The 143,763-nt window shown below is 41.9% G+C and overlaps 7 protein-coding genes across 15 annotated transcripts in view; 4 read left to right on the forward strand and 3 right to left on the reverse strand.

The window, feature by feature from the left end:
- Nucleotides 1–11,373: 11,373 nt before the first annotated feature.
- Nucleotides 11,374–22,851, forward strand: LOC144714250 (methyltransferase). 2 transcript variants are annotated; one of them, XM_078588953.1, is made up of 9 exons: nt 11,374–11,435; nt 12,064–12,279; nt 13,049–13,114; nt 13,223–13,504; nt 14,243–14,495; nt 20,261–20,318; nt 21,023–21,106; nt 21,204–21,311; nt 22,427–22,851. In XM_078588953.1, exons 2-9 carry the CDS (start codon nt 12,107–12,109, stop codon nt 22,756–22,758), a joined length of 1,356 nt encoding a protein of 451 aa, XP_078445079.1. In that variant the 5' UTR covers nt 11,374–11,435; nt 12,064–12,106; the 3' UTR covers nt 22,759–22,851. The 2 variants fall into 2 exon arrangements, with proteins under 2 accessions (XP_078445079.1, XP_078445078.1); XM_078588952.1 differs by having other exon boundaries at nt 11,375–11,435; nt 21,020–21,106.
- A 2,410-nt stretch (nt 22,852–25,261) lies between these two features.
- LOC144714251 (protein IN CHLOROPLAST ATPASE BIOGENESIS, chloroplastic-like) lies at nt 25,262–35,571 on the reverse strand. Of its 4 annotated transcripts, none has more exons than XM_078588956.1 (12): nt 35,182–35,567; nt 34,062–34,145; nt 29,790–29,864; nt 29,656–29,698; nt 29,531–29,588; nt 27,093–27,251; nt 26,943–27,005; nt 26,779–26,870; nt 26,372–26,453; nt 26,201–26,311; nt 25,497–25,671; nt 25,262–25,417 (listed from the first exon to the last, which is right to left on the reverse strand). In XM_078588956.1, exons 1-11 carry the CDS (start codon nt 35,381–35,383, stop codon nt 25,531–25,533), a joined length of 1,110 nt encoding a protein of 369 aa, XP_078445082.1. In that variant the 5' UTR covers nt 35,384–35,567; the 3' UTR covers nt 25,262–25,417; nt 25,497–25,530. The 4 variants fall into 4 exon arrangements, with proteins under 4 accessions (XP_078445082.1, XP_078445081.1, XP_078445083.1 ...); XM_078588955.1 differs by having other exon boundaries at nt 25,262–25,421; nt 35,182–35,566; XM_078588957.1 differs by lacking the exon at nt 25,262–25,417 and having other exon boundaries at nt 25,461–25,671; nt 34,062–34,164; nt 35,182–35,571.
- A 6,784-nt stretch (nt 35,572–42,355) lies between these two features.
- MUS81 (Restriction endonuclease, type II-like superfamily protein) lies at nt 42,356–71,740 on the forward strand. The gene is made up of 15 exons (XM_078588847.1): nt 42,356–42,679; nt 42,760–42,848; nt 42,981–43,059; nt 43,142–43,228; nt 43,318–43,443; nt 44,728–44,968; nt 52,257–52,335; nt 52,478–52,533; nt 52,638–52,780; nt 56,993–57,050; nt 63,241–63,399; nt 65,489–65,568; nt 69,929–70,166; nt 70,852–70,938; nt 71,098–71,740. The coding sequence occupies exons 1-15, from the start codon at nt 42,483–42,485 to the stop codon at nt 71,194–71,196; spliced, it is 1,818 nt and encodes a 605-aa protein (XP_078444973.1). The 5' UTR covers nt 42,356–42,482; the 3' UTR covers nt 71,197–71,740.
- A 121-nt stretch (nt 71,741–71,861) lies between these two features.
- On the forward strand, nt 71,862–99,391 carry SCY2 (SecY protein transport family protein). Of its 3 annotated transcripts, XM_078588848.1 has the most exons (14): nt 71,862–72,013; nt 73,933–74,412; nt 75,323–75,411; nt 76,557–76,636; nt 76,735–76,824; nt 79,280–79,371; nt 80,354–80,437; nt 89,310–89,451; nt 89,965–90,081; nt 90,174–90,303; nt 97,452–97,575; nt 98,873–98,979; nt 99,055–99,157; nt 99,284–99,391. In XM_078588848.1, the coding sequence occupies exons 1-13, from the start codon at nt 71,941–71,943 to the stop codon at nt 99,142–99,144; spliced, it is 1,698 nt and encodes a 565-aa protein (XP_078444974.1). In that variant the 5' UTR covers nt 71,862–71,940; the 3' UTR covers nt 99,145–99,157; nt 99,284–99,391. The 3 variants fall into 3 exon arrangements, with proteins under 3 accessions (XP_078444974.1, XP_078444976.1, XP_078444975.1); XM_078588850.1 differs by lacking the exon at nt 89,965–90,081; XM_078588849.1 differs by having other exon boundaries at nt 99,055–99,379.
- A 1,699-nt stretch (nt 99,392–101,090) lies between these two features.
- On the forward strand, nt 101,091–105,423 carry LOC144714155 (S-adenosyl-L-methionine-dependent methyltransferases superfamily protein). Its single transcript, XM_078588851.1, has 8 exons — nt 101,091–101,333; nt 101,864–101,990; nt 102,072–102,133; nt 102,838–102,993; nt 103,245–103,386; nt 103,475–103,546; nt 104,138–104,246; nt 105,013–105,423. The coding sequence occupies exons 1-8, from the start codon at nt 101,213–101,215 to the stop codon at nt 105,112–105,114; spliced, it is 891 nt and encodes a 296-aa protein (XP_078444977.1). The 5' UTR covers nt 101,091–101,212; the 3' UTR covers nt 105,115–105,423.
- A 32,488-nt stretch (nt 105,424–137,911) lies between these two features.
- Nucleotides 137,912–139,707, reverse strand: LOC144714412 (TRAF-like superfamily protein). 3 transcript variants are annotated; one of them, XR_013584351.1, is made up of 3 exons: nt 138,771–139,707; nt 138,475–138,677; nt 137,912–138,024 (listed from the first exon to the last, which is right to left on the reverse strand). XR_013584351.1 is itself a non-coding variant. In XM_078589146.1 (2 exons), the coding sequence occupies exons 1-2, from the start codon at nt 139,662–139,664 to the stop codon at nt 138,579–138,581; spliced, it is 993 nt and encodes a 330-aa protein (XP_078445272.1). In that variant the 5' UTR covers nt 139,665–139,707; the 3' UTR covers nt 138,419–138,578. The 3 variants fall into 3 exon arrangements, 1 of the variants encoding a protein (XP_078445272.1); XR_013584352.1 differs by lacking the exon at nt 137,912–138,024 and adding an exon at nt 138,283–138,398; XM_078589146.1 differs by lacking the exon at nt 137,912–138,024 and having other exon boundaries at nt 138,419–138,677.
- A 3,452-nt stretch (nt 139,708–143,159) lies between these two features.
- LOC144714527 (uncharacterized) overlaps nt 143,160–143,763 on the reverse strand; it is a 2,460-nt gene continuing 1,856 nt past the window's right edge. Inside the window, exon 2 of the mRNA XM_078589278.1 lies at nt 143,160–143,585. Coding sequence (XP_078445404.1) covers nt 143,333–143,585 — 253 coding nt within the window. The 3' untranslated portion in view covers nt 143,160–143,332. The remainder of the gene's footprint in view (nt 143,586–143,763) is intronic.

Below are 143,763 nucleotides of genomic sequence, written 5' to 3' on the forward strand. Positions count from 1 at the left end.
TGTCACCATTCTATGCATTGAATGGCGACCAATCATGGCCTTTTGCAATGATTAGCTGTGCTAATCGTTGCGAAAAGATGCAATTATGGCATCACAGATCACAATGCCATAATGCACCAATCATTGTCTGACACACTGACATGTTTCTTCGCATGGGCGACGTGGACCAATAAAGAAAAAGCAGAATTTTTTTTGGAATAAAGGCTGACGAGAATCAAGAAAAGCAAAGTATAAAAAGGATAAAAGAACAGTCAAAAGTTACAGCGGTACACGCGATGTGCACGTGTACCACCACAAATCATTATAAAAGAGGAAAAAGACAAAAAAATGTTGACGCAGCATGCGTAAACACATGTTGTGTCAGAGATTGAAAAAGGGAATTTTCCCTTTTTCTCTGACATGAATGATGTGTGCCAGTGCATAATTCATTTCAAAAGAGAAAAAGGGAATATTCCATGACATGGTGTGGGGTGATGCGACGCCACGTCTGAATAATCAATTAACAAATCAACAAGCATCTTTTGTCCTTTTCCCTTGCAGGTACACTTGGCAGCTTTGAAAGGTGCAAGCACATAAATACGGCAACGGGGATTTAGACAAGTTTACAGTTCAAGAGAAACAGAAAGAAAAGAAGCGTCAGCGCCGATGATGAGGTGACAGAAAAATCCAAGGTTCAGGATTATTCCAAATTCAAACCGCGATATCTAACGATCCATAGTTCCGATTGAGCTGAAGTTTTCAGGGTTGCTTTGTCTCCCCCTACTCTGTCCATCCATACCCTCTTATCTTTAAATAGAGGTGTGGATCACAGTGAAAATCATCCTTGAAATTGCTTCCTACTCATGTAGGCTGAGCGGGATCTTACCGGCACTCGTAAATCACCGTGATCCTGGCAGAACATAAGGAGCAAGCATCTTCGCCTTATGTTGTTCTTCCCGACACCATCAATAGCATAATTCAATTCTACTATGATCTTTCTACTGTCACACCCTCTCCTTACCTCCGCATAATCTCGTCGCTCTATCATCATATCGTTCACTCACTTGATCATTATCATATCCGAAACATTCTCTACCTCACTCACGTAACGCTTCACATCATTCTACTTTCATTTCCTCTTTTCTTTGCTAATTCAAGTTTGAATTATAACTATATACAACCTTTGACTTGATATCATTATCTCGCCTATTATCTTCTCATCATTAACTCATCTGATATCCATAATCCCTATAGTAAGAATATGGAATCCGTAATCATCGTTCCCTGTGGAGGTGATCCTTGCTCACCACTAGATAAATATTTCCTAGTACTGGTATATGTATATTTATTGAATAATCTCAATTACCAACGACGAATTAAAACCCTAACATTGAGATTATCAATAATAATTTCCTCTCTTCTTTCTTGTTTAAAGTCCCTCCAAACTCACAATATTTGATGCAAGAGGAAGAACAAGGAGCGAGATGTTGCCATATCAAAGTGTGCAAGAGACAAAGGAGTATCTAGGAAGGGCTTTGAAGATAGTGGAGAGTGTTTAGCTCTCCTACTCAGCTAAGGTGCCTGATTATCTTAAGTATCTTCACATATTAATGTTGTATTCACTATTGATTCTCTCCCTCTCATTTTTCTTCAGCTCAATGGATTCAAACACATTCAAGAGTACAAGATTTAGCATGAAATAAAGTTCTGGCCGAGTGATTTTCTTCATTGCTAAGTCAGAGTTGGTAGAATGTTGTTCTTTGCCATTATTCTAGTGCAATTTGCATCTTTTCAAGTGATAAAGGTAACTTTTTCTATCACCCTATCATTGTGTTTTTTGCAATGGCTAACAGGGTAGGACATTTAGGTCAGAGGACCAGTCAGACCAGACTGAAGCAGAACCGTAAGTCCTCCATTTTGGGGTAGATCAGTTAGTCATGCAGGTTGAGGTCCACGTGTCAAACCGTACAGAAACAAAAGTACATAATTCAATAAAATTTTAATATTCTTTTAAATATTTCTAGAAATATTAAATTCAACTCACTAGTGAGGTTTATATTCAGCTCAACGTAGCAACAAACTATTTGATTGTATGCAAACACCCACTTGATGAAGAGGAGTACTTTTCTGAAGGGGGCAAAAAGAACTCATCACAACCTTTCCTCTACTGAAAGTTTCTTCTTTCTCTAATCACCATGACACTTATCCATCAAGAAAGATAGGTGTTGACTGAGAAAGATCCAGAGAGGGACATAAAGGGAAAGGTGGGAACAACGATAAGGAAAGCGAAGGGCCATTCATTATGAATGGTTCTTAAGCTAGTTATGTTGATTGTCAACATGACCATAATCATAACTTTTGCACTTTGAATTTGACATTGACTTGTCAACCTGACAAGACTGGGCCCAATCTACGACCAGACCTGGAGCAAACAAGAATGGAATGAAACCGGCCAGAAATTTAGGTAAGATTTTGATATTTCCTAAAAACTGGGACCGTCACACCTCTAGCAACTTGTAGAGTTTGGGATGGATTATGCATTAGTCCTTTTTAGAAGGGCAAACGTGGCTGAACAGTTCTTTGGTTATGTTTCCTACTAAGCTTGGCATTTTGTTCTCTTCCTAATGGATTGGCCAGATTATGTAATGGGAATATTTAATGGATTTTGTCTAATTTTTATTTTGAGGTCATGATGGATGATGAGTAGAGGTATTTGCCATTTCATTGTTATCTGTCCATGAAGTCTTTTGTCATTGTACGTTGTTGATCCCAGGTTTTTGTCAATCCATTGTTGCCTTCTGTCTTTGATTTCGTTAGTAGAACTCCACGTAATGAATGTGTTGAGCACAAGATGGTGTGACCTGTTCATAAATGTATGTTGGTCTTGTACAAGTTGTCTCATCTCTGATTTTCCATTGTTGATTCCAAGTTTTTGCCAATCCAGTGTTGCAACCTGTCTATGCCTATGTTAGCAGAACTCTATGTACTCTGCGTGCATAGCAGAAGATAGTGTGACCTGTGCATAATTTTTGTTGGTCTTATACCCTTATCCAGTGTCGATTCTGGGTTGTGCCAATCCAATTTTTTCATGTGTCTCTGACTCTGTTTGTCGAAATCTATGTAAAATCTATGTAAAATAGAATACATGGAGAAAAATATAATTTGGCAGATGGTAATTTTCCCTATTGGTATTTGTTTTTTGGTCTTATATGTGACTATTTCATGTCTTATTGGCCGATGTCAATTATGGGTTGTCCCAATCCAGAGTCTGGCCACTTACTTCCATAACCTCGGTTCCATTCTCAGACGCCTACATTCCAAACTGGGGGCCGCCTCTGACTTTTTATTAAATATCTATTTTGTGAATAATTTAGCAGAAAATAATTTGACATGTTTACAGTGCATGGGTATCCTGACGACTCCTCCATTGTGGGTTTATGTTATGGGTTTAGATTATGCTGAGGCAGCCAGAAGAAACTGAGGCCCGCATGAGGTAATTGAGTCTTTAATTTCTTGGCCAAGTTGACGGGGGGGTTTTATTATCAGGTTAGTTGGATATATGAATTAGAAAATAGGCTATTGAGACAGTAAATAATGATAATGGGGAAAAAACATGGACCAAAAATGATTTTTTTATGCCTTGAAAAGAGTCATTATTTTCTATCAATAGTTGGAATTTTTAATTTTTTACAACAAAATGATATAAATATAATGGTGGATAATATTTTTCTCAATATTTATTTTCTGTTATACTAAAAAAAGCTATTTTTGGGATAATTGGTAACTCCTTAAAGTATCTCTACTTTTATAGTGAAATAAAATTTCTGACTTTTTAACCACTCCGTTCTGTTTATCAGTAAAACTCTATAACAAATTTTGACTTCTCATTAGTATTTTTTTGGCCTTCTAGACAAAAATTTTGAAACTAGTAAAACAATTATATCTAAATATAAATAAAAGCAAGTTTTTTAATCATGGCTCTTGGTATATCATGTATCTTTGTATATTGTTACTATAATTAGTTATTTATTCATAAATTTGACTAATGTGTACTGAAAACAACTACAAGTTTCTGTTCATTCTAACAAATTTTATTCCATTCTATGTGGGCGTAGAGTGCCATGATTACCATCACAATGTCAGGGAAAAAAGCAGGAGCAACTTTGCCTCCATCCTTGCATATTATGACTACATATACAGGACAAATAAGGCTTGTTATTTTTTATTATCTTATGCGACTATTCCTCAATCATATGTGATGATATTTAGTAATTTTCATAACTTCATGGATACCGGTACCACATAGCTTACACTCAGCTGGTACGTTTTCTTACTCTATCTTTATTATTGATGAGTTTTCTTACTAATTGTGATAAGATTCTACTTATAACATAAATGTCCATGATAATATGGGGGACAAAAAAGGTCCATGATGAGACTACACTTCAGTCCACATCCTCCTTTTTCAGTGCCAATATTTTTATATTATATTACTTCGTTATCAAATCATGTTTCCAATTTCTCTATCATGTGTGCCTTATTTTAAATCACTAATTATTCATTCTTCTATATAGATATTAATCTTCATCATCCTTTATATATAATATTTAAATTCAAGGTAATGTTTTTATTATATTGTTATAAAATGAATAATCATCCAAAATTGGTGTATCACCTCCCAGACTTGGATTTTTATTTGTATAAAAATGAATGATTTTATTTCTTAAAATTGACTGATATGTTAGTTAATGTGATGATTTGAGTCAACTTTTTACTCTTTGATAAGGCCTCCTTTGCTATAAAGCAATGAGCCTTTCATTTCATTTTAACTACAAACAAAACTCTATTTTTTATTATACCTTGTAAATAAAACTATGGGCTAAATATTTACATTTTTATTGTGATCACTGAACTGATTTCTCTTCATTATTTGGGCTGAAGGATTCCTTTGCTTAAAATATATCACAATATCATATGTATGTCAAAATAGTAGAATAATTAATTAATAAATATTGACATGCTCTTGTACCTGGGGTTTAACTATCCTTGAGGTCTCTTGTTTGTTTTTCACTATAGGGGCTTTCACTCTGACTTAAACTTAATTAAATCATTTGGTGTTAACAAATCATTTGAGTATAGAAAATGTATGTGGGAAAATAAATATCCAATACAAAAGGAAACTGTAATGGGAAATTTTTCCTAATTTTATTTTTTAAAGTGAGTTTAAATTTTCAGTAGGAAATATTGTGAAAAGATAAAAGAGATGATTGATAGATTGGAAACATTTGTCAAATAATTAAGGTAAATTATTTTTTTATTGATTTTAAAATGATCGGAAAGAATATTCTCTCTTTCATAGGAATGGATAAAGGACTTGGAGAAGTTTCCACGGACCTTTGGGAGAAACTATGGATGACCTAATGGGTTCACAAATAACCCGTTAGATTAAAAAAGAGTGATTAAAGAATCTGGATTCAAGTGACTGACAAAGACATAAACAGATGAAAGATAAGGTGATTATATTATCTGAAATGTGTTAGAGCTCTCCAAAGATGAATAAGAGAATGTGTGCATAAATATGGTTATCTTATAAATATGAATATTCAATTTTTGAATGCTGACGTATTCGTTTCTGAATACCCGACCTTGGAGGAGAGAAAATGTAACAGAAAAGTGGAACGAAAATACCAACGACTAGAAGACAAGAGTATCAGATGAATACTTATTCATGGCGGATCAGAGAAATTTCTTCCAATTCCAAGGAGGATCAGAGAAATTTCTTCCAATTCAAAAGTTACCCACTATGAGTTTTTTTAGAGAATTGTATATAATCACTAGAATTACTATCCGCTCGGTTGAAATTAGAGGATTATGGCCTATAGTTTGTAATAGTTTGGATCCAGAGCTAACACTGTTCTCTTAGGTAAAAGTAAACCTAAATCTGGTTGAAGTTTCATCCTGAGCTACTTTATATTTACTTTTCAATGATACAGATGTTAGTGGTTCTTCCTATTCTCACTCACCATTTCTTAAATCGTGTTGACGAAAATAAAAAATATTTCATAATACATGATTACGCATGAATGAAGGCAAGTTTGGAAACAATTTGATAAGGATCGATCGAATGTATTGTGATAATTATTGTAAAACCAATCACTATTATTATGATCAAGCGCATGTCATATTTTTTAACACAAAAAATCATTATAGTAAATGAAAATTTTCATATTTGGCTGATTGAAATTGAAACATTTATCATTGATAAAAAATATTCTTTATTAGTAATTGAAATCAAAATATTGATTTAGTATTAATTCCACTCATAATGTGAATATATTGAACAGAGAAGATAATATTTTGTCCCATCAATTGATTAGGCATATATCAAAAATCCAAATGTGGAAAATGGCAGGTACAATCAATGCAGGTTGGGGCCCAGTTCATCAAATATCTCCCATATCTAAATATGGAGTATTATATTTAATTTTGGTACACATTTTTTTCTAAATATTTTACTTAGACCCTATGTCTGAGTTGGTTGAAGAGCTAGCTTAGTCAATCAACATGTATGGCTAGAGTGACCAAATAGTCCCGACCTGATACATTTTTATTGCAGCATATCATCTCCCAGGTCAAATTCAGTTGTCCTTAGCTAGTCTTCCCATATCATTGGCATCGTTCATCAATAAGATACAATCCTAGATGAACTGAAATTACTGATTGGCCTATCGCACTGATTAGCCAGAGTATGGATTTGTCATTAAATTACTCATCTTAATATTTTCCTATGTTAATTTTTTAAATAATACATCAAAAAATACAATGAAAAAGTCCACTCAAGTGTTCTTCAATCTTCACAAAAAAAGAGAAAATACTGAAAAGCCTCTCTCAACAACGGTTGAAAATTCATTGTGAAACAAAAACGGACTATGGGGAAATGAATTCATAGAAGTTAATCAATAAAATTGTATTTTCAATCCCTAATTTATGAATATAGCTGTAATCCCCAGTCCTGAGTTAACGTGGGTAACCAAATTATGACACTAAATCTATGGTCTTATACCAAAGAAATTCACATGTTATCAGGAATTCAATTTATCTACTTAATAAGAATACGGTCAACATAAAAAGAATCATCCTTTATAACGTCTTAATGCCTCTAACTAAATTATTCAAGTGGTGCTCTATTAAGAATGGAAATGCTTTAAGTAAGATATCACAATTGACTAATTACTTATTCTAGATAGATTTTATTTTATGGAGGTATCTTTTGAAGTTTATTTTGATATTATTGTTGAAATAAATCAATGGTTCCAAGTTTCCCCAGATTTGGCATCATTAAACCAAATATTTTAAAAAAATGATATGTAAGAAGTAAAATTATTTCAATCTTCTTCCTAAATTATAGATATTAACAGTAAAAAATTAATATCCTGTCATCTGGAACATGTTATATCAGATCTTTATTTTTCAAAACCATTAACAAAGAAAAAACATCTAGTTCAGACAATATTTCTGCTGTGTAGTTATCATGCATTAGATGGGCTGAGATATATTTTGGCTGCATCGTCTAACTCTTGACATTAATGGTATAAATTATATATTTTCAATATGGTTAAACCTCTAAAAATAATCAAAATTTAATTAAACATTTATGACTTATAATGAGTATAAATGTTTTTTCTCCAAAACATTATAAGCTATTGGTATGTTTTTCATATTTTTAGCATATGTGCATACCTTGCGTTAAAGTCTACCCCACACAATGATGTAGGACAGCTATTAAAAAGGGCGACTGAGGGGATGTATACGATAACGACGGGTGAAGGGTGCTAGACGTGTTTGAATGCGGAGGATAAAACAGACCACAGAAATCCACATGGACGAATTCGGAGTTTAAAACTGATGAAATACTGGTGGTGCAGCTCCGATCCTCGTCAAGGGCGGGAGTACTGTCTTCACCCACCGTGACGATGCCAAAGCACCAAAATCAATACCCGAATTCACTTCACGATAGAAACACTCGAACAGAATTTTAGGAAAATCCAAATCAAACAAATCTGATGGCGGTGGAGACTTCTCGTGGAATACTGGACGGAGAACACTTCGACACCAAAGAGTTTAGGCGTACCTCGGCACCGTAGTGCGTGAAGAGGATGCCGGAAATTCTAACCGAGGCAAGACTGGGCGATTCTGGGCGTTGAGAGGCCCACTGGACGATGGGACCTGGCCGTTCCGGGTGTTGTACGGCCCTGGCAGAGAGTGAGACCGACGAGTGCAGACAAGGGCGAGACGGGCGCGCACAGACAGACAGGGCACGGGCCGCTCCTAGAGCAGTCCTGGGATTTTCCCATTTTGGGCGGCCTGGGGCAGGAGGCCTGGCTTGGCGGCCTGGCGGCCTTTGGGCGACCCTGGGCGAGCAGCCTGGGGTGGCCCTTGGGCGGCCCTGGGGTGGCCTGGGGCAGCCTTGGCAGCCCTGGTTTGGGCGGCCTGGGCAGCCTTTGGGTGGCCCCAAGCGGGCAGCCTGGGGGAGGCCTTGGGTGGCCAGGGTAGGGGCAGCATGGGCGGCCCCTTGACGGGCAGTCTAGGCGGCCCTTGGGCGGCCCTGGGCAGGCGGCTGGGTTGGCCTGGGGGCGGCCTTGGCAACCCTGGTCAGTGCGGCCTTGGCAGCCCTGGTCGGGGCGGCCCCAAGCGGGCAGCCTGGGGGCGGCCTTGGGCAGCCTTGGTAGGGGTGGCTTGGGCGGCCCTATGGCGGCTCTTGGCGGGCAGCCTGGGCGGCCCTTGGGCGGCCTTGGGGCGGCTCTTGGCGGGCAGCTTGGGCAGCTTGGGGGCAGCCTAGGGACAGCCCTAGGCGGGCAACCTGGGAGGGCGATAGAGAGAGAGAGAGAGAGAGAAGAGAGGGAGGAAGGACGAGGGGTGGAAGGCCGGTGACACGGCGGTGGCGGTGGCGGCGGCGGCGCTAGGGTTGGAGAGGGATAGGGAGGCTTGGGCAGTCCTCCAAGAAGAGTTAACAATAAACTCAATTCTTGAATAATGACTGCCTAACTGTTTCTTGAAACAATGGCCTATACATATAGGCCTTGGAGGAAAGAGAAAACATGACTTAACGATGAGAAATTAAAGACGAGGGGCGTGCGACGTGTCACGCCAAGGGGCAGTTGTGGATCTGTCGTTGGCGACGTGTCATGATGCGTGAAGGAGCGTGCATGCGTGGAGATGTGCATGATGCCAGAGTGTTGACTTCGTCCGATGACAGTTGTGGCATGTCCGTGGCGGAGGCGTTGACTTCGGTTGACTTTGGCAGCGCCTCTGGTGTCGATGCATGGGCGTCCACGCCACCACATAATTTTCTCCAATTTCCAGGACCCAACCATTATGTTAGTAAGATATTTTGGGAGCACAACCTGATAATTTGTATAAGCATATTCTTCATTATATAATACTCAAACTGCACTTCACACATCTAGCAGATTATCTACCCCACACACCGTGCAAACTTTCTCGCTCTATGTTGTTTTCATCTCTCTCTTGAGAAGTGTATGGTTCAGATTTATACCCCATAACTGCTCTGCTCATCGCGCTATGTGGTATGAACTTCTGCGCCTAGCCTCACAACCATCCCTACATATGATGGGACGGAACAACGTTTCGGTCAGTCATCCGTCACTGAATCTAGAGTCTAGAAGGAACAGGTGTCATAGCGGACAAAGGACGGCTGTAAACCTAGAGTAAATCACTAGTTCCGGATGACACAACGGGACAGAATGAGAGACATGAAGGCTTCCGTTGTGTTCCCATTTTGAGGTGACGATGGATGACGCAATTGTAAACCTAGAGTAAATCACTAGTGCCGTATGACAGAACGGGACGGAATGAGGGACATGAAGGCTTCCATTTCATCCCTATTCCGAGGTCAGGATGGATGATGCGATGTAAACCTAGAGTAAATCACTCGTGCCGGATGACAGAACGGGACAGAATGAGAGATGACAGTTTTCGTTCAGTTCCTATCCGAGGTCAGGACGGATGACGTGATGTAAACCTACAGTAAATCACTGGTGTCGGATGAGAGAATGGGACAGAACGAGAGGCATGAAGGCTTATGTTCCGATTCCATTCCGATGTCAGAAAGGATAACAGATGACTATAATGGGCTGGACGGATGACAGATGATGGTTGCAAACCTTGAGTAAATCATGGGTGCCAGATCATGGAACCATCCTACATAAGGCTCGGGATCAAATGATGGACATCGAAATATGATGGGATGGAACGGCATTTCAGTCTGGAGTCTAGACGTAAACAAGTGACATGACGGACAAAAGTTGGTTGTAAACCAAGAGAAAATCACTAGTGCCGGATGTCAGAACAGGATGGAACGAGTAGGGAACGGCACGTCCGAGATGTGACACCCCGGACATGACGGGACGGATGACGATCTGTGACAGACGGTGACGTGATGAAACTTTTGTCACATCACCGTCCCATCACACGTCTGAGGATTTTGGAAAAATCCGTCATGATCGCATCACCGTCATGCTTTGTGGCGTCCCCGTCACTTCCCCATCACCAGATGGCATCACCGTCACGTCATATTGATGGGAAAAACAACCATGCGGAGGACAGAGAATAAGAGGGGCATATCTCCAATTAGCTTTGGCACGCGCGTGAATTACTGCAGGGACTTTTCTGCAAAATGCCAAGAAATCTAATTAGTGACACCACGTGGCAAAATTTAAGTCGTCAAAAAGCTTAAATCTAACAATTTTTAAGTTTTTTGGTCATTTTTAAAAATCCGTCACAGCCATCATCCATGACGGCCGTCCCGTCATGTCACTTGTCCGAGGCCCCCGTCACCGTCACGCCCAGTTGGTCATCCGTCACCGTCACGGGCCCCTAATTTCATCATTGTCACCGTCGGGTCATTCGTCACATTGCCATCACCGTGACGTGTGACGTGACGGATGACGGCTGCCTTTCCCTAGGAACAAGAAACATGAAGGCTTCCGTTCCGTTCCGTTCCCATTCAAAGGTAAGGATGGATGATGTGATTGTAAACCTAGAGTTAATCACCGGTGCCGAATGACAGAATGGGAGGGAACGAGAGGCATGAAGGCTTATGTTCCAATTCTGTTCTAATATCAGAAGGATGAAGGATGACGATAGTGGATGGACGGATGACGATAACATATTGAACGGATGACGATAACGGACTGAGACGGATGACGGTTACAAACCTTATTTAAATCGCAGTGCCGTTAGAGCGGAACGGAACGAGAGGCATGAAGGTTTCCGTTCCGTTCCCGCTCCGGGGTCGTGAAGGACGGAGGATGACGATATTGGACAGGACGGATGACGTAACCTCATCCGTCCGCGAGGTTTATTGCTAGAAAGTGGTTTAACGCCAGAAGAGAGAGAGAGGAGACGCGCAGAGAATAGGCTGTGAGAAAACCCAGGTGCGTCATTTCAATAGATTTCTCTCGTTTGTTTGAATTTTTTTCATATTTCTTTCATCGACGTTTGAGTTTTTTTTCTTGCTCCGTGTTCTTGGAAATGTCTTATTTATTGCTGTTTCATTCAACGGAGCTTGCCGTTAATCTTCCATTTTGTTTCATAAAGTCCTGTTTTTGGGTAGAAATCCTAAACAGGAGAGACGAAGCTTCGTAGATGATTCTGAGGCCCTTTGACAGTAGACCTGAAAATAGGTTTCCTGGGTATCGCACCATCTTACCGCTAAAATTCTGAAGTATTGGGTCAAATTCTAACCTCAGATTGAACCCATTGTTAAATCTCTTCAAATAATGGTTCTGTGATTGTATCATCCAATCCAGCTTCAATGATAGAAATTCAATGAGGTTAGAACGATCTATTCGGCAAGCAGGAATTCATAAGTTACAGCTTAATACCATAGTTTTATGTGTGGCTTCAATCTATCACCAAGAACTATTATGTGATCACATCACAAGATAAACATTTTTAAAAATAAAATCAGAAGAGAAATTTGATCCTCCCAAAAGAAGTGGGAAATCTTGGTAACAGTGCAATATGTTTCTCTTTTTAATTATTTTTTCTAACTTCTAACAGGATTTGCGGTTAAACCATCCAATGATGGTCATAAAGATTGGTCATGGGTAAAGAGCATCAAGGAAGAAGCTCATTTCTTGAGATTTCAAGTTTGAAGGGGGTGAACATGGAGGTGGTTGAGAGGCAACTGCCTCGTCGTGGGGATTCTCAGAGATGTCATTTTTGGCTGCCCACCAAGCGCAGACAGTGCGCGAATTCACCTCTCCCCAACTCTACGTGTGCTCTCACCCTTGATCTCTCACTCTTTCCATATATATCTATCTATCATCCATTTATCTATCCATCTATCTATATATATATCCATTTTTGTATCCATCTATCTATATACGTATGAATAAGTCTAACTATGAATCTTTATAGTTATCCATCCATCTATCCATCTATCTGTCTTTCATCTATCCATCTATCTGTCTGTCCTTCATCTATCCATCTATATATATAGACTTTTTCTATCCATCTGTCTATGTATGCTTCATCTATACATCTATCTAAATATACTTCATCTATCCATCTATCTATATATACTTCATCTATACATCTATCTATATATAATTCATCTATCCATCTATCTATATAGACTTTTTCTATCCATCTATCTATATATACTTCATCTATACATCTATCTATATGTAATTCATCTATCGATCTATCTATATATACTTCATCTATCCATCTATCTATATATATTTCATCTATCCATCTATTTATATATAGGTTGTCTATGCATCTATCCATTTTCGTATCCATCTATCCATCTGCCTGTGGAAAAGTCCAACTATGAATCATTTAGTTATCCATTCATCCATATGTCTATGTATCCATATATCTGTCTCTCTGTTTATCTATCTGTCCATCTATCAATCTATAAATCCATCTATCTGTGAATCTATGCATCCATCTGTCCATATATCTATCAACCTGCCTTTCTATGATCCCAGATTTTGTGCTCTCTCTTACAGCATTCATGGGTTCTTCATTCCTATAGGTTCTGTGGCAACCATTCTCCCATCTCCAATGACCTGAGGGTTCCCTGTCCTATCGACCCTTCACAGTTAAACCATCTCTCTCTCTCTCTTTCTCCTTCTCGTCTCTAGCTTTCACTCTCTTTGTGCTGATACTAACAAGAAAGAATCTCTAATGATCTTGTCCTCCTGTAAAGCACTGTGCTAAAGAGAGACATAGAAAGCCATATTCCGAGGTGCCCAAAAAGGAAGAATGCCCTGAAACTAGAGGCTCAACCCTTTTACAAGAAGGGAATCAACTGCGGGGGAGGCGATGGCACAGCAGAGTTCAGAAAATCAAATGCCAAGAAGAATGATATTTACCAGCTGAGTGTGCCAGATTTCTTGGGCTTAATCAAGAAAATCAAAGCGCTACACTCTGCAATTAGTGAAGAAGTTCTTCCTCTGCGGGAGTCCTTCATCTTGTCAGAGCCCTGCAGGTGAGATTTGCAGACCAATGAAAAAGAGGACAGAACAAAACCAAATCCCCCATCATTCATTCATACTGACTTGCGGAAGACGTCACGAGGATGCTGTTGAGTCATCAGTTAATCACAAGAAAATATTTTTACATTTTGTTGTCCTTCCTTTAAGGTGTTGTAGATGGGGCGCATTCTATAAGTTGCCAATGACCCGTGTTTGTACTGTTCTTTTAGTCCTTAATGAATCAACACATTATCATTCCCATCATTTGTCCTCGCCGAGACGCCGACGTGGATGGTGATATCCCCATCATCATCATCTCTCGTCCGCACCCAGACGATGATGACAATATTGTCCCGTCATCAAACCGTTTGTAACGGCTCTCAGATAACACTAGACGAGGACAAAATCACTATCATCATTTGTCTGCTGCAGGATGATGATGATGATGATGATGAATAAATCGTGTCCCTCACTCGAGCTGCGGATGATGACGATAATGATGATGACTTCCATTACTGTGATGACACTAATTCTGACCTTAGGATGGAAATTATGACAAAATCGTTGTTCCATCACCAATGCCATTCCAGCACTTTAATTTTACAATCGTCCTCAATCTGTAGGATCACTTCAGATGGGAAATAGAACAAAACAGTAGGCCCTATAGTAGATGATTGAACGACATTCTGTTCTTTCCCATTCTATTAGTCCTAAACTTTTATCCATCATTCATCTTTAAATCTTGCTTGCAGGCAATGGATAGAAGGGGAAAGAGGAGAGAAAGGGCAGAAGCTGCCTTTCCAGGAAAAACATGCGCTGCAGCAAGCTGCCATCCTTGGAAACATGGAGAACTTTGGATTGCTAAATGCAGATATCCAAATAGATGGGAGAAATAATGCAGTGGTGGAGTTTGGGGCTGGAAGAGGGTACCTGACACAGATGCTTGCAGATTGCTATGGATTTCGCGATGTTTATTTGGTGGAACGCAGGTCTTACAAGCTCAAGGTAAGTGGTCCAGCTTTTTCTGATTCAATCGAAGAAGAATAGTCATTGTTAGATTTTGTAGAGTTGTTTCTCGCATTGGATTTAATCCAAATAACATGGTATATAGATATGATTGAAACATGCCAAACGACAGGGTTAGAGTAGCCATTCTCTGTCTAGTAGGGTGTTTTAGGTAATCTCCTATCTTCCTTCTCTCCTATATCCTCCCTACTCTCAAACCAGAAGAAACATCTGATTGATTTTGAGGAACATCATTGTTAGTGAGATAGGCCTTATATGGGTAATGGGCCTGTGTTGTTAGCACATTACCCTCTTATTCTCGTTTCTCTCTCCTAGGGTATATATACCCCTCACTTGTAACCTATCAGTTATGAGATTATTCTTCTTCTTCCTCTTGTTCTCATCATCCTTCTCCATCTCCTTCTCCTAACCTAACCTAGGTTAGGATTCCACATGGTATCAGAGCATTGCTCTTGATCCCCTCTCATCCCTGGCCCTTGCTGCCACCGTCTGCTCCGCAGACTCACCAGCCAGCCAGCGGATCTTCCCCTTCTTCGCTTCTTCTTCCACCGCAGCCGCAAGCCGCTAGCCTCAGCCCGCAGCCGCAGCTACCGCCCACAGCCGCAGGCCGCAGGCCGCACGCCGCAGCCTGCAGTCGCAGCCGCAGGCCGCACGCCGCACGCCGCAGCCCGCAGCCGCAGCCCACAACTGCAGGCCGCCGACCGCAGCCGCAGCCCGCGACCGCAGGCCGCCAGCCGCAGCCGCAGCCTGCAGGCACAGCCTGCAGCTGCCGGCCGCAGCCCGCAGCTCGCCGCCGCAGCCCGCAGCCGTAGGCCGCCAGCCGCAGCCGCAGTCCCCGCAGGCCGCAAGCCGTTGCCAGCCGCCGCCGAACTAGTCGCCCATCATGTCTACAGTCCACTCCGGGTCTTCTCCACATGAGAACCCCCTCGGCGCATCCTCCTATCTTCACCGCGGCTGACTTCGGGCGAGACCTACCCTCTCCGAAGATTGGTCTCCCTCTCCCGCCTGCTCCCGACTGTTGTCGGTTGAGTGCTCCGCAACTGCTGGCCTGGATTAAGTTTGTGGAGTCCACGCTGAAGGGCCGTCTTCTCCACAAGCACTTGATCTGCCCGCCCCTGCCGCCGACCGACCTGCACTATGGTGCGTTCGACGCCGAGCAGAACTCCGTCCACTCCTGGCTGCTGAACCACACGCTCTCTGCCTCGGTCTACGGCAAGTTCCTTCACTTGACTACTCCGAAGGAGATTTGGGATCATGCCCACAAATATTGTGGCCACGATGCTGATCACTGGCGGATCTTCTCGCAAGCGGAGCGCGTTGGTGCCCTACGCCAAGGGACAATGTCCATCATGGACTATAGCTTGGCCCACACTGCACTTTGGCGGGAGGTCAAGTACTACATGCCCGTTGGCGATCCGAACGGCGCCGATCAACGTCACGCTCTTCGCCTTCGGTTTCTGTCATTCCTCAACCGCCTCAACCCGGAGTATGCCGAGATTCGACGCAGAACTTTGCACACCAAGGGCACTCTCCTGGAGTTTGACGCGGTGGTTAAGGAGTTGATCGAGATGGAGAGCAGTCTCTGTCGCGATCGTTCTGAGGTGGCGCTCCTGGCCGACTCCATCGCCTTGATCTCCCACTCTGGGGATTCCTCTGGGTTGTTGCCGTGCCCACCGGAGCAACCTAAATCTCTTGCCCCGGACCCAGCCTCCGACCTGCGGGACAAGCTAGTCTGTACCTACTGCGGCAAGCGCCGTCACACGGCGAAGCGGTGCAGGAAGAAGCAGTTTGATCTTCAAGCTGCCAAGGATGCCAAAGCCCATGTCGCTGCCGTCCCAGCCGCGTCTCCTCCTCTACCTGGCAGCTCAGCAGTCTCCATGGAGCAGTTACAAGCCGACCTTGCCCGTTTGTCTGCGCAGTTGACCGCCTTGCAGACCCAGCCTATGGCCTCCTTCGGGACGTTCGGTGTGCCCCTTGCCTCTTCTTCTGATCAGTGGTACTGTGGACATACGGCTCTCACCGCCCCTCTCGTGTCGGATACCACTTGGGTGCTTGATACGGGGGCCACGGAACACATGACCCCGTTCAATCACCGCTTCGTATCCTACGAGCAGCATGGTGGGACTCGGGCTGTCCTCACCGTCGGTGGTGGACGTCTTCGAGTGGCTGGCATCGGGACTATCCACGTGGGCGGTCTCGGTCTCATTCACAACGTCCTCCATGTCCCGTCTCTCCGTGCTTTGCTTATGTCATCGCAGCGCCTTGTGGATGCGGTTCAGTGCTCCTTCCACATCCAACCTGACGGGATCTTCTTGTCTAACAAGGTGCGGAAGACTACACCGATTAGGCGGGACCGGGGGTTGCTGCTGTACGATGATGGGAGCCGATCGTGCTTTATGGTGCAGCGCAGTCTTCACACCGCTGTTGATTCTCGCTGTGACCGTCTCCAGCTTGCTCACCAGCGCCTCGGGCACCCACCGTTGTCTACTTTACAGCGTCTGTTTCCGTCTTTATGTATGGGCTTGGACCTTAAGACTGTTGTTTGTGAGGCGTGCCAGTTAGCCAAACATCGACGTTCGTCTTTTTCTCCATCTACTTCCCATATGACGGTACCGCTGTATCGTATTTACAGTGATGTCTGGGGGCCGGCTACGCAGTCCAGTCTGAAGGGGCACCGCTGGTTTCTGATCTTCGTCGGCGAGACCACACGCTACACGTGGACGTATTTGCTTCCAGCCAAGTCGGCTGTAGCGGCCACGGTTCAGCAGTTTTGTGCGATGGTTCAGACCCAGTTTGGCCATCCCATTCAGCGGTTCCGCTCGGACAACGCTCGTGACTACGTCGACCAGGAGTTGACGTCCTACTTTACCGCGCGGGGCGTTCTCCATGAGACGTCGTGCGTTGCCACCGCGGAGCAAAATGGCATGGCAGAACGTCGTATTGGCTATGTGACGTCCACTGCCCGCACCTTGCTGTTGAATTACTCTGTTCCGTGGACGTATTGGGGAGAAGCCGTCTTGACAGCGACTCATCTCATCAACCGCCTGCCCTCCCAGCCTCTTCAGTTCAGCAGTCCGATCGATCGGATGTACGCTGCATTTCCTGTCGTGACGCTGCGTACCAACCTTCTTCCCCGTGTCTTCGGGTGCACTGCGTACGTCCACGACACGGCCCCTACCTTGACGAAGCTTGACGCCTGGGCCCTCAAGTGCATCTTCGTCGGCTTCTCCTCTCTCCAAAAAGGGTACAAATGTTTTCACCCATCTACTCGACGGTTTCTTATTTCTGCAAACGTCACTTTTGCCGAATTCCAACCCTTCTTTGGCTCCTCCTCTTTCGGCCTTTTGCCGGGAGAGGCCTCGTCGTCTTCCATTTTGGACCCCTTCCCTATTGTCACGCCCACGGCACCTCCTCCTCCTCCCACGGACGTCACCTGTGTTCCTCCTCCACCTCCTCATGACTCCTCTCCTGTGGTGGCCTCCGACTCATGCACTTACACAGAGTCTCCTCCTCAGGTGTCCTCTCCTCCGACCCATGTCGATTCCTCTCCTTCGCTCTCACCTCCCTCTGAGTCATCCGCTCCTGTTGTGACATCCTCTCCCTCTTCCACCGCTTTCGCTCCCGCCTCTCTTGGCCCTCCCTCTCCCCCAGGCGCTGACGATGACTCCCTCGGTTGGCCGATTGCTCTTCGCAAAGGGGTTCGCCAGTGCACTCGCACACCTCTTTATTCACTTTCTCACTACCTTTCCTACGACCGCCTGCGTCCTCCATACCGTTTGTTTTTTACCCGCATTGCTTCGGTTTCTGTCCCACGCCGTCTTGCCGATGCCCTTGCCTGTCCTCAATGGAAGGCGGCCATGGACGAAGAAATGCAGGCCTTGGTCAAAAACCACACTTGGGACGTGGTTCCTCTCCCGTCGGGAAAGAAGGCTGTGGGGTGCAAGTGGGTTCATACCCCGAAGCACCGTGCTGATGGGTCCCTTGAGCATCGCAAGTCTCGGCTTGTTGCTCGGGGCTTTACGCAGTCCTATGGGATCAACTACTTTGAGACCTTCTCCCCCGTCGCGAAGATGGAATCTGTCCGTCTACTCTTGGCTCTCGCTGCTCATCATGGGTGGCTAATTCGGCAATTTGATGTCAAGAACGCCTTTCTCCACGGCGATCTTTAGGAAGAGGTCTACATGAGCCACCCTCCCGGGTACCATCTTGGTCCTCCGGGAACCGTTTGTCGATTGCGGAAGTCCTTGTACGGACTGAAGCAGTCTCCGCGGATGTGGTTTGGTCGCTTCTCCTCCGTCATGCGTGCTGAAGGCTACACCCAGAGCAACGGGGATGCTACCATCTTCTTTCGGCATGGCCCGCCTGGGGTAGCTATCCTGGTGGTCTACGTCGACGATATCCTGATTACTGACTCGGATACTGTTGAAGCCTCCCACCTCGGACTTGCCCTTTCTCGGGAATTTGAGATTAAGGCACTCGGCCCCCTTCGTTATTTTTTGGGCCTTGAGGTCGCCTACTCGTCTCGCGGCATTGTCGTCTCCCAGCAGAAGTATACTGTTGACCTGCTGACACTGACTGGTATGACCGACTGTTCTCCACTCCGGACGCCCATTGATCCTAACGTGAAGTTGGGTGACGGGGGCAACTCTCCGCCGGTCAACCACTATCAGTATCAGCAGCTGGTGGGGAAGCTTTTGTATTTGACTCACACTCGCCCCGACATCAGCTTCGCCGTCAACCTACTCAGCCAGTTCATGCATGCTCCGCATGAGATTCATCGCCAGGCTGCCAATCGGGTTCTTGCATACCTGAAAGGCTGCCCCGGGAAGGGCCTCCTCTTCCCACGGAGCACTGACACGACTGTGAAGGTCTATACGGATGCTGATTTTGCCGGGTCCGTCGTCGACTACCGTTCCACCACCGGGTACTGCGCCTTTGTGTTCGGTGGCCTTGTCAGTTGGAAGAGCAGTAAGCGGGACGCTCCAGTGCCGAGGCGGAATTCCGGGCCCTTGCCGATGGGGCTTCGGAAGGCCAGTGGATCTACAGGAACTTGCGCGAGCTTCGCGTCAAGTATTCCGGTCCGATTTACTTCTACTGGGACAACAAGTCGGCTATTGCACTGGCCAAGAATCTGGGCCAGACCGGTCAGATCAAGCACATGGAGCGTGACCGCTACTTCTTCAAGGAGCGGATGGACGAGGGCATCTTCGATCTCCAGTTTGTATCTTCCTCCGACAAGGCCGCCGATGTCTTAACCAAGGGCCTGTCTAATCCTCTTCTGGTGCGCGCCGCATCCAAGCTCGGCATGGACGACATCCATACCTCACTTGCGGGGGGCTGTTAGTGAGATAGGCCTTACATGGGTAATGGGCCTGTGTTGTTAGCCCATTACCCTCTTATTCTCGTTTCTCTCTCCTAAGGTATATATACCCCTCACTTGTAACCTATCAGTTATGAGATTATTCTTCTTCTTCCTCTTGTTCTCATCATCCTTCTCCATCTCCTTCTCCTAACCTAACCTAGGTTAGGATTCCACAATCATCGATGCATATAAACATAAACACAATTTTCGGCAGAAAATGCCACTCTTTTCCCTCAATAGTGTGACAAGTTTCTCTCAATGATGTACATTTAGTCTCTCAGTCCTTTTTTATGATCATCACTTGTAACAAAAATTGATCTCCTTCTTTGCTTGATTTTAACAGTTTCTATTTTATTTCCATGATCTCCGTTTCGACCTATAGGCAGACCGAAGCCTGCGACAGAAGGACACCATGAGTTTAGAGCGGCTGAGGATTGACAGTAAGCTTTTGGCTTGTTCTTTTCTGGATTCATTCTCCATAGCAACAAGTCCCATAGAATGTAAGAGAGAAAGAGCAGAACCTGGAATGTAATTTCTGTGAAACGCTTAAGAGCTTTATCAAAAAAGTCTAAATTTATGTTGAGAAGTAGGGTCCAGATTCATTCTAGTACATGTTGATGCATGACGATGATTGACCATGGTGCTGGTGAATCATTTCGTATGCTGACAAAACTTCAGGATGACAACAACGATGGACAATGACTATTGCTGATAGCAATGAGTCGCTATCGTCATATATATGAACATCTTGATGATGAATCTACCATCCTCTTGTCATTATTGCATCACTATCATGTCATTCTTCTGGTACCAAAAACAGATGAAAATTTTGGCGATGATGATGGCAATGACAATGACAATGGACGATGACAAATCATCATCGTCATTCCAACGAAACATCTTGCTGACAAATTTGTCATCATCACATCATTCATCCCATACCAGAAATAGATAAAAAAAATTTAGGTAATGGCGATTGCAATGACAAATTCCTCATCATCATCGCCTGCCCCTACTAGGAATCTATGTCTTTCATAAGTCCTTCAAGATATTCCCGATGGTTCTTCTTTTCATTTTTTCTCAAGTTACTTAATGGTTTGGCCTTTTCATTTATTACGTTAGCCCTTTCATCTATCTACAGTAGAAGATCTTGATTTGAATGGTGTGGGGACTCTGAGGGAGTGCAGGTACTTAGCCATTGGAAAGCATCTCTGTGGGCCTGCAACAGGTGCTTTACTTCCCTTGAGATGGATTGTGGCTTCTTGTCCACCCTTTATTTTGAGATTTTAGTCCTAAGTCCCAACATTTCATATTTTCTTTTTCAGACTTGACTCTGAGATGCTGTCTAAGGGATGATGACAAAAACTCCAAGTGTCACGGCCTTGCCCTGGCCACATGTTGTCACCATCTCTGCCAATGGGATCAATACATAAGTAAGAAACTTTGTTTTCCTCCTCCTAAAGTTACTTCAAAAGTTTTTCTCTTTTGCTGCTACTGCAATCTCAACAGTTGGCCCCTTAATTATCAGAAATGGAAGCAAAGTCCCTGTCTGATCAATAATATTATTATATTTTTCCATGGCATCTCCCCTTATTCTCAGAACCCTTCTGCCAATGAAACCAGAGCTCAGATTCATTCAGATCAACTACAATGATGACAACAAATCGTCGTCCTTGTCAGCTCATCTTTATCCTCATATCATACATAGAAATCATCAGTTCATCATTTAATCATCATCTCATCTTCTTTCTGTCACACATATAGACCATCTCCTGCAGTCTCATCATCTCTTCTGTCTTGCCATTCATCTACTGCCAAAAAACTCCGCAAAAATTGGGAAAGACGACGCTACTGACAAATCTGTCATTGTCTGCCAAGAAACTCTCATTCAAATTATTCCCCCATGTTCTGAGGCAATGGGCGGCTGGTGCTACCAATGAACAATCAAACCTGTTTTACAATCCCAATTGTATCTATTTCATTTTTTACCTGCCGGGTGTATTTTGGTCCTTCCGTTAAATAGTTGTACCCCTCCACTTGGGTGGGGGACAAGTTATCAAGGTTTTGATGGTCCCGCGTCTATGTCACGCATAGGGTTTGACGGTCCCGGTCCAGTCCGGTATTCTGGCGTGGACCTAAACCTTACCTGAATTTCGGTCCGGTTCCGGTCCAGTCTTGTTCGATCCTGGTCCAGTCCGGTACAGGGGGTGGCGGAGGCGTTATGCGCATGGAGCAGCAGCAATGAGCGCTTGGGGCGGGTGATGGGAAGGGTGACTGGGAGGGGGATGGGTAGTGCGCGGGATAGGGTCCGGTCCGGTCCGGTTTATTGGCATGGACCTAAACCTTACTTGAAGTTCGGTCCAATTCCGGTCCGGTCTTGTTCGGTCCCGGTTCGGTCCCGTCTGACCGGTCCCTGGTCCAAAATGTCAAAGCCTAGTCACGTGCAATGTCCCTCTCCCTCTCCCTATCTTCCCCATAACAACTCTTGGGATCTTATCAACCTTAAAACTTTTGATCACTCTAATTGGATTGTTCTGTTTTGATGCAGATAAGGAATATTTTTCCAGACTTGGGATCTCAGCAGAACAATTTAATGCCATAACATGGTTCAGCAGTTGGGCAGTGGATGGTGCAAATGGCTCAAAATCTCAAGAGGCTGCTCCTGTCCCATCCATTGTCTCTTCTTCTCTGGGAAATGGAGTTGAGGAGGTGGTGAAGAGGATGAACCCAGAAGAGAAGACCAGTTTGGGCATCATCTGCAAGGAAATGATTGATCTAGGTAGGTTCAAGTGGCTGCAAGGGCGCGGTCGCAAGGCGGATATTGTTAAGTATGTAGCCAGAGAGATTTCACCAGAGAACCATCTGTTATTGGCCAGTTGAGCTCTTAAAGCAAACTGTTATCTTACAGCTTCCATTTTTGTTGGATGGCATAATGGCTTGTATTTTTTCTCGCTAATGGATTCATTCATGCCATGACCTGCTTCATCATTTATTTATGCATGTAGATAAATATCCCTCTATTTCTCCCTCCCCCCCCCTCTCAACAAGTCACTGACACCATTATTATCAATGCAAACTGATACGTTCCTTAGAATCACTATGTCTAAAATCAATATGTTTAAAACTGATACGCACTATGTCTAAAATCAGCCTTTTTACTAAGAAATTAGTAAGAAATTAGCCATTTTTCTAAAATGGTGTATTGGAGTTTTTCTATAGTTACTGGTAATAAGTTTAAATATATTATATTATAAAAGTTTAAATTATAAATGAGAGAGCAAGGATTGGCTGTAAGGCTTTGTCGATTGAGAAATCCTAAGCTCAGTACTCGGAGGCTTTGCCGATTGAGAACTCCTCAGCTAAGTCCAAGGAGGCTTTGCCAATCGAGAACTCCTCAGTACTCGGAGGCTTCGCCGATTGATAACATCTCAGCCAAAAGACAATGGAGGCTTTGCCGATTGAGAACACCTTAGAGGCTTCGCCGATTGAGAACACCTACAGGCATCGCCGATTGAGATCACCTCAGGCTGTAGAGGCTTCGCCGATTGAGTACACCTCGTTTACTCGTGGTTAAGCAAAACCCTTATTTTGTACAAGGGCAAGTTTCGTCCGATCCTACGCGTTGAATTGTATTGTTATATACTTTTTATGAATTAGCCAACGAAAACACACATGCAAGTGCTTGAACGTGTGAACCAGTACAAAATAAGAGGTAACCTGCGCGGAAGAGGAATTGCATACTTTCTTGGTAAACTACCAGAAATTGGAAGGGCCGCGGAGCACCGGAGGCTGGAGCAGGGGGGGGGGGGCCTTCCTCGGCCAGAGAGGACTAATCCATCGAGGGCAGTCCATCGTCTATTTTTCTCTCTTTGATTAGTTTTGATTTGATGAACTACTACTCTTAAATGGAATATCTTGGATTTCCTCTTGAAGTATATGATCTGAATACATGACCATATCACAAACCAACTCAACATTGGAAGATTTACTTCAAAAGCTATTATATAAAAACTTTCAAAAAGTCTCAGAAGTGGATTAACCTTCAAAGAGAAAGTATCCAAACATGATATATAATTATAATCATTTCTCTTAAAACAACTTCTGCAGTTGCCAGTTCGCACTAGAAATTTAGGTTTTCCTGGGAATCTAAAGTTGATAAAAAGTTACTTACCTACTTTTTGAAGCATAAACTTAACTTCAGAATTCAGTATAAAAGGGAAAGGCAACCAACCATTCCACAGATTCTTTTATATTTAAAAAAAAAACACAAAAAAGAATACTTGTTCAAATGTCCATTGATGACAAGCTTAACATGTCACTAATATATGAATTAACTAAAACATATTAAAGATTCATTTGACTGGAGAGCAATGTAGGGATGGATCTACCAAGGGAAGAACTGGCAGAGGATCCTGGGAGGTGATCCCAAGTAGATGGATTCAGGTTCTTTTGAATTCTTCTTGGATTCCCTCCTAATGGAAGGGCTACGAGTATCAAAAGGCCCTCAGGGTAAAATGACATAAATACCCCTAGAGGGGTTGGGGATCTGATACGATTCTAATGAGAGGAAGAAGCGTAGAGGAGAAAATGGAGTCTGGAAAGGGTCACAGGTCCAGGTGGCGCTGACTTGGCAGAATAACCGCCAGTTCTTGACTGGTAGTTAGAAAGGAAATGAAGTAGACTATAAATAAAGGAGGACAGAGTGTTGGGATTCGAGCAAGCCGGGCTACCTCACTGTAAGTGACTCAGTTCTATTTCTGAATTTCTACCAATTCCATACAAGCACGTATTTCTGAATTTCTAACAATTATACCAATTCGATACAAGTATCAGGATCATACCAGAATCCTGAAGAAAGTCGGGGATATTCATCATAAAACAAACTGTGATCTTACAGCTTCCATTTTTGTTGGATTGGATTATATGTGTGTTGTATTGTCTTCATGTCATGAGCCACTTCATCATATATTCAAGTAAATAGATAAATATCCCTCACTTTCTCCCCTATCTCAACAAATCACTGACACATTTTATTATCAAAGCAACTCAACTCAACCCAATATTGGAAGACTTTCTTTGAAAGCTTGCGAGACTTTTTGACACATCTACTTATTATAGATTTTCAACATCTTCATAATATATGTTACTCTGGACTTTTTTACATTTGAAGGTTAATCAATTTGAGAGGCTCTTTAAACATCACCATATCATAATATGTAGAAAATGTCAGTTTCCAAAAGTAATTACAGTTTTCCTGGGAATCAACAGTTAAATAAAAAAGTTACTTTTTTGAAGTACAACCTTATCTTCAGTATTGAATACCAAAAAGGAAAAGCCAACCAACTATTCCAAAGGTTATCTTATCTTTTTTAAAACAACATAATAATCCAGAAAATAAATATAAAGTTCAAATATACACTGAAAACATTCTCAAAGTGTTGTAAGGTCTGAATTAACTGAAACATAAAAAAGATCCATCTGGTTGAGGAACCGGTGAGTCAATCTTTGGTTGATAGGTTCAAGTTCTTGTTACTTATTCCTGGCTACATGAATAAAGATCAAATGCCCATGGTGTGATAGAATGACAAAAATACCCTAAGAAGGGTTGGGGATCATACCATATTAGAAGTATCATCTCTGGTTTCAAATCATCTAATCTCTGTACAACACAAACTTTGCAATCTCATCGAGCCCACCCTCGGCATAACACTGAGCTATTCGTTCCAGACCATCGTCCCAAGTGCCTTCAATGGAAGCTAAGTCCAAGAGGAAGGCAGCTTCATCAAGGGCCACCTAATAGAAGAAAATAATTAAGTATCCTATTTTCAAAAAAAAAAAAAGAATTAAGTATCCAGAGATAAAACTTATGCGGCATAAGTGCTGGGACGCAGATGGGACGGATTTTTTGTCCCCGGACGAAAAAATCATCCCGTCCGGAGGCAAGGACGAATTCTGGGACGAAAATTCATACTGGGGACCGCCGGACAGGACGGTTTTCGTCCCCTAGGACGAAAAAATCGTCCGTCCGGAGGTTCCCGGACGACGGACGGACGAATCTGGACGGGGAACCGTCGGATTCACATCCGAAGGTTGAGATGTTGACACGTGGCCTCGCGAGGACAATTTATAATATATTATAATATTTTTCGTCGGGGACGAATTTTGGGACGAAAATTCGTCCCAGGAGGACTGGACGGGACGAATTTTCGTCCCGGGATTATTGGACGGGACGGATTTTTTGACTGCAGACGAAAAACCGTCCCGTCCGCGTCCCTGCACCATACTTATGCCCCTGAAAAACCCCATACAGGAGAAAGTATACCTGAGCTGGAGCCTTTCCCTTTTTAAGATCTTCCTTCTTTCCATCATCACTCACTTTCTCCATAATGAATTCGATTTGCTCGTCGTCCCACTCGGCGATCTTCGCAACTTCCTGTGAAGTTCTCTTGACATCAGGAAATGACAGGGCGAAGCATCAGAGGGAGATGATTACATGGTAGCGGTAACCCAATGTCCACCATGGAGACTTGAGAGCGCCCCTGGCGGCATCCTTGGCTTCCGTCGCGCGCCCAGATCTTGAGATCAAAGAAGAGAATCAAATTAATGTGAGGAAGATGATCGCAGGAGATAAAATCGACAAGATGAATTCCAATAATAAAAAATATCAAAATGTAAACTACTAAGATAAAATAGACAAGAAGACAAATTACAAAATAAACAATTGAACGCAGAAAACGAATTCCAAAAACAAAAAAAAGACAAAATGCACAAAAAGTTCCAACGATAGAAAACAAAAGTTGAGTGAAATGAAGAATACAAGTTCTTAAGTAAAAAACAAAAAAGCAAATGTAAAGAACAACTTATAGAAAATAGAGAGAGAGAGAGAGAAAGGGAGCAAACTTGAGTAAAATGTTGGCATTGAAGGCAAAGGGCCGGCCGAATCCAGGGAAGTGATTCTTTGTGTAGAACTCTCCAGTGATTAGAGCAGAAACCTTGGGAAGTGACAGAAGAGGGTAAAGAGATAGAAGGATAAACAAACAGAAGTGAGACCGATTATGACTCACATTGTCTCCTCTTTCCAGGTGATGCTCTGCCTTGCTTTCTATAATGTCTGGAAACAGCCCGACCTGAAGATGTGTGGTTGAATTTTACAGTCTAGTGGAAATTCCAGATTCAGTGTGCTATAAACGGGTGGAGCGTGTATTGAAGTATACCTTCTTCAAAAGATAGACATTGACATCGGTAATTCCAGATTCAGAAAAATCACCCTTTTTATAGAACTCGATTCCTTGCAAAGATGGAATGCTACAAAACTCTTCCCTGCTCCCTGTTTGATCTTCCTGGACCAGAATTCTATGAATGTATTGATCTACCTGCAAAGCTTTCAGAAATACTTAAGTTCATCAGGAACCGGCCATGGATATGCATTTTGAAAGGCTATAGGATTAAGCCGATAAATCACAAACAAAGGTATACCCTTAGAGGATTCTCGTTTCTAAGGTTCCCTCGGTTCAGAGTGCTGGAGACTTCATTGAATCAAAGATATTAAGGTTTTCCTTGCATTATTTTTTCATTGCTTTCCTCAGCTCTTTACTTGTTTCATTGACTTTTTCTTATCCCACGAATACTTTGAAAATTATTAATGCCATGCCCGGGAGTTGAGTCAGAATGAGAGAACCCCTCATTTCCCCTCCGGAAAAAAAATGAATAAATTGTTCAGACCCCAGGGGGGGGTTTGATTAAATGTTTCAGTCTTCGACTTTCTTTTATTTTACTTTTTCTAAAAGGGAAATGAAAAGGATAACCTTCACTTTTAGGCTGTAAATAACGTTATCCTAGAGTTTATAAGTTGACCAGTCCGTACAACTTAAATCAGATTTTGATGAACAAGTTTTCAAAAACCAAATTCCAAAAAGAAGATTTGCATCCTTGTATACTATGCAATCAACATGGAGTGCATACAGTTGCCCAGGGGGTTCTTAGCCAATGGTGAATTCATCATTGGCATTTAAAAAGATCATAATCGTCATTGTCATCCATAACAATTGAAAAATGACTATGATATTGACTACTAGTCGCCATCGTCCTCATCAGGCTCAATGCTGAGAGAGAGAAGAGAGAGTCACGTTTAGAGAATATAAACAAATTATATTATGCATTTTCATCCTAGCTTCAGACGAATGATGAGGGCAATGATGACTAGTTATTGCCATCCTAGATGCCAAACCCCAGTTGTCCAATACCCTTATCTCTTATATTTACTTTAGTTTTAGCATAGCCTCCTCTAGGTCTCCAAACTCCAGAGGTTGGCATCCAGATACAGAAGAAGCTTCCATCAGAAAGGAGTCTCTCTCTCTACGCACGCTAGAAACAAATTCAAAATTAGCCGTTTCAGTTTGGCCAGAAACATAATGTAATGAAATATTTTTTCACAATTCCCAACCCCTGTTAGGGGTCTTTATGGCATTTTCCGTATTATTAGTTCCTTTAAAGACGAGTGGCCCTCTCCTAAGGAGGGCAGCCATGAACTTATATTGCTGGCTAGGAGATCCATCTAGACGGGGTTCAGGCACTGATCAAGGCCCTCTACCATTTTTACTTCTACCCTTTTTTCTATCTCTCTCCACCATTCCTTCCAAGATCTCTATTTATCTCTCTCGCTTTCTATCTGATAAGCGCCCCTTGCGCACATACATGTCAAAGAAGCGGAAAGCCAAAGATGACGCACGTGTGGAGTAAACCACACGTGGAGAATTTGAAATAAAAAAGGCGGGAAAAGGGAGCATCTCTGAAGTGGCGGGAAGATACTATAAATAAAGAATCGGGGCTGGCTCAAAGTTGACAGAGAATTCAATTCAAGAAAGTCCTGGAGATTCTCCTACGCCTGACCGCCGATCCGGCCGTCTCTACCGTCGTCCACACCGGTCCCTTTCGTTTTCCTCAAGATTGTCGTCTTCCATTACTCGTTTCTTGTATTTCTTTGGCAAGGATTAACATATTGGTTATTCCTCGTTGCCTTACTCTTGAAGTCAAGTATTATCTGCTTATTGTGTATTCTTGGAAATCCGCGTGCACATTTTTCTGAAATTCGATAAGACAGCAATAATCGATTGTTGGGATAATCAGTGTCCTAACACTATCCACCTTTACATCCCAGAGGCTTTTTAGGCCCTATCGTTACTTATTTTTCTCTCTCTCTATCCTTCCAAGATCCCAAATCAATCAACACCTACATTAAGGTCCCTGACATAATCTTGAAGAGATCTGAAACAGTGCAACATAATCAATTCCACAGTAACCAAAGGGAACCTCTCACCGGAAAGAGCAATCTTAGAACTGGGAAATCACATGAAAATCAACCACGAGCAAATGGACCATCAAATGGGGAAGCAATGCCCAGAACACTGAGTAAACGACATGATCAATGGACCTTATTTCTAGAAAAAATAAGAGAACTAAAAGAGTTCCATTAAATTTGATAACTTCATGGGCCATTATTTTATTTAGAAACTAAGTGAGCATGAAATAATCAAACTCGGATGTACCAGGTCAGGACATAAATAAGGATGCTAAAGAAGAAATTTAATTTTCTACTTGTACAAAAAAAATGATGATCACGCCAATAACCTTAAATTCAATGAGAGATTCTTACGTTCTTAGCAAGAAGCCAAACTCCGTGCTTATGGACTTCCACTACTGGCATCTCCATTCTGCATTAAACCATTAAGGATAACACAAGCTATGAAGTATTAGCCCAGATGAAAGTCGGATTCATACCCAGGAGGAGATGTTGGCCATCTCAATAAGGCTGTTACACTTCCTGTTCCCAAATAAGAAAAACAATTAATTACAAACAAAGTGGGGATGACATCTACAAGAAATTAAACTAGGCTTGATTCCGTTTAAAAAACCTGATGATTTTCTGCTCAAAGGAATGACAAGAGGAATCAAACCAGCCCTAGATCCAGGAGGCACAACAGTTTCACCTGCACCAAATACAAACACCAGATATGAGAAAACGTACTAAAATATGAAATCATTTTCAATTTGCGACACAAAAAAGTGATGAGTCCAAATCGTTATGGACGATTTTATGCAAAGGGTCAAAGACTAGCTGCATCCGAAAATCTTCTGTTTATCATATAATCACAAATACGCGACAGAATAGGGAAAATAGTAGAATTGATGAAGCTGTCGATAAGATTCTATACCTAGGGGTATTTGGTTTTTTTTATCTATGTGTGTTTCCCTTTCCCTTTTAATATCGAAGCATCCTCCTAAAGGAAGGGCTTGCTGGCGTAGAAGACACCAAGCAGAAATCTAAAATATGTTTTGTAAAATATTTCACAAAAATATGTTTTGTAAAATATTTGACAAAAATAATGATGTCACAAAAATATGTTTTGTAAAATATTTCAGAGACGTAATTTTGTGAATAATGATGTCACTTCCATTAGTGAACTACCAATATTTTATTTTTCTGATAATATGAGCTATCGTTGCCGATGGCCAGCATCAGATCAAGCAAATTTTTGCCCATACATTTTGCTTGAAGGTTGCCCTGATATCTGACAAATATGAAAAAGAACTCACAGATCAAATGATGAAGAGAAGCCTGAATAGAACTAGCCCACTCTGAATAATGGTAAAAATAAAATAGATCTGATCAATAATGGTAAAAAAAGTTAATAAAATATTTTACAGTCACGACTTTCTCAATAATGATATCACTTCCATTGGTAATAATCAAACAATAATGATATCACTTCAATGTGACCCTGGGGCCAAATGATAGGCCTAATGGAAGGGGGGGGGCAAGACCAAGGGTCGGAGGACTTCTGGGCTTTTTTGTCTGAAGCAGGGTTGCAAGAGATGGGGCCAATTGACTGTTGTTTCACATGGAGGAGTTCAGGGAGAGCGGCTTCTAAGTCTCGGCTGGATAGGTTCTTATGCTCAGTGGAGTTGATGGAGAGATTCCCGGGGGCAGATGTAAGAGCCTTGCCTAGGCCTATATCGAACCATACACCGATCATGTGGCAGTCTCATGAGGGCCATGGGCGGACCACATACTTTAAATTTGACAAGTCATGGTTACGAGAAGGGGGTTTCAAAGAGGAGGTAAAGGACATATGGCAGACAAATTCGGAGCAAGAGCCAGGGGGGAGCAAATTGGCAACTCGCATAGATGGGTTGAGAGATCACTTGAAAAGCAACAGAAGGAGGATAAGGGAGGCGAGATGTAAAGTGAAAGTCGAGGCCCTCACAAGAATTAGAGAACTGGATGAGGTGGAGGACGGTCGGACATTAATGAGTGCGGAGATTCACGAGCGAAAGAAGTGGAGATGTGTGGTGGCAGAGGATAGGAAGGAGGAAATGGATTGGAGACAAAGATCCCGGCAGCTATGGTTAAAGGAGGGGGATGCAAACACGAGATTAATCCACCTTGTAGCAAATGGACAACGGAGAGTGAATCAGATATTATCAGTAAAGGTCGGAACCCAAAGGGTTACAGGGACACAGGCAGTGGGTCGAGCAATGGCGGAGCACTTTCGTTTGATGTCACGGCGGGGGGGTCGGAACAGTTGGCGGTGGACGGGCCAAGGGGCGTCTCAGTTAACGCAAGGGCAGAGAGATGGTCTGGTGCGGCCCTTTGATATGGAGGAGGTTCGGGCAGCTATGGCAGGGCTGAATGGCGAAGGCGCCCCAGGACCGGACGGTATACCGGTGTTTTTCTACAAGGAGTTCTGAAGTGAGGTCAAAGATGATGTGATCGCCACTTTGGGGGAGCTCAGGAACCCTCAAGCAAATATGGAAAGGATAAACAAATCCTTCTTATTCTTAATACCGAAGCGGCAAGGAGCAGAGAATGTAGGCGACTACCGGCCCATATCGTTATCCAACTCCATATATCTCATTGTGGCAAAGGTACTAGCTAACCGATTACAAGGGGTACTTGGGGACTTGGTTGGGCCGTTTCAGTCTGCTTTTGTTCCAGGGAGACAGCTTGTTGACTGTGCAGTCATGGCAGGGGAGACTATTGCTTCATGGAAGAAGAATGGGATCAAGGGGTTCATGTGGAAGGTAGATTTTGCGAAGGCATATGATTCTTTGGATTGGCGGTTCCTATGGGCAGCGCTACGAAGGCCGGGTTTCCTGGAGGAATGGATCAAATGGGTGAAGCGATGCGTGACGTCTCAGTCGTTTGCCGTGTTGGTAAATGGCCGCCCAGAAGGGGGGTGGATCAGACCGCAGAGAGGGCTCAGACAAGGATGTCCACTAGCGCCGATGCTTTTTGTTATGGCAGCTGATGTACTAGCCATAAGTACTTCTTTGGTATGTGGAACGGGTTGTATTAGAGGTTTTCAGACGCCGAGCCAGCCATTGGGCATCCCTTTGTTACAGTATGCCGATGATCCATTGTTCTTCATCGAGGGATCGGTAGAGGAGGCCAAGAATTTGGCGGCACTCTTGCGGGTGTTCGCAGATTGTTCGGGACTGCACATCAACAGAGGAAAATCGGAATTTGTGGGTTTCGGCCTATCGACGGAGGAGGAGACCCAGTGTGCCAGTGCGCTTGAAACGCCAGTGGGTTCATTGCCTATGAGATACCTGGGGCTACCCCTATCTGTTGATAGCCTACAACAAGCAGACTGGCAACCAGTGGTGGAGAAGGGGGAGAGACGGTTGGAGGGTTGGAAGCAAAGAGTCTTGTCACGAGGGGGGAGACTAGTGCTGCGGCGATCTGTATTATCAGCAATTCCAACTTTTTATTTATCAGTGTTTAAAATCCCGCTGGGTGTTGAGAAACGCCTGAGCGGGATCATGCGGAGATTTTTTTGGAAGGGGGCAAATGCAGGGGAAGGACGTGTCATGGCACTGGTTTCATGGAACGACATCTGCACGCCAACTAAACAGGGGGGACTTGGGGTGCCTGACCAAAATACACTGAATGTGGCGCTATTGACGAAATGGGTTAGACGGATCATGGGACCGGAGGATGACTTGATTAAGGAGGTGGTGAGGGACAGATACGGATCCAATTTGGATTGGGAGAAGTTGATGTGTAATGTGAGGGGGGAGTTGTTTTTTTGGAGAGGTCTGAGGAAGGTGTGGCCACTGGTCAGGGAGTTTTTCCGGGCCAAATTGGGGAATGGCGCCGGTTTTAGGTTTTGGATGGACAATTGGTCGTCGCATGGACGACTCTGTGATCTGTTCCCTCGACTATATGCCCTTGCCCGTCACCGGCATGCCTTGGTAGATGAGTGTTGGGATGGAGTGTGGTGTCCAACTTTTGCGGCCATCTTATCTAGTCGGCGGTTGGAGGAGTTTTTAAGCCTTCAGCAAACTCTGAACAACTGGAGGCCAATGGAGGGGATGACAGATGGATGGGTATGGGCATCGGGTCCGTTCTCCAGCCAAGGTGTGTACCAGAGTTTGAGACCACACCACTATGAGGACCCAATCATCTTAAGGGCATGTCGCTCAATCTGGAGGCAAAAGATTCCTTTAAAGGTCAGGGTGTTTGCATAGCTGCTGGCCAGGAAGCAGACAATGACCCGCGTGAGACGGCGAAGGTTTTTTCCGGCTGAATCTTCACTATGCCTTGTGTGTACGGAGAAGGAGGAGGAGTGCGAGCATCTTTTCTTCCATTGTCGGCTTGCTCGGACGCTATGGGCTAGCCAGGGGTTGGCAGAGGTTACGTCGAGCTCGCAGTTATGGGCCACACTGCCGCGGCACCAGCATGGGATTGACAAGGAGCGGGGGATGAGATTCGCGGTGCTTTGGGCGATATGGTCTCACCGCAACGAGGTCGTCTTCAAGGGGGCGGCAATGTCGGTGGAAAGGGCTATAAATGATGTAGAGAGGCTGGTTTTTTGTTGGTTTGGTCCTGGATGAGGTGGTGGATATGGGGGGAAGGATGGGCTTATGCTTTTTGGCCTAGACCCCTCCACGTCCGTGTGTTCGGAGGGTCACCAAGTTGGGTGATCTTCTATTTTATTCAAAAAATAAATAAAAATCAAAGAATAATTTCTCTGATATTGACCACGCGACACTCAGCTCCATTATGTATTTGGATATGCTTTTTGATTTGAGGGTGCACTGATAATGAAGAGAATATGGGATACAACAGGCTTGCACTGAAAAAGAGCATCTTATCAAGGCAATCGAGTGAGATCAGGTACCTCTTGCCGTGAGAATGTTCATCAGGCATTCTAGGTGCTCTGGAGGCTTTGTAACAGCAATGTCTTCGATGAACGACACGTGCTCTGTTTTAATCATAACGAACTAGAAATATGTTAGTTTGAAAAAAAGGTAACACGAATTAAAAATGCGTTATCAACATCACAAAAGAAAGAAAAACTGTAGGAAGAGTGTTTCTTGGTTAAGAATCCTAGAAATTGGGTTGATAATTGTTGTAAGTTTTAATGGTTCTTGAAATTGGGGAAGAAATAAATCTGCACGTATAGCCAAGATCATAGTTCTCACAGAAAATCAAGAGAAAAGTAAAAGGACAATAAACGGCAATCAAGAGCCAACCCAAGATCTTGCATCAAAAGTTATAATTTTACTACGACTTGAAACTGAAACTTGCATGAATAGAGATCAGAATGCAGTTCACTCGTCGCTCAAGTATCAGTTTTCGATGGAAAAAAATAACAAACTACGCTTTGAAATGCAACGTTAGCCCTAAGCAAATCCTCATCCATGTTCATCTCCAAGTTTCAGATATCATGTGTAGCAAGTAAAGAACCTCCGCAGAAGTTCGTGAAAATCCACATCAAATATGCAGTATTTCTAGCAAGCAAAGAACCTCTGCAGAACTTCGTGAAAATCCACATCCAATTTGCAGTATTTCTAGCAAGCAAAGAACCTCCGCAGAAGTTCGTGAAAATCCACATCCAATTTGCAGTATTTCTAGCAAGCAAAGAACCTCAGCAGAAGTTCGCGAAAATTCATCTTCCAACATTATCGTTCACTAACACGAACGAGCGACAGCAATGTCAGCTCAAATTATCGAAATTACGAGGTGTTATCGGCTATAATCACTGATCAGATCATCCTGAGTTGCCAAAGTTTTGATAGAACAGAGCGAATCAAATGCTAAATCGGACCAACTTTCAGTATTTCATTCTCGTTCGCTAAGACGAACGAGCGACAGCAACTGCAGCTCAAATTGTCGAAATAACGCGGAATTATCGGCGATAATCACAGATCAGATCATCCTGAGTTGCCAAAGTTTTGAGAGAACAGAGCGAATCAAATGCTTAATCGGATCAATTCGCGGAGAATGCGAGATCTAACCTTGATGTGAACAACTCGAAGCAACCAATGATGGAGAAGAAAATGCACAGCTTGTTGAAGATTTCCTTCGACGGAGGAGCGCCAACGGCACCGTCGAAGCCTTGCGAGCCGCTGATACGAATTTTCCCCCGCTACATATCCCCCATCCAATCACGGCCGCCTTCATCGCGGAGAAATTCGCAGATTCTGCAGCCGGTTGCATCAAATCCGTAGAAATCCAATATTTATATCGTCATCCGCTAGAGAATTTTATTCAGACCATACAAAACTAATCACTGCGCAAAATCTAAACAAATTTCCGTATGAAAATCTAAACACTTCGGTATTAATTATCTTGTTATAACCAATCGTAATTCGAAAACTAAACGATCTAAGAAAATTTTCTTCGGATCATACAAAACTAGTCATCATTGAAATCTAAACAAATTTTCGTTTGAAAATCTAAATACTGCGGTAGTTACTATCTTGGAATCTAACCATTCCTAATTCAAAAGCTAACCGATATAAGAGCAATTTATTCAGACCATACAAAACTAATCATCATCTAAAATCTAAGCAAACTTCGGTTTGAAAATTTAAATACTTCGGTAATAACTATCTTGAAATAAAACCAAACGTAGTTCAATAGCTATCCGATCGATATTTATTCAGATTCTGCCATCAAATTGTTGGATAAACCGGCATTAAACCTCAGGAACATAATTGAAAGATAGACTTCCATTTAAATATCGTCAGCCCTTGGAGCAATTTATTCAGAAAATACTGAACTAATTCCAGATTAGAAAATTAAAATTCTTTCCAAAGTTGGGTGAGTTTTTTATCACTCTTTCCCTTTTTATCTAGTTAATTTTTCTGGGGTAACAAATAAAAAAAAACTAAACAGAACCTCCTTTTGTATAAGATTAAATGAAGAATGAACAGACATTATGATATGATGACTTAACATTAGTACTTCAAAGTCAATTTTTGGTTACATAACACAGAATTTGTTTACATCAGATTATATTTATGAACTGCATGCAGTGAAATATGGATTAACTATGGAAATTTCCACATTGTTTTTGATATAATAAGTTTGAATTATGATATTTAATTCATTTGTAAACTATTGTAACTCGTAAAGATAAATACCCTTGAAATTTTGAGTTTATCCAATTTGTATCCTTGCAGTGAACTGAATGGGCAGACAGAACATACAATTACATGGAAAAAAGAGGATTCAATGTCGACGGTATTAAATGACAAAAATCAAGTTTTTAGTTTAATTAAGATTCAATAAACAGAAATATTATGAGTGCAAGGACATGAAAATGATAGCTTGGTCAAATTGTCTTCCCTTTGCAGTCTTATTTGTCGCAATAAATATTGCTCCTTGGGAACCATCTTGGAACTACATTACGGCATAATTTTCTCCTTCAACTCTAATATCATGAATCCACTTGAAGGTTATGATTTTGCCATAGTTCACTTTGTTATTTTATGTATTAAAAGACTTCATTATAAACATCCCACTAGAATAATATTGAATAAGTATTTATGGAATATAAATGAGACCTTGAAGTGTGATTGGCTTGTATGCCACATAATATCTATCTCATGCGGCTCCAAAACCTTTTAGAGACATCATCTGTTGCTTTGAACTACAAAATATCTTATCTCTAAAGTATCCTTGGAGTTATTGTTTGGACATCTCAATAACCAACATTTTGACTATTTCAAGGGTGATGGTGCTTTACAGAGGAATATGATCTGATTTCATTTCCATTGTGCACAACTTCCTTGGTTATGATTGTTTGAATCATCACCTATTGTTGGAATACCTTTTTTAAAAATTTGTTTACCTTGATAATATCTTCTCGTGCAAAATTTATCCTACTATTTCATAGTAGCTGACTGAAAATACATTTAGCTTTTCTCAATTGACATGAAATTTCAAATATATTTTTGGATGATAATTTATTTTTCATGTTTTGACAGTAATTTAAACTCAATTGATAAGGGCCATCAGATCAAAGTTGTCCTCTTTTGTTTACCTTTCAAATGATATTGAACACATACTAAAAAGCCAAAATTTTCTCAAGTTTAAGCACAACCTTCAAATCAAACTTGACACATAAATAAAGACCATATTTAGACTTAGGGTTTACACTATCAGCATTATGCAGTGACAAAGTTTTAAAAAATTGAATATTCAGGGTTTACTTCATTTACGAGTAAGAAATAAATCAATAATGTGCCAAATGGGTCAATGATGGCCAACGTGCAATCAACTGATGGAACATGTTTAATATAACTTCAATTTAATTTTAAAACATAGTTAACACTAAATTATAATGTATAAATATCATATTTCTTCATCTTAACCATGGGCCACACAAATGTGTATTGATCAAATTAAATGATAACTTTATCAAATCATTAGTTTGTTTAGTTTGGAATTAATATTACATGATTAACTTTAAAATTAAATTAAATATTATACATTCAAGCATAAGTTTTAAGACTATGATAGTATAATCGTGATTCGTATCATCTCCGTTTGAGAAAGAAATAACATCTCATGCCTTGAGTGGCTCACAGTATTGTTTTTACATTTTTCACTGTTGATTTTAGATGATTTACAGACTAAATATCTGATAGACATCATATCATTTTGGGACACATTTTGGGAGTAATCATTCTTTGAAGTTAACAATGCTATAATGATTTTATTTAAGAACAAACAAAAAAGGATTAAAAAGGGGGGCACATCAGCTCACAGCTAGCGTGCAAAGAGAGAACCCATAAACTGGGGGTAATTAGCGTGTTGCTCAAGCATATGATACCACAGAGAGCCCAAGTATCAAAATATGGAGCCCCAGGCACGTGGTGGAAGGTTTTGTATTATTATTTTAAATTATTTCTAGTTTGTTGTTGACATAGTGATTCTTTATTTGTTCATCATCGGATTAGTCGACAAGTTTTCTTGGTCACTTGGTGGGCTGGGGCAATGATGATAAGAAGGCCCACTTTATGATCTTAGTTGTCTGGTATTTTAAAACAATAACAAATAAAATAGATATAATACTCTCAAACCCATTTTTTATATGTTTCCTTTTTTCATTCAGATGATAATCAGAAGGGGTGGAGCAAACTTGGATAATGTGCCCCAGCAAATTGAGGGTGCTGATCAATGGATAATGTATGTCGGCATGGATGAGATATCCACAAATCTTTATGGGCATATATCTGAAATAAATGACAATCATTCATGATACTTTCTGAAGATTTAACAGCCAGGGGTAGACCTGTCAATCTCCACCCCTGGCACCAATCTTCTGGTCGGATGACCATTTTCACTGATAATATTTCCCATGTGTTCGAGCATTGCTTGAGATACTTCCAAAAATGGCCCTGATATTTATGGCATCTTTAAATAGAAAAAATGCCGTGCTCCCCCTATGGGTTGTCTAGGCCAATGAGGAGTTGCTATAGCTCTGTGACAGCTCAGGAAGCTCTGGGAGGTGTCAAAGAAGCTCCAAAAAGCCTGTGCAGCATGCTGAAGTTAGGGGGCAGCAATCAACACCCATATCTCTTCCACACAAAAATCAGGGCGATTCTGGTATAAATATACAGCATAATTTTTGTTGAATTAGATTAATTTATATTGAAGCAGATTATGAATCAAATTTATAAAGATGGCCTCATTGATGCATTTCATTGAAAACCTTGTATTAATCTAAGTCTGTAAATATACTTACATTCATACTCTAATAGTAATATTTCATTATCTTCCTATGTATTCATTATATTTTTTATTTTATCAAGATTCAAAATATTTCTTCCACTATCTATCCCAAATCTCTCTCCATCTCACGGGCTAAAACTGGCCCCTCCATCTATACTTAAAAAAATTGCCTCGCTCGTAAAAAATAATACTAAAATTTTCCTCTCTTAAATAATATCATTCCCATTATTCTCTCTTCCTTCTTTATTACAATCATTATCCTTCATCACTGAATCATCTCAACTCCCAATAGACCCAATTATTCTTATTATTATTGTTCTCATATTGTTAACAATCTTAACACCAATATCTTATTTAGTCCAGATTAAAATATAACTAATACCTCTTATATACCCTATCATTATCATACCATATATCATTATTCTTTATTTACTCACCACTAAATCTACCTCTGAATACTGGCCCCAGTGGGGTAACCACTCTCTTCAATGCACATTGTAAATGAGTTAAAGAAATATAAATGTTATTTGATCCAAGCAAATTAAATGTACAACAACATCAAAATTTCACAACTTTATGTGTTTCCATCAATAACTCCTAGCATCCATATTTATTTCAACCAAATTAAAGTTATGAATTATAAATCTTAATAAATCTGATTATGTGTAGTTATACAATGTAAGATATTAATATATATTTTATTTTTAATTACTTAAATTCTTGATTATTAAATGTCATATGGTATTTAAGTATTTTGAAAAAAGAGTAATATATTTGAATAAAATTGTATTCATTTTGTTGCCATATGGGAACATGTTGTTGCAAAATGCCAAATGGTCCAACTTTCGCTCTTTATATCTAGTCGTGCAATATTTTTTAAATACTTTCAAGTTTTTTGGATGTATAGAAATCAAAATTATGAAATACTAAATTTGATTAATAAGATAGTCTTATGATTGTTTTTTTCGTCAACAATCGAGACATCAAAAGTCTTAGAGACGAATTATGATTAGAAAGATCTCATAAATAGGTATGTAAAGAAATAAAATTTGAAATTATGGTTAATAAAATGAAAAAAAATTGTATAGAATAATAATTTTGACATTCATATAAATTGTTTTTAAGAATTCGCAATTTACCTTGATCTTTAAAACTTGACTAAATAAAGTATGTCAGAAGGGATTCAAATATAATTGAAAATATCAAAATTACTATTTTATTGAGAACAAGTAGAGAATTTTGAAGGTTTCAAATCGAAGATGATATGTGGCCCCATATTATCTAAAAAGCTGGGTTTTATGTCAGATATGATATTTCTTTAGCCAAATTTTAAGGAAAGAAGAATTTTGATATTGGAGAATTTGGATAAGGCACAACCATCCGATTTGGATAAGGGATTCTGTAATCATAAGAAATATGTCATTGCATCAGATTACATCCATGAAATCCCTAGCGACATGTAAGAAAGTCAGTAGAAATTTTTTGCGCTCATTCTTGTAAGGAATCCTAGGGTTTTTTAATAACCCCACACTGATAGGGTTATGGCCTTGATGATCCAAGAAAATGATATAGATGTTTAGTTAGTACTATGGTAGTTTAAAACGCATGAAAATAGTATAGAATTTCAGAAACTTTTATTACAAAATAGTTAGTCCCGTCTTTATGACCTTCAATACGATAGATTATATTGATATACTCAGTTGATATAATATAACAGAGCCAAAAAATTTTAAGTAACCAAATTTATACGCTCTTGTCCTCTTCATCGGTAAGATAAACTAAGATCTTATTATTTATTGAACTTGACAATAATTAAAATTTCATTTTCCGTCGTTCATGAATTTCCCTATCCTAAAATTTAGTTGAATTTAATCATCACTCGATACTTTCCCATTATTTAATCTTTGCAGACCTTATATAAGATTTTCGATCTTAATTTTGAAAGGTAGAATTTGACTACCGAGGTTATCTGTCGTGAAAATTATATTTCAAGAAATGAATGAGGCATCGATTTTAAGAACATTTGAGAATTACCGTATTGTAAGTATGGAACCAATAAGAAATCAAAGATGCGCATCTTATCTAGAGAGCTCAAAGATAATGTACCTCGGATAAAAAACTTTGATATCATGCAGCATATTCAGCCCTAAGTTGCGGGTATGCTTTTTTTCAGCTCTTGTGACAAGGAGGTGACTTAATTAGAATGACTTTCTGGGGATTTGGATAATATTTGTAGATAAAAAATAAATATAAATTTATTTAGCGATGCATGTACTTTGAGTTAACAAGGATGAAGTCAAATTCAAGTTATATCTGAAAAACGAATGGACACATAATGATTTAGATAAAAAATGCCAGATAGATGGAGATAGAGAATATGGTTTTATGTTGAAAAATGTTTACATCATGATATAGCAGAATTCCAAAAAGTATAAAACTGGCAGAGAGAGTGGAAGAATTTTTTTAGGGGCAAGTTAGAAAAATGAATAGTGATAAAAACTCCCCCTCATTCAAATAAAAAACCTCTCATTTTCCATCATTAAAAATCATTTGTCGGCAAATAATAAGAGAGGTTCTTTGTGCACACATCAATACTTATCTTACAATTTTTAGCTGTTTTAAAAACTATGGTTAGACAGTGAGATAGTATTTTTGAAGAGGCATACTTTAATTTTAAAATTGAATTTGTAAATATTGGTCATATATCAATATTTACATGCCATAATTTTAGGGTTGTTTAAAACTATCGTTTGATTGTGTAATAGGATTTTCAAGAAAAAACCTTTAATTTTTAAATTTTAATTTATAAAATGTGTACATATATCAATATTTATATGGCATAATTTTTTTTTGAAAATATGGTATTAAAAAAAAACTCTTATGGGTTTCTCAAAGATTTCAGTTTCCCCTGAACTGATACGTTTTATGTGATATTAATACATCATTTGAATTATCTTTTTTTTTTTTAAATTCCTGCTTCTTGTCGATAAACTTCTTGCATGGTCACTCGTCCCAAATTGCTCCGGCCAGAGCACAATAACTTCAGAGTTCTCATCTTGTAGTATCCCCTTCGGAAAAGCCAAGATAATGTTTTACACTATGTGATAGGATTTGAAGAAACATATTTAATTTATAAAACTATGAGTATTGTACACAAAAATAATTTTAGGGTTTTTTAAAACTATGGGTAGACTGTGTGATAAGATTTTGAAGAAAAGTCCGTTAATTTTTAAATTTACAAATATTCTAGATACTTCAATATTTATAAGACATAGTAGTAAGCCTTTTGAAATATACAGCCTTGACTTTTGAAGAGGATATTGAAGAAAAGTCCTTAAATTTAAATTTATTACTTAGTTACCCATCATGCTATTTCACGTGTGCCCCTCCCCTAAGGAGGGTATATATACTGATTTTATTGATTTCTAAATTTTGTTGCCGAACAGTTTGAAAATTTGAATCTTCAGCGGAGGAGTTGCCCGTTTGATTCTTCGGGGTAGAATTCATGTCGCAGGAGAGTTGATCCGAGAATTGGTCGTTCGATCTTGTTTTGATCTTCGATCTTATTCAAGGAATGAAGGATCAATTGGTCGTTCGCTGCATCGAAAACCAGAATTTGGCTCAGTACTTGAGGACCAGGACGAAGGAGATCGTAGATAATCCCGAGAAGGAGGTATCGGAGAGGCTTCTTTCGACGCTCGCCCTGGCGTATCGTAATATCTGCGAGGCTGAGACTCCCATAAACAGTCTGAAGGATCTCTCCCGTATTCGGTGATTAATCCGTCGCTTTAATTTCATTTCATTGTTGTTCTTCTTGGTTTTGCTGGTGTTTTATGCGTTACGGTTCTCAGAGGAGTTGGAAAGTGGATCATTCGCCTGATGCACGGGGCTTTTCAAGGCGACAAGGAATCCCTGCTCCCCCAGAAAGCCGCAAAAATTGGTGGGTTTTTTTTCTTTATATTTCTTTTGAAGCCTTTCAAAGTTGCTTATAGTTTAAATCTTTATCAAAGTAATTTTATTGTCCGCTTGATTATCCGATTCTAGCATATTTACCATGAACATTTGATTCTAGGAAAGAAACCTGGAGCTCCAAAGCGGTATATACCCCAGAAGAATTCTGCCGCGTATGCATTATTGATTACCCTCTATAGGTAAGTTGGCAATTAGGGTAACACTTTCTGTTCTGTCCGACTATGATTCTTATTTTCCTTACCAATTTGTTTTCTTTTGCAGAGGAATCTCTAAGGGCAATGAGTTCATGAAGAAACAAGAACTCATCGATGAGACAGAAGCTAGTGGCCTTGCAAGAACATCGATAGGGTCGGGCCATCTAACATATATTTTTAATAGAATTTTCCATTTTTTTATATTTTTACCATCATGATGAGGAATTTTTGAAATTTTAACAGACATCATGGCGAAAGAGGGAAGCCAAAGCTGTATGGAAACTCTATGAAAGATTGGTATACGGGCTGGAACTGCATGAAGACTCTAATCGACCGTGGTTTGGTTGTGAAATCGAGCTGCCCAGCGAAGTATTTCTCTCTCCTTACCATATTTTGAATTGCACAAAGCTGTATGTATTTTTCTATTGTCTTGGTGCCCCTCCAATTGAAAATTTTACTTCCTTCTGAGCACCAATGCACGTACATAAAGTTGAATTTGGATGAGCCATTTCGTGACTCTTGCTATTGTATATTTTTCTATTGTCATTAGTCGTTGGATGATCCCTCAAGTTGAATTTGGATGAGCCATTTCGTGACTCTTGCTATTGTATATTTTTCTATTGTCATTAGTCTATTGTCCTTTTGTATATTATTGTCTTTATCGGTAATATTCTACTCGCGTTTAATATGTGTAAAACAGTGGAGTTGAAGTGAACCAATAATTTGGCTCCCTGTCGTTGTAGATAAGCAAAAGAGGGTTGTTCAGTGTTCTTATCGAGTTGCTTTCGGGGATCCTTTTTGAATTTCTTGATGGCGCCAGATTAATTCTTTTCCTTATAGATTAATTCTTAACCCAATTACGGATGAATTTCCAATTAAAAATTTCTGTAATCCTTGTGTTCTTTGGTATGTACACGGGATGTATATCTTGCATGACTTTTTTTTAGACTAATGTCTCATGGAGCAAAGGGTGTTTAATACCAACGAGCATAATGAGCTAGTCAGCCGATGATCCATAGCAATACATATTCTGTATTAAAGCTTACCTCTACCTTGAGATGAAATATTGATTTTAAGATGGGTTATTTTAACAGTGTATCTCCTTCACTGTCCATCGCGATCAAAGGATTAAACCAAAGGAAATCATTATCAGTCTTATATGGACTGATTCGAACTGTTGACTTTCCTGCTCACAATGAAGGAAAAGTTCTCAAGGATATCTCCATGACTGATAGAGTCCTATCAATAACTGATCAAGGAAGGTCCTGCAGAGCTTCTGTAAGTCCCATTTAATCGTTCTTGAAATGGGTGGGAAGAATTTCAGGCCTTCTTTGCAAACATAAGGGTATAAATACCCATTGTTGTACCCAGAGTGAGATCTGTGAAGTGTTTTTGAATCTTGGGGCTGTATGTGTCTTCTCACGAAAGATTCCTGCATGAGTACTCACGAAATAATTTTCGAGGTTACTCACTCTTCTTTTTCTTCTTCATATTTCTTCTCCAGATTGACCTCTTCCTTCCACCTTTCTTCCTGACTTTTACTTCTCTGTTTTGTCAGTCGTTTAGCCTTTTTTCTGCTTTTGAACTTTTTTTGTTTTTCGTTCTCCGCTTCCACTTCATGCGATGGAAAACTGAGCTCATTGTGTTGCTCAGATATATGCTAACAGATGAAGGGAAAGAGACCGCTTCTGAATGCCTCGCAAGATCTGGTCTAGAATCTTCTGATGAAGTTCGTGCATCTTTGCGTTTAACGGAACACACTGAATATGGCTGCCAGCAATCAGAATCAGAAATTTCTTGCACTGTTTCGTTTAGTAGAAATTTGACTCTTACATCTGATGACACAAGTTCCGGAAAAGAAACATCTAGTGATCAAGAAGACTGCAACTTTATGGTAATCATCTCATCTTTATTTCCTAAGAAATCATCTCTTTGAGTGAATATTTAGTTCTATTATGCCCCACTGCAATTGCACATGCGCATGAAATAGATGGTTGGTCGGGCAGAAAGAGACTCTAAATGCAGCACCAAAATAATGCATTTTGGTGCAGAGCTTTCAGTTATTAGCTTTTACTGAATCTAACGTTAAATGGACTCTTCCCTTAAATCTAAACGTTCAATTTGAGTCTGTGTGAGCCATAGCCTGGTGGAACTAGTTTTTTCATTAAAGTAACATCCTTTCTGGTGTGGATTTTGACTTTTGTTTACTACGAATAATTCTTGTATAAAAGCTTTGTTGTCACACCGGTAGGTTTGCACTTTTCAACCACCTTCTTTGAATGCTCGGATGATCATTTCACTATTAGAGATGTGTACTCGCAAATCATGAAAAAAGGATCAATGCTTGTATACTTCTCGATATCCATCCAAAATCACAATGACGGTCCAATTTTACATTGAAGTTTGATGACTTATTTCAATAAGTTCTTCTACTGAAGATGTCTAACTAGAGTATTATTACTCTCAGAAGACAGTATGAAACTTCATCTTGTAAAATGAAGAGATATTTATATTTGATCCTTGTTTTAAAGGTTCATTGAATATTTCTGAAAGGTTTGAGGGTCGTGAAACTATTTTTCTTGGAGCTCTTCCTTTTTCCGCTAACATAGCAATCTCATCAATTTGGACTACCTTGGATTGATGATCCCATTACTTAAGGCTTAGTTATACTTAGTTTTCTTATATTCTATCATTATTAGGCCCAGGCTGAACATGTTCCTTTTATGTTCGTCTCTTTTAGTCCATGGACAACTGTGTTATACTTATTAGATTTTTTCAACCATAAAGATGCATCAAAGGTTTCTGTTTGGTCTCCTTGTTGGGAGAAGGTGAGAGAGAGGAGAGTGTTGAAATGTGGCTACGGCAGATACTGTAGTAAAACTTCCCTTGATATCTGAGCCAGGTTGTGCTGGAATGCTGACTTCAGGTCGGTAAACTCCATGACAGCGCAAGGCATTACATCCTGGAATCTCAAGGTTCAGGTTATTTGTTTCATGAACTTCGAAAGATGTTCAGGTTCAATGAAATCATTTTTTCATAGTAGGCTGATTATGGTGAAATGATACTCCCTCGGCAACAAGCCTAGAAATATTGGCAGCAATCATTGCCATCATGACTGATTCAATGTTTGTTATATGGAGGGAAGAAGACAGACTCTGTAATGCCTGGTTATTGGAATCTATAGATCCCAACATCAGTGACTGCTTCATGCGCTTTACATCATCCAAAGAGTTGTGGGACAAAGTTACAAAGCTCATTTCGATCCCTTGATAAGACTTAAATATGAGATCTGGTTTTTTCTCAAAAAAATGCAATCTGGTGGCCAGAGCCATGTGCTATGCGGCTAAACTTGTGGGGGCCGAATTCACAGTTTAGCAGCGCGCCGGCCTTGATCTTGATTGACAAGTCAAGCATCCCTCGCAATTGTGATAGAAGTCTTTGAGTATATAAGAGTTGCGGGAGAAGTAGTGGGTTGACCTTTGAGACAGAACATTATGAACTATATTGCCAAGAGAATTTACAGAGTTGGCAGCACCTGGCTGTCGCCAGGATGGCCGGGTAATGTGGCACTTGGTTATTACATCAGCAATGGCGGAAAAGCACTACTCTTAAAACAACTTGTAGTCTCCCCTGACTTGCGGCTGGAATGTCGATTCAGCCGCTCTGCTCCCGCACCACAGACGCATGTGATAGGAACCTCCCTCATTCCTATCAGAGTAAGCGTGCAAGGTATCTGTCTCGTCCCAGTACCATGCAAGGACACATGTCAAGTCAAACATAGTTGACCACGGGGTATTAGACCCTATATAAAGGAGGGAGCTCGAGTCAAGAAAGCACCCGAAGAAGTTACTACCAGAGTTGGCTGGGGTGCGGGATCGTGATCCCGATCCGAAGGAGAGGAAGGCTGATCTGGCGCCCTCTTCTATCTATCGTTTCTTTCCTTTCCATTACTGATTCTCTAAGAGTGACTGACAGAGACGTCTGAACTTTCCTTTTCCAGTGGCATGCCTACATTCTTGTATACAATTTGATCGATCACTAGAAGGTGCAGGGATTTCTATTACAAGTTTATTTCAAGATCTCACAGGATATTAACAGTGTGCCCGTGTTCAATCCTGCCTGGCGCACCGCACGCATGGGGAACTTAGGCAAAGTATGTGCACCAATGCCTCCTCTGTATCTGACACCCTATTTGCAGCACCCAAAGGCTGCGGTGCCAAGCATGAGGTCTACCTACCCCGTGTTGGCATGACCCCTGGCCAGCCGATGTTTAGGGTAAAGACTGGCATTGACTCTGCGTAAACTATCGCCTAGGGCCAGGATGGGTGTCATGGCTCGAGTGTTACGCGCAGGGCGCGCGCAGAGAGCGTGCATGCCTTTCATCAATCGTGGGACGTTCGCCGTTACTGGTGCGAACTGGGCATGGGGCAGACCTGCCGCACATGCAGCAAAATAATGGCCGCCACCGCCACCAAGAGCGCGCGTAGTGTTCCCGCTCTTGCAGACTGGTAGCAAGACACCCATCCATGTGGGATGCCACTGGGAGTGTGCCTAGATGGCGCCTTGCAGCCTTGCGCAATGCAGCCAAGTCGTGCGGCCCCAAATCCCGGGGTCCCATGCGGGAGCCTCACTGCTGGAGTGGATGTTTGGCGCAGGGCCGCCTGTATGGAAACCAAACAGATTGGGGGCCTCACAGCAGACCTCTGATTCTGAATGAAGCACAAATACTATTATGTATCGTCTGTAAAGACTTCTTGCAGGTTTAAATCCTGAATTTGACCCTCTGGTAGGTGAAGTAATTAATTGGCAAATGTGGGCAGATTTCGGGGAGTAGTGTCACTGTATGCGAACATAAAAAGTCAACTGGCAGCCCTGACCGATGAAATGTTGAAGATGAGGTATCAGTTTTGGCTTCATAAAAATATATCTACGAATAATCTATGGATAATTTGGAGTGAAATACTGATATGCATTCCCCAGAAGTGTCCAGGGTAAGAAAAAGTGTTACTTATGTCATAACTTATGAAGGGCCATATTTGAGACAATTCCTGCACCGGCAAAGTCAAGGGCATGTGACTACCAGCTCAGTTCAAAATTTGTGATGGTGGCCAATATCTGCTCCAGAAATCAAATCTCCAATGTGAACTTCAACATCTGAGGTACCTACATAGGCACAACATCTTGGGCAGTCGAAATTATGAATAAAGAGGACACATAGCAAGTGAAGCTGAGTTTGATCTCTACTTCCTAGGTGCACTCAAGTGAAGAAAATTTCTTTTTGGACTCGACAACTCTGAATGCAGCGGTAGTATCAAGTATTTTCCAGGCTATCAAGGATCCTCCATGGATTTTGGAGTTTTTTTTCTGAAGAAAAAGAGGGAAGATCACCTGAAATCAGTAATATATATGATCGTGACAAATACAGGATTGGCCATCCTGGTATTTTTTCCATCCTTCCACTTCCTACTGAACCAGTGGGATATACATTTCTCTACATCATTTATGTCAGCAGACGTCCACCTTTTTCTTTTTTATGTTCACTCTATCTCCTCATCTATCTCTTAAAGCCATGTTATTGGATATCTGCCCTTATGAATCTGGTTATATTGGATTCACCATATCAGGTCCACGAGACCCGATACGTGTAAAACCCAGTATAAGTACTGGGTTATGTTATTAAACAAAGTGTCAAGAACGAAGAGAAGTTCCTCACCGTGGAGCTTCCTGAGTCGAGGTCCTTCGGCTAGGGTTTTGGAAAGAAAAACTTCAAATTTCTTAATTCGCTCCGATAGTCTTATGGGTTACATAGTGGGCCCCACTAACTGGGCCTGAGACACTTACACATAGAATGTACTTAAAGGAAATACAAATAAAATAAAAAAGGACATAAAGGAAAATATGGACTTGACGAGGACCCTTGCTGACACAAAGATACAAGTCTTATTGGTTGAATCTCTTCTCTTTCTGGCGGCTACAGTTTGGACAAGTGGAGAAGAAGCTTCACCATTGCTTCTCTCCAAGATCAGCTGGAAGCTGACAATCTAGAACCACGTCCAGAGACACGACCCTTCCCTTAAAGACCACCTCATCGCGGTGGAGCCATAGCGTCCAAAGCACTGCAAGGATCCTTCCCCACCCCGAGAGTCCTCTGCACACAACCCCTGGAGTGATCCCCAACATGCTTGTTCATGTCACATCCACCCCGGTGAGCTTCTGCGATCTCCAAATTGGCTGTGGAAAAGAACACTCAAAAAACAGGTGATAGCAGTCTTCCTCTCCTTGGACGCACATGGGACATGATGCCAATGCCAATGCGCTTTTGGAGGACACATGGCGTAATTCGTCTCCTAATAAGTGGCCATCCAAAAATCTGCAGTTTCAACAGAATCTTCTGCTTCCATAAACATCGGCATGTACGGATGATGGACTCAACTTCTGTCGTACCCCCCTGATCTCTCAAACTGAAACCTCCCGAACTGAAATCGGCATGTACGGCTTGTAAACCTCCCGAACTGAAATCGGTGGGCCCCTCCATACCCAACCGTCTCGTGTTCCAAAGGTGGCTTGCAGATGGAATATAGTCCGTTGCATGATAAGGAGGTCTTCCAATCTCTGATCGCCTAGTTTGGATTAAAAAATCCTTTGAATTTGTGGGAAAATCTGTCCCAAGCCCTGCCAAAAACTGGACGCCTCTTTGATTGTGGTCAATCGCAGTTCCCAATGCAGCTCTGCGCTGTACATTCTCGTAAGACCCTTGTGGCCATGTCTTCTTCTGGTCTTATAATCTTGCCCACCCATTTTGTCAACAATGCAGTGTTCAGTGTTTTCAGATGTGGTATTCCCACTGTGTTCCACTGGTCGGGAAACCACATCCATGGCACCGTAGTAGCTACACTACTGTGTGTCAGCCCAGGCCCACTCCAGAAGATCTCATCAAGGCTTCCAATCGGCGGCCTACCCCCTTGGGCATCTTGAAGATGGAGATGTAAAATATCGGTATTGCAGGGAGTACCAATCTCAATACTACCAATCGATCAGCTCGTGACAGCACAAAGCTCTGCCATCCTTCCAATCTCCTCTCCACCTTTTCGATCACCGGAGCCCAATCCATGCTTGACATCCACCCCCATGGATTTTTGAGTTTGGGGCCACTGATCATATGACCTGAAATTTGTTTAATTTCTCATTGTAAAATAATTTCATACAGAAATGGAAGGTTTTATGGCAGATGGTGAGTTGATACCTCTGGTGGTAACTGGGGTAGTTGTTCCATCTCATGGAAAAATATATAATGTTTTACATGTTCCATTATTTAGGGAAAATCTCATTTCTCATTGTCAACTTTCCTTGGCATTAACCAATAATTTATTGATTACACTAAATGGGTGTCTCATATATGACAAGGTCACGGACCAGAAGATTGGAATTTCTGATGAAAAGATGGACTGTCCTAACTCTAAGGCATGGGCCACGGAAAATCAGCCAATGCTGCATCCTACATTGAACAACCCACGGCGATAGTGCCACCAAGGATGATGTTATTTTGATGTATTGACATCTGGGGTGTCCGTCCTTTAAGGTTCTTAAACTTTATTTTATGAATTTTGTCAAACCTGTCAGAAGGTAAGCATATGTCTGAATATTTTCAGTTGAGCAGGAATTGACCAGTTCAACGTTATGAAGCCCCTGAAGCTCTATCATCACCAACCCAATACTGTGGTAGACTAATTATAAATAGTCACATCAGAGAGGGAGAGGGAGGGAGGGAGGAAAATACTTTTGATGTTTAGATTTTTGGTGAGCAGACGTCATGTCAACCAACCATCTGAGTTTCCACATCCTAATTGTTAATGACTTTACTCATCTGACATGGCTATATGCTATCAAAATTAAGGCTGATGCACCTGCTGGTATCAATAACTTTATTATGTGGTTTCATGTCGGTTTCATGTTTTTCGTGAATAAAATGAGGTCTGATAATATAAAAAGTATTTAACTTGAGATCTCAAACTCTTTCTAGGATAAAGTGGAATCATTCATGAATTATCTTGTGTGTACACAAAATGTTGTGGCACAGAGAAAATACCTACTGAAGGTAATGTGTGCTTATTACAGGCAAATGCATCACTGTTCATGTGCATAGTGTCTGCGCTCTCACTGTTAACCATTTGATTAGTAGTCTGCCGTCACATCCTCACCTAAAGTTCCCTTTTGATAACTGACCGGAAGCCATATATTCGGGCAAGGGTCTTATGCTCGTATTTGAAGCTTATATGCATTGGATGTGTATTTATAGGGTATTCTGCAAGTATAATTTGAACTCCAAGTGATGACTACAAAAATTGCTTGAGGAAATTAAAGGAGAGATTTGCCATCGGAGAGGAAATTAAAGGAGAGAGTGAAGCATTGAGGCGGAAGGAATCCCATCGTCTTGGAAGTCGGACGGATAGAGCAGAGAGATGTCAAACAAAGTTACCTCTCATATAGTGGTAAAAACTCTCGAGCGGAAAAATACTAAAGACCTTACTTCTAACACCTTCCCATTTGTTGATGTGTGAATTTCCCATCTAAGCTTAGAGGTGATACAACAATGAAAGAAAGAAGAGAGAAAATTATACAAAGATAAAAGTTCCCAGGTGACCCGTTTAAGATCGCAAGTTAGCCAGTCCAATGAAGGTATGCGATAAGATCTGTATAAGCATTTAATGGAGGTAAAAAGAGGAGAAAACATTGACAGGGGAACATGAAGCAAGGAAAGAGAGGAGACATGAGTCCACGAGGGTCAGCTGGAGCTGACCTTGCAAAACAACTACCAGTTCTTGTCCAGTAATGGAGATCTGGTCAAGGAGGAAAGCTATATATATGGGGGAGAACAGAAAAGAAGGGGCTGCACCGCAATTGAGACTTATTGGAAGATGTGGTGGGCAGTTGGCTGCATCTGTCCTGGGAGTTTGAGCATAGCTCTTGAAGACAAGAAGGGAGCACCTTGAGAGCTGGAAAAACCCTGTGCCTTGGAAATGCGGCTGTCAGCTCAGTGGGGCATTTGAAGTGGTGCATTATAATGTACAAAATACTGTATTTATCAAAAAATCATGTCCTCACTATGTTTTTTGTTTCCTCATTAGTGCTTGTTTTCTTACAGAAATTTATATGGGCTCAGCTGTTTCACCCACTTGTTGCAGAATTGGGAAGATAAGCATTTTGATACCTCAGATTCCTATTCGCACAACAGCAAAGAACTACACACTGAAAAATATTCAGGTTCTTAATCTTATAGATAATTACACATTTCACGTTTTTTCGAAATACATGTTTCAGTGTGAATATGACATTTGACACTCTTACTTACATTATACTGCCCAGTACCAGCATACTGCTTTTCTCACTGGACACTGTTTTGTAGATTTTCCTCATCCCAGTGTACCTTGCAGGCCTTTCACCCTGAAAGCATGTTCCAAAGTATGCACTTACTCTGTGAAAACATTTTGGAATTTGAAACTTACAACACCAAAAGATACTAATGCTGAAAATGATATTTTATTTTTGTATGCGTCTCTTTTCAGGAAGTCACACAACGTGAAAGAGATGAGCAAATGGACATTGGTAATTGTATAGATGGCTTTGCGATGCCCCCAATTAAAGCGGGCCAAAGGTTTGAAGAAGAGTACGATGTGATCTTGTTACTGGATGACCGGGAAAATTTTGGGTGCGGAAAGTGAACCTCTGGTTTTGGCTTTTTTGTTGAACAATGGTTTTGGCTCTTATTTATATTTCAGCTTCCTTAACGATTTCATTTCCATTGAAATTTATTTCTTTTATCTTCTAGAATAGTAAGCTTTTAAATGCATTAAAGGTAATATTATTATGGGACGTTCCATTACTATTCATGGGCGAGACTAATAGCAGACTTATTGTCACGTAAGAGCATAGCAGGTTATTCAAGTGACAGCTTCAATTCTTGAAGTAGATTCTGAATCCACTATATCTCACAGATGCCCTTAACTAAGGCACGAAATTCAGTTTCAGTGCTGGAGAGAGAGACGGCTTTTTGCTTCTTATTGCGCCAAGTGACGAGGTTGCCGCATAGAAAAGAACAGTATCCGGTAGTAGATTTACGAATAACCTGTGAGCCAGCAAAGTCAGCGTCAGTATATACTTCAAGAAGTGGTGACTTGCATCACCGGAAGGTCAGCCCGAGCCCATTGGTGCCCTTGAGATAACTTGGCACCAGAAGCGCAGCCTGCAAGTGAGATGTTTTAGGACATGTCATAAGTTGACTGGGTACATTGACAGTATATAAGGTATCAGGTCTAGTGTGAGCTAAATATATAAGTTTGCCCACAAGTTTTTGATAAACGAGAATATCAGTGTCAGGTTCTTCAGCCTCATAGGTGAGTTTTAGATTTATCTCCATAGGAGTTGACAAGGGTCGGCATTGTAGGTGACCGGTCTCATTTAGCAGATCATAAATATACTATTGTTGGGATAAAATGATGCCATAAGCAGTACAGGCTACCTCGATGCCTAAGAAGTAGGTAAAGAGTCCTAAATTCTTTATATCAATGTTTGCTTTAAGGTGTTGACTTAAAGTATCAATGCCATTGGAGTCGTTGCGGGTTATAATGATGTCATCCACATAGACAATAAGGAGGACAATCTGGCCAGAGGAATTATGGCGGTAAAATAGGGTATGATCACCATCGCATTGATTATAGTTGAGATCAGTCATAGCCTTGGTGAATTTGGCAAACCAGGCACGGGGAGATTGTTTGAAGCCATAGAGTGCCTTGCGGAGGTGACAAACTTGTCCGGAGGGTTGCTCATATCCTGGAGGTGGTTTCATATATACTTCTTCTTGTGGTTTCATATATTTTTTATGTCATATTGGGTCAGTTCTCAGTCTTAACATGCTGTTAGTGAGACTAGAATATGTATAGTGTTCATTTTTGCAACAGGGGAAAAAGTTTTCTTGTAATCAATACCATACTGTTGTGCATATCCTTGGGCAACCAGCCTTGCTTTGTACCGTTCAAGTTTATCGTCTGCTTTGTACTTTACCGTGTACACCCATCTGCAGCCTATAGCCTGTGTCCCTGCTAGTAAAGAAGTGAGTTCCCAAGTTTGATTTGCATATAGAGCCTCCATTTCATCATCCATAGTCGTACGCCACTGTGGATGAGCCAAAGCATCAGAATGTGACTTTGGAATAGTAACCTGTTGGAGATCCATCAGAAATGTCTTATGAGCTGGGGTGACATTCTGGTAAGTAAGAAGGTCACTTAACGGGAATGGTGTGGTTTGACAGAGCTTTGTATCATCCTGAATTGGCACAGGAGTATCTAAGGCAATGGCTGATTCATTTGACGTATATATAGAACTTTGGAGACGCTGTGGGTGATCTCCAGGGGTAGATCTAATCTGCTGGCGAGTGTACTGGAAAGGATATGGTGTTACCCGAGTATGTTGAGGAACATGCTCAACTGGGGTTGGTTCTGTATGATTCAAGGGGAGAGAATCCCCAAGATTATCATTTACTGGGTCAAAGTGCTGGGGTTCATTATTTGGTTGGTCATGGGGGGATAAATAAGTAGGCGAGGATGACGCTGTTATTATCATCTTCCCCATTTGGTTGAGAATAATAAAATAAAATTCATTAAATATAACGTCTTTGGATACAAGTATATCCGTAGGAGGATGGTAGCATTTATATCCTTTTTGCGTATTGGAGTATCAAACAAACACATAGGTTAAGGCACAATGGGATAACTTATTTGTCTGGTGTGGATATAAATGAACATAACACTTACATCCAAAGAGACGCAGCTCAAGGTTGGGTTTGAATCGCGTATTCGGATAAGATGTTTGAACTATCTCCAGGTGTGTTTTACCTTTTAGAGTCGGCGCGGGTAGACGGTTAATCAAGTGGGCAGAATGCATGGCAGCTTCACCCCAGAATGTTTTTGGGACAGAACTCTGAATTGTAGGGGCTCTAGTCTTTTCCTAAATATGCTCTAATTTTCACTTAGCTACGCCGTTTTGTTGAGGTGTATATGGACATGAAATCTCATGAAGAATTCCTTGATCAAGAAAGAGATGTGACACGTCAGAGTTAATAAATTCACGTCCATTATCAGTGCAGAATCTCTTAACTTTTACCTCAAACTGACAATAAACCATGCTTAGAAAGCCACGGACAATGTTAGTAACTTCAGATTTATGTCTCATAAGATGAATCCAGCAAAAAACAACTCACATCATCTATAATAACCAAAAAACATCGGAAGCCATTAAGATCCGAAAATGGGGCTGGTTCCCACAAGTCACAGTGTACTGGTTCAAAAACACTTGTGGTGTTATGGAAAGAAATAGGGTAGGTGGTGCGCTTATGCTTAGACAATTGGCACACATTACACATGAAGGTAGTCATTTTCAAATGTGAACAGAAGTCGGGAATCATGTCTTTCATAATAGAAAATGACGAGTGTCCTAATTGTCAATGGAGGAGCCAGAATTGTTCGTCCCGAGTTGATGCTGCAGTCAAGGCTTGGAAATGTGCCACCTTGGTCCCTTGTGGCTGGCATAAGTAGTAGAGTCCCTCCGAGATTCTAGCTAGCCCATGCTTCAGGGCCGCCACTTTGTCACAAAGGAATCTGTCAAGGCCATCAAAATTTAATTTATACGATGACAATTGAGCAATACACTGGACAAATAGTAAATTGACTCATAGATTTGGAACATGAAGAATAGAAGTAAGAATCCCTATCGGTGCAACTTCCAATGCCAACTATAGGGAGCAGGGTACCATCGGCAGTCTGAACCTTTCGAGTCAGTGCTATTCCCTTTAAATAGTTAGCCCTCATCGTTGGAGGGCAGGACAGGAGTTTACAAGTTAGTGTTTCCTCTCGGTAGCTTCTCTCTCTCTCTCGACAGCGTCCACTCCGTAGAGCCCCATCCCCTCTGGTGACGCCCACTCTGCCACTCCTCCACCGCCCTCGTCCCCTCGGCGTCGTCCATTCCGCTAAGGCCAGCCCCTTTCACGATATGATCCTGGCATGGAACATATCAACATCATCACCACCACTGCCATCTCTCTCACTCACCAGTCCATTGTTAAGCTGCACCTGCTGTAGCCACTTTGATGTTGCCCCATCATGGTATCGCGCAAACTCTTAAAAGTGCCTTGCACGGAAAGCCCCTTAATGAGCCAATCCAATATTAGACGTCCTTCAATAGGCCCACCTTGCAGTTTCCTCTTTAAGATTGGCTTGGTTTCCTCTCAACAAGTCAACGTTATTGGTACTGGTGACCCTCACCATAGTAGGATAGGCCCAAGCCATTAGCCACATTCAAGTCTTCTGATGCACCACATGAAATGCCTCTCAGCATCCAGTTTGTTGGTCGGCCCAACTACTGCCCCAACAGACCTTCCGATACTCTATGACAACACGCAACAACTCGGCTATTCCAAGTTTTCTGCTTTGAACTGACAGGGATCTCAGAGTGTGACAACATTTCCATGACATTGTGAAGTTCTCTAGTGGTGTATTGGCTTGGCACTGGTGCATCTCAAAATGCCAGCCCACTGGTGGCGCATTGGGTTGGTTGAACTTTGTCTCACAGCTGTTGTCCTGCATAAGTGGCCAACACTCGGTAAACCTTATGATGACCATTTGGTCTACTGTGTGAAGGCACCAGCTTGCCATTTCCTGCAGACCCCCCAACATAGTCATCTTTAGCTTGACATTGTCGCAGCCTCAACTCCATTGGTGAAGCAGTAATAATTTTAGAACTATTAACTGATTATAGAAAAAAAATTGTAGATTTTCTGTCAGTTATTTCTATCTAGAAAAATGTTTATTTCTCAGTACTTATACTTGATGGGAAGATGTGATTATAGGTGTTTTCTTATTTTCTACAGATCAAAATTTAGTAAAGTTGTTGATGCCATACGCGTCCAGTTCAAAATACACGTGGAGGTTTGTGCTGCTGAAGTTTTTCTTTCAGATTTCATATTGATATTTAATTTTTTACTATCTTGTACTTGTTGTATGATTAACTTAGGGAACTACATATGCAAGGAATTATATTTGTGGATGATATAGCTCATTTTGTTGTTATCAATGCAATGAAAATATTTTTAAAATTTTACTCTAGAAATTACTCTGCAAAATAACAGTTAGAAATATATAATTGTTCAGTTTTATAAAAGTTATGTAAAATGGGAAACTGAAACAAAGTGTGCCTTTTCCCCCTTTTCTTAGCTATTTCATTACTAATTTGACTTGTAAAAGAGTGAATTCCAAAATTGCAACCGCAGTTTGAATTGACACAAAGTGAAAGATGGCTGAGGAGAAGTGGAAAAACAAGAAAAGTGGGCTAGCCTGCACATAGCATGGCCATTCAGAATAGCGAAATCAAGAGACGCAGGAAGAAGAGAGGAGAGGGATGGAGCTGAGCAGGGTAGATTGAAAGAAACAGCACAGGTAATTGATCTTGTCATGCTGTTGTTGGTCCCGAGCAGAGGATGAAACATTAGGTGGAAGTGTTGCATTGAATGAGGTGCTTTGGGGTGATTTTAACTTGACAACTGAGGGAGAGGATAGGCCTCATGGAGTGGGTGGCTGGGACCCAGGCCTTTTGGGCGTCTCTACAGGAAATTTGACATGCAGATTGTTTGTATGATTGGAGGAGCTGATAGGATCCCAGCCGGGATCATATCATGAAAGGGTTGACCCTGGCGGAGTGGACATCGCCGAGGGGACGAGTGTGGGCGGAGGAGCGGCGGAGTGGATGTCGCCGAAGAGAATGGGGCTCAATGAAGTGGGCGAGGGGGGGGGGGGAGAGAGAGAGAGAGAGAGAGAGAGAGAGGGGGAGGGAGGGGGAGAGAGAGAGAGAGAGAGAGAGAGAGAGAGGGAGAGAGAGAGAGAGAGAGAGAGAGAGAGAGAGAGAGAGAGAGAGAGAGAGAGAGAGAGAGAGAGAGTACCAAAAGGAAATAACAACTTAACAACTCAGCTCCTGCCCTTTGACGAGGCAGGCTACACATTTAAAGGCAAATGCAAAGGACAAAAATGCCCCTAGTGGGCTTACTAGACGGAGTGAATTGTAACAGGAGCATGACAGGCCCTACTTTCCTCTCGGTTGGACTGCTTCTTGTGCTCGTTTAGCCTCTAGAATGTTTCTTGATGGCACACAGACATCACTTTCCCGTCCAGTATTGAATCATTTTCCGATAATCTGACAATCACAATAGCAATTTGGTTAGTGTACATAATATTGTCTGGAGATCCTGACTGGATGAGATGTGTTTTAAAGAGGTAGCTAGATGCTTGACCATCTTGGATACAGGGCGGATAACACAGATGGCCAACAAAATTGTTACGACCCTGACTGTAAGAGTAAACTATAGAAAAAACTTGCACCAAGGACAACCAAAAGTAGTTCAAATCGTAACACAAGACACAACAACGTTTGCAGAAATAAAGAAAGAGGAAAGATAGCTTCACCCCAGCAGGCCGGTCAGTCGTGGTCTTGAAGGAAGGGGTATCCCCTCCCAGCCTCGATCAGGTGGAGAACCTCCACTTCTTGCCTAAAGACCCCCTCCTCTTCCTTAGTCTCCTTCGCGTTCTCTTTATTGCCCATTTTTGTGTCTCTTCGTCTCCCCCGTCCTGCTCCGCACATTGGGGACAGTTACGTTTCCTCCTTCGCACGTACGTGCATGGGAGGGTCGTATCAGAGGTCCCCTCGGGAATATAGGAAACACATCAAAGAGGTGCATAACTGTAGGCCCCTTGACATCATAGCTAGAATAAAAAACCTGAATGACATGGACGATACCAGAAACCTGTTGGTTGAAGAGAAGAAAGGGCAGCAGGAACTCCAGACAATATTAATGGAGGAAGACTGAAAGGTGGAGATGGATTTTATACAACAATTAACGTATGTGTGGGTGGAAAAGGCCGACTCAAACATGAGGCTCTTCCACCTCGTAGAGAATGGTTGTAGGACATTAAAACAGATATTGGGGATGCAAGGGGGGAACTGGGAGTTGGTTGGAGTTTCCAACAATTGGTAGAGTACTAGCCAAACACTTCACAAGCTTCTAATGGAGAGGGGGCAGAAATAATTGGCGGTGGAGTGGCAATTGGCATTCATTCTTGGGAGACAGCTAGCGCATGGCGCCACGGCCACAACAGATATCGTTGTGCCATGGAAAAGAAAGAAGACTAACTGTTTCATGTATAAGGTGGATTTCGTAAAGCCATATGACAACCTATACTATGACTTCTTGTGGACATCTATGAGACGACAAGGTTTCCCTACAAAAGTGGTGATGCGTTTCAAGTGATTAATCACTTCCCACTCCTTGGTTTTGGTGAATGTGCTGTGCGAGGGATGTTAGATGCAACCTCAAAGGGGAGTCAGGCAGGGATGCCTTTGCTTTCAGCATAACCCTGGCTTGCTCACACGGGCTGCTACAGGGCTTTTAGGCCCTTAGCTTCCCAACACTTGTCCCTTTACCGTTGTATGTTGATGACACAACCTTCTTTACACAGCTTCAGAGGGGCATCTGCACTCTGTTACAGCTGAGGCAAGTTTTTCTTTAAATTCGAGATTCTTTTTGCTGCCTAGCTAATGGAGGAATTGTCAACCAGCAATGCATGCCAAGACATATGAAAGTGTTAAAGACTTACCAAGGACTTACCAAAACATACGAGACGCCGAGTCACGTGCCAGTCTGGACCGTGGATGCTCAGCAGCATGAAGGCGGGAAACGTAAAGGAGGAATAAAAGGGAATCTCAATAGAAGGGACGGGGGCCTTTTTCAGAGTCTCTCGACGGAGGGAGCCGATTCAGCTCTCATCGTCTCTGCAAGGGGGAGTTGCCGATTCGGGTTCTCCTGCGCATCGCTATCATCTCATGCAAGGGGGAGCTGCCGATTCAGGAGTTGTGATCTCTCTCTCTCTCCCTCTCTCGCTATATCTACATTCTCGTTCGAACTCAACTCAACAACTCTTGCTGTTACACAGCATTCTCCCTACAAATCTGGTTGATTTCTATACTGTGATCCTTTTCGGACGGAGAGGATTTATGAACTTGATATTCAAGCATCACTGCTTGCGTGGAGTCGTAACAGAAAGCTCCTGAGACTCAGATTGGTGATGTAAGCCTTCAGGAATAGATGACTACCAGACTTCCCAGCAGCATGCATTATGTGCTTGAGGAATGAAGAAGACTGCTCCCATCTTGAATTCACCTTCGTTCTGGCAACATCGCTGGCCTGTCTCTGACAGGCTTGGTTGTATCCTCGGAGGAGGCCTGTTCTGACTCTTTATGAGATGAGGTATCAGGTCATTTCAAAGGATGAGTGGTCTCTGGTTGGCAAAGTACATTATGTGGAGACTCTCTTTCTTTGGTTTAGAGGTGGTGAATGGAGGGTGTGAGGACCACTGAGCATCAAGGGTGTAGGTATGATTTTTTACATATTAATCAGGATGCCTCCACGTTTTTATATGGGGATCAATGGAGGAGGCCGATAACCTCTCCACTTTGTAAGTTCTTTTTGCAGACTATTTGGGGCTTCATATTAGCCATGCCACATCTGCTTTTGCTGGTTTTGGGTTTTCACGAGAGAAGGAAGATCTATGCTCTAGAGCTTTGAGGACACTGATTGAAATGTTATCCACGAGATATCCTGGTCTGCCATAGAAGATGATTCATCTGAAAAACATAAAGTAGCAGCTGGTCATTGTGAAGGTTGAGGAGAAGCTAGAGGGATTGCAGGTGACAATACTGACAAGGGGTTGGGGGTGTTGCTTGGTGTTGCTGTGCCACACGCATTTACAGCTTCCCATCTTCTATTTCTCGGTCATGAAATCACTTGTGAAGGGTCGTCGACAAATGCCTTGAACAGAGATTCCTGTGGAAAATTTCAAGGTTGGGGAAGAGAGGGGGATGGCACTGGTATCTTGAGATGTAGTCTGTAGACCTGTCTTGGAGCCTCCCCGGGTTAAAGGGTGGCAGCCCCCCATGATCCTAACCTATTTGGCTAGTGGGTCGGCAGGCTCACATGACAGAACATGGATATGATCATGAGCAAAGGATCAAATGGGAGAGGCATATCACCCAAGTTAGAGGCTCGGTTTTCGCCTACTAGCTAGAAGTCTATCTGACTAAAGCCACAATAAGGGTAGAATTCTCATGCATGTTTGGCCTCCCACTAAATCCTCAGGCCGTGGTTCAGGAATGCTGAGATGGCACATGGAATCCACACTTGGTATTCAACTTATGAAATCACCGAGTGGAGGATTACACTTAGGATGCAACAATGCAAGCTATGTGTGAGACCGCCGTATGGGACACAAGATGGAGCATCCTTCTCTGCCCAGGAGGTAGACGTGCTGCTCATACACAGAATTCATAAGGAACCAATGCCCACCAGTGCTTGTCGTATTATTTGGACACTAAAGATCCCCTTGGAGGCCAGCGATGAATGTTCAGAGAGTGAAGAAGAGATGGTTCCTGGAGAATTCGACATCGTGTGTTCTATGCAAAGAGAGTGAAGAAGATTGTTCTCATCTGTTCTTTGAATGTGCATTTTCTCAGACTGTGTGGGTCACTTAGCCAATCATGGGGGTAGTTGTAGTTGTCTACTAAATGGAGGCCCCTCTAGGACTCTTTATGGGAAAGGTAGTTTGGGGGAATGAGCAAGGACAGCCTTTTCCAGTGCTCTGGACAATATGACTGTACAAAAATAAGGTTATATTCAAAGGGAGGGAGGTTTCCTTGGACGGAGTCGCAGGAGCAGTGGCAAATTTTGCTTTTCTTGGTTTAATGAGATGTGATCAGAGGCTCTTCTAGTATTCAACCAGCTCGGCCAGCAATTAAGTAAGCAATGCGATGTTAAAAGTTGAGGATCACTCTTATTTTCTGGGCATTGAAGTGGAACACTCATCTAGTTATATCACCGTATCACAGCACAAATACATGTATGGTCTCCTAGATGACAGTGGCTTTCTCCAATGCCAACCAGTCTCAACACCCATGAAGTTTAACCTAAAACTTTCATCCAGATATCAACTGTCCAGATACCAACTCTCAGACCTATTAGTGCCATATCAGATATATATCTCGCTCATACTCGGCCTTGCATCTCATATTCTGTTGATGTTTTAAGCCAATTTATGCATAGTCTCCAAGTGTCTCATTTTACAGGCTGCTTACAGGATTCTCCGATACTTGAAAGGGACCATTGGTCTTAGCCTCACATTTTCTTGAGGTGAGCCTTTACATCTTGAAGTCTATAGTGACTCTGATTTTGCTAGTTTGCACATAGATCACAAATTTACTACCGTCCTATGTGGGAACCTAATTACTTGGTGTCGTAAGAAGTAGTTGGCGGTCTCCCTCTCTATCACTGAAGCTCAGTTTCACGTTTCCAGGGAGGGAATCTGTGAAGCACCATGGACTCATGGGCTCCTTTACTCAGTGGGCTTCCCTCCGGCTAAATATACCACAATTTATTGCGACTACGAATCTGGGATTAGGTTGGCACATGATCTGGTTCTCCATGTCCGGACCAAACATATGGTGATCAACCGTCATTTCATTAAATACTTACTGGCATATCTCCTCATTGAGATTAGATCCCTAAAGTGGTTATTCAGTTGGTTGCTCTATATTGGAAGACCCATATCACAAAGAGATGGTTCTTAAATGTCGTAACAGAGTTCTTAATTCTTAAATCTATGCACATAAGCTGAATAAGACTGTTTTTAATTCTTCTCTGAATGCCCAATCACTCTGGTAGTGTGGGCGAACCAGTCAAATACAGGGTATATGTCTCCTCAGCAGAGACATTTCGGACTCACAACAAACAGGGTACCCTGACAATAGGAGCAGGGACATTTCCTTGTGCTGCATCATAATGAGGTTATTTTGAACAGAAGGGAGATGTTGTTGGATGGCGTAGTACAAGACCCATAGGTTGCATGTGTATTCAATTAAATTTATGCATTTATTATAACGAGAGGATCACCTTTTTTTTTTGAAGAAAAGATCAGCTATCTTGGGTGAGCTTCCTCTCATTTTTTTCAGAAAGAAAGTTAGTTTGTCAATGTTATTTTGTTATTTTTTTATTTTTTAAAAATATCTTTTTGCTTTTTTCAGGTTCGCCGCTTGCCTATTGGTGATGGAATTTGGATAGCCAGACATAGAAAGTTTTCTAATGAATATGTGCTTGACTTTATTGTCGAAAGAAAACAAATAAATGATCTTTGCAGCTCAATCAGGGACAATCGATACAAAGACCAGAAGCTACGGCTATTGGTTGGTACTTACACCTGATTATTTTCCAATTTCATTGGGACGCGTAAACTAGTTACTTTTATCAGTAGCACTGTACTTTTTTATTTGACTGAATTATACTGGGGATATGGAGGTAGCTTTCAGTTCTATATTTTCTTTTTTGGTGATATGTTTATAAATTGTCAGAATGCTCAGGGTAGAGATATAGAGGATATTATTGTATTTTTTATATTGGGCATCGCACACTTCTAATGCTCCTCTTCCCACACTCTCCTTTTCCCTAATATACTTTATATTTAAATGAGTGGTGTAAATTACATCTGTAGAGAAATAGTATTGTTGGGTACTGGTGTGGTTGATTCCTTGGGTGCTTCATTGGCACAAACCCTAAGGAGTTTTATTACAGTCATATCCTTAATACAGTCACATTCTTCTGAAGCTGGAGCATCTATATAAACCTCAAGTTTGTTAAAAAATTAAACTAAAAAAAACCAAATTTGAAACATTGAATGATGGAGACTCTTGACAGTAGCAGAGTCTGGTAATTGTGGCCTGCAGAGTACTTTTCAAGTAGGTTACAAAAACAGTACTAGCTCAGCCAAACAGCAGCTACGGTGCTTCAGAAAAACATCATCAGCAGATTGTAGAGTGCTATATCATAGTGCAGTGCTCTACCAAAAACTTGCAGTCTAAAGGGGTTGCCATTTGGCAGAATATGACTGTGGCAGGATGAAATAGGCACATGTTGGTTGGAAGCGGCAACCTGACGGTGACAGCAGTAACTGAGGTGCCTCTTAATAATGGTAGTGCAGGACATAACACTACCTAACGGTGGGTGTGTGATGTGAACCTCTCTAGACAGTACTTGAGAGAGAGAGTTTAAGTAGTGCCTCAGAAGGGAACCCCTGCGAATGGGGTGTTTTGGCTACTACGGAGGCTCTATAAATAAGATCATTCCCCTACCAGACATCTGGGTGGTCTGGAGATGCTCAAGATCTAGAGGAGTTGTCTGGCTGATGCAGCCTGACTCTCCACCCTATCTTTACTTTCTTGATGTCTCTCACTCATCCCTCATTCTGCTCACAGATCCCTCTATCTCAATCTCTGTTCTTGTCACGATTAAACTGCATTGTACGGATTACCTACCGAGATAGCAATTTTATTGTCTCTTATGACCGACATTGTATTGGTGTGTTGGCTGGCACACCATCTGGTGGTGTGAATTCCATTCAGTGAACTGCTGGTGCTGTATGGCACACTGCTCGATGACGACGGCACATGTGGGAATTATAACCAAAGACAGGCTCCGTCTAACAAAGTAGAGTTTTAGAAGGTCTCATTGTAATTTTCTTCTTTTAGGGCACTCATCCCTTTGTAAGAGGTTAGGATCATTTATCTTTAGTGAGTTAAGTTTTTTCTTGAATTCTCCTTCTGTCAGCCTCCAGGGTGTCCACTATTGCCCTGCTCTAGCATCTTCCCTACTTTCCATCTTCTCATATGGAGTTCAACATGGTACCAGAAAGTCAACAAATCAAAGCAAATAAATCTTATAAAAGAGCTGGGCCACGGCTGGGACCTGGATGGAGCTCAGGGTTGAGGCCCATGATGTAGCCCTTATTGGTTTGTTGTGATTCCTGCATCAGAATATGTTCTAAAATGACATTTTGTTCATTGACGTGGCTGCAATTTTTCAGAGTTCCAATGCTGTAAGAGATGTCACATCTGTCTGACTTGACTTTTTGTCAGATCAGTATGACACTCCTTTTTCAGAGTGTCAGGAATACCATAGATATCAGATCAGTCTTAACTAGTAATTTTTTGGAGCTGTCTGCTTTCACACCTGTATCGTAGTAATCTTCTTTAGAAACATTTTTGGTCTGCTTTGAGAAAGATTTACTTTGTTGTAGAACTATTGGCGTCGAAAAATGACTTGTCTTTGTTAAAGGTGACCCTATAGATGATTATTTCATTATGTGCTGATGAGTCTCCCAAATTAAATTCATGCTTGATCTTGCTACTCAATGAATAATGATAAATTTAAAATGACATGAATATTTTTCTTGATCAGAAACATTTTACACAATTTTGAAAATAATGTCTTTTATTGTAGAGATGTGGGGTTCGGAAACTGATCTATCTGATCGAAGGTGATCCAAACTCGTCTGAAGCTGCAGAACGGATTAAAACTGCGTAAGATTTCTATTTTATTTTACTTTGCGTTGAATGACACTCTTTGTTATTGAATATAAAATTTCTTTTTAGGGTTAGCATCATTGTCATCCTGTGTATATTTGTACTTTTGCCTATTTGCCATAGTTGCAGATGTTTTGGTAAGACCCTTTTCCTTCGCAAAACAATTGAACTTAAAGATAGGTTCAACGCCAATGTTGAACACAAGAGCACTGAAGAATAACAGCGAGAGAAGGAAAAGGAAAGAGAACAAGAGAGTCTATGCTTGCTTGTCACAGTGCGTTGAGGTCTACCAATTCTGATCCGCTAAGGATGCTGCTGGAAGATCACAAAGGGAAGAGGAAGGGGATTAGGGTAAAGTTGGGTGGATATTTAGGAAGAGACTGAGAGAAGTTCTTACGAGGGTTTTTCCATGCCTGGTTCTTGTTTGATCTTCCTGTTTTACTACTCTCGGCATCCCCAAGAGTCATCTTCCTAGAAGGCTTGGGCCCGTGTAAGCTGAAAAAAGGGGTTTCATTTGGGCCCTTTTTGCCTCTGGTAAGACCTGATCAGGGCCATAACATTTCCCAAGACACACATCCCATTATTGAATACACATCTCTTTATTTTCCAAGATATGCTGTCCTGATAAACTTTTTGGAATCCCCAAGCTCCAACTATCATATGACATGGTAACAAAGCTATGATGTCAATTGAGATTGTTTCTGTATTCTACTCTTAAGAGCTCTTCACAGGCTCTTACATTGTAAAAAAATAAGCAATCTATCACAGAGAACGAAGTGAGTTTGTTGGAGTTAGGGATCTTTAAGTAATTTGTCTCAGGGTTTCCTACTTCTAAATAAGCAGGGGGAACCACTCTATGCATAATGAGCCATATTTTTTAATCGTGGCAATCTGCCCAGCTCCCAGGCAGCAAGGCTCCTCACCATGTTCTCCTCTCTCTCCCTCTCTCCTGCACTCTATCCTACACCTGTAGATATCTACACAGTTTATTTGGAGATTTTTTTTGCATACTGTGCTGTATGCTTTATTTATGTGAAAAGGTGCATCAAATGGATGACACGAGACTCTTAATTTAAATTATTCTCTAATTTTGGTTTGTTCAAATAAGTGGGTAGGAGAAAAAACCAGGGTACATTTTGATAGGATCTCTGATCCTACAAATAATAGACCTTATCGAAAATCCGAAATCTTTATTTGATCTTCAATTCAAGAACGATGTAATCCAGTATACAAAACAATAAGAAGAGATTGAGAGGAGACAGACTGCCAAATCAGATGCTCGCCCTTCCTTGAGTTGGAGCATCTTCTCTCCCGCTGCGACTGCTCCAGTTCTTGATCTTCCAAAGGTGTCCCAATGAGTAGTCTTCCCCCTTTATTCGTAGCCTTCTTACTGTGCTGTTAATTTGAAGTCGCACATGCTGCTCTCACGACACGTGTGGATTCCGGTACGTGACGCCTCCTCTTTACTCTTTGATAGGTCCAAGGAGGGACTCTATCATTGCTTCGATCCCCAAAGACTAATTGGTCTCCAATTGGAAATCTCGGAAAGCATTTTTCAAAGACGTTGTTGTCCTTCCTGGTTGCTTCAAAGTTGGGAATATTCTTCCATTTCACAAGAAGCTGGAGTCCGTCTCTGAAGTATAGATAAGAGAGGATAGCTTTGAGGTATACCTGCCATTCCCATTCATCACAGAGATTAATAGGTACAGGCAAAACAGTTGAATTATCCCCCATGGCTGTGTAATTTTGAAATGTGGAATACTGGATGAATAGTGGGTAAATCAAGTTGGTCTGCTACAGAACCGATTTTCTTAGTGATCTCCAAAAATTTTTGGAGAGAGCTTCTCAATTGGCCATTTGGCTAAGGATTTTATCCTATAGAGGGGAATTTTCAAATAGACCTCATCCCCAACTTGAAAGTCCAGCGCATAGCGACGTTTATCTGCCTGAATTTTCATGAGAGATTGTGCTCCGGATAAATGGTTTTTAAGTTGTCACAAAGTAGAGTCCCTTTCTGTAAACATGAGGTCCATTGAATCTGTAGGAGTGGTTGGTATTCATGGCAAAACAGATGGGGAGGTTCTCTTCCATACATGGCCTTGGAGGGGACCATCTTAATGGAAGTATGGAACAAGCTATTGTAGTTATACTCAGCCCAATAAAGCCATTCAACCCACTGCTTTGGACATTCTGATGAGTAAGAATGTAAGTAACATTCCTAAATTTGATTGGTTATTTCTGTTTGACAGTCTGTTTCTGGGTAGTATGACGCGCTAAAACCTAATGTGGTCCCTTGTAATTTGTGTAATTCCTTCCAAGAAAAGCTGATAAAAATACTGCCTCTGTTGGAAATTATGGATCAAGGTATTCCATGCAATTTTACAATTTAATTCATGAAAACTTCAACTATATCTTTCGCGGAGAATGGGTGTGTGAGTGCTATGAAGTGCGCATATTTACTTAGTCTATCAATGACTTCCAACACTGCATTGTAACCACTGGAAACTGGTAGTGCTTCAACAAACTCTAAGGAAATATCCTCCCAAATTTGTCGGGAATAGGGAATGGGTCTAAAAGTCCAGCTGGAGATTATGTAGACATTTTGTGAGTTTGGAAAATATGACAATCTGAAATATATTTTTTATGCATTGCTTTGTACCTTGCCACTAGAACTGTTGTGATATCCTTTTATATGTTTTTAGAAATCCACCATTTCCCCAACTCTGGCATCATAAAGTTCACTTAAGATGTCTGAAATTAATGGAGAAGAACTGGAGATAACCAGACGTTCCTTGTAAAAGATTAGGTTCTGATGGAGAGAATAAGATGGGTGTTTCCCATCATGTGAGATGAGCGATTTTCTGATAGCTGACAATTTAGAGCCGTGGGTCACCTGAGGGCAGGGTGCAGCCGGAGAGTTTCCGTAATGAATGCATGTAGGATAACTTTGCCAAGGAAAATTATGTCAAGAGCCCTACAAGCCGAAGATAACCTTGTTTCAAGGTAAGAAGTAATAAGTAGGGCTTTCGACTTGTTATGTGAGTTTGAAAATAATCCTCCCTCTATGCGGAGAGGGAAATGACCAGTTGTTTTGATAAGAATCCCCTGGTCGACCCTAAGAATTTCCAGTAGACGCCTCTGAAGGACAAATCTCTCAAGAAGGGAGGTGGAATGTCTGGTAAACCCAAATTAAAGTCTTGCTAAAGGGGAACGGGACAACACAAGAAAGAAGTATCGTGAAGGAAGAAGTGAGGATGGGAAGATACACCAAAGGGATATGTGGAGGGTTGTGGCGGAATCGGCCTCGGCCCTTCTGGTGCAGAGGATCTCCCACTAGACAGCGTTCAGGCGACCAAGAAGATAGCTCAATGTCCTTCCTCTTTATTTTTGTTTCCTTATTTGTAGCCTCCCCTCCCGTTAGTTATTCAAAAATGTTCCACGTATTTATGGCGATCCATACGTGTGATGCTTCATCTTCTTCGGGGCGCTTGTCAACGGGCACCTCTTCGTCTTCTCTGGTACGTCCTTGGAAGATGCTTATCATGTTTCATTGATCAGCAAGTAAGCGAGCTAAGGTTAGGTAGTTCAGTCTCCAACAAGTGAGGCCAAATTGCCCCAGGTTTCCTCTTCCTTCTAAACTAGCTGTTCTCGCTTGACTCTTCTAGTGAGCAAGCAAACAGGTTGGGTTCGGTCGGGCCAATGAACTTCGTGTACTCCTTGTCTTTAGGCGTGACAGTGTGACTTTAGGAGCGGAGTAAAGATGACTAATCAGAGCTATCTGCAAGCGCCTTGGGGGTAGGTTCTGAAAGAAACTCAGACGGGCCCAACTGGCAATTTGTCGCATTCCAGTTGGGATTTGTCCAAGAAAAGAGAAACTGAAATATTATTCAGAGAAGTATATGCCTGAGATCTTGATAGTGCATCAGTTACAATATTTTACTTGCCAGCTTGGTATCTTATTTCAAATTCGAAACCCAATAACTTTGTTATCCATTTGTGGCATTGATGTGGAATCTACTTTTGGTCATTGAGGAATTTCAGTGTGAACATAGGATTTTTTGAAAAGGAGATGATGCTTCCATTTATATACTGCCCAGACGACTGCCATAAATTCACCTTCATAAGCAGGTTTTTTATAATTCTCAGTTTCAGTCTCTAGTTGGGAAACACTGTTGATGAAACCTGTGGAAATCAAGGTTTTTTCCTGCAGGATAGTGTTGAACTGTGACCTGAATCTCTTTTAGTGTTCTCTTGCATCAATCATTTAATGTTCGGCAACCATTCTGTTATCAAATAGAATAATAGGTTTAATCGTGCATTTCGTATGTAAAATTTTCTTTTTCTCATTTTTCTCCAGATGCTTCACGACCGAAATTCTTGAAGGGTTTGATGTGCAAAGGACCTCTGGCATCAGTGATACTGTAAAGAAATATGGGTACCTCACTCAGTCAATAATCCATCTGTACAAGTCACAACTTGGTGCTGTGAACCAAGGTGATGAGAACCTATGCCCAACCTTTGAATCATTTGTCAAGAGATGTCAAGACCATGAGAAACTGTGCATCTCAGACATTTTCTCCCTTCAGCTTATGCAGGTCAGCGCTGTAGTGGATTCCTCATAATCGTGCTAATTATTTCTCTATTTTGCATTGCTCTCAGAAACAACAGAGGCGGTTGTTTTGTTAAGCATCCATTTTCTTAAATTCTTGGAAGAGTCGAAGCAAGGATTTTATTGAAACTGTATTACCTTTACATTAATTGCCTACGTCTGCCCAGAATCAAATGCAATTTAATTCTACATTTTCTTCTACACTCTGTCTCTGTTCCCAACACTCTGTGTCAGTGACTTCTAGATTTTTCCCAACCTTTGAATCATTTGTCAAGAGATGTCAAGACCATGAGAACTGTGCATCTCAGACATCTTCTCCCTTCAGCTTATGCAGGTCAGCGCCGTTGTGGATTCCTCATAATCATGCTTACTATTTCTCTATTTTGCATTGCTCTCAGAAACAACAGAGGCGGTTTTTTTTGTTAAGCATCCATTTTCTTAAATTCTTGTACGAGTCAAAGAGAGGGTTTTATTGAAAATGTATTACTGTTGTATTAAGTGCCTACATCTGCCTAGTATCAGATGCAATATAATTCTACCTTTTCTTCTACACTCTGTCTCTGTTCCCAACACTCTGTCTCAGCGACTTTCTAATGTGTTTGAAGCCTTTACCTATTTTCTACAACAATATACAATATTTGCATGGCTCTCTGAATTAGTCAAAGATGCAGGTTCCACAAGTCACAGAGCAGATTGCCCTCACTGTTGTGAAAGAGTACCCGACTCTTCACTCCCTTGCTTGTGCATACGCAGCTCTTGTAAGTGCCTAGCCTAATGCTCTTAGTTGACTGCTTGTGGTTTTTTCGTCTGCTTCTTAAATCATTCAGGCTTTCATTATGACTTCTATCTTTAGTTCCTCTAGTAGAATACCGTAATCTTATGTAGCCTTCTGACTTTATGGCCTCTTCATTTTGAAGGATTGTGATGTTAGGGCTCAAGAGGAGATGCTGAAGGTCAAGGGCTTGACGAGCTCAGCTGCGAGCAGAAATATATTCAGATTTGTTTGGGAGAGTTGAATTGGATCTAGTGTAGACTCCAGGTTTTGTATATTTCATCTAAAATCTAGAGTAGGTTGTTCCATGGAAAAGAAAGAAAACAACCTGGCCACTTTCTTTGTGGCCTAAATTTACGTACACGTGATGTCTTGATTAAGGTTCTAATAAGTATATGGTTCTCCATGGCCTGTATTTATGTACATTTCCACTTCTCCATTATTCGCTTTTCTCCAAGAAAATATACCTCTTTTTCTAAGATTATAATAGAATGACAGTTCTCTTGGGATTCTCATATTGCCCCTAGCTTTCTTTTTCTCATATTGCCCAATAAGGGGACTTTTGGACTAATCCAATAAGGGGAGCTTTGGGTCTGGCCCAATAAGGAGAGGGTTGGGCCTGGCCCGATAAAGGGACTTTTGGACTAACCCAACAAGGAGAGATTAGCGCCTGGCCCAATAAGGGACTTTTGGGCTAACCCAACAAAGATAGATTTGGGCCTGGCCCAATCAGGATATATTTGGGCTGGCCCAATAAGGGAATTTTTGGGCTAACCCAACAAGGAGAGATTTGGGCCTGGCCCAATTAGGAGAGGTATGGACTGGCCCAATAAGGGGACTTTTGGGCCTGGCCCAATAAGGGGAGGTTTCAGCCTGGCCCAATAAAATGAGGTTTGGGTTGGCCCAGTAAGGGGCGAGGTTTATAAGGGCGAGCGGTTATCTTCGGGGGAGTGGCGAGGTTTTATGGGCTGTTTGAAGCTGTTGGTTGATGGCGACGCGGCCGAGCTGTGGAGCTGTGGAACAGTTCTCCGTCCGAGGTCGGCCATGGCCGTGCTCCAGAGGTCAGCGCCATCTTCTCCTTCTCCTTCTTTCCGATTCTTCTTCTTCTATTTCTTCTCGCTGATTCTTCTTCTTCTTCTTCTTCTTCCTGATTCTTCTTCTTCTTCTTCTCGCTGATTCTTGCTTATTCTTCTTCTTCTTCTTCTCGCTGATTCTTGCTGATTCTTCTTCTTCTTCTTCTCGCTGATTCTTGCTGATTCTTCTTCTTCTTCTTCTCGCTGATTCTTGCTGATTCTTCTCCTTCTTCTCGCTGATTCTTCTTCTTCTTCTTCTTCTTCTCGCTGATTCTTCTTCTTCCTGATTCTTCTTCTTCTTCTTCTCGCTGATTCTTCTTCTTACTGATTCTTCTTCTTATTATTCTTCTTACTGATTCTTCTTCTTATTATTCTTCTTACTGATTCTTCTTCTTCTTCTTCTTACTGATTCTTCTTCTTTCTCTTCTTGCCGATTCTTCTTCTTTCTCTTCTTGCCGATTCTTCTTCTTCTTCTTCTTCTTCTTACTGATTCTTCTTCTTTCTCTTACTGATTCTTCTTCTTTCTCTTACTGATTCTTCTTCTTCTTCTTCTTCTTACTGATTCTTCTTCTTTCTCTTCTTGCCGATTCTTCTTCTTCTTCTTCTTCTTCTTACTGATTCTTCTTCTTCTTCTTCTTCTTACTGATTCTTCTTCTTTCTCTTCTTGCCGATTCTTCTTCTTCTTCTTCTTCTTACTGATTCTTCTTCTTTCTCTTCTTGCTGATTCTTCTTCTTCTTCTTCTGCTGCTGCTGCTGCTGCTTCCCCTTCTTACTGATTCGTCGTCTTCTTCTTCTGCTTCCTCTTCTTACTGATTCATCGTCTTCTTCTTCTGCTTCCTCTTCTTACTGATTCGTCGTCTTCTTCTTCTGCTTCCTCTTCTTATTGATTCGTCGTCTTCTTCTTCCACTTCTGCTTCCTCTTCTTACTGATGCTTCTTCTTCTTCTTACTGATTCTTCTTCTTCTTCTTCTTCTTCTTCTTCTTCTTCTTCTTCTTCCTCTTCTTACTGATGCTCCTTCTTTCTGATTCTTTTTATTCTTCTTATTCTTGTGCTTCCTCTTCTCAACGATTCTTCTTTTTCTTCTTTCTGATTCTTTTTATTCTTCTTATTCTTGTGCTTCCTCTTCTCAACGATTCTTCTTTTTCTTCTTTCTGATTCTTCTTATTCTTCGGCGTCCTCTTCTTACTGATTCTTCTTATTTATTTGTCTTCTTCTTCTTCTCCTGCTGCTGCTGCCTCTGATTCTGCTTCTTCTGCTTACTGATCTTCTGCTTCTTCTTTCTTTTTCTTCTTCTTATCCTTCTTATTTATTTTCCTTCTGCTTTTTCTTCCGCTTGTTATTCCGCTTCCTCTTCTTCTGATTCTGATTCTGCTGCTTCCTCTTCCTCTTCTTCTTATGATTATTATGCTTCTGCTTCTTCTTCTCGTTTTTTTTTTCCACTTGCTTCTTATTCTTCTTATTCCACTTGCTTCTCGTTTATTTCCACAGCTTAAAGTCTTCTTTTTTATCTGTTTTCATCATCTCGATTGCTACTTCTGCAATACTCTCGAGCTGTGGAACCCAAGTGTTCATAGCCGGGGCCTGGCCCGGGATGGAGGGGCACCCAACATATTTCAACAAGGAAAGAAATTTCATGGAAATGAAATAGAATAGAGGGGCATTTCGAGGATGAATTAACAATATATAAATTCTATCTTATACTCTCTCCTCTCAGCTAGCAATTTCCTCATCAAGGTCTGATCTGATGAAAAACATTTACCAATGTTCACGTTGTTCCATGTCTTGAAGATTGAATTATGAGTTTTTCTTGATTACTAAGAGATTACTTGTTGTTACAAAGCACCTAGTGGGGATGAAACATTCTGATCCAAGGTTAGTTAAATGTATCTGTCTTTCTTCCTATTAGGTGGACTTCTCGGAGCCCACTCGGCCAGGAAGATGAAATGGCGGTCCTCGGAGAGTTTTAATTCTATTATTTATCAGCAAAGAGGTTTGATTCTTCCAACGGATCGTATCCTTGGCCGGAATGGCAGGATATTTGTTCAATGCTCCTCAAATGGATCTTCAATCTCCCTTTCGAGCCCTTCTCCAGATGCTGATCTTACTGTCACGAATTTGAATCCGCTCACCAGACCTGAAGAAAAAGATGATGATGAATTTAAGGCGGCAAAGTTGAGATTTCATAACAGGTTCTTGGTGTTTGCTCGCATTGGATCTGTGATCAATGAGATGGCCGAGTCTTTCTTTAAGAGCGAGATCAGGAGAAGGCTGTTTGTGACAGCTTTGCTAATTCTAGTCAGCCGAATTGGGTATTTTGTTCCTCTGCCCGGTTTTGATAGACGCCTAATCCCCCAGGATTACCTAACATTTGCCTCCGGATCCATGGGTAATCGATTTTTTGATGACATTGTTGACTCATTTGTTTCAGAAATTCAAAAATACTTGATATTGTTGATCATTCTTTTTTTAAAGAATCATCCTGTCTTTTTCAAGATATGTTTTCTGGAAAAATCAAGATCTGCTCCTTCTTGCTATGTGATTTCTCTTTGCTCCTACACCTTTAATTGATCTTTAACAGTTTTTGAATGGTTGATTCTGTGCAAGTTTTTTCCGGAATCTTTTTTTTTTAAAAATTAATTTATCATTTTGTGTATGTTATCCAAGGTCTTTGAGCTTAAAAATAAGGCCGGCTGGTCCTTGGGTGCGGCATTGGTTTGTCAAATTAGTTTCATCTGGTATTTGATTAATATTTGATCTATTCATTTTTTTTTGATAAAATATATTTGATCAATTCATTGTTTATGTATTTATTTTCTAATTTTCTGGTCTGCGTAGAACATATATATCTGACAGTATCTTATTATTCAAAAAAGAAAAATCTGACAGTATCCTTTTCAAAATCAGTCGTGCAAATTTATGGTTTTTCAAGCAGTAAAGCTGTGATCGAATTATACTCCATGTTTCACGTCAAAACAATTTTCAGGTGTTGTTTGCGAGTATTTCTTTTCAAGTTTAATCTCTGGTGTTTTATAATCTTCCTCAATGATATTGATCAGAGAGTCAACCACCGGTGCGTGACCTCTTGAAAAATCGGATTCATGAGTCTAACTTCTGATTTGTGGATTCGAAAGTACCAAATATGAAATATCACAACTCTGCTGAAACTGATTCTTCTACCCACAGAATATATATTTGAGCGAAGAGAGAAAGATTGGTCACTGATCTGTGCTTATTTTTTCTGTCTTTTTCCCTCAGTTCTTGCTCACTTTCAGTTTATGATTTCAATACTTTTCCAGATGAGCTTGGTGATTTCTCCGCTGAGATGAAGTTATCTTTTTTCCAACTCGGTATCAGTCCACAAATTGGAGCGTCCATCGTCATGCAGGCATGGCTTTTTTTTCACTATCCGAGTGTCTCATTTCTTCGTTAATTATGAATAACTACCTCGAATATCCTTTACAGTTTTTCTAGTACTTAAATATTTAATTCAACTACATATCACTTTGCTTCTCTGTAGTTAAAACACCGTCCTGTACCCCTCAATGTGCAGGGACTGAGTATCGTCTTGCTATATGGTTTGAAGCGTCTCTTTCAACATGCATATGCAGTTTAGGAATTATATTTATTTTCTTTGGTAGAAAATGTTTACCAAAGAAATCATTTGAAGTGCTGGAAAGGCACTCTGAGTCGATCTCTGTGCGTCTTTCGTCAGAAAGTTTCTGATAGAGACCTCGGTTGGATCTGCATTAGGGAATGATGTTGGAATTGTTGAGAGAGAGAAGAAATATTTTAATGATAACAATGGTTAGAGGCTTGGATTAGTCGGTGCCCACCGGAAGGATCTCCCTGCAGATTCCACTACTTCTCGTCTGCGCTCCCAAGGGGGGATACTTGTATGTCAAGGGAACTATCCAAAGCTAAATGACATAAATACCCCTGAATGGGGGTTGGGGCCTGATAGGATACCAAGCTCCACGTGGGGGCATTCTCGTCACTTTATTATGCTTTCTCTCTCTTTATGTTAACTTTAAATAGCACAGCCCTCCTTGGAGGAGGGCAGACTGGCATTTGGTTATGAAGGATTAGTGGTTTCTCTCCTCCTCTCGTCTCTCCTACGTCCACGCGTCTTCTCCCTCCACGGTCCCCGTCCCTGCGACCGTCTCCTCCTCACCGCATCTCCAGGCGGCTCGTCCTCGGCCGATCCCTACCTCCTCTGCTCGGCCCTCCCCTACCCTTCCCGTTTCACCTCGCAACCCCGGGAATTCCCTTCTCGTCTCACCTTCTTCCACCTTCAGATACAGACCTCGACCAAGGTCCCTATCAGGGCTCTTAGCAATTTGTTATGAAAGAATCGATGCTTATGAAATTTTTACTTTTTGTTTACTTTTTAGGCTCTGCTTTTCTATTGCGGCATCAATACCCAGCCCAAACATGAAGTTCTGCCTCCCATTAATTTTTATTCCGCAATCAACTACAATAAGATGTCTTTATCATCCTTCTGTAATAAAAGGGAAAAGGTTCATGTTGTAGGTGCTTTGTCATATAGTTCCATCTTTGGTTAAGCTGCGGAAAGAAGGATTAGATGCCCAAGAGAAAATCAAAGGCTATATGTGAGTTCACTTATTAGCTTTCGCTCTCTGAGGTCAGTACTTAGTGCATTTTCAATACAATGACCGTTATTTCTGACTTTCCTGTGTGTTCTCTTCAGATGGTGGCTGTCATTGGGTTTTGCAATGCTTGAATCCTTGATTGTTGCATACTCTTCACTCCCATATTCAATATATGCCGCTAGCTACAGGTATGCTTTCCATGTGGTTTTTTATTTCTGGAACCGGTGATGGTGATCATGATACATAGTGATACGCCGAGTTTGAACTAGCCAAACTTTTATGCTTGTCTTTCATTTTGTTCTCAGTGACATTTCAAAATCTTTTCGATGAAGGATAGGCTGTGAACTCTATGTTTGCGCACATAGCTACTACTCACAGCATCATTGAACTCATATGAACCACTCTTACAATCTTGCTCGGATGTTGTTTGCATCTTCACATGAGAAACTAAAATCTTGGGAATCATGTCAAAGAGTCTAGTGTTGTTTTTCGCCACGTTTTATCCATTTTTGTTCTCCATGAAAAATGCTGACATCTATGGATTTAAAGGCTTGCTCTATGATGATATATTTGTTTTCATGAGAGACATGATTAAGGAAGCATTTTTTTCTCTCAGTTCTCTGCGTTTAGAAAACCCAAAACATTTAGGAGATTCCTGTGGTACATATCTGTCAGGTGCTCTCCCTCCCACTATCCTGCCCTGGTGTATCAGTGGACAGGAAGACACAAAATGGCATACGGTGCGCTTCCATTAAGAAATATGGTTTATACAGTGTTTATGTAAACCATACTGCCTCCCCAAAAGAGGCCAGACTTCCTGAAAATTTTCAATCGCATCCCTTCGTTTGAAAATAACCTCATTCTGATGCAGGCGTATTGCTCAGAGCACCACGAAGGCTGGTCCGCACTCTTACTGCACTGCCATTAGAGTGTCCTAGAATGCCTCCGTTGATGAGACATCCAACCCTGTTATATTGGCCTATCAACTTTGATATTGGCCTTTATCCACTGAACCATCTTCTTCACGTTAAAATCAATAGGGGTGTTGGAAGGCTTACACTCAAGCATCCTGGTTTCTTTTCCCTGATCTAACACATACTTGTGAGGAATGACAAGAACATCTGGGCCAGAGTATAAAACTTCAATTCTCAGAAAATACTTCATCTTACTGAGTGACTTAATGCCAACAAAATGTGACAGTTAGGGCGCAAGGCTTTCTAACTCAGACTCATCATTGACTGTGATTATTTCTTTTGAAGACAGATGTGGTAGATCACACTAAATCAGTGACCCTCCCGATGTGATAAATAAATATGGTCATTAAGTACGCATAAGACCTAAAGGGACCGGCCCGCACCCTGGCGGCAGTTCTTTAAACCATGAAGAGGCAAGACTCGCCACTACTTGTACACCAGCGTTCATCCATGCTTTCTTTCTGTGAAGATGGCCTCATTTCTATGCAGCCATATTGCCCATAGCACCTCAAAGAGTTGACCATTTACCTATCCCAAGACGTCTTAGCCCTTTCAAGAATGGTGACTCCCCTTGGACTCCTTTGACTTCTCCTCCCAACTGAGGCTCCTGCCATAACTGTCCTGCAGCAGACGAGTGACTAGATCATCCTGAGGATTCATGAGCCTTTCCACCCACTTGGACAGTAGAGCCTTGTTCATGATTTGTAGGTGTAGAACCCCCAAGCCCCCTTCTTTGGCTGGCCGACACACACTGTTCCATGCCACCAGTGAATTTCCTGGGCTTTGTTCCGACCCAGATCCCCTCCAAAAGAACCTTCTCATAAGGCCTTCCAATCTCTTACGGATTCCAGCTGGCATCTTGTTTACAGAGAGGTAGAATATCTGTATAGCTGAGAGTACCGATCACAAAGATATCAGTCGGCCCCCCCCTGATAGCACTCTCGTTTGCCATCCCTCCAACCGCCTTTCCACCTTTTCAATAACCGGTTGCCAATCTGTTTTTGTCGTCCTCTCCCTCATCAATGGTAAGCCCAAGTTGGTCAAGTAGACTCTCCTTATGTGATTACCATTTCTGCTCCTCGTCGCAGACATTCTGGCAGGTTGGAGAAGAAACACTTAATAGAAGGTAGAAAATGCTGATCTTGAATCTTCTGAATTCTGCAGCTAGTAGTCAGACCTCTGATACCGCGTCAGCACTCCCCCTTCTATTATCCTGGCGCTGTGAGTTGGGAGAGGAGAGCCAAAGCAGCACGAGGTTCTTTCGAATAAGATTGGTTTTAAATAGTTGTTTTAGAAAAAAAATGGACCTGACCCATAAGGGTATTTGTAAAATATTGGAAATATTAAAAAATGATGAAATAAAAGGCAAACAAAACGGAAATAAGTGGACATCTGCTGATAGTATCTTATATTTTTGATACCTTGATGGAAAAATGTTGTTGTAATAGTCCAAGTACAAAAATTCCTGAAAAATTAGGCCAATATTTTTCAGATGAATCTTTGTAGAAAACACGTGCATCCATTTTCCATTATCTTCTTTACTTTTTTTCTTTGCTTCAAAACGGCTAATGTGACTGCTCCGTTGCTATTTTAATTTGTGAAAATCGCGTACAGTGTGGAATATAGGTTGCGTTTTTACCCCTTATTTATCTTGTCTTTTTTCTACCAGATTGAGACATGTGGCTGTAACCAGTGGCCTTTTGGTTCTTGGTGCAATGACTATGACCTGGATTTGTGACACTATATCTGAATCTGGTTTTGGTACGACATTTCTCTTTTTTTACATTTTCTCTGTACTCTTTCTCTTGTGTCGAGAACACACTGAATTAGATTTACCTTGTATAATGTCAAATAAAAGTTTCTCGGGCAATCCACTTCGGACTCCTTTTTTGTGTCTCTGTCAAGGGAGACACATGAACGTTTCATTTTGTTGTGTGCACCAGGGAATTATTAAGGATTTTATTGGCCTTGTGCCATAGTTTGGCCTCCAGGACATGTTGTGAATTACAATTGTTCTGCAGAATCCTCTGTGTCGTCTGAAATAAGACTTTCAATGCAAATGGACAATCCATTTTCTTCAATTCTGTAAGTTTCCACTGGTATACCATGTCAATAACGGGGACACTCAAGTCCCACGTTCGGTGATCAAGGAAAAAAAATTGCTTCTTGTAGTTGTATAATGATAAGAGCCTTTGGAGAATTTATCAGAAAAAACGCAAAGGAGCTCATGTGGGCTCACAGGATTGGGCCCAAGTAACTGTTGGGATAGTCCAATCCGATAGGCCTATGGAACCTATGTCTCTCTTGCTTTTGGTTTTCGCTAGTACCCTGTAAAGACCAATAGTGTTTGCTTAAGAAGTTCTTCATGGTTTCTCTATCTCTGGGTTGCATTCGACCAGGAGGTGCCCTGCTGCATCTGGCAGGGCGAAATATCTCGCCATTTCTCTTCTTTCATCTCTCTTCTCTGATCTCTCTCTCTTGTAGGGTTCTATCGTGGGACCTTATTGTATTATTTGGTATATTATTGTCTTTTGCAAACTCTAACTTGGTATTGTTGGCCTCTGTTGACGGACTGATGGAGTAAACCCTCAAGAGGGAATTTATTTTTTACCAAACTGTTTCTTCAAAATGTTTTTTTACCAAATAGTTGTTTTAATCTGATTTTCTTATATTCTTGCCTTGTGATCAAAGTTAAGTTTAGAGTTATGGTGACAGTCCTTCTTTCCTCTCTCTTTTTTGACAGGACATGGATCATCGTTGATTATTTGCGCTGGTATCTTGACTGGCTACACAGATACTCTTTATAAGATGTTTTCCCATCTTACAGGTCTGCAGCATTTGACTTTTCAGAAATTGCTTTCCTTGTTGGATATTTTTTTTGAAGAAAAAAGGGAAGATCACCTGAGAATGGTGATCAATCTGATGCTCTTTGTTGATTGTACTGATTTCTTTGAGAGAAGAGTCTGAAGATGGAGCAAGAGGTTTGAAACAACAAAAGAGAACCTTACTTCCATATGCAATAACAGTACACATGTAAGTAGCCGCTTATAACGGCTAGTTTAACGGCTAGTAACGGCTAGTTTTGACTAGCCGTTACTTACCCGATAATGGGCCTACCCGATATGGGTAAGTAACCCGATCGGGTAGTGGGCTTAGTAACCCAATACAAAACTGCTTATTTTAGCTTATGCAAAATAATATTTTTACATATATTCAACACTCTTAAAATAGGGAACCGATTTATACACATGATGACCGGAATGGCCCGCCCTTCCCTTTGAAACCAGTATGCGACAAGACTCTCCACGTAATGAATAATGCTGTTCGTCAAGGCCGTCCTCCCCTTAAAAACCACCTCATTATAGTGCTGCCATTCCGTCTTCCTCCTGCATCTGCATTCCCTGATAAGAGGAGATGCTTTCGTCAAGGCCATAGAAGGCCTCATAAGAGGAAACATTCACCCATGGTATTTGCTGTGATGTCCTTTCCTTGGTGGGAGTTTTATCTTTATTGTTGGTGTGTGAAACTCCTCTTAAACTCCTACGGATATTAGGATATATTTATCAATTTATTGAAAATGTATGAACAGCAGTGAGCTTGACAGTGGACAATCAGCTCGATGACAGATGGCATGACACCGACAGCGCATGAGCTCAACGGTGGTTGGTGAGCTTGACAGCAGACGATGGAGGAATCTGATGACGGTCGACGTGAGCCCACAGATGCTTCAACCATGGAGCCCGACAACGGATGGTGTCAGCATGGGAGCAGGCAGAAAAAGGAGCTTGACAGCAGTGGGAGATTGATACACTCCCTGAGTATCAATGGCAAAATCGTGCTATTTGAATATAAAAATCCAGAAGAAATCTGGGAATACAGTGTCTCTTGAAGATAAGATGAGAATCGGAAGTAGATCTCGATGGCTCCTCCTCCAGGAGAAGCTCCTTCTCGACCTCGTGGCGGTTCTTCCTCACTGGCGAACTCCTCCCTCCAGATCAGCAGGCGAATTCCACTCCTGCTGCTCCAGCCTCCTCGACCTCTAACCGTCAAGCCTTGATTTCAATAAAATGTTATATGACATACCTGAATGAGTCGTTCTTGTTTATAGGGATGACTTGTCTGGTCAACAGTCCGTTGACCAGATCTGTGTCTTCTCCTCTGATATTTCTTGGAATAAAGTCTATCAGAGATCAACAGGGGGAGCTCAACAGTGGAGGGAGCTTGATGCGCTCGCCGATGATAGGGCAACAGTGAACTCGAGTGTGGTCAGGTTGACTGCGGACGGCTGATGGTGCTTGACACTCTTGCTGACAGTGAGTGTGACGGCATACTTTGTTGCTTAAGGAATTTGACGGGGGGAAATCAACGGAGGTGGGCGTGAGCTTGCCGGCAGAGGGTGCTTGATGCTCTTGTTGACTTTGGGTGGCTGCTACTCAGGCTGAGACTTGTGATGTGAGCCTTAAGGAAGAACCTATTTCCAGATACTTCGTCAGAGTGTGCTATGTACTGGGGGTGAAGGAGACTGTTCATCTGTTCTTTGAGTGTCCCTTCCGTTCTGATGGTTTGGGATGGATGATACTTCAGAAGAGGCATTCTGGGCCTTTCTCTGGGGTGGAACATTCAGAAGGGATGCAGAGTGGGGAATTGATACGATCCTTGATCTAGGCTCGTATCGGAAGGAGTGGAGGACGAGGCGAGGTAGAACTTCCCGGGGTAGGGAGGAGAAACGGGAAGGATTCGAGAGGAGGCCGAGCAGAGGAGGTAGGGATCGGCCGGGGACGAGCCGCCTGAAGACGCGGTGAGGCAGAGGTGATCACGAGAACGGGGATCGCAGTGGGAGACGGAGCGTGGACTGTGAAACCCTAGAAGGGTTGAGGGAGAGGAGAAGATCCTAGATTGAAGGAGGAAGAAGATAATGACATAAGGACCCAAAGGGGTACATAGAGGGTATTTATACCCTAGGAGAGTAAGTAGGAGAGAGAGTACATAATAGGGAAGAAGTCCACACTAACACCCCCCCGCAAGCGAAGTATGGATGTCGTCCATGCCGAGCTTGGACACCGCACGTTGAAGCAGGGGCCGGGACAGTCCTTTGGTGAGGACATCCGCGGCTTGATCCGCGGAGGCAACAAAGTCAAGGTCGAAGATGCCTTCGTCCATCCGCTCCTTGAAGAAGTAGCGGTTGCGCTCCATGTGCTTGATCTTTCCCTGCTGGCCAGGGTTCTGGGCCAACGCAATCGCCGACTTGTTGTCGCAGTAGAAATGGATCGGGCCGGAGTACTCCACCCGAAGGTCATGGAGAATGCCGTAGATCCATTGGCCCTCAGAGGCCCCATCGGCGAGTGCCCGGTACTCGGCTTCAGCACTGGAGCGGGACACCTTGTCCTGCTTGCTGCTCTTCCACGTGACAAGACTGCCAAACAGAAAAATGCAGTACCCAGTCGTGGAGCGATAATCCACAATCGAACCGGCGAAATCAGCGTCGGTGTACACCTTCACTGTCCGATCCGTACTCCGTGGGAAGAGCAATCCCTTCCCGGGGCAACCTTTAAGGTACGCAAGTACCCGATATGCTGCCTGGCGATGGATCTCCCGCGGTGAGTGCATAAACTGGCTGAGAAGATTGACGGCGAAGCTGATATCCGGTCTGGTGTCGTCAAATAGGAGTTTCCCCACCAGCTGCTGATACTGGAAGGAATTCACCACAGGCGAGTCGTCCCCTGCACCCAACTTCACGTTTGGGTCAATGGGAGTACTCACTGGCGCACACTCCGTCATGCCCGCAAGGGCCAGCAAGTCAACGGCGTACTTCTGCTGAGACACAAAGATGCCCCGGGGGGCGTATGCCACCTCAAGGCCGAGGAAGTAGCGGAGAGGCCCAAGGGCCTTAACCTCGAACTCCTTGGCCAGAGCAATACCAAGGCGAGTCGCCTCTGCAGAATCGGAGCCGGTGATAAGAATATCGTCAACATATACAGCCAGGATGGAGACGCCGGCGGGAGAATGGCGGAAGAACAGCGACGCGCGCCGTTGCTCTGGGTGTAGCCTCGGTCTTCATCACGGAAGAGAACCGTCCGAACCACATCCGCGGAGACTGCTTGAGTCCATAAAGAGACTTCCGCAGTCGGCAGACGGTGCCAGGAGGGCCGAGGGCATACCCCGGAGGTGGCTGCATGTAAACTTCTTCCGTCAAGTCGCCATGGAGAAAAGCGTTCTTCACGTCGAACTGTCGGATACCCCAGTGGAAGTGAGCAGCCACTGCCAAGATAAGACGGACGGTGTCCATCTTCGCCACGGGTGAGAATGTCTCGAAGTAGTCCACGCCGTAGGACTGAGTGAACCCTCGGGCCACGAGACGCGACTTGTAGCGCTCGAGGGTGCCATCAGCATGATGTTTCTTGGTGTGAATCCACTTGCAACCCACCGCCCGCTTGCCAGGAGGGAGTGGGACAACATCCCAAGTGTGGTTCTTGAGCAGGGACTGCATCTCCTCGTCCATCGCCGCTTTCCAATGAGGAGAAGCGATAGCATCGGCTAGGCGGCGTGGAATGGGGTCCGACTCGATGCGAGTGAGAAACAGCCGGTAGGAAGTACTCAGCCGGTCGAAGGAGATATAGTGGGACAGGGGATAGCGCGGAGTGCGGGTGCACTCGCGTACCCCCTTCCGAAGGGCGATAGGCCATCCCAACTGATCGTCATCATCGGGAGGAGACAGGGAAGGATCGTCCGATGGTAGAGCGGAAGCGAGTGGAGACGGAGACTCCTCGGGGAATGGAGAAGAATCCGCAGGAGGGAGAGAGGGCGACTCCCCAAGAGGTGTGGATGACGACACACCGGGTGAGGAGCCGCGGGGAGGGAGGTGTCGGTAGGGGCGGAACCGCTAACGGGGTAGGCGAGGGTGGCAAGGATGCCGGGAGGGGTAAGGGGGAAGTGGAGGAGTGCTCCGACGACCCCGTAGGAGAAGAAGCCACTGGAATGGAAGGCCGATCAAGTGGGGGAGAAACAATGGAGGAGGGCAAGGGAGCAGTGGGCGCAATAGGAAACGGCTCTAAGTGGGGAGCGCAAGAGCCTCATCCAAGAGGCGGGATGAGGGGTCACGAAATAGGACTCATGTTCGGCAAAGGTGACGTTTGCGAGATGAAATACCTCCGAGAAGGTGGGTGATAACACCGGTAGCCTTTTTGAAGGGAGGCATAACCCACAAACACGCACCGGAGGGCACGAGCGTCGAGCTTCGTGCGGGAAGGAGACGTGTCATGCACATAGGCAGTGCAGCCGAAGACGCGAGAGCAGGCGGTCCGAAGAGGCACGCCGGGAAGGCCTCAATCATCCGATCAAAGGGGACTGTGGAACCCCAAGATATCGGAGAGAATGCGGTTGACGAGTTGCGTGCTCGTTAACACCGCATCACCCCAATACGACCAGGGTACCTGGTAGTTCAGCAAGAGTGTCCGGGCCGTGGAGGTGACATAGCCAATGCGACGCTCAGCCATGCCGTTCTGCTCCGGGGTCGCCACACACGAGGATTCATGAAGAATACCCCGTTCGGCAAAGGAGGTGACGTTATCGGCATTGGCGAATTCGCGGTCGTTGTCGGACCGGAATCGCTGAATGCCGCGGCCGAACTGAGTCTGGACGACGGCACAGAAGTGACGGATGGAGGCAGGAACCTCAGATTTCGCCGCCAGCAGGTAGGTCCACGTGTAGCGGTCGCCTCATCGGCGAGAATCAAAAATAGCGATGGCCCTTTAGGCTCGCCTGTGGGGCCGGTCCCCAAACAACACTATGAACGCGGAAAAACGGCGTCGAGCTGTGGCACACAGACGGAGAAAACGTGGATCGTCGATGCTTGGCGAACTGCCAAGCTTCGCAAACAACGGTCTGTAGGTCTAGTCCAGTACACAACGACGGCGAAATAAACGCTTCAAAGTGGAAAGCGGAGGATGACCCAGGCGCTGATGAGCCAACTGGAGCCGTGCGGCGCTGCTCAAATCAACGGACGGAGGCTACGGTACCAAGAAGCACTGCGGCGGCCCCCATCGTCCAACAGCAGCAGCCCATTCTCGCGTCTAATGGCTGTAGTCCGCCCCCTTGTCAGAAAGGAACATGCCGTCAGGTTGGAGGTGAAACGAACAAAAACTGAATCAACCAGGCGCTGCGGTGACATGAGGACGGCTCGCAGGTCGGGGCGTGAAGGGCGTTGCGGACAACACCGAGGCCGTCAACATAGACTGCCCGATACCAGCCACGCGGAGACGTCCACCACCGGCCGTGAGAACGTCGACTCCCACTATGCCTCTCGTAGGATACAAACCGGTCGTTGAACGGGTCATGTGATCGGTAGCCCCGAATCAAGCACCCAGGTTGTATCCGAGACCAGAGGTGAGTGGAGAGCCGTATGACCACAGTACCACTGATCAGACACCGGAGAGATGCGCACGAAACCGCCAAAATGGGCGGAAGACTGGGACTGCATGGCGGCCAGCTGCTCGCGGAGAAGGGCCACATCAGCCTGAAGCTGATCCATGGGTGACGTGGAGGACGGAGTGGCTGCGACCATGGCCTTCGGTCGGCTGCCTTCTTCTTCTCGTTATCTAACTTGCGGCGCGGCAGAAAGCGACTGCGGTGGCGGGCTTGTTGCAGTAGTTGCATACCACTGCGGAGGGCGGATCGGAAGTAGAGGCGGAAGAGGAAGTGGAGGAGGAAGTCGATGGCGAGTGAGAAGAGCCGTCGAGTCGGGAGAGGGCTCGACGGAAGCCTGCTGCAGCTGGAAGTGACTTTCCTCCTCCTGGAGTTCCTTGACGAGATCATCGATTGACGGAGTCCTTCGCGTCGATGGAGGCGCGACGGCGAATGTCATCGTATTCTTTGTTGAGGCCGTTTAGGAATCCCAGGAGCCGGATGCGGAGTGTATTCTGATAGGACACGGAAGCCGGGTCATCCGTTGGCAGGTAGTAGTCAACTTCCTCCCACAGCTTCTTGTGGGCCAAGGCATAGTCCGAAATGGACAATTGGCCTTGACGGAGGTTTTGGGCGCTGGACAAGGCTAAACAGGCGCCAGTTGTCGCCATCACGGCCACAGTAGGCAGCGGCCTGGTCCCAAAAACCCTTCACAGTCGTCCGGTGCGGGAACTTGTCACGGAACTCGGGAGCAAGAGTGTGAATGTACAGCCAGCCCATGATAAAATTTTCCTCGGCTTCCCATGCCGCGAAGTGTGGATGGGTCGGCGGTAGCGGTCCGGCTATGCAGTGTTTGAACAATTGGCGCGCCTTGAGGGTGGTCTCGATGTACCGACGCCAGTTAAGGATGTTCGGGCCGCGGAGAAGGGTCGACTCCGGGACCATCGGGAGAGGATGGACCACCTTGTGCGACAGCGGTTCCCGCTGAAAATCAGCGTCGGAAAAATCACTAGCAGGCGTCGGCACTAGCGGGGCCACTGTGGTGCTGGCATTGCCGGAGACGGGAGGGTCAACACTGTCGTCCGCCATCAGGCAGGCAGTTGACTGTCAGGGGTCCGCTCGGGGCTGGCTGCTCAGGCAGTTCCGCGGTCGGGGCTGCTCGGGCTGCTGGACCGTGCAGGTCTGGCTGCTCGGGCGGCTGGTCCTCTCGGGTCTGGCGGCTCGGGCGGCTGGTCCGCTCGGATCGGCTGCTCGGGCTGCGGGACCGTGCAGGGCTGGCGGCTCGGGCGGCTGGTCCGCGCGGGGCGGGCGGCTCGGGCGGCTGGTCCGCTCGGGGCTAGCAGCTCGGGCGGCTGGTCCGCTCGGATCGGCTGCTCGGGCGGCTGGTCCGCGCGGAAGCGACTGGTCCGCTCGGGCTGCTGGACCGTGCAGGGCTGGCGGCTCGGGCGGCTGGTCCGCTCGGGGCTGGCTGCTCGGGCGGCTGGTCCGCTCGGAACTGGCGGCTCGGGCGGCTGGTCCGCTGGGCTGCTGCTCGGGCGGCTGGTCCGCTCGGATCTGGCGGCTCGGGCGGCGGTTCCGCGGTGGGAGACGGTCTTCGGCAAAAACGGTGGTCGTCGGTGGAACCAGGGTCGATTCTGCAGGAAGTTAGGGTTTCCCTTCCTGCAGATTCGAACAGGGCTTTGGTTCACCGGAGTTCCGCCGGGATTAGGGTGATGTCAAGCCCTATACTCAGATGCCCAAGGGCTCTGATACCATGTGAAACCCTAGAAGGGTTGAGGGAGAGGAGAAGATCCTAGATTGAAGGAGGAAGAAGATAATGACATAAGGACCCAAAGGGGTACATAGAGGGTATTTATACCCTAGGAGAGTAAGTAGGAGAGAGAGTACATAATAGGGAAGAAGTCCACACTAACATGGACGTAAGAAGAGAGGAGAGGACAGGGAAAACCAACGTTCACTTAAGGACCAACTTCCAGTCTGCCCTCCCAGAAGGAGGGCTGTGCTATTTAAAGGAACATAAAGATAAACAAGTTGAGAATGCCCCCCCATGGAAACCTATCAGGAATCCTCTTCACGATGCTATGGGCCATTTAGGTACATCCTAGTTTACTCATTTTCAAGGCGAGAATGGCTTTGTTTTGTGGGGAAAGGTTTGTCCATGCTGGTTTTGGTGTGTGTGAATGAATGAGAGGGACCAGTTTGGTCCGCACAATTCTTGTTTTTTTCAATATCGGGTTGATTACAGATCTTCTTTTTTCCTTTCAAAAAGGGAAAAAATCCATGGATGGAAGATACCTCTCTGTAATCTGGTTATAAGATCTTGTCCCAACAATGTGAGTACCTGATTGGCTCACTTACATACAATTGAAATGTAACAGAAACACAATGCATCTTCTTACAGAACGTGCTTTTTACACGAGGAAAAGAGAGACGATGGATCTAGAAGGAGAGGCTCATTGATCCAGAAGTAGCCGGCTGAAGATCTAGTTTAGGTAATCATATGCAGGCAGGGGATGACAGACTTTGCCTTGGGTGAAGATCTGTTCTTTGCGTCTCTCTGAAGAGGCTAGGTCTATGTAAAAGGTAAAAAACAAAAGAATAATAGAGAATGTGGCATGTGTCAACTGAGGATCACGTTACAGTAAATAAAGTGCCTAAGTGCAAAGGTGTGAAACCAGGGTAAATAAGAGGCTATACCTCATTCAAAGAGGGATATGACATTTCTTGAAGTGGTTGCTGCGGCAACTGGGATGGAGCACAGGAGATCCTCCCAATCCAGAGGGTGCATTGGCTAATGCAGAATTGCTTCCAAATTTCTCTTCGTTGTTCATCACTTCTGACTTGTTCTCTCTGCAATTTCTATATGTTCTCATTCTGATTTGACCTTACAATGTTCTTCAAAATATCAGATTTCCAATTCATGCCCCTCATAAGTAAAATGGACATTTACACCATTTTACTAAAAAATCTTGCAAGGCGTTGTAGATTGTATCAAAAAAGAATCCATTCTAGTTGGTAGGGTGGAAATTTCTAGACCGGGTATCAGATTGTGGAGAAGAAGAAGACACAGAGGCAGAACGAGAAATACACGCATAATGATTTCATTTAGGTCAAAGCATATGTACATGGTTTACTGGGCCATAGTGCGCAGCCTAATATGATGATATAACGGCTAGTACATCAAATAGAGTTTTTATTATGACGCCTTTTTTTAAGTTTGAATGCCAAAGTTTTCTGATTTGCGCAATATTGATTTGGAGGATATTCAGTGGTCCTTAATGTTGTTGGGTTCGGTCCAGGTAGTGGTATCAGTTCTTTGTATTACATCCTCGCCATTGTGGGGGTCTTCACGATCGTCACAATGTGGGCGGTGGTGGTGACAGAAGGCTGCCGTAAGGTCAAACTGCAGTACTATGCCTTCAAATTAGCATCAAATTCAAGGTACTGTGTAACACTGCAGTTCTACGGTTTAGTTCTACTGTATATTTCTCTCATTTTTTTAAATTAAAAAATATATATTTCTCTACTTTTTAATTACTTCTAAGGACCTCGGATTGGTTGATATCACTATCTGGAAAATTGGTGATTTGATGTGAACATGTTTCACCCACCTTCTGTGTTTTTTCTCATTTTTTGATCATGGAAATTTCTAATGATGAACGTAACATAAGTAGGAAGGTTATGAAAAATGGATTCTTCAAGAAGTAAATTCCAATGATCATTGATGAAGTTATCAAATAAAGATTATCCTAAAAAGCCCAAACTAAACGATTGATTTATTCACATTACGATTATTACTGATAGGACGGAGATATATGTTTTACATTTGGTAGAAAGAGAATGAGATTTCACTCACTCACTTGAGTCTGATTCCATCTCACATAATTATTCATTCTTCACTCGCTTTTTATGCTGACACTAGTTTTTTTTTTCTTGTTTTTTTTAAATTCATAGAAATCGGTCACCCGTTTCCGAGGTTGAGCCGTATATACCCTTCAACATCAATCCCACCGGCATGCAACCTGTTCTTACGACTACATATTTGCTTGCTTTTCCTAGCATTTTAGCTGGGTAATCACTTTACCATAATTTGTGCATTTGTTGTTTGCAAAGTGGTCCTTGCTTTGATTTATCTATTTGACGATGGTCATTTCCTATGGCAGTATTCTTGGATCAAGATTTTGGGAAAATGTGAGGGATATTCTGAACCCGGAGACTTCCCTAGGTGCAGAGCCCTGGGTATTCTATGCAATTTACGCCTTCTTCGTCTTTCTGTTCAACATCTTCGACATTGTAAGTGTATCTAGTTCATTCATTTGAAATATAATTTGTAAATCTATTTCTTCCCTGTATTAGAACATTCGATATCTTCGACATTTTAGCCCATCAGGGGCACTTTAGCGCTTAAAATAGATTGCTTACTTTTATCTATAAATACATGTAGCCCTCCTTTTAGGTGGGCAGTCAAGAATTATAGTAAGATCTGTTGTGGAAGAAAAGAGGAAGATAATGACATACACATAACTGAGTACATAGGTGGGTATGTATACCCTAAGAGAGAGAAGGATAGATGGGCTAATGGGCTTATAGAATGGGGCCCATTAGCCCATAGTAGCTAGTCTCTCACTAACACCCCCCAGCAAGCGAAGTATGGATATCTTCCATGCCGAGCTTGGAGACGGCACGTTGAAGAAGTGGGCGGGAGAGGCCCTTAGTGAGGACGTCCGCTGCCTGGTCGGCGGAGGCAACAAAATCAAGGTCAAAGATCCCTTCGTCGACTCACTCCTTGAAGAAGTAGCGGTTGCGCTCCATGTGCTTGATACGTCCCTGTTGTCCAGGGTTCTTGGCCAACGCGATCGTCGACTTGTTGTCGCAGTAGAAGTGAATCGGGCCGGCGTACTCCACGCGGAGATCGTGAAGGATGCCATAGATCCACTGGCCCTCGGAGGCCCCATCGGCGGTCGCGCGGTACTCGGCCGGCACTAGAACGGGACACTTTGTCCTGCTTGCTGCTTTTCCAGCTGACAAGACTGCCAAAACAAGCGTGCAGTAGCCCGTGGTAGATCGATGATCCACAACGGAACCGGCGAAGTCAGCATCAGTGTATACTTTGGCGGTCCGGTCAGTACTGCGAGGAAGAGCAGGCCCTTGCCGGGCAGCCCTTCAGTGCGCAAGAACCCGGTGGACGGCCTGACGGTGAACCTCCGGGAGAATGCATAAACTGACTGAGCAAGTTGGCGCGAAGCGTGTCAGGCAGTGTGCATCAAGTAGAGGAGTTTCCCCACCAGTTGCTGATACCTGTGGGAATTGTCAGTGGTGAATCCTCCTTTGCCCAACTTGAGCGTTGGGATCAATGGGAGTGCTCACGGCGCTGTCGGTCATCCCAGTCAGTGCTAGTAAGTCGACGGTGTATTTCTGCTGTGAGGCGAAGATCCCACGAGGAGAGTAGGCCACCTCGAGACCAAGGAAGTAGCGAAGAAGGCTGAGGGCCTTGATCTCAAACTCCATAGCCAAGGCGGCGCTCAGGCGGACAGCTTCAGCAGCATCAGACCCCGTGATGAGGATGTCGTCGACGTACACGGCAAGAATGGAGATCCCGGTCGGGCTGTGACGGAAGAAGAGGGAGGCGTCTCCATTACTCTGAGTGTACCCTTCGGTCTTCAGAACGGAGGAGAACCGCCCAAACCACATGCGCGGAGACTGCTTGAGTCCATAGAGAGACTTCTGCAGGCGGCACACGTGACCGGGGGGGCCGAGAGAATAGCCCGGCGGCTGCTGCATGTACACCTCTTCCGTCAGATCGCCATGCAAGAAGGCATTCTTGACGTCGAACTGGCGGATGGTCCAGTGGAAATGGGCCGCAAGAGCCAAAAGAAGACGGACAGTCTCCATCTTCGCCACTGGTGAGAACGGCTCGAAGTAGTCTACGCCATAGGACTGAGTGAACCCCCGAGCCACAAGCCGAGACTTGAGGCATTCGAGAGTACTGTCCGCATGATGCTTCTTGGCGTGGATCCACTTGCAGTCCACAGCCCTCTTGCCAGGGGGAAGTGGAACGACGTCCCACGTGTGGTTCTTGAGGAGAGACTGCATCTCCTCATCCATCGCCGCTTTCCAAGGAGGAGAGGCGAGAGCATCGGCTAGCGGCGAGGACAGGATCGGACTCGATGCGGGAAAGAAATAACCGGTAGGGAGGACTCAACTGGTCAAAGGAGATAAAATGAGAGAGAGGGTATAGGGAGGCCTTAGTGCACTGACGGACCCCTTTCCGTAGAGCAATAGGCCATCCCAACTGATCGTCACCATCGACAGAAGGACGAGCGGAAGCAAGGGGGAACTCCCCGGGAGGAGCAGGAGATGACACACCGGACGAGGAGTGTATGTCGGCGGTAGGAGGGGAAGATGAGTTGGATGGAGACGAGGGCTGGTCACGGACGAGTGACAAGGGCGACTCACTGGGAGGGGACGAGGATGGTGAACCGGAGACCAATGGGAGAGGAGGAGTTGCCAAGGGGGGAGGGGCAGGAAACGAAGACGAAGTGGAGGACACGTCCAAGGACCCCGCAGGGGGAACTGAGGAAGAGGAGGCAAGGGGAGAGAGATCATGGAGGGAGGAGGGTGGAGTGGTGGTGGTAGACTCCACGATCAGACGGGGCCCCAAGGGGGGGGCCGAAGGAGCCTCATCCGGCGGAAGGCGTGATGAGGTAGAACAGTCCCCAAAGTAGGGTTCATGCTCGGCAAAGGTGACGTTTGCCGAGGTGAAGAAACGCCGAGAGGGCGGATGGTAACACCGATACCCATTTTGGAGGGAAGAGTAACCCACGAACACGCACCTGAGGGCGCGAGCATCAAGCTTTGTGCGCGTCGGAGAAGAGTCATGGACGTAGGCCGTGCAGCCGAAGATACGAGGCAAGAGCCCTGTCCTCAGGGAAGCATCCGGGAAGGCCGCAGTCATCCGGTACAAGGGGCTGGAGAACTCCAGGAGCGGGGTGGGGATACGGTTAACGAGATGAGTACTCGTCAAAACCGCATCGCCCCAAAAACGCCTAGGCGCCTTCGAGTCCAACAGCAACGTGCGCGCTGTCGAGGTAACATAGCCGATCCGCCGCTCAGCCATGCCATTCTGCTCGGGGGTGGCCACACAGGAGGACTCGTGGAGAATGCCCCGGTCGGCAAAGAAAGAGTCGAGGTCAGCGTTGAAGAAGTCCCGAGCATTGTCGGACCTAAAACGTTAGATGCCGCGACCGAACTGCGTCTGGAGCATGGTGCAAAAATGTCGAACATTTTGCGCAACCTCCGACTTCGCAGTCAGAAGGTAAACCCACGTATAGCGGGTAGCTTCGTCCACAAAGAGTAGGAAGTAGTGATGCCCCTTCAGACTGGGCTGTGGGGCGGCCCCATACATCACTGTGGGCGCGGAACAGCGGGTCGTAGTGTGAGACGGAGAGGAAGCAAAGGAGCATCTACGATGCTTGGCCAACTGACAAGCTTCACAAATCACAGTCTTGAGGTCCACGCCCAAACATAACGACGGAAACAAACGCTGTAAAGTAGAGAAAGGTGGGTGTCCAAGACGCTGATGCTCCATCAGAAGACGACCCCGACACTGCTCAGCCACCGAGAGTAGAGTCCGGTGCACCATGAAGCACTGGGAGCGGCCTCCGTCATCCAGCAGCAGCAGTCCATTCTCCCGCCTATTCGGTGTAGTCCGGCCCACCTTGTCAGACAGAAACATACCGTCAGGCCTGAGGTGGAATGAACAGGAGACGACATCAACTAAACGCTGTGGAGACATAAGAACTGCCCGCAGGTCGGGAACATGCAGGACGTTGTGGACCACACCAAGACCGTCCTCATAGACTGCCCCGATGCCAGCCACACGAAGACGTCCACCCCCTGCCGTGAGAACAGTACGACCACCCTGATGCCGCTCGTAGGACACAAACCGGGCATTACTCGGAGTCATATGTTCGGTGGCCCCCGAGTCAAGGACCCAAGTAGTATCGGAGACGACAGGAGAGTGAAAAGCCGTATGACCACAGTACCATTCATCGGAAGGGGAAGGAGTGGAAGACGCACCAAAACCACCGAAGTAAGCCGTGGATGGATTCTGCAGGGCTGCCATCTGGTCACAAAGTCGGGCCAAATCTGCCTGGAGCTGATCCATGGTCACTGAGGAGGCGCTGGCGGAGGATGAGTCAGACTGGGCCACCATGGCCTTGCCGTCGGCGGCCTCTTTCTTCTTTCTCCAATCATTCAGGCGCTTCTTGCACTTGTTCTTCCCGCGGCCCGGTTTGCCGCAATATGAGCAAACCGCCGTCCCAGCTGGTGGAGCAGCGGATGTGGGCGTAGGGAGGATCGCCGTGGGCTTGCCGTCGGAAGAAAGTGCAGACGCGGTGGGGGCAGAAAGCAGGGCGGTCGACTCGCCCGGAGGACCGGAGGAGGGAGTCCCATGGAGGAGAAAGTGACTTTCCTCCTCTTGGAGCTCCTTCACCAATTCCTCAAGAGCAGGTGGACCTTCTTTGCGGTGCAAAGCACGACGACGGACGTCATCATACTCGCAGTTCAGGCCGCTGAGGAAGCCCATGATCCGCAAGAGGAGCACATTCTGGTACGTCTTCGACGTCGGATCGTCGGGTGGAAGATAATAGTCCACCTCATCCCACATCTTCTTGTGGGCAAGTGCATATTCAGAGATGGTCAGCGTCCCCTGACGGAGATTGCTGGCCTGACATGCAAGAGCATAAAGGCGCCACCAGTCGTTGTCCCGGCCACAGAAGGAGCGCGCCTGATCCCAGAATCCTTTTACCGTTTTCTGATGCGGAAACCGGTCGCGGAAGTCGGGAGCCAGGGTGTACGCATACAGCCAGCCGAGGACGAACTGGTCCTCAACGTCCCACACCGCATGGTGTGGGTGGTCGACTGTAAGGGGCTCTTCAGTGCAGTGCTTGAAGAGCTGACGTGCCTTCAGGGCGGTTTCGACAAAGCGCATCCACTGAAGGAGATTCGGGCCCCGTAGGAGTGTCACCTACGGGACCGATGGGAGCGGATGAGCCACCTTGTAGGACAAGGGCCTCTCGGCGAAGTCAGTCTCAGTGAACGGCATGTTGGTTTCGGTGGCGGCAGCTGGCTGCGGCGCGTGCACGCTGCTGCTGTTGCTGCGGCGCGTGCACGCTGCTGCTGTTGCTGCGGCGTGCGGCTGCTGAGTACTGCTGCCCAGGCGCGTGGCGGTGGCGGTTGCGGCGTGGGCGCGCTGCGGCTGGCGGCTGCGGCGCGGCGCTAGGGCGGCGCGGCGTGTGCGCTGCGGCTGGCGGCTGCGGCGGCGTGTCGCGCGGCTGGCGGCTGGCGGCTGCGGCGCGGCGCTGCGGCTAGGGCTGCGGCGCGTGCGCGCAGCGGCTGGCGGCTGCGGCGTGGCGCGCTGCGCTGCGGCTAGGCTGCGGCGTGCGTGCAGCGGCTGGCGGCTGCAGCGCGGTGCGCTGCGGCTAGGGCTATGGCGCGGCGCTGCGGCTAGGGCTGCAGCGCGTGCGCGCGGCGGCTGGCGGCTGCGGCGCGGCGTGCGGCGTCTGGCGGCTGCGCCGCGGGCGTCGCGGCGGCTGCGGGCTGCGGCACGTCGCGCGCTGCGGGCTGCGCTGCCGCGCAGCGGCGGCGGCGGGCGGCTGCGCTTGCGCGCGGCGGTGGCTGGCTGCTGCGCTTGCGCACGGCGGCGGCAGCTGCTGCTGCAAGAGCGGCAGCGGCGATGTGCGGGCCATGTCAAACCCTAGGTGAGGAGCTCTGGAGCTCTGATACCATGTTGTGGAAGAGAAGAGGAAGATAATGACATACACATAACTGAGTACACAGGTGGGTATATATACCCTAAGGGAGAGAAGGATAGATGGGCTAATGGGCTTATAGAATAGGGCCCATTAGCCCATAGTAGCTAGTCTCTCACTAACAAGATCACCTGAAAAGATGATCAACATTCTTATGTTGATCTCTTGACTCATTTTACATCAGAATGTTGATCATCTTTGATCGTCTCGCCGGATCTTCAGCCGATTGGTTCTCTTCTAGTCTCCTACAATCCCCCCCTCCCACTGTGATTGTCAATCCCTCGCTGCGTCTTCAGGTGGCTCATCCCCGGTCAATCCTCGGATCCTCCGTTCGAATCCTCCGATAATTCGTGTTCTTAGACATGATTGTTCTTTGTTCTGTTATTTTGTTTTCCAAAAACGAACAAAATTCGCACAATTGCACAAATTTGCACATTCACACAAAACTAGAACAAAATTCACATGAAGCGAACAAAAGAACCGCACACGGGTCTGTGCGATGTTCAGTTTGAATTTGTTTTTGTTCTGTTCGGAAAACAGAACAGAACGAACAATTCGCACAAACTCACACAAAAAGAACAGAATGACCATGTCTAGTGTTCTACTCTCTGACGATGGGACCATCTACCTCGCATCTCCTCTTTCCCATCAATGTTCCTCTCGTAGCCTTAAATATTTCAAAAAAAAAACTTCTTGAACCATGTCTATTTTTGTGCTGTTTCTGGAAGGCTTCTTCCTGTGTAAGGCTAGTAGACATGAGAAGCTGAACCTGACCAAATATTCAATTCTGACCCACGGAACTATAGTGCAGGGACGCGGCCGGGACGAAAAAATCGTCCCGTCCGAGGATATGGACGAATTTCGGGACGAAAATTCGTCCCTCGGACCAACGGACGGGATGGTTTTCGTCCCGTGGGATGGAAAAACCGTCCGTCCGGAGGTCTTGGACGATGGACGGACAGATGTGGACGAAAAACCGCCGGATACACATCCGATGGTTGAGATCTCGTCACGTGGCCTCGCTATGACAATTTGCATCAAGGTCCCTGTATTTTTTCGCGCGTGCAAACTGACGCCACTCAGAATTAATTGTACATATGTCCTTTTGCATTCTCTCTCCTCCATATTTCCCTTTAAAAACTTGAAAAAAATCTATATTAATATTTTAAAAATATAAAATGTGTTTTTTCCGTCCGGGACGAGGGCTGGGATAAAAATTCATCCTGGGAGGACTGGACGGGGGGAAAACCGTCCCAGTATGATTGGACGGGTCGGTTTTTTTATCGTTGGATGAAAAACCGTCCCGTCCTTCGTCCCTGACATCGGAGGGAACGAAATTCGTCCCGCCCCGTCGATCGTCCACGTCTGGGACGATCCGGAACTATACTCGGAATGGAAAGGGAACGGAACGGCTTATAGCTTCCGTTCCGCCACGTCTCGTTCTGTTCCATCATCCAACAGCAAGCCCTGTGACGAGTAGCTGAATGGAAACCCGTTCAATCCCAGACCGTTGTCGGCCATCCATTCACAAGCCTTACTCCTGAGGAAACATCTGAATGAGTTCAATAAATCGGACTACGTGCCATTTTTGTTCTAGAATTTGACCCTTATTTCTATCTTTTCTCTCAGGCAAATCTTCCCAAGGAGATTTCGGATTATTTGACTAAAATGGGCGCCAGGATACCGAACGTCAAACCAGGAAAAGCAACGATCGAGTACCTTAGAATGGTTCAAGCTTCAACGCGCTTCTGGGGTATATATATGTGCACACGTTTCTTTCTTCCCCAAAGATCAGATTTAGGGTTTGACGTCGATGATGACAATGACAATAATGATAATGATGCATGGTCGTCTGTCTTAATTATCCAGTTTCCATGATCTGTCATGGTCACCATCATCTGTTGGTGGATGACACGTTGTCATCATGTTTTCTGGAGACATTATCCTCATTTTTCCATTATTTTCCCACCTAGGATCGAGCATTTAATCATGCCATAATCATTGTCATTGAAATCCTTCCGTTGAATTCATCATCTTCATTGTTATTTGTCATTTGTCATCATCATAATTAACTAGTTTCTAAGAGCTGCCATCATAATCTACCAGTTGTATTTGTCATCATCATCATCACCGTCATCGTCACCATCATCATCATCATAGTTATCTTGTTTCCAAAAGCCATCACTATCATCCATCAGTCGATGACAATTTGTCATCGTCATTGCCATCTCATTTTTAAGAGACTTCGTCGTCATCCACTGGTTTCTAATATCACTGGTTTAATCAAGCTATTATCATTGCCATCATCGTTTGAATTCATCGTCATTTTTCCCAGCCACTGATGGATGAGGATGACAGGTGGACGATGACGATGATGATGATGAAACATCGTCATAATTATCCAGTTTCCATGATCCATCATGGTCACCGTCGTCTGTTGGTGGATGACTCGTTGGCATCATCGTTGTCATCCTGTTTTATGGAGATGTCCTCCTCATTGTCCATAACTTTCTAAGCTCAGATGGAGCATTTAATTTAATTTTTTTTTGAAAAGTAAGATGGAGCATTTAATCATGCCATAATTATTGTCATCGTCATTGAAATCCATCAGTTGAATTCTTCGTCATCATTATTATTTGTCCTCATCATTGTTAACTAGTTTCCAAGAGCTGCCATCATAATCTACCAGTTGTATTTGTCATCATCATTGTCATCGTCATCATAGTTATGTTGTTTCCAAAACCCATCACCATCATCCATCGGTCGATGACAATTTGTCATCGTCATTGCCATCTCATTTTCAAGAGACTTTGTCGTCATCCACTGGTTTCCAATATCAGATAAAGCATTTAGTTATGGCATTATCATTGTTGAATTCATCATCATTCTTCCCAGCCACAGATGGATGATGATGACCATGATGATGGCGAACTCGTCCTCGTCCATCTTCCCTAATGTGATTCGTGATTACTATCCTAAATAGGAAAAATACAAAAAATGGAAAAAAAATGAATATATTCAAAATTTAACTTTTTTAATGAATTATTTAGGGGGACTTCTGCTGAGTTTTCTTGCTACTTCATCGATCGTGCTGGACTACCACTTGCGTAAAATCAACCAAGGGTTTTCTATTGGCTTTACATCTGTTCTTATCATTGTAAGTTTTATTTTTTTATTTATTATTTATTATCCATCAAGTTATCTATTTAAGTGGTTTCTATTTTTTACCCAGGTTGGTTCTATCATTGAACTTAGGAGATCATATCAGGCATACAATGTAATGCCCTCCTTGAACAAGATTTTGCGCAGATACGGCGCTTAGAAGTATTATTCGGGTAAATTAAAATTTTGCCGTTTCTATTTTATTGATTTTCATATTACTTAATAGGTTTTTTTAACCTTTTTCATGTTTGCATTTATTCCATGTTTTTTTTCATTCCTTTTGCGTTTTGTCGATACAGGAATGGAATCAGAACTATGAACAAAACAGAAGATGTAAGATTTAAATGTCCTGTTTGTATAGATTTCAAAAATGAGTAATATTCTATATTGATTTAGTTAATTGTTAATTTATGTCTGTTCACTCGTGATTTTTTGAAACTTGGACTAACATTTATCTAAACTTAACAAAATACATATTTCTACACCCCGTTCCCCCTTTATTCCACTTTGAATGTTTATAAAATAAATCTATAGGACTCCAATATAGATCACTCTCTTATTTATTGGCATTTACTTTGTGAATTCAATAATCACTCTGGGGCTTACTCATATTATTCTTACTCGTTCAGAACTTTCAGATAGACTTACCATACAAATAAATATAGAAATGCTGTTTCCCTATACTAAAGAGGGAAGATCTTCGTCATTAGTCATAATCACTTATGGTTTAAACTATCAATCATATACACATTTATATAGATTTGAAACATAATAAGTATACAGTTTTTTGGCAATTTTAATTAGATAATGAATATTTGCGTATTAAATATCTCCTCCCACGCGAAGAAAATGTTGATTTGCAATCAACAACTTTAGACAATTAGTTCACTGAAATACAAGAATTTGTTAACAGATAAGATAGAGAGAGAAAAGGATCAGAGAGAGAGAAGGATAGATTTATAAATAGAGAGAGATTGGAAAAGGCAGAAGGATAAAGACAGAGAGAGATGCAGAGGAATAAAGAGGCATAGGGAGATAGATTTAGAGAGAGAGACGGACAGAGAGAGAGAGGGAGAGAGAGAGACAGAGAGAGAGGGAGGGAGAGAGAGACAGAGAGAGAGAGAGGGAGAGAGTGGGAGAGAGAGAGAGGGGGAGAGAGAGGGAAAGACATAGAGAGAGAGGGAGAGAGAGACAGAGAGAGAGAGTGGGAGAGAGAGACAGAGAGAGAGGGGGAGACAGAGAGCGGGAGAGACAGAGAGAGAGGGAGAGACAGATATATATATCCATATAGATAGAAAAGGGATAGAGATAGAGGTTAAGAGAGAGAAAGAGATGGAGATAGATAGATAGAGAGACATAGATAGATATATACATATATAGATAGAGAAAGAGATAGAGATAGAGGTTAAGAGAGAGAAAGAGATGGAGATAGATAGATAGAGAGACATAGATAGATATATACATATATAGATAGAGAAAGAGATAGAGATAGAGGTTAAGAGAGAGAAATAGATGGAGATAGATAGAGAGACATAGATAGATATATACATATATAGATAGAGATAGAGATAGAGGTTAAGAGAGAGAAATAGATGGAGATAGATAGATAGAGAGACATAGATAGATATATACATATATAGATAGAGATTTAGAGAGAGAAAGAGAGGGAGAAAGATAGAGAGAGATGGAGACGGTAAAGAGAGATGGAAATGGATAGATAGAGAGAGATTGAGATGGATAGAGATTGACAGAGAGATAGAGAGAGATAGAAATAGCGAGAGAAAGATAGAGAGATTGATAGAGAGACAGAGCGAGAAAGATAGACAGTGAGAGAAAGAAAGATAGAGAGATTGATAGAGAGACAGAGCGAGAAAGATAGAGACAGAGAGAGAAAGATAGAGACAGAGAGAGAAAGAAAGATAGAGAGAGAAAGATAGAGAATGAGAGAGAAAGAAAGATAGAGAGAGAGTGAGACAGAGAGAGATAGAGAGAGGGAGATAGACGGATAGAGACAGAGAGAGAGATATTCGCAGAGAGAGAGAGAGCGATAGATAGAGATAGAGAGAGAGACAGAGAGGAAAGAGAGAGAGAGAGAGAGAGCGATAGATAGAGATAGAGAGAGAGAGACTAAATTTAGTCGACGTTATTTGGGCAAGCTGATTTCGCAGCAGGATCGATCGCTCACACGGAAGAATCTTCCACTCCTAGGAACCCTATCGTCTCGGTAGATGGCTCGCGGCTCAGTCGCCAGCCTACGAAAACTCTTCTCCAGCCGCCATGGCGCTCCTCGAACAATAGGCTACGCCTCTGCTTCTTTCTCCACCGTTCACAACCACGCCACAAGCTTTGGTATCATACCTATCATACCCATCTCTTTTTTCCCTTGAATTAGACGTAATTGTATCCGTTTTCGGAATTTTGTTCGACACTGTGTCTTGTTCTATCGACCTAGTATTCAATTCTCCACTGCGAATGTAGTTTCGACTGGTTGATTCTTAGTGTTTGGTTCCAATGCAGGGTTTAAAGAAGTGACAGAAGAAGAAACGTTTCAAACCTAAAACTGTCGAATCTCAACACAACTAAATCTAATTATAAAACATAAAAGAGAGTACAAGTATAAACAGGAAAGCGAAAAAATATTCATTTCCAATATTCATTTCCAATATTGATAAATTAAAGAAGTGACAGAAGAAGAAACGTTTCAAACCTTAAACTGTCGAATCTTAACACAACTAAATCTAATTATAAAACATAAAAGAGAGTACAAGTATAAACAGGAAAGCGAAAAAATATTCATTTCCAATATTGACCTAGTATTCAATTCTCCTCTGCGAATGTAGTTTCGACTGGTTGATTCTTAGTGTTTGGTTCCAATGCAGGGTTTAAAGAAGTGACAGAAGAAGAAAAGGTCAAATTGGTGGGTAATGTGTTCACCAAGGTTGCGCCAAGCTATGATATTATGAACGATTTGATGAGCGGCGGGTTGCATAGGTTATGGAAGGACAGGTTGGGAAAATTTATGGAAATACTGTCTTTCATGTTATTTTTCTCTGTTGGTGAATTTGATTTGATGCTTGAATGATTTAGGTTGGTGAGTAAACTCCACCCCTTTCCGGGGATGAAACATCTTGATGTAGCAGGCGGAACAGGTGATTCATTCCTGTTCTTCATCGCAAAAAAAATCAATCAGAGTTGCAAAGATACGAGTCAAAATTTATCAATATTGGAAATGAATATTTTTTCGCTTTCCTGTTTATACTTGTACTCTCTTTTATGTTTTATAATTAGATTTAGTTGTGTTGAGATTCGAAAGTTTTAGGTTTGAAACGATTCTCACTCTGTTTATTTGTCTCTTTTCAGTATATACTGATGAATTAAATTATATTCTCAAATCTTTAATCTATTCGATGATGGCTTTGATTTTTATTAATAGCTTCACTGGCTTTTGGCCCATTTGCACATGGAAAGAAGTATGATAGACCTAAATACTTTTAACAATACACGTTCAGAATATCTTACTTTATTTTTTTAAAAAGAAGAATATCTTTCAAGAAGTTTGAACTAATTCTGCCTCTGTCGTTTGTTGGCCGTCCAACTTGTGTAGGTTATTTATCAATTTTAATAAGTCATATTTGACGGATGTACTTGTCAGGAAACAAACTCCAAAAGCAAAACATGTCAATTGGAATGATATTTTAAGGTTAGAGAGAAATATAGAGAGGTATAGAGGAAGCCAAATAACTTCCTATCTGCCTTCCTTCTGGAAGGGAATTACACTAAAATGATCAAAATAACCCTGATAGGGGTTGCGGATCCTGACTTGTGCTAGTTATTTTACTGTTTATTTTTTCAGGTGATGTTGCTTTTCGCATTCTTGAGAGCATTAACAGTGTCACCCGTCAAGCTCTGGAAGTCAGTCAACCTGAGGGAGAATATGATACCAAAATATATGTGCTTGACATCAACCCAAACATGCTCTCTGTTGGGAAGAAGCGTGCTGCAGAAAAAAGTAAAAATCATGAATTTTAATCATATTTTAGCATTTTCAATTTGCACGTTTAGAAAAAAAAAAAATCTTTTGATAACTTTTAATAGATATTCAAGAAAAAAAATCTAATAGTGGAACTTCTGCAATGCTTGATGACCGTTTTGATCATATTTTAGTATTTGAAGTATGACATAAAGAACATTGATAAAAATCTTAGTTATAGTCTTTAATAAGATTCTTAGGATAGAAATCTAATCCCAAAATACATGCAGGGCTTGATGAGCGTTGTTTGCAATGGGTGGAGGGAGATGCTGAGGCATTGAACTTTCGAGACGATTCAATGGATGGGTATACGATTGCATTTGGAATCAGAAATGTGTCGCATATAGAGAGGGTGCTTGAGGAAGCTTACAGGTAATAATTTCAGCAATGTCTTCTACTTTTCTTTCTATACTTTCACTTCCATAGATAGTATATTACATCAAAATGTTTTAATTTTCAGGGTACTGAAAAGAGGTGGCAGATTCTTGTGCATGGAACTGAGTCATGTGGACGTTCCCCTTTTCAAACAAATGTACTTATATTCTGACCAATTGAGCTCTATTCATTCGACTTCATATTTTTCTAAATACGACTTTGAATGTTCCGAATATTTCCTTTTGTTCATTTTTCTTTACATTTTGAGCGCTTTATACTGTCTCCGTCTTTTCTAACGGAAGATGAACTAACATCTGGAGTAGGCGTCAAGAACTGGGTCATTCGCAATTACCTTTACAACTTTATTTGTAGTTTCTATGGTCAGTGAATTTCTTAATTATACAGTATCATCAGGCTTAGGCACTAAACCCGCTGTTAGTACTCAAGGCGAGAATACCATTCTGATTACATATCAGGGTATCAGACATATATTCTTGCGTTACCATTAGTATTCATATTCAACCCAAAAGGAGAGGATAGATGATGACGACGACGAATTGTCATCTCCATTTGTCAAATAATCTCAACGGTGAATTCGTCCCCTTCTAGTCATTGTCTCGTCATAGTCTGGTCACTATCTGCCATGGTTTCGTCATTCGTTTAGTACCAGAAATAGTTGACGATTTGCGGATATCATATTGCTTTTTACTCGCTGTATTTGTGCTAATCTTCTGAGTTATGTCGCCAGATATGATTACTATTCTTTTGGTGTCATTCCTGCAATGGGAGAGGTGATAACAGGAGATCGCAGTTCTTACCAGTATTTAGTTGAGAGTATACGACGGTTCCCTAAACAAGTGAGTGTTAATCTCTTTATCTACACCAACGTTGACAATGAAGAAAGTTACGCAACACTGTTAGAACATGTAAAAATGTTTGGTTTTAGTTCATACGATGAATTGAATATTGTCCTTGAACCTCACTGAGATGCAGGGAACTCCAGATTGATCTATTTCTGTGAATTTTAAAACTTTAATTCTCATATCGTTCTCTGAATGTCTAATTTGGTATTGTGAAAGTGGACCTCAACTGCTGTTTTTGTATGTTGATTCATCCTCTGATGTAATTGGCTTCATCCTCTGATGCATGCAAATCTTCACTTATCTTTATGGAATAATACATATGTTTAATAATCCAAAATTAGAGAACATACTTTCTGAGCGGCCTGAAATGCCACCCGTTTGATATCCAATCATTTTTTCAAAGATTAAGACATTTCTTCGGTCAATAATGACTCGTAACTTTCAAGCGGAGAACTAGATATGCGTTTTACGTATGCAGCTACGCTTTTTTCCTTAAAATGGAAGATTAGATCATGAGTTCCATTAAGGCAGACCATTTATTTCTGCTTAAAGCAGGATGCACTGAGAAAACAAATACTATACATCAATGCCAGGAATGTGGATAGGAAAATCTTACATTGATAACTTCATGTTCCTCTAATTCTTAGTTTCATGATTTATATGATGATGATGATGATGATCTGTTACATAGTTACAGATGACAATTATTTGAGAAGTTGCTTGTCTCGTATGATTGACTTTTAGTCTCTTGCTCATACAGGAGAAATTTGCAAAAATGATTGCTGATGCTGGTTTCAGTAAGGTTGAGTATGAAAACCTTGTCGGTGGTGTGGTTGCTATCCACTCAGGACTCAAGCTATAGTATCCCTCTGGATTGTTCTGGCCAAATCTACGGATTCAATATTCAACCACTTATAACATACTTCTTCCACATAGGTAAGGCCCATTTCATTGGCCGTAAATTGTTTACTCGTTTCAGTAGTATAATAGTACTCAAACAGAGATTCCCCTTGTCATGGGAACAGAGTCTTAGACTAATGCTCCAATGTGGATTAGGAGCTTAAGACAATTCATTTATTAATTTTTGTAGCCAATAATTTTCTCATATTTTGAGAATTTGTATCTACGATTCATTCTATTGGCATCCAATGGGATGGACGAAATTGAGCAATTGTTGTTTGAGATTGTGAAAATAGGAAAAAATATGTCAAGATGGGTTCATTCCTTCACTATTGAATATGGTAAAGAGTGGAGCTCTTGGGGGGAATGGAAAATTTATGAACTTCTCTCTCCTCTTTATGTGTTGGCTAATTTTATTCTAAAATATGTGTATTTAAAGTTTTGGATTGTGGTTTCTTTTGGGCCAGCTTGTTTTAGGATGCCTTTGAAGTCTGGCATAAATGTGTGATGTGCCAAGCTGCGATTAACTCGAGGAATAATAATCATTTAATTTGGCTTTAAAATTCTAGATAGTAATTATTTCCAGATAAGCGTTAGTATAAGTTTTAAGATTCTAGATATAAAGTTTTTGAATGTGGCTCAGGTTTAATTTCAAATACTATGGTAGGTCCACAGTTTTGATTTTGTTTCATGAAGATGATTTCGCACAATAATTGATTTAAGTCCTTAAAATGAGTTGTCACTTCGAGACCCTAGAAGCTGGAAAAAATATGGCCAAATGATTTATAGATAAATCAAAAAATATATTATTATAAAATAATTAGGACAATAGAATGGATTTTTGGGGATAAAAGCCCACTATATGAAGTATCTTTATTTCATTTCTCTCCCATTTTTAGAATTCCCAATAGTGACTGGCATAGTGAAATAGTAACTCAATAGCTGCATATATTTTGTTGCGATTTTGATAAATCAAAATTTGAATTTCGTGCAATGAATAAGGCTGGAGCAGTTGAAGTTATAACATATCTATTATTGGCTTCATATTCAGGCTTAAGTTTGTCCCTGCTCATATTAACCTCTCTTTCTTTAATCACCATCAGTCAATGTGATGAAAATTTATGTTTTCTCTCAGGATCAATCTAAAATCCCCAAGATATCTAACACATCTTTTGGGGTAAAATGCTCCAATAGTCTTTATCTTAATATCTAGATATTACTGTCTAATTTTTAGTTCTACAAAATAAAAGTTTGATTCCTCCAACAAGTGTTGGATTGATTAAAATACCAAATCGAGTAATCTATCAACTATTTTGTTCTTTGTTTGATATAATCCAGGATGTAGGAACCATAGGGTATTTCTCCCATTAGTGAGTGTCTTTTATTTCACTGAGGTAATTGGCTTTAGAGGATAAATTTATGTCGTATACCAAATATACACTTACTTATGTTTACTCCTATCATCTGTAACTTGTACACAGAGAATTTTATATTTGAGGATATATTCACATATCTTCTTCTCCCAACTTCTTTATAGAAACACATTGCCATATCCATATTTCTCAGTGGAGAAAACTTGTGCGCATCTAGTCTAACATATATATATGGTAACTTAGGTAACACGATAAATATATTTTATACTCTTTAGGTTCTCTCTTAATATTCAGATACTATTTAGTTAAAAGTACCAACTTAAGATAGATAAATAATAGTCAATATTTTCTTTGACCTTGGGTTATTTATGAATTTATTGGTGTGTTTTTTAATTATAAGCTTGGGCATCCTCCTCAACATAGTGTAATATTTCTATTGCAGTAAAATGTGTGGTACTTGTGGAATCTCAGGATATGAGGCAATTTTGTCCATTGTTGAGAATATTTGCATCAATAAAAAAATTAGATTTTAATTTGACTCTAAGGAGTTCAGTGAAAAATCTAAAGAGTTTGATACCTCTTCATAGACAAGAAAACATAGATGCTTGGGTAAGCAAGACAATACCTTGAAATCATCATGTTTAGACACAAACTGAATTACTTTACCATTTTTTCTCTTTAACTAATGAGATTTTGGTTCATTTAGATTTATACTACGTTGAGATATTTTCTGGAAATGGATAAATTTTTAGTAACATGGTTTGACATTCATATGATCTACATAACTTAAAACAGGATATTGAAAATTTTGGGGAATTATTTAGTCAAGGTATTTTTTTCTAAATAAATGGTAATTTTGATGACTTTAAAACATTGTTTCTAATAGTAGTTGCAAATTTAGATATTTAGGAATGGAGTTTTAAAGGCTAGTAAATTATGGTGTTTATAGTTAAATATATTTTAAGCTTGTTATCGATACCCCAAAATTTATTCAGTAGTAGTCCCTCATAAATTCATATAAATGGGCCTTCTAATCTATATTCACTTGAAAAGACATGTATGTATGAGAGGAATGTTTGAGGTTAAAGATGACATCCATGTTCCGAATAAGAAATCAGAAATGGTTGAACCCCTTTGGGTTTTGACAAATGAAAGTATAGCTTGATTGAAGTGATAGATATTATGTGGTCGTCAAGCCAATCACAATTACATGTTTTTTTTAAATTCATTGAAACAAATATTTATTTATTAGTATTATAGTTCATGAATATGTGCAATGACCTAATCAATTATGATGAGATCATAATACAACGATCAGTAGTCTTTTAACAATTATCCTGAATATCCTGAATATTTGATCGATAGTCGAGCTGAACATCAAATTATCTGGATAGAATAACACTATTTGATCCTACTCATACAATAAATATGGCTGATCATGTGGCCGGTAATGTAGAGATACTATAGAAAAACAGTGGGTGCTCTTTGGAGTTCACTGAATTGATCCATATAAATCCCGTAATGGTATTATACCTGAACATCAATCAAGTTGATTCATGTCACAGTCGTATAAGTGATTTATTGTCTCTGGACACTATGGACATCTTGTTGATGGAAAGCTATATATTGACTACCTCTTATGAGTCTCTAATCATGAGATTCATAAGTCTTAGCTTGGATATAATAAGTACACAAAGGTAGATCTTCCACCCGCAGTATAAGAGAAGATTGACTCAAGGAAGATGATGCAGTTAAATACCTGGCCAGGGTAGTGAAGATATTGGATAAGGCATTCTTCAACGATCCTCATGATGCTTTAGTACTAATTGAATGAATAATTAGTGTTTGATGTTTAACCATACCATCAGTCATTCGGGAGTCTCATGTGGGCAAAGAGTTATACATGTACAGTGACCAAGGACGATAAAGATTCCATGAGAGACTTCATTTGATACTCTACAGCTTCTAGAACACAAGGTGTAGCTTGGCACCCCATGGACTGGAAACTTAACCTATCATTGTTAATTAATCTTTATGTTGATAAAGTTAATTAATCATGGTTGTTTAATAATTTTTATAGGAAAATAAAAGTTATTAACTAGAATGATACATGGGCCTAGAGGATCATACACATAAGATTAAAAGGGCATTGGTAGGTATGCTTTATTTAAGGGACTTGTGAGAAAAGTTTAATTAAAGTATAAAAGGGGAAGGGCACCCCTTTTAGGCACTCCAGGCCAGCCATAGCTGGGCACTCCCCCTTTCTTCCTTCTCTCTTTCTCCCCAGCCTAAATTGAGTATTGATGTTAAAATGATCAACAATGTCTTCAAGTAGAGTTGCAAATTAAGAAGATATCCAAGTGCTCCTTGATCGTGAGCATACTTCTAGATGCAGAAAACTTTTCTTGGGAGAAAGTCAAGGGTGGAAATTTTTTCCTAGAAGGTACCAAGAGTTTATTTTCATTTAATCATCACTTTGGAATTGATTTCATCTTATGCTGACATGAAAAAAGTTTAAGGTTTTCATCCATGGCCAAGAACCCTACAAAAAGTTTCTAAATACCCTTTGTAGTATTCTTAATATCACGATTTCCTTAAATTTAATTTTCCCGTGAATAATAACAAGAAGAAGAGAAGCAGGAGGGTGAGTAGGATAATTATAAAATAACGATAATGAGGAAAAGGAGGAAGATGAAACATGTTATTTTTCAACATTTCTATACTCCTTATTTCCAAGGATTTGAGGTAGCATTTCACCTCTATAGTCTTAGCAGTCTTTATCTAATTTGACACCCGTCGGAGAGCATCTCCATTTTGGGTGTGCTAAAGCAGATTTTTAGCATAACAATATCTTTAAGTAGATATGAATAACGTAAAAAAGTTATAATTTTGTCACTATGAACTTCACTGGCTACAAGGCAATGCAAATCAGTAAACTACTAGTGGAAAGAAGATCTTTATTTATTTTGAAAATTAATTTGTATCTTCATTTATATTTTTAACCTAATTTTTCCAAAACAAAATTGTGAATGAATTAAAAAATTTTTGGAAATTAAATATCCTATAATTTGGATTTTTAATATTTATTTTATCCTAGAATGACAGGAAAAGACCTCCAACTGTGACGAGAGGCAAGTTGGTGGTATGTGAGAATGGTGAGCTCCACCATAGCATCACATGCAGTGCTAGTGGTGAGCTCATTCACATGCAATGATGGCTGCGATTGGGATTGGGGTGCGAGCATAGAAGAAACATGTGCATGGGGAAATTTTTCGTGATTATTGAACCTGATTATTGCACAGTGGCAGCTAGACGGAGACATGCGGGAATAATGTTAGTGACAACTGTTGAAGTAGGATGCATGTGGTGAACGGATGCATACATATTGCATGTAATAATTTCAGCAAGCATGGTCACATGTGTTGGGTTCTATGGCTTTGATTTGGATGAAACAAAAATGATTCCTGCAGTGGAAGACTTGGAACTGAATTGAAATGATATCCACAAAAGAATGAATTGAATCACCTCAGCACTGATCAAATCAAAACCATAGAACCCAATACAAATCCATGATTTGGATTTGGATGAAACACATAAATCCGTGTGTTAGGTTCAAGGGATTTGATTCAATAAGTTCCTAGGTGATTCAATTCATTGTTTTGTAGATATCGTTTCAATTCAGTTCCAAGTCTTCCACTACATGAATCATTTATATTTCATCCAAATCAAACCTAGAGAACCTAAATATGTGATTTCTTGGATCATGGAGTGAGATTTGTCAAGCTGCTCATGCATACAACTTCTTGATGTATCCATGCAATCATTAGCTCATCACATCTACTCCGTTGCCATGATGAGCTGTGTTCACATTCTATTGTTATCTTTGCACCATACCGATCACATCAATAATAGAGTGGAGAAACGGGGATAAGGGAGAAGAAGGGGAAGAGCCCTAAAAAATTTGGCATGGGTGAATTTCATTCAAGGCCTTTCCTTATTTATACTAATTGTGTATCGACTCACTAAGGAGCATGACTATCATTGGTTACCATCTACATATTGTCAATCTTCCACTTGGCGCTCCAAGGATGACTGATGACTCCAAAATGATAGTGATAAATATTTGCATTTCTAGCTAATTTATCTACTTCTTTATCTTTATCTTCATATATTATCAACATTTATGTTAAGTTGTGAAAAATCATGAATAAAATCACCTTTCTCTAATTTTGAGTTAATTATTATCATTTGTGGGACTAACCCCACTTAACTCAATGAGTTAAGTGAAATGAATCTCAGTCTCTTGTTAGTTTATGTGGAGGATGCAAGAATTAGGTGAAACTTTCATGACTAAAGGGGATAATTAAATGAAGTAGAAGCTATTTGGCCCAGCCATGACCCTAGGCCAAGAAAGGAGGCCAAATTAAGACAGCTGGCTCTAGTTTAAAGGCCAACTAAAGAAGCTCCATTAAGCCCACTATGAGAGGCATCTTGGGCCAAAGAAAGGAGGGCAAGGGGAATGTCAAGTCACGACTATTTATGAGCATTTAAGGTGCTTGGATGCTGATTGGAGAACACCCTTGGACGTGGATCCAAGCCAGAGAAGATGATCCAACCATTCAATCTATAAATTATCCAAGGGTGGAGACTTAAAGATAACACCTTTAATGCTAATTAAGGAAAGAATTCTTGAACGTCCCTGGGTTATATTCAAAGGTCTCAATGATGATTGGAGGACCATAATGGACGTGGATCATGACCCAGAAAAGAAGATCTGGCCATCCAATGTATTAAAAATCCAATGGCTCTCATTTGCTCTCTCTCCCTATATAAACCCCTTCACCCTATTGTAATACTCATCTTGTGATTCAATCCAAAGTAATTTTTGGTGGCTTATGTGAAATTGAGTCATAGATGCATTCACCTTAGTGAGTGCCAAGCTGAGCAGGAAACATCCAGGGCTGAAGAAGCTGGTGGCAAGGAGAAGAAGTCCCTTGGGCCTAGGAGGGTGCGACAAAGATGTTATTTTCTTATTTCTTATTTTCACTCTTACCTGTTTGTCTTTGTCTTCTGATTACTCTTGAGCAGCTAGCCAACATCCATACGGTTCCAACGCATCCAACCACACTCAAAAATTCATTCCAGAATCATTCTAGAGTGAAGTTAGTGCATGCCCATTTTTCTCTCTCCTCCGCCGAGCCACTTCCCCATTTAGCATTCGAACTTAGCCAAATTTTGACCAAGTCCGGAGCGCCAGCACGCCTCCACCACTCTGTGCTGCTATGCCACCGCCAGAGGTTATTTCTTTCATTTTCTATTTTATTTTGGCTTTAAAATATTCCTTAAAAATCCCAAAAAATCATTTTCTGCCCACTAATATTTTTATAAATATTTTAGTTATATTTTAAATTTCTTTGTTTATACTTTTATTTAATTAGTTATTTATCTTCATAGGTAGTAAACCCACTTCTAAAATTCATAAAAATTATAAGTAAAGCTCAAATTTGTTAGAATAAACCCTTGCTCCCTATGGACCGACCCTTACTCTCTCTCTAGTAAGGTGATTATAAATTTTGTTGTTTTGATTCGGATAAACGTTTGACAGTATTTAGTGATGTTAAATCATCACTAAGTACCTCTAAAATCTGAGTTATCAACGACTTAGAGTGTGGTCAAGTGTCAAAGCCTAATCGGTCATCCGAGTTAGTACTAATGCATTTAGAAATAACTGAACTCTTCTAGAATATTTCATTACCTTGGCCAAGGACTTCATCACATCATCTTTTTTGACCTTTCTCCTCTTATACCGAGGGCGGACAATCTAATCTTGACTACTCAATCATTTTTTTGAACTTCATAATGCAGCCAGACTACGACTATTTCGAATCCCATAATTAATAATTTGTAGGTCATAGGTCAAAGTATACCTTTCCATCTAGAAGGAGTCTTTGGTGTCTCCGTTCTAAGGACCACTTACACCACTGTGATGTGAATCAATCTGCTTGACAATTTCATAGAATACGGATCAATTGAGGGGTTTGTAAGGATCAATTAGTGAACTCTTTGTGTAAAGATAACCCACCATATATCCTTAGTGTCTTCACACTAATGGTTACGGGACCAACCACACTCATCATATGAGTGAGGCTAGATAGTGTTTTTCTATCTGGATACATTGATTTCCTTCTTGAGTATCCTTCAACTAGAAATGTTTTGAACATATTCTTAAAGACTAGTGATCTCAGTATTGTGATATCATCATAATGCACTAGGACAGATCATGTATTCATGGAGTTCATCATATACATCACGCGTGCATAATATTGGATAGATTGTATGAATGAATGTGGAACAAGATATGGAATGTGTGATTGGCTTGTCGACCATGTATTTTTCCATCAGGTAGGAAAGGAAATGTAGTTTTTAATGCATTTAGAGAAAATATATTTGTGGAAAGCATGATATTCCCCCCAGTCTTATTGGAAGGTGATAATCTTGGTGTTGAGTTGGCAGTCAACCATATGTTGTTATCGGAGAAAAGTTTTTATTATATGACTTTTTTTATTGAGATGATAGAACGGCTTATATCTTATGTGTGTCTGTCAAGGTGACAGAAACAAAAGACTCTGGAGAGATAAGATCGGTGTTGATAACCACAGATCAATGGATAACTTCATACGGTTTGTGAAAATGACCTATAAACATAACACGATGGACACACATGCTGCATAGTTGAGTTATTGGAAGCTCAAAAATGGTGAATAGTAGTTTTAAAGATGCAAAAATAGGTATGACTCGAGAAATAGAGTTACAAAAAAGGTGATGTGGCTTCACCGATGTGAGCTTGAGGAGAGGCTTGGCACTGATCAAAGTGGTAGAATTCCTCCATTGCATTCTCCTTGAGATGAGGCAGCCCAAAGGGAAGGAAGAAGATTGATGTAGACATCATTATCAGGGGCAAGTTGTGGAAATTACATTAAATTCTTGGTGATATATAGAACATGTAAATATTAGTAAGTTTTAAAGTTCACCAAGAATTAGAAATGAAACATATCCAGGTGGAATTTATAAATAAATCTGACCCATCATTAGCATATTGTCTTTCTGTTCCATGGTAGGGAGCACTGGTAAAGGTCATCACCATTTGTTGTGATATGGTGAGTGGCACCATTATCATGGAACCATACAAAAAGTGTAGGAGAAAAATGTCGATGATGAACGGGGGTCAGAGCCATAATTTGTGTAGTAGGATTTATGTAAAGGTCATTGAAGGATGCCAAGGGCTTGGTGAAACTGACCTTGAGGTGCTGAAGGCTGCTCAAAATGCTCATAGCATTCATATGGCATGTGCACTATTTATGAGAGAATTTGATAGCAAGGACCTTGTTTGTTGTTTTTATTGGTGTGACTCCCACTATCTCATCCTCTTCTTCAATCATTTTTGTATCAATATTTGAGTTTGTCTCTGTTTGCATTTGATTAGGAGTTGGAATGAAGTCACCTATTTCCTCTTCAACCTCTAAATTATCCATCTTGTATTCTGGATTGAGAAGAGAAATAGTGTCTTTAAATGTTAATGTCTCCAAATGAGTTTTGATAGTGTATAAAAAATGGATATGTCTAGGTATGAATTCTCTTAGGAGAATGAAATTGAGTATCCTGTGGTTTACACATTCACCAACTGCTCAAAGTTGTGATGCCAGTGTATTAATTTATTCCATGTAGGCCTCAATGGATGAATTATAATGTAGGGTTCACCCGTCCCAATATCCGTCCGATATCTGATATCGGACAACTGATATCCGATATCCGTAAAAAAATGGGATGGTTCCGGATATCGGATATCGGATATCGGGCGTAATCCGTCTATCAGGGGTTAGACGGATATCGGTACTGGATATGGGGGCGGTGAGGACGAATACGATATCGGAAACCGGATATCAGTTTTCCGATATCCGGATGTCAGAGACTGATACCGGATGTCGGATACCGGTTTTCGATATCCGGATATCGGAAAACCGATATCCGATATCGACCAATAAAATAATCAAACTTCAGACAATATGCTTGTTACTTTATATCGCATTATTCAATTTTGATATATATTCAATGCTTGTTATTATATAGTGTGAATTTTTTTTTCTTCCATATGGGATAAAGGGATTCTGAATTTAACACAAAACCAGAATCCCTCTATCCCATATGGAACAAATCAAAAATAGTCGCTTGTATATAATAACTAAGTTGTATGACTAAGTAATAATATCCTGTGGTACCCCCTTGCCCACGTTATTTCTGCGATGTGTGAGATCCCAGGCGATCAAAATTTTAGGAGAGAGAAACCTGGTTTAAATGTGCTTCTCAAATTTTAAGAGAGAGAGACATGAAAAGTTAGAGCGAGAGGGAGGGAGGGGGAGAGGGAGAGGGAGAGAAGAGAGAGAGAGATAGAGCGAGAAAGAGTGAAAGAGAGAGAGAGATAAATAATTTGATGGGGATATCAAAAACCAATATCAGCATCCGATATCCGGTACCGTCATCTGTCCCCCTGAGACGGAGACGGATGCCGGTATCGGACGGATACCGGTATCGGATATCTGCACTGTAGCAACCGATATCCGATACCGATATCCGGTATCCAGATATCGAAAAAAATGGATACTGGTATCCGGATCAGCATCCGTCCCGATACCGGCATCCGATACCGGCATTGGGACGGGTGAACCCTATTATAAAGCATTGTAGTGAGCTGCATTATCTGAGATTTCAATTCTGGAAATGGCTTGATATCCAATTTTTGCATTGCATCTTGGACTTTTGGGAATTCGATTATAATACAAACAAAATTGTCAGCCATAAAAGGCATCAAATCTGTAGGGTACCTATTTTTATTCTTCCCCCATGGATTTTAAGTGAAATCTGGGCTTGTAAGGTTGATAGGAGTATCATGCAGGAGGTGTCTTTGATAATTAAAGTGGAATGTTAAGTTTACTGTCCTCGTTATTTTAATCTTCTTAAATAAAAAAAATTTAAATATAAAACTCACTTAAGGTTGTGAAATGGGAGTGAGGTCATTTCCATAGGGACTGGCCTTTAGAAGTTGATCTTACAGTTGAGTTAGGTCAATGGAGAATTCAGGATAATAGTAAGAGAAATTTAAGAGATTAGTTAGAGGTTGAGTACGGGAAGTGATAATAATTATAATAAAGATAGTTAAAATAGTAGAAGATACGTAATTATGAAGTGAGAGGAAGTATTTAATGGAATGAGAGAACTAATATAATATGCAATAAATAAGGAATAGTAATTGGTGTGAGGGAGAGCTAGAGAAAAAGAGAGATAATATAAGATATTATGTATACCTCTTTATAGATATTAGAGATAATAAGGAAGTATGATACTTAAATGAATTAATGGTATTATAATTAAGGATGAAATTAATATATGTAGTGGAAGAAGTATATAACATTAGTAAGATAGAGAGGATAATATTATACTATTCTTAATAGCAGGTAGAAATTTTATTTATTTAATTAATACTATGTTATATAAAAGGTAGTAGATGGATATAATAATGATGGATATTCAGATTTATTTAGATAGTGAATAAAATTTTATTTTTAATAGGATGTAATTAGTTAACTAATAGGAGTATTTATTTTAGTTTGAGGGAAGAAGAAGACGAATGAAGAAGGAGAATAGAATTATGATATATAAGGAGAATAAGGGATTATATATTTTATAACAGTCTTAAGTGGTTAGAGTGGATATTTAAAATAGTTTGGTTAACTAGATGGAGAGAGAGATTAAGAGGAGATGGAAAGATTAATGAGATTATTAAGAGGAATATTAGTATGTATTTTTATGGTTATTTTAGAATAAAATTAGTATGATTTGTACATGTAAATATTTTTCAGTGGTATTTTTCAATATTTGTTATAAGATAAAATCAAAAGGAAAGTGATATACTCACGGAAATCTTTGAACGCACACTAGGTTCTCGATAGTGAAGATTTTAGATTATGTGTTTTCATGAATTTCAAAATAAACTGAGAAGAGATAACAAAATGTATGTTTTTATTTTGTTATGATGAAAGTTACAAGGACATTTTGGTAAAATGAAAAATGCCTTTGAACGTGAGCATAGAAAAGAGGTAAAATAAAAAGGGAGAAGAGGGGATGAAAGAGGTATCGGGTTGGAAAGAAAATTGCAGGCTGAACGCAAGAAAGAAGAGTCCAGAAATAGAGAAAGTCTGTTGGTGAAGAAAAAGGTTTACAAGAAATCGACAAGGAAGATAGATCAATCTCCAGTACAGCTCCAAAGATCAGATTTCTCAAGCTGATAATCAGGCTCGTTTTTCTTTTCTTTCTTCTGTTATTGATCTTTCAAAATCGTTCATCTCTCTTTCTGTGTTTTTGAAAATCGAAATTTCTTCTGTCGTTATCTTTCAAAATCGTTCATCTCTCTTTCTGTGTTTTTGAAAATCGAAATTTCTTCTGTCGTTATCTTTCAAAATTGTTCATCTCTCTTTCTGTGTTTTTGAAAATCAAAATTTCTTCTGTCGTTATCTTTCAAAATCCTTCATCGCTCTCTGTGTGTTTTTGAAAATCGAAACTGCTTTGTTATTGATTTTCAAAATCGTTCATCTCATCTCTCTGTTTTTTGAAAATCGAAACTGCTTTGTTATTGATTTTCAAAAACGTTCATCTCATCTCTCTGTCTTTTTGAAAATCAAAATTGTTCTGTTATTGTTTTTCAAAATCGTTCATCTCTCCATCTGTGGAAAATCGAGATTCATTTGTCTGCTGAAAAACGAAATTCTTTTTTTGTTTATTCTTTTCTAAATTATTTGATTCATCAGTCTGTTGAAAAATCGAAATTCATCTCTTGTTATTCTTTTATAAATCATTCGATTCATCAGTCTGTTGAAAAATTGAAATTCATCTCTTGTTATTCTTTTCTGAATCATTTGATTCATCAGTCTATTGAAAAATTGAAATTCGGGACATTGTTTCTAAAATCGAAATCTCTGAACATCGTTCTTAAAATAAAATTTCAGAACATTGTTTCTAAAAACAAAATCTCAGAACATTGTTTTTAAAATTGGATTTCAGGACACTGTTTCTAAAATCGAAATCTCTGAACCTCGTTTTTAAAATAAAATTTCAGAACATTGTTTCTAAAATCAAAATCTCTGAACATCGTTTTTAAATCGTTTTTCAAGAGAACAAAAATTCAGATCGACAGTTCAGAGATTGAATTTTAAATTGAATATTAAATTCTTTAAACTGAGAATCAAATCTTATAGTGAGATCTGTTGAAATTTTTGTTATCTCTCTGAAGTGTGATTTTATATCCTACATTGATAACTGTTAAAATTTCATCTTAAATTTCTGAAGTGGGAATCAAATACTATCTTCATAACTGTTTAAAATTTCAGTTTGAAATCTCTGAATTGCAAAGAAAATCCTACAGTCATAACTGTTAAACTTTCTCTTTAAAATCTCTGAATCTCAAAATTGACTTCTAAAATAACTGTTGATTCTGCAGATTTTAACATCCTTGTATTTGAAATCAAAAGATAAAATCGTTACTTTGAAATTTTACAATTTCAATTTTCAGAAATTTGAACTGAGTATTAAAACTCTTGACTGTTAAATCTGTGTCTTACAACTCCTTTATCTCATATTGAACTTTAAGACAGTGATAGTTGAATATTTCAACTGTTGTGAATTTCAATATCCTTACCTTGAAAATTTTATTGTCCTAAAGCTAATCCTAAATTCTGGGTTAACTTGATCCGAATTTAGAGAATATAATTCTGGTGTAGAAGTGAAAATTTCTTGTTGAGATTGGTATTGTTTCTTAGCTAACTTCTCAGGAACGTGGAAGACATTTTGTTTGAATCATTTCAAGAGTTCTTACAGCATTTGTGAGACTAGAACTACTACCTCAACTAAAGGCGATTTTTGGAAGCTGGGAAGGACTTGAGTGGTCCAGTGGAGAAGAAGTGAAAGCAAGGATTCCTTAAAAGGAGCTAAGGGGGTTCAAGGACATTCTTGTTTTTCAATTTTCTAGATAGGAGGTATCCGTGTATCCCTATTACCAGGCGGTTTTAGCTTGGGGGGGTATAAACTTGGTTAGGGACATATTATAACTCCGGTTGGATACCCCGGGACAGGAGTAAGGGATTAGCCCTAACCTGTATAAAAATTCTGGGTGTCCACCTCTTCCCTCTAGATAATTAGATATTAAAAAAATAATAGTACAATAAGTAAATTAGGAAAGAGGGATTGGTCTAATTCACCCCCCCCCTCTTAGACCATTCGTAGGATATAAATCCAACAGATAGATCACAATGATATCAATCTAAACATCTGATTTGAACTAAATTATGAAAACAGTATGTAATATGAGCTAGATATCTACCAAATTGGACTAAAATATCAACCGGGATTGCCCTGATTTAGATGAGCAGGGATAGGAGCACTGATCACCACCCGCTAATCTCAGCATGCATCCATACTGATCTTCCTCTATGCTGGTGCACATCCTTGGTGTTCCAGACCTCCTTCATCGCCTTCCTGAGCCAGACAAAACTCCCTGGAATGGTCACCCTCTCTATATTAGTCTGACGATCCATGGACAAGTCTCTTTCCGTTGCATTTAATCTAGGTCAGAAGATGCTTAATTGGGGGACCATAGAGCCCCTTAAAAAACTTGAGAAGGACGCCCCAATGGCCATCGATGGAGTTGGATGGCCCTAGGGGTCCTCTGAGGTTGTATTAGATTGCTCGAGGTGGTCTCCACTTAGCCGAAAACTACCGTTTGGCTGGAGGAGAATGAAAACCAGGGGCAAGTATAGATTGTTGGATATCATGTTGTAAGGGGTGAATGATTGTGATTAAATTGCAGGTGTGGACCCCTTTAAATTTGACATACCCCTGTCACATCTCCCATCTGCGTCAGTAGGCCTCGTCAGCATCCACCCACGTGTGACGTCCGTTGAAGGATCCGTCTGCCCTCGTTAGCCATGTAGACAATCAAAAGCCTAAAAAAAAATAAATTTAAATAAAAAAGATAAGAAGATCTCACTGTCTGATCTTACTTAAGAAAATCAGATGATCGAGATCATATCCGAGTACTTAAAAAAGCATGTTAGTCCAAGCCCAATCATAATATCTTTCTATTTTTCTTAAGATTGCTGGCCATTGGGCTGCGATTCATTTTGTCACTTTTTGCCCCCCCCCGACACATAGCTGAGAAGAATTGGTGAGCGTTTCTCCCATATTCTAAACTTTAAAAAGTGTGACTGCTATATAAATGCTAAGTGGGCATCGATATTGAATAAATAACTACATATATCTTTTGTGTGCGTGTGGGGGCTTGACAACCCTGGCCCTTGTGTAGGCTCCTTGGTTGGCTCCTTGTGGGATTGGGAGGGCTTCAGATAGGATGCGCCACATTCTGGATGTGGGTTGGCTTGAGTGCACTGCACTCACCCGCTTGTGGCTGGCTTGGCCACTGCTACACCTTAGTTCAGCCCTCGCTGCCCACTTAAAACCAAATTTTTATAATAAATATTTCCTATATCTCTCTCTTTTTATTTCATTCTTAAACTTTGACTTCCTCCCTGGAAAAACATAAACTAACATACTAGAGGGAGTATGAAACTCATTAAATTTAATAATGTTTTAAACACATTTTTACGAAGAAATTGGACATCTAGAATATGTAAAAATTTCACCATGTGTGCAAACACTTTCTATATTCAACCCAAAATTATCATGGTTTAATATTAAATTTTTTAACATGTCCATTTACATTTTTCACTCTCTTATTGTGACTTATATCAAAAGGATTTCTCCAGTTGTGACTTATATGCCTTCTTCAAGATTTCTCCCTGAAAAAACATAAAATGTCATACTTGAGGGAGCATTAAAATCATTAAATTTAACAATTTTTTAAACACCTTTTTATGAAGAAATAATTGGACATGTAGAATATGTAAAAATTATATTAAAAACTGTTGTTTTTACCAAGGTTTTTTTTAATGGATGAAATGAGATTTCATATAAAACAAATATAATACACATAAAATGATCCCAAAATGGCCTTAAGATATTTATAATATCATGCCTCATTTAGGATTCATCAGTCACCATGTGGGAGGCGGTGACATTATCAGTGACCCACAAAGCTCTGGTAGTTTGTGTGAATATCATCAGGGAAGAGTAGATACAAAAGGAGAAGAGACATTAAGATTGATATTTTTTGTGTTGAATCAGATGTTTAGACACACTAAGACTAGACTTGAGATGTGATATGTCTTGCAGCTATATCATTGGACATCATGAAGATATGCAGTTTGTGTCGTTTGACTTGACATCCTCAAGATAAAATCAAGAGCAAAAACAGTACAAGTTTCTTTTGTAGTTTGTGCTTCAGTGACTGATAAAATGATTGTTAATGAATTTACAATACAAATTTCAAAAGTACATGGGCATTAAAATGAACATATCTGTATTTTATCATGTCTCAAAATGATTAATGATGTTTCTATTGTCAATTTTTTGACTCTTATGGAACTTTTAGTATTTTCATAAAATTTTCTGACATTGGCTTCACGTCAAAATAGTTTTTATTGATTTCTTATATAGATTTTATGACTTTTTTGGTTTTCCTCAATTTACTCTTGCTCTGCCATGTATTGTAAGTGCATTTTCCCTTTTTGACAAATGGTTGAATGAACCAATCATTGGAAAATGCGTCATATGTTGTCATGATGTGGAAAGCCAAGATGACCAATCATTGGACTAATCTTGGGGGTTTCGTGCTTGGGGGCATATGAGAATAGGAGAGAACTTTCACTTTTAAATTGCTATAAATGCAATTAAAGAAGGCATATAAGTCACAATTGGAGCAATCTTGTTGATCTAAATCACAGTGAATGTGAGATAGTGAGAAAAATAAATGGATGCATCCAAAAATTAAGATTATACTGTGATAATTTTGGGTTGAATAAAGAAAATATTTGCACACATGGTGAAATTTCACTAGCTGAAATTTCTTATAAGTTTCAAGTGGCACATATTAGCACATATCATGTTGCGCATTAAAAGTTTAACTAGTGGTTTTTTACATACTTTGTAAGGACATGTGTAAGGGTTAATTAGTGAGGAAAATTGGGAAGCGTGATTGGAAGTTTCGTTGGAACTATATGGAATGTGTGATTGGAAGTTTTGTTGCCAAGCACGGTGTGCCATTTAGAGAATCAGAGAATGTGTAACCCAAGAAAAACAAAGAGTTTGCGTAAAGGAAAGAGAAGAAGATTGATTTCTTAGATCAACCATACTTAGGATTGCCATGGTTTTAATCCTTGAGCATAAAAAAATAGTGGCATTAACCCTTGAGCTTAGCTCCCCCTAAATTGATTGGCCAACAAGAAAGAGGCCAGCTAACGATCACTTCTTGCCTTGAAAATTTTATTCTAGTAAGTATTATTCCTAGTTTAGTGATTCTCACTTGATTCATATCAAACACAAAGCTTGGGCAGAATTTACTGATGGTAATATACATGGTCGACAAGCCAATCACATATTCCATATCTCATTCCACATTCATTCAAACAATATATCTCGTGATGTATATGATAAAATCCATGAATACATGATCTGTCCTATTACATTATGATGAGATCATAATATTGAGATCACTAGTCTTTAAGCATATGTTCTAAACATTCCTAGTCGATGGATACTCAAGAAGGGCATCAAAGTATCCATGTAGAATAACACTATCTAGCCTCACTCATATAATGAATATGGCTGGTCCCATAGCCATTAGTGTGGAGACACTACGGATATATAGTGGGTTATTCTTAGCACAAAGAGTTCATTAGTTGATCCATATGAACCCCTCAATCGATCCATATTCTACAAAATTGTCAATCAGATTGATTCACGTCACGGTGGTGTAAGTGGTCCTTAGAACAGAGACAACAAATACACCTTCTAAACGAAAAGGTGTATTTTGATCTATGACCTACAAATTCTTAATTATGGGATTCAAAACAGTCTTAGTCCAGGTGCATTAAGAAGTTTACAAAAATGATTGAGCAGTCAAGATTGAATCGTCCGCCCGCGGTATAAGACGAGATAGCTCAACAAAGACGATGCTATGAAATCCTTGGCTAAGGCAGTGAAATATCTTAGAAGAGTACTTCGAGGATTTTTGAATGTGTCAGTTCTAGCTTGGATGACCGAGTGGGGTTTGACAAATAAGCATACCCTAAGACGTTATAGGAGTATCAAGTGGAAGATTAACAATATGTACATGGTAACCGATGGTAGATAGGTTCTATCAGTAAGTTAATATATTCCTTTGTATATTCTAGAGCACAAGTTGTAGCTTTCTCCCCATAGTCTCAAAAATTGACCTATCTATTTGTTAAATAGGTCTGTCAGTAATTAATCTATATGATGATATGTTTAATTAATTTGAAAGGGCAATAATAGTTATTTTTCCATTGAAGCCTTTAAATATACTGATACATGGGTGATGACATCAAATATGTCGTGATAAATATGTGTTTTAAGGATTTATGTTTTATATAAGGAATATGCAGAAAAATTATCACTTATTCATGTTGAAATTAAATTAACACTCAGTTTTGTGATTGGTCCTAACTAATGGGGTTTAACGATTTATGAACTAGCCCCACTTGGTTCCCTTGAATCACATGGTTTATTTTTCTCATGATTTCCTTAGAGTTATTTTTATAACATGACTCAAGTATTGGCATATTAATGGTGGTGAAGAGAGGAACCTAAAGCACAATGAAGCCCACTATGGAGCAGGCCCAATCTGGATCCCAAAAGGAGCTTAAACCCAGTCAAATGAGAGACCTATTTTTAAGGAGAAATTCAAGTGGGTAGTTGTTGTTTCTTTCCTATAAAAGGGGGAACAAAATTGACATGCCAAATTGACAAATGCTGTCTACACACTTTAGGTTTCTAACATTGAGAATCTAGTATCCTTATTTATATCCCCTTTCTCCCACATTGTAAAGAACCCTGAATTTCTGTCCCAAAAAATATTTTTGCATCCTTAAGTGCAGAAATGTTTCTTGGATCCACTCTGTTTGAGTGTCAGCTTGAGGGAAGAAGGGATTCAGATCATCAGGTTTGGAGGAAACTGAAGAATAATGCATCCTTGGCCAGAAAGGGAGTGACACCAGAGGTTCTTGCATTCTTGGAGATTTATGACTTCCACACTCAACGATGTAATATGATCGGCCAGGATCGATCGGCTCGTATTACGCCACAAGTTGATGATGCTGTGCTATGTGATGCAAATCAATGGAATGATGATGACGTATGAGCAGTAAAGGAATCAACACATAAGGTTGCAAGCCGTGCCGGTCGGTGAGCGGAGAGTGATCCTAGGATCAAAGTCCCGGTGACCCGCTAGACCTACTAGACGGCTATGCAGAGAGGGGCTTTTGACGGCCCAGGAATGTTCAACGTCTAAGACAGAAACGATCCCTCAACCACGAAAGATATCCTATCTCTCGTCAAGGTGGCTAACCTATCCGTTCAATTTGAAGAGTCGGCAGAGGACGCGATAGGGGATGACGAGACTGTAGAACGTAATGATACTGGTTTAATCGGAGGGGAGAGGGGAAGGTACCTGGGTAGCACTGGTCCACGGCGTGCTGATCAGTAACCCAAGTCATCGAGATGGTCTCTGATAGGTCACGAACAACGCGGGCCCGGAGCGACCGTAGGGCTCTTGGATGTTGTTGAGCAGGCGCGGCAGAGCAGGACGCCCAGTTGAGAAGCGGGCGGGTGCAGGGGCGCGGGTGCCTGGACGCTCGGGCTGGGTGGCTGGGTAATCACCCGGCAGGCGTGCAAGGCGTGCACGCGGAGGGCGACCCCGCGGGCAGGTGAGCGCGGGTTGGAGTGTGCGGGCGCGGCGGCTCGGCGCGTTGACGCGGTGGCGAACCCGCGGTGTAGGCGGGCGCGGGTGTGCAAGAACAATACCTCGGGGCGGGGCAGATGGCAGGCGGGTGTCCCGTCGAATAGCGGCGCGGGACGAGGGTGACTGGCAGCCGTGAGCGCGCCGGCAGGCAGTGTAGAGTGGAACTGGGCAAGAGCAAAAAACGGGGCCGGTGGTGGATCAAGGAAGGGGGGGGGGGAAGCGCGAGGGAGGTCGAAGGTGGTAGGGAAGGGTAGAGGTGGTGTGAATGGGGACGGATGAGGATCAAGAATCGTGGGAGGCTGGGGAAGCGTTGTGAGGGGGAAATTGGTGAGGGCGAGGATCAAGAAAGCAAGAGAGGATGAGAAGGAATCGGGAACGGCAAGGTGGAGGGGCGTAGGCGGCAGGGCGAGAGTGGGGAGGGCTGGCGATGGTGGGGAAGAGATGGTGGCTTGTTGGTAAAGAGAAAGGTGGAAGAGGCACCAAGAAGGGGGGGGGGGGTCTTGGGTGTAACAACCCAAGAACTCTTCAAGAACTGGGTTTTCTGTGGTACCTTGAGGGGCCTTGGGTGGGAGCCTTGGCGATCCCATAGAAGGGGAGAGTCGTCAGCCGGCCGGTAGCGCTCGGAGCTCTCAGAGTGATCTCGACGAGGACTCCTTCGGCTTCCGGCAGAGAAGACTTCTTGAATCTTGAAATGTTTCGTCCGGAGTAATCTCGACGGAACGATTGGGCACGTTCACACGGAGTGATCTCGACGTGCGAACGAGGGCTCTAAGCCACGGAGTGATCTCGACGTGGTTGAGACTATCCGCGTCTCCTACGCTACTTACTATGGTAGGGGAGACACAATTGTGATTTTCTTCAACAAAATGACTCCAAAGAGTTCCTTGGGCATGCCATCCCCTTATATAGTGAGGATGGGTGCCAAGTGAACGTGGGGAGAGGACGAACCGTCGCGAGACGTGGTTCGACCTCTCCTTACAAATTTGAAATACAAATGAGACGAAAAGGAAAGATGAAGGACGGGGCCCAACATTGGCCCAGTCCATAAAATCCAGAAACACAAACGAACAAGAAATAAACATATGATAAGAAAGTACTTACGCGGGGTACTTGAACCCCGGGTGGCGCGCGTCGACTCGAGCCGCTCATCGTGGTTGCTGGCGTCCCTTCGTGCCGTCGTCCCGATGGTCCTCCATCACTCAAATTTTCTAGTTTCATTAAAATGTGATAGCCAAGATCCAAGGCTTTCCAACGCCACAAATGGTGCTAAAAAATTCGTTCTACAGCTCAAGTTATTGCATTTTTATTGAACCAAAAAATGGAGATCCGCTACACGTATTTCAGTGCCTACATGTCGAGTTTGGGGTGCTTCAGCAAAAGTTAGGAGATTTTTGAAAAAATAATTACTTAGTTTAATAAGGGAAGGCTGTAAATGTAATTCACAGAGGACATAAGTTTTTAGGGCTCTACCCGTTTTCTCCTTTCTCCACTTTGCTTCTCTTGATTCCCAATGTGATCAGGATGATGTAAAAATGAAATGGGAGTGTGAACATGGCTTATCTAGATAGATGAATTTTGATGTGCCAGGTATCACATAGATACATCAAGATGTTTCACACTTGAGAAGCTGAATAGATCTCACTTAAGTTAAGGCTTAAGTAAAATTTTAAATATCACTTATGCCTAAACTTACTCTCAGCAAAATTTTTTATTAATTGATTAGGTCAAATTATAAATATCACTTCATTCCGTATAATTCAATGGCTATTTTAACCCCTAGAATGGACTTACTATCGAAGTATGAAAACTGGTTCTATCATGGAGAAAATCACCATATAGCATATGTTGATCGCTATACCACCCATTGAAGTATGGATCAGCAAACTCAATATGAGTATATTCAATGTGAGTTCAGAATGAATAATTCTCCTAAGGTTTGGGATACAGATCTGATACCATAATAGACTTTGGTTAGAAAGGACATAGGGTGAAGGTTATCCTAAGGACTGAAACAGACATTATACTTAAGTTTTATATAATTCTTCTTAGCTACAAGTATTTACTTATGAGTTAAAAATGACTAGGAAGTTTAATCAATAGCATGTGTTTGGATGTTCCCATTTGACTCCCGTGACCATGGTTAGATGGTTCCTGCGATCTTGCTTTTCCTTATGTAAAGTTCTAGAAACCCATAAAAATATTGGTGTGAAATGTCTTCAACCTGGTGGTAGCCAAGGAAAGCCCAACAATGCCATTCAAAAAAATATTTAATGAGAAGATGGGGAAACAGTTTAGGCAGGCAGCCACTTGTTTTTTCAGCACTGTGCCTCTAGTAGAGGTGAGACATTGGGCCACACACCAGCTCACCCACTCACTGATAAAGGTCTTGAAGCTGGTTGTAACAAGGAAGAGCTCAGTGATGCAATTCACAGTGTTGTTTCATGAGAAGACAGGACACCATTTCAGGCAGGCAGCCACTAGTGTATCCAGCTCTGTGCTACTGGTAGAGTCAAGAAACTGGGCCACACCAGCCCACAAACTCACCATGAGCGTGAATGGCTGTGTATCATTCTTTCTTTTGATCTGATTATAGATCAATCAAAATTGTTACTGATCAAATACTGATTAACTTTGAATTTTCATCAATAGATTGAATATTTTAAAAGAAACACATATTGATCCACATAATTTATTTTTCCTATAAAACATCTGAAGATTAATGCTCAGTAAATTTTAGTAAAATGCCTAAGTATGTGTTTCAATGAATTTTCAAATTGGATTGTGCAAAGTCAACCCTCATTCAATGGGTTGACATTATTCAATACATGTTTGTGCCAATTAGGAATTATTCATATGAAGATAACCAACTTTATATGGTTCAAACTACCAAACACACACATGGATATGATAACTACATTTATGTATCTATAGACAGGTGGTGTTTGACTGCATGGTCAATGAGGAAAATCATCGCCTTAGCCCTCCAATTTCTATGACATGTTGATAACTAGGGTTTGCCCAACCGATATCCATCCGATATCCGATATCGGACAACCGATATCTGATATCGGGAAGAAAACCGGGACAGTGCCGGTTATTGGATATCGGATATCGGTCGATATTCATCTCTGAAGGGTAGACGGATATCAGATGCTGGATATCGGTTTTGATATCCGGATATCGATAACCAATTTCCGGATTTCTTTTTTCCGAATCCGTCGCAACCCCATATGGTAGATTTTTAAAATTTTGTAAGGTTTAAAGTTTCTCCAGCCGTCTTTAATGTAAATCCTTCTTATGACTTGCGCACGCCAACGAATGCTACTTGTAGCCATTATTGGAGTAATGCCCCTATGGCTTTATATTGTCGAAATTTGTATAAGGGAACTTAATGAAAACAAAAGTTCATACATTAAGCCCACATAAAGAATTATTTTGATCCTTAATCGAGCAACATATAACCTATAGTTTTTATGGGGACTAACCGACTACGGAATATGTAAAATATTTATCTCGAAATTTGAAAAGAAACTAGAAGCTTATTTGGTTCTTTAACATGGTTTATTGGTTTATATACTTAATATTTATATTATTGAATTAAGTGAAAAAAGAAATATGTAAATTACTAATTGGGTAAGTGTAAATTTATAATCTTGGAAAATTCAAGAAATTTTTAGGAAAATGTTTCAAAACTTTTAACAAAATTGTCCCCCATTTTTGGTTCTTTAATATGGTTTATATACCTAATATCTATATTAGTAAATTAAGTGCAAATTTGAAATACGTATATTACTAATTGGGTAAGTGTAAATTTATAATCTTGGAAAATTCAACAATTTTTTATGAAAATTTTGCAAAACATTTAACAAAATTAGCCCCCACTATTTGGTGCTTTAACATGGTTTATAGACATTATATTTATATTATAGAATTAAGTGAAAATTTTAAATATGTAAATTACTAATTGGGTAAGTGTAAATTTATAATGTTGGAAATTTCAACATTTTTTTATGAAAATGTTGCAATTTTTTTAACAAACTTATCCCCCACCATTTGGTGTTTTAACATGGTTTATATACCTAATTTTAATATTATTGAATTAAGTGCAAATTTGACACATGTAAATTACTAATAGGGTAAGTGTAAATTTATAATGTTGGAAAGTTCAGAAATTTTTTAGGAAAATGTTGCAAAAAATTTAACAAAAAATACCCCCACATATTGGTGCTTTAACATGGTTTATATACCGAATATTTATATTATTGAAATAAGTGCAATTTTGAAATATGTAATTTACTTATTTGGTTGTGTAAATTTTTAACAAAATTCAAGAAATATATAGGAAATTGTTGCAAAGTTTTTAACAAAAGATGCCTTCTGTAATATGTAACCGTCAAAATACGCCCTTCGTCTGAGAATTTCCCCACGGCTCTGTCAAAGGTATGTGCTTACTTTGTCATCACCTGCATAGCGAAACATAACAAAAAAATGTTGATTACGTAAAATATGCATAAAATGTAGTCAATGTGATGGCGCACGCCATCAAAGTTCGTCGATGACGTCGTCCGCGTCGCTTGCCCTTGATATCGAAGAACGTAAGATAGACACTCGATTATTGTTTTGTTTTCATCTCTCTCTCTCTCTCTCTCTCTCTCTCTCGCGTGTTTTGTCTTTTCTCATTTTTGCCGTCGTGTTCTGTCGCATTCGCAACGTGTTTCTCCGTCCATCGTTTTACCGTCAAGGGGAGCGACCTTCCGTTGACCCTTCCCCCTTGTCTCTCCTCCCTTGTCTTTCCCCATTCCCTCATCTCTCTCCCCTTTGTTTTTATGTCTCTTTCTTTGTTTGTAATGGGGGGAGCCCATTTATAAGGGCTCCCCTAATGGTCTCCCCTTTATGGCCCATGTAAGGGCCCATCTCTTCCACCTTTATAACGGAAGAGAGGGCGCCCTAAGAAACTTAGACCAGGAATTTCATGGATTTTTTTTCTTCACGTTCTTGGTCTCACCGTTTAGAAAATACAAAAAAAAGGGAGAAAAGGAAGAAAAAGAGAAGAAGAAAGAGGAGAGAGAATGCGCGGAACATAACGGGGTCAGGTCTGCGCCCATTTTGTCCCGCCCGTGCGCCCGTTCTATGGCTCTGTTCGGAGCCCTAGGCGGCCGCAGCCGCGGGCGCACCGCCACCGCGCTGCGCCGGGCTGCCTCATGCCCGCGGGCGGCGCCAAAAGCAATGCCCACGACGCCAAAGGCGGGCGCCGCTGCCAAAGAGGGTGCCGCCCACAGCCGCGGGCACCGCCCCCAACCGCGGGCGTTGCCAGAGGCGGGCGCCTCGCCAGCAGCGGGCGCCGCCGCCCAAGCATGCGTCGCCGCCCAAGCGGGCGTCGCCGCGATGTACAGGCACCGCCCCCAACCTCGGGTTCTGCCGCAAACCGCGGGTGCCACCACCAGAGGCAGGCGCCGTCCCCAGCAGCGGGCGCTGCCGCAGGTGCGGTACCGGCCGCTATCGCCGGAGTGGTCGCAGCCGCCCCAGCCGACCGCCGACGCCAGACGCCGTTGGAGCCACCGTAGCAGCCGCAGCCACTAGGGCGTCTGCAAGTGGACTGCGGACGCCGCCACCAGGCACACATTTGTTCCGCACCGCCACCTCACTGGCCGCCGTCACTGGACTCCTCCACTGTCCACTGCGCCCCGCCGATCGTCGCCGACCCGCGACGTCTCGACGAACGACGCCTCGGGGCGCCATTTCTCACCGCCCGAAAAGGTCATCGCCCGAGCGCAGGACGTCCTCAATGAGTATTTCACCGACCTTTACAAAGGGCTCCAGCCCTACTACGACTGTCGAGCCACCGTGATCTCTCCGGCAACTCTCCACCCCACCCGTTCCGAATCGCCGCTGACCGTCGATGAGACTGCACTACAAGCCACCGCCGACGAGGTACGCCATCCTCTCCCGTCATTCGTTTATTTACCACTTGCAGTATATCGTCGTCTTGACTCCACCGCGCTCGGGCTAGGTAGGTGAGAGAGGACGAATTGAGAGAACTACGATCAACTGAGTGTCTTACCGGGACGGACGAGTACGCCCGTTACGTGCGAGCCCTACGTATAGATTTCGTTTGGCCGTAGACGCATTCGTCGCTCCAACGAGGTTTGAGAGGCCACCGTCACCGTCACCCGACGATCTCGTCCAAGCTTGGAGCTCGGTGCCTCCCTCGAGGCGGAGCCTGCACGTATGACACATAGGGCATTTAGAGCATCGTAGTCGCATAACCTTTTACGGTTTCATCCGTCGGACAATGACACTGTCGACGTTCGATACCATAATCACTTATCGGCACCGAGCCATCATATTTGGTGTCGACCGGACGACGTTCTAGATGACGTCCGACATCAACTTGGTATCAAAGCCCGGCTGTGGACGCGCACAACACGTCTCTGACTCCGTATAGACGTCATTCTTGCATCGCATTGTCTTGTCAAAAAATCCATCTAGGGTCCCCTAGGGACATGGCCATCGAGACGCTAGCGAGCAGGAGGGCGCAACCTGGAGTTCGACTGCCCCGTGATGCATTGGATCGTCGGCCTACGAGAGAGACCACCATATGGCCCTCTTGGAGCACCGTCATGCGATGCACGTAGGTGGCCTATCACAGCCACTTACGGAGCCCACCCAGAGCACACTTGGCGAGGTGAGTGCCCCGGACCGTCCGGTCCACTTGAGCATACCCGTGCACACCGTGGACACCGACGGTCCCCGCGGACCTCTTCGAGGTCACTAGGTGTCGCATCACCTAGTGACAACGAGGATAGGGTGACGACGTGTCGTCGCCCACATAGGAAGGCTCCCGTTGACGAGGCTTCACCCAGGGCCGCTGCCACATGCGGCCAAGGAGCAGGATGCGGACGAGGAAGAGCGCGCCAACAGATCCGACCCCGGGAGGACCCGTCCGAGGAGGGAGGGGCGTATCTCCGCACCATGGCTGCCCTCACCGAGCGCGTCGAGCAGTTGCTCGCACGCCCACTACCTCCAATACTCGACGCCGTGCCGGCGCCCATGGCTCCAAAGCGAGCCCGCGACCCGCCCCGGGTCGCGCAATACCCGGATCGTCTGAGGAGCCCTTATGATGACAACCAGTACAAGGAGCACGACCGGAGGCCAGACGAGAAGCTTCGAGATCGGCGCCCCGCCCGACACCCCGCACATGACCCAGCGGACGTCCGTGCCTGGGATACACGATACCCACAAGACGGATATCTACCCTTTAGAGACGGATATCGACCATATCTGATATCCGACACCGTCCTGGTTTTCTTCCCGATATCGGATATCGGTTTTCTGATATTGGATATCGGACGGATATCAGTTGGGCGAACCCTATTTGACGCTCTTTATCTTTTTTGCCATCAATGACAACATCCTTTTTTTGTCGGGGCATTGTCAGTAGTCACAGCGTAAACCTGCATAAATACCGGTCATGTGTCAAATCACATGTTTAATTAATAAGATAAGTTTGATGCTAAAGGATGACCTTTGGCTACAGACAGAATTTTTCTAGGACCTGGAGAACGATGGATGCCATGTTGTCCGCATCATGCTTACCGACGATCTCTCGGATGGCAAGTACCCACTCTCGGTACACCTATTTATCGTCCACCCACTGAACGATGATGCCTAGACGTTTAGTACTGTTCTCCGCTGTCCACGCATCTACAGTGAGGGACACTCGGTCCATGTTCTCCCATAGCTTCTTCACATCTTGTTTCATGTGTCCATGCATTTGGATGGTCCACTACTTCATGACCTTCGCACAAGGGGGATCCAAGTCGAGCTATGTCACATAGCGCCACAGCTCCTTGAATGCAACATTCTGAACAATGCTCCACACTGAATCAATCATACATATAAAACATGTAATGACATTCTTTGTCTCGTCTGGCATATGCCCTTTAATCGGCCCTCGTCGGCTTGGCTATCCCTGTTGTTTACTTTGCATTTTCTCTGATATACGCGGCTGATCAGGGTCTTGCAACACCACGCCCTTGAGATTCGCATTACGAGCAGGATGCCAAGCTTTGAAATGTCTCCAAAATACGTTGGTGCTCTTGTCGGCTTCTCGCTTTATCACTTTTCTCTTATTGTGTAGGTTCTTCTCCTGGCACAGTAAGCATGCATAGTATCCATCACCAATGTGTTCGAAGTAGTCAATGATGACTGAAAGGTTCAAACGAGGGTGACTATTTACGACACGAGATGTTCCCTTGTTCGTACGTTCAGGACAATTAGCTCCTGACCCAGATCTATCTTGGGGTGGGGCACTACCTCCGGGTGGGTTGATGGTTCAGAAGGCATAATTTGATAAGCAATGATTGTTTAATACATCAACAAAAAGATGCTGAACTACTCTTAAAACTCTAAAGAAAGTAAGAGATACAATGAAGATAACGCAATAAAGAAACTGAACACTATAAATAAATTGAGCAATCTATAAGTGCATCGACAGCGGATCAACTTTCTGGATTAACGTCCAAGAAGAAAGGTTATGCAATGATGAGAAGCAAATAGAGGAACTTAGAATAAATGAAAAGAAGGGATTCTGGAAGAATAGAGAAAGAATCACAGAGTGAGAGAGAATGTGAGAGAGGGAGAATTAGAGATAAAAACTGAGAAAGAATCAGAGAGTGAGAGAGAATGAGAGAAGAGAGGGAAAATTAGAGAAAGAATGCCACTGAAATGGAATGAGAGAAAAGGAGAGTGACAGAGTAAGAGAGAGAGGGTGAATCAGAGAAAAATGAGAGAAAGAATCACAGAGTGAGAGAGAATGTGAGAGAGGGAGAATTAGAGATAAAAAGAGAGAAAGAATCAGAGAGTGAGGGAGAATGAGAGAAGAGAGGGAGAATTAGAGAAAGAAAGAGAGAAAAAATCACAGAGTGAGTGAGAATGAGAGAGAGGGAGTTTGAGAGAAAAAATGAGACATAAAGAGACTAGAATTGAGGAAGAGAAAAATAAATGGAAGGTACTGAATACAGATACTCCAATTTGAATTAAAATTCTTCGAACACATGCAACCAGAATGGAAATTCCAACAAGTTTATGAACAGGAAGGAGATATGAGAAATAGCGGAAGAACAATTGAGAATTGGCGGATGAGAATTGAAAATTGGCGGATGAAGGTCTCATATGATAATTTAGAATTGGCGGATGAAGAATGACTCAGATGAGAATTGAGAAATGAGAATTGGCGGATGAAGCAGTCAAGCAGAATATGAGAAATAGCGGCAGAAGAAGAAAAAACTTTTGAAGGCCGGAGAAGAACATACCCACGGTTGCCGATTCTGCCTTCGCTGCTGTCCACTGATGCCAGCGTCTGCAGTCCACCGTCTGCCAAGGTGCCAAACCCTCTCTGAGTCTCTGGCTCTCTTTCGTGTTTTTTTTATTCAAAATTTCGAATAGAAAATACAGAAAATACATGAAAGGGAGGTTTTCCATGTTGGATATCGGAATTTAATATCCAACATTGAATCGATGTCGGCATCCTCCTCCCTTAGACGGAGGTGGATGACGACCTCAAGATGGATATCAATATCGGATATCAGCACTGTAGCAACCGATATCCGATATCTGGATATCGAAAAAAAACGGATACCGGAATTTCCCTTTCTGGTATCCGGTACAGCATATGTCCCATACCGTCATCCAGTACCAGTATCAGGACGGGCAAACACTATTGATAAGCCAGTCCATTGTTACTGTTCGAATATTTATGTCAATCAGATACCACTTTTCCAATGAAACAAGATGGCCTACATGGACTTCTCTATCTACCTTAAAATTCCATATATTAATTTATTGATTACTTATAAGAGTGTTGATATAAATGAATAAAACTAAATGCTTCAACAATATGAAAAGATAATTTCAGATATCTAAAATAATTTTTACAATATTTGTTATGTCAAATTCAAGGATGAAATGAATCAATTGGATTCACCTTTTCTGGCTTATGAGGTAAATGGTAAAGTTGTAATTCTGAAAATTAAAAATTGAAGCATTAATTATGTCCAATTTTTCTTTCTCATATTAAATGCATTTTATAGTTAGATTTATGAATATTACAGGCTTTACCCTTTCAATTTATAAATCCATATAGGCACATTATAAATTCTAATGTCTCCCTCTCTTGGTGAAAAATCACAGTACAAATAGCAACCATGAAATCTGGTCTTCTGAAAAAAATAATTTGGCTGTTTTTGAGAGATCTTCCAACACCAAGTTTGTTGCTAGTGTAATCTGAGATACATAGGAGTTAGATCTATCTAAAAAAGAAGTTACAAAGATAGTTTTTTTCGTTCCAGTTTGAAAAAGTTATAAGGAGAAACATATTGTGTCCTAGAATTCACACCATCAACAACCTTGTTCTAGAGATTATCATTTGGAGTTTTTGCTAATTTTGTTTGATTTTTTATGAAGCTTAAATAGTATAGATAATATCCATACACTCATAGGCTTAAGAATCCTGCTATTTATTGCAAGATTAAAGGGATTAAGAGAGGAAAAATTGACTCAAGAATTCACACCATCAATGACGTTGGTCTAGAGATTACCATAAGGATATTTATGCCAACTACTTTTCATTTTTTGGTGAACTTAAAGGTTTGTAGCTAACATCCAACACATAGGCTCTAGAATCATGCCAATTTATGCAGGATTGAAGAAGTTTAAGTGGGGAAACATTGTGACTCAAAGCTTTGTACCATCATCAACCTTGTTGTGAAGATAAACCTCTAGAGATTTGTGCTAATTTTTTTTGAACTTTTTTTGAAATAATATTTATTTATAGCATTTATATGAATAGATATTTATCTATAGCAGAGTTGAATAATTTACAGGGGAACGAAGGATAGCACTACATAATCATGAAGAAAAATAAGTAGCCAACTTTCAAGACAATTTTGGAAAGATTCACTGAAAATTTGAGACAATTTCACTGAAAATTTTTTGAGACAATTTCCCTGAAAACCTTATCACAAAATTAAATTATGATTATCATTCTCCATATCCTAATTTTGTGGATTTCTTATCCATAATTTTGTGCAGTATTTGGAAAGTTACAGAGAAGACGAGGAAACGTCAAGAAGCAATCCCATGGGATCTCATACAAAGAATCTTGGTTTTCACAAGTCGTCAAGTGGCAGCGAACTGAATCATGCAAGATTAAATTTACATCAACACAAAAAGGAGACAGGATATCCAGAAAGGAAGAAAATAATCAAGCAATAGGTAAAAGCAAGGTATATTGAATTGTATTGTTATACTTGATTGAATATTCAACATATTTTTCATTGAAATAACTTCAATGATTATTTATTTTTGAAAAAATATGGGGCTGAAATTATCTTCATATCTATGAATATAATTGTATCCTAGTGGACGTTGGGGATCAACTAGGTGAAGGCTTTGAGGGTCGATTCAATGGAGGTCTAGCATCGTCACTCTACAAAAGACTTTGGGAGTTGAGGATGGCAGAGCTTCACCATCATTTGAATGAATTGGTATTCATGTTACACCCTATTACTGAGTGTTTTTCTAGGTTAAATTTACACAAACTTGGTTAGGGATCATCATCAAATAGGGCTGGACACCCCCAGACATCATTAAGGACTAGACTAAGCTGTAAAAGAAATTAACTGAGTCTGCCCTATCTTCTATCTCACTCCCTCTATAGGTAAAACATATTTATCATAGTTAACCAGATTAGAGTGGATCAATTTAAATGGCCTAATTCACCTCTAAGGTCTTACCTTAGCCACTTAAACCAATAAGATCTATTTAAAATTTGAGATTTTAGTTATATTTTTTTATAGTAACTCAGTTTCATGATCCATACCTAAACAATATTCTTTATGATTTATAATCTCAGTTTTCTTTTTCTAAAATAGGAAAGACATCCTTATCAAGCTCGGCATGATAAAAAAAATGATTAATTAATTCCAAAAATTGATTCTTGATTTGATGATGTATTACCACATTCTTTAGTTTCTGATTTAAATTAAAACATATTTGTCGTATTGCATCCATATGTTGAAGAAACTGTTCCTTGTTTTAATGGCCTTTAGTGTGAACTTTCACATCTGTTGTAGCTTAATAAAATGAAATCATTTAAAATGATCGTCATGGAGGGTGTGGATCTGAAAATTATCAAACCTCAACTTATGCCGTTACATGTATCTTATGCTAGCTTTATCAGCGTCAATCATGTACAAAGGATCAAACTCAATAAATTGGATAAAAATGTTGAAATTATTTGAATGTGTATACAATGAAAGAAAAAGAATTTATTCGACATAGAATTTTAGTAATCTCTCATTAGAGACAAAATGAAAATGAAATGATATATCTTAGTGTTTCATGTATGGCGTGCCATTTGTCGACCCAAAAAATCTTGGTGATTTGAGGGGAGAAAACGAACATTGAGCAGTTTCTATCTATCCAATATTTTAGGTGCTTTTATGGTTCAAATTTAAACTGTCCGGTAATTCAGAATTTATATAACATTTCAGACTCCCTCTTATCCCATGGGTTTCTAATGTAAGGCTGTTATCTATTGAAAATTGGTTAAGAATAAGAGTCTCAGGCGGAGGTTCTAAGAGATCTAAACAAGAGCTTTTGGAGAATTCTGAGGAAAGGTCTTCAAGGAGTTGATTTATCTTTTGGGAGAGTTCTTCATGTATTTGTGTTTACATCATCCAGTGCCAGTGGTATTATTTTTCATTCTTTCGTTTACATTCTCTCTATGGACTCTCCATTTGTGATTCTAATTCTTGTGTTTTCTCATGATCTTGAGAGAATTGATATTTATTTTACATACGTTTACAAGTCCAATATCATCAGTTCCCATTGACACAATTTTATGATAAAAACTACATGAAATTATTTTTTTATAAAGGTGTGGAGCTTATTTTCATATGAATGACCCAAAAATGGAAAGACTTCTTGCCAAAATAATAAACACAAATTTAATGTTTAGTGTTAGTGGATCACTGATGAAAGAAATCCAAATTATTAGAAATGCATCCTAGAACGTTTTGCCACATTTATTCCTGATTCCATGGATTTGCTGATGCAAGTCTCACGCAATAATATAGATACCCACATTAAGAGAAAAATCACACAAGATCCTTCCATACGGGGCAGCATATTGTTCCAAATTATACCATTTTTTTTAGGTGCAAGGTCATGATTAACAATTATTTCTAGGTTTCCACAAGTTATTTAAGGATATTATGTTTTTTTTCCGGAAAGCCAAGGTGGAAAACTGTTAGATCCCAAGGCTTGCCCCAGTTCTGACGGATGAAGAAGAACACACATGAATGTAAATGAATATAAAACATACCTCAATCCATCGTGTCTTCTCTTAATCGAATCGAACAGTCTTGAGGGGAGGCCTTTTGGATCAACGCAGGATGTCTTTCTGAAGTCTCTCCGAGTAATGGGTTGCTCAGGAGAAATTCAATAACCTTATGACCTGACCCCCATTTATGGGAAGAGGAGTTAATCTTCTTTAGGCTATCTTAATTGATCCCATCATTATAATTAAGACAGACTTATCATGTACACATTTAATAACCATACTTACTGTTAGAAATGTCTCAATCCTGTCATTGTAACTAAGTGAGTCACATTAATTCGGATCTGTAATCGATAGCTTAATAATATGCAATTTTATACACATTAAATCGCATCTGTAATTAATAGAAACAAACTTATCTATCCTTTAGAGGAAGCAATAGATAGAGTCACGAGATATCTTCTCATGAAATGAAAATAACTGAGGACAGATTAATCCATTTAAATATTGTTTCTTGGTGGAAACCGCAGGATGCTCCAAAGAGACTTCTCCTAATCGAGAAAAGTATTTTCTTAAGACATCAGTGAGAAATTATTCGACATGAAAAGAATGATGGGCAAAGCTTACCTTCCCTGCACATTGCATAATAACCCATGAAATTATATCAGGGATTTAGCATACTCTGTTGAAGTCATCCTTTCTTGGCCTAAGAACAGTACTCAAACTAGTTGTCAGGGCTCAACTTTGATCAACTTTGCCTCCATCTTCTTGATCGCAAATGTTAACGATCTAACATCCATAGCCTCCGCAAGCTGGCTCAGATCCTCAAACTGCCATGGAAAAAACCACAATTATAATACCCAAATACACGACTATCTTACATTGATTCTCATAATCCAAAACTGAAAAGAACACAAGTTCACCTTCTCCAATCTTTGGACCCTCCGCTTCATTTCATCCGATTCTGCCTCCTCCTTGTGAATAAGTTTGAGAACGTGAAGGACATGAAAACGAAGGAACTCAGTGCAATGGCGCTCTACTTGGTGCTGAGGAAAGGCCTCCACGCTGCACCCAACTTGATAGAACGGACAGTTCACAAGCTTCATTGAACAGATAGTAATGCAGTGACGATCCATCTCCCTCCTCGGAACATTCATCTCGCACTTCTGCTCGCATTTGATCATCTTAAACGGGCAAACAGAGTCATGTTCTTCCAATCTAATCGCACAAATCAAAGCCTTGCAACCGTTGTTAACGCAGTTTACAGGCCTAAATCTACAACCCATCTCATGCGCTGCAAGCTCCTCAAACTCGTCAAATACCATCTTACAGCAGAATTTTTCCTTAAGATCAAGATCTCTGATCAAAGTCTCCGCAAGCGCTTCTCTCTGATCCTGCGGCCAGAATCCCTTCTCCTCCATCTCCTGCGCAAGATCATCGATCTTATCTTCTCTGAACTCGCTCAAAAGCCAGCCGGAGATGGCGCCGATCAAGCTCTTCCTGGAGCCGGCGAAATCGTCTAAGAAATCGGCGATGATTTCTGATGGGCGATCGTTTTGGGAATTGCGGGATTCCAGGAAGTGGGTTTCGCTCGTTTTGAGGAGGTGCTCTTGGAGTTCTTGGCGGAGTTGGAGAGCGACCGAGGCGGGTTGGCGGAAGGGGTCGCCGGCGGTGCAGTCTATGCAAGCTGCGGCGAGAGAAGGGAGGAGGAGATGAGAGATTTGGTGGGTTTCTTCGCTGTCGATGAAGCGGCAGGGAAAAGAGTTGCGATTGTTCTTGACGGGGAGGAGAATTTCTGGCGATGGCGGAAGATCCATGCGGAGATTTGATTGGCGATGATAGCTGTTCTTCAGCGGGGGCGAGCGTTCATGGCGAAGGAACGTTCGGCTATCGCTGCTGGTATTTAACGTCGCCTAAGTTTGGGGGGTGGTTTCTCTCTCTACGTAATTTTATGGCTTTTTGGGGAGTTGCAATGCATGGATGACGGATGACGGATGACGGATGGATGATTGAAAAATTAGGGTTAGTGAGAGGTGTCTGACGATGGAAGGAGACGGGACAAAACAGGGTGGATGCCGGTGAGGGGTTTTGTTTTGTTGCTGTTTAGAGGTCGGGATGGATGACTGATAACATGTCGGATTCCGTCCTGGGCTCTGCTTAGGGTTTAGGGTTTTTTTAACGTCGCCTAAGATTGGGCAGTGATTCAAACCACTCGTCTCGTGATCTCTCTCTCTCTCTCTATGTAATTTTATGGCTTTTTGGGGAGTTACATCGCATGGATGACAGATGACAAGTGACTGCTGGATAATTAAAAAATTAGGGTTAGTGAGAGGTGTATGATGATGGAAGGAGATGGATGGAACAGGGTGGATTCTAGTAAGGGGTTTTGTTCTGTCCCTATTTCGAGGTCGGAACAGAGGACTGATAACTCGTTGGATTTCGTCTCGGGCTCTACTTAGGGTTTAGGGTTTAGGGTTTTTGGTTGGTGATGGTTATTGTTCTTCAACCGGGGAAAGCTTTCATGGCAAAGGAACATTCATCAATCTCTTATGCTATTTAATGTCGCCTAAGATTGGGGTGGTGTTTTGAATCGCTCACTGCATGATCTCTCTCTCACTCTCCATCATTTTGTGGCTTTTTGAAGAGTTCCACTCCATGGATGATGGATGATTAAAAATTAGGGTTATAGAGTGGTGTATGATGATGGTACGAGACATGATGTGATGGCCAGACGCCGTCTGTGCCTCCCAGTGGACGTCTGCGCTCGTCCTCGGCTGCAACCAACCACAACTCGCGGCCGCGACCAGACGCCGTCTGCGGCCGTGACCAGCCGCCGCCCGCGGCCGCAACCAGCCGCAACCAGCTGCGGTGCCTGTTGCCGCAACTCGCCGATGCACCTTGCTGACGTGCCTCGCCACCGCACCGCCGCCACACGTCGCCCCCTTGCCTAGCCATTGTACCCGCCGCTGTGCTTTGCCACCACACGTGCCGCTGCACCTCACCGCCGCGCCTGCATTTGCCACGCCAGCCGTTGCTGCACTTCTATGCTTGCACCATTTCTTGTCAGCTATTGCTGTCGTTGCTTGTCAACGCCCCATTGTCATTGATACAAATGTTAGGGCCATAACGAATCTAGTACGCTCACACGTCTTCCGTTTACACGTTAAGTTATTTCTTTCAGTACCTCCCGAGCGTGTCTCCATCGCCAGGGTTAGGTTAGTGATAGATAGGAATATGCAAGTGGAATAGGTTTCTATTGGTACGATCTTGGTTGGTGCTTCAAACAGTGCATGCACGAGCAACAATAGTTGTACTCGCACTGTGCGCCCTCATCCCGTTGTCTAGGTCATCGGAAGCCTAGTGGCATTCCCAAGTCACACTTACCATAGCCTTGTGGTAGTTGGTGTCCATCGACGTCAGATTGATACTTATCAGTAATTTCATCATTGCATCATCACTTGCATTACATCCACATTAGTCATCTCCACAACATGACATGACTGCGTCCCCCATCTCTGTGGTGTAACACGAGCCGTTCGATCCCGGCGCCCTTTGTGTTACATCAGGATGGAACACGATGGATCCCAGTAAGAGGTTTTGTTCTTTCACCATTTCAAGGTTGGGATGGATGACTGATAACACGTTGGACTCCATCTCAGGCTTTGCTTAGGGATTAGGGTTTTAAGAGTGGCTAGAATATTCGAATCTAATGGCCCCAAACCCTCCACCCAACATGTTTTGGACCATGTCTAGAAATATGATGATATTGAAACATTTAATGCATAATTAGGAGCCCTTGGGTCTCACTTCTTTGTCTCATGAAAACATACTGGATGGTGTATGTGACAGGACCATGGTGGAATGAAGGAATAAAATTACTTAATGGATCAGTTTATTGGATTTCTTGTGCTTTCCCCTTTGCATTGTTGGGCCCTTCTTGGATTGTGTGGATGAAGAGAGAGAGAGAGAGAGAGAGAGAGAGAGAGAGAGAGATGAGGGAGGAAAATGGAGAGAGAGACAGAGAAATTAAGAGAGTAGTGCCTTAGCACTGGAGCTTTGTTCATGCAATAAAATGAAATAAATGCATCTTAATAAGTTTTTTATCTAGGTTTTTTAATGGTTTATTTTAAATCCCTCATACCTCATGTGTTTGGGTTTTAGCTTATTAATAGTATATAGTGGCATACATTCGTTGATGCATGATTATAACTTTAAATCACCACATCATTGGAACTTTCAATTTTTATCCCCTTAATTTTGAGGCAATATTTTACTCCTCTTTTAAGGGAATTATGGCATCCGTCAACAGAGTGAAACAAAGGCCAATCATCTTAGAAATAGGTTTTGTTCGGAATCATCACAGTTAAATTTCAAATTAGTTTCCACAATTTCCATTTTGATTCACTAAGATTTTCAACTTTCTGTTTAATCAATTTTCAAATTATCTTCACATCCAAACATATAACTTTTTAACTTTTAAGAACATCTCCATTACTCCCCCTGATGCAATGCCATACGGAAGGTGACTCCCAAAATAGTGGTAAATGTTAATTCACAGGATACAGAAAACGGAAGAACATGGAAGCCTTAATCTTGCTGAGCACATCATGATGTTTATGGATTTGGTGAGATAGATGGTTATCTTTGTCCAAGTTCTCTGCACATGAAACAATAATACTAAAAATCTTCTCATCAAGTCTACCATTAAAATCTTGAATGACAGAGATAATCCATATATCTCTCTCATATTTGGAGAATAATGTAATGCATCATTGTGAGAGGGGTATGGAAAATTCTGTATCTTAGGCCCCGCACATCATTATAAATTAAATGAAATGAATTCCATTGCTTGCCTCATATTAACAAAATAACTAGAATCTTCACAACAAGCTTATGATTAGCATCTTGGATGTCATCTACAATCCCTATATCTCTCTTGTTTGGAAAATCATATAATGCATGGATAGAGAGAAGGGGAGGGAGAATTAAGTATCATACATTGAATTAAATGAATCCCAGCCATGGACTTAACAAAATATTTATAATTTTTACATCCTTCTCAGAATGAGCTTCTTGATTGTCAGAAATAACCCCTGTACATCTGTTACCTAGAGAATAACATAATCCATGGATTGAGGGAAGGAATAATTCTGTATCTTATGTCCCATATATCATACATTAAATTAAATGAATCTCAGCCCATGGACTTAAAAAAATATCGATGATTCTTAGATCCAGATTATAATTAGCTTTTTTATTGTCAGAAATAATCCCTATACCTCTTTTGCCTGGAGAATAACATAATGCATTGATTGAGGGAAGGGAATATTCTGTATCTCAGGCCTCATATATCATACAATAAATTAAATAAATCCCAGGTCATGCAATTACACTTCAGGACATGATCAAAATAAAAGAAAGTGAAACAATATTAAAAAAATAAAATCTTATCAAAGCCCAGAACTTTAATTCCTCTGATCAGTAATCAACCTTGTCCATATACGCGACCTCCACACTGTGAGGCTGGCCGAGCCATGGTGCTGCCACCCCTGGGAGGACATGTGGCATGCGCTGGGGGCACCATGCAATTAAACTGAAGGCAAATGGAGGAGCTGGCAGGCATATCCTCTCCAGGGCTAATCTCCACCCTTGATAAAAAATTATGCTGCAGATATAAAGTTTTCATTGCTGAGCTCATCAATCTCTCCATAAACACCTCTGGAAGCCGCCCAGAGAACCTGAGGTTAAGAGTCAAATCAAATAGTACATCAGATTAGTTGTAATTAGGATAGGTCCAAAGATCAAAGGTATAGAAGTCTTATTGAATTTAATTTAACTCTCCTAGAACCTTCACTAGTTGTGGGTTTCAGGTCCACAAAACCTCTACTCAAAAATACCTGTTGACCCAAAAATTCA

Source organism: Wolffia australiana, chromosome 17 (assembly GCF_029677425.1).
Source record: "Wolffia australiana isolate 7733 chromosome 17, ASM2967742v1".
In the NCBI taxonomy this organism is placed as follows: Eukaryota; Viridiplantae; Streptophyta; class Magnoliopsida; order Alismatales; family Araceae; genus Wolffia; species Wolffia australiana.

Excerpts from the sequence above, each read along its gene's own strand:
- LOC144714412 (XM_078589146.1), bottom strand. The coding sequence starts at position 139,664 with ATGGATCTTCCGCCATCGCCAGAAATTCTCCTCCCCGTCAAGAACAAT. Across the intron at positions 138,678-138,770 it reads GGGTCCAAAGATTGGAGAAG|TTTGAGGATCTGAGCCAGCT; the intron begins GTGAACTTGTGT and ends TTTCCATGGCAG.
- LOC144714250 (XM_078588952.1), top strand. The coding sequence starts at position 12,107 with ATGGGTAAAGAGCATCAAGGAAGAAGCTCATTTCTTGAGATTTCAAGT. Across the intron at positions 13,115-13,222 it reads TGTCCTATCGACCCTTCACA|CACTGTGCTAAAGAGAGACA; the intron begins GTTAAACCATCT and ends CCTCCTGTAAAG. Across the intron at positions 21,107-21,203 it reads TCTCTGTGGGCCTGCAACAG|ACTTGACTCTGAGATGCTGT; the intron begins GTGCTTTACTTC and ends TTTCTTTTTCAG.
- SCY2 (XM_078588848.1), top strand. The coding sequence starts at position 71,941 with ATGGCGACGCGGCCGAGCTGTGGAGCTGTGGAACAGTTCTCCGTCCGA. Across the intron at positions 72,014-73,932 it reads GCCATGGCCGTGCTCCAGAG|GTGGACTTCTCGGAGCCCAC; the intron begins GTCAGCGCCATC and ends TCTTCCTATTAG. Across the intron at positions 90,304-97,451 it reads TGTTCAACATCTTCGACATT|GCAAATCTTCCCAAGGAGAT; the intron begins GTAAGTGTATCT and ends CTTTTCTCTCAG.
- MUS81 (XM_078588847.1), top strand. The coding sequence starts at position 42,483 with ATGAAGGATCAATTGGTCGTTCGCTGCATCGAAAACCAGAATTTGGCT. Across the intron at positions 52,781-56,992 it reads GATGACCGGGAAAATTTTGG|ATCAAAATTTAGTAAAGTTG; the intron begins GTGCGGAAAGTG and ends TATTTTCTACAG. Across the intron at positions 65,569-69,928 it reads GCAGAACGGATTAAAACTGC|ATGCTTCACGACCGAAATTC; the intron begins GTAAGATTTCTA and ends ATTTTTCTCCAG.
- LOC144714251 (XM_078588956.1), bottom strand. The coding sequence starts at position 35,383 with ATGCAACCGGCTGCAGAATCTGCGAATTTCTCCGCGATGAAGGCGGCC. Across the intron at positions 26,871-26,942 it reads ACCTGGAAAGAGGAGACAAT|GTTTCTGCTCTAATCACTGG; the intron begins GTGAGTCATAAT and ends TCACTTCCCAAG. Across the intron at positions 26,454-26,778 it reads AATGCCAACATTTTACTCAA|ATCTGGGCGCGCGACGGAAG; the intron begins GTTTGCTCCCTT and ends TTTGATCTCAAG.
- LOC144714155 (XM_078588851.1), top strand. The coding sequence starts at position 101,213 with ATGGCTCGCGGCTCAGTCGCCAGCCTACGAAAACTCTTCTCCAGCCGC. Across the intron at positions 101,991-102,071 it reads CATAGGTTATGGAAGGACAG|GTTGGTGAGTAAACTCCACC; the intron begins GTTGGGAAAATT and ends TGAATGATTTAG. Across the intron at positions 104,247-105,012 it reads TACGACGGTTCCCTAAACAA|GAGAAATTTGCAAAAATGAT; the intron begins GTGAGTGTTAAT and ends TTGCTCATACAG.